The following is a 140365-nucleotide window of genomic DNA, read 5'->3' on the forward strand; positions in this document are numbered from 1 at the left end:
ACCTGGGTGCCAAACAGCACCCACTCCCCGCCCGCCCCTGAACTGATCCCCATCCAGCACCCACCCCTGGCCTTGTTCGTGCCTCAGTTTCCCTGGTGGAAGGCAACGGGTTGCGGGGAGAGGGAGGGAGAAGGAGATGGCTGGGGGTTACTGGGTGGCACTGGGAGCCACTGGGGGGGCTGGAGCGCACCCACCATGGCTCAGCACAGGCACTGCCTCCAGCGGAGCTTCTGATGCTGCTGACCCCCGAATTTGGGCTCGTCCCGGCAGAAGTGGCACCGGCCGGGCGCAGGCAGCCTCGCAGGCCCCACACTGCCGGCTGCCCCAGCCCCGCGCCCTCCACTGGGGGCAGAAAGCGGGGTCTCCCAAACACACACCGCCGATCCCACCGACTCCTCCCCGCCGCGCCCCGCTCCCTGCACAGTGGCGCTTTAGCACAGGAGTGGCCATTGGGAGCGTTCCGGGAGTGGTGGCAGCATTAGGGGCATTTCAGGAGCCGGGCACCAAGGGCCAATTTGTGGCGCGCGCAGCCATTGGCTTCACTTGTGGGAGAGAAGTGGGGAAATATTTATTAACATAAACCAGCGATTTAACAAAGTCAGCGGTGAATGTGGCAGCGCTTTACGAGACAGGCCGCGGAGGTGATCCGAGGGCGGGAGCCCCTCTGCTGTGGGGACAGGCTGAGAGAGCTGGGGGGGTTCAGCCTGGAGAAGAGAAGGCCCCGGGGAGACCTTAGAGCCCCTTCCAGTCCCTGAAGGGGCTCCAGGAGAGCTGGAGGAGCTGTTTGCGAGGGCACAGAGCCACAGCACGAGGGGCAATGGCTTTAAACTAGAGCAGGGCAGGTTTAGATCAGACATTAGGAAGAAGCTCTTTACACTGAGGGTGGTGAGACACCGGCCCAGGTTGCCCAGAGAGAGGGTGGAGGCCCCATCCCTGGAGACATCCAAGGCCAGGCTGGATGAGGCTCTGAGCAACCTGATCTAGTTGAAGACATCCCTGCTCACTGCCGGGGGTTGGACGAGATGGCCTTTAAGGGTCCCTTCCAATCCAACACATTCCATGACTCTGTGACGCGCTGGAAGGGCACACTTGGTTATTTACTGCACAGGGGCCAGGGTCAGACCAGCCGTCAGGGAGACCTTCCCGTTGGGTCCCGGGGCTCAGAAAGGACCCCCCGGGCTTTCTGAACCCCTCCTCAGGGAGGAGTCGAGTACCATTGACCAGACGCTCAGTCCCTGGGTGTAACAGTTCCCCTCTTTGAGACTTCCAAAGGTCACTCTTTGGGGGTCTCACCTAAATCAGATGGTTATAATATTTTCAACTTTCAGGATTACAGAGACGAGCTGAAGCAAAGAAATAAACTCAACAGCAGATGGTCCTGTAGAGCAGGTATTCTTTATTAGCAGCGCTGCGGTCGCACTGGGGATTTTCCACCATAAGTGCTCCCACAATGATCTTATTCTGAGCCGTTTATATTTACAAAATTGTTAGGTATTCATTCGTTTTCCCTAAATCATTAACATAAGCACGCCCCCTCCCAGAACCAATTGCACAATCATGAGGCAAGTTATTTCGCGAATCACAGTCGTTCTGGTGGTCATTTACTTCATCTGGTGGTCGTATCTTCCTCTCCGTCAGTTGCCCTCCAGATGAACTTTCCTCTTCAGCAATCCTCGATGCATGCCTGCTATTGATTTGTTTACGTAGGTGACTTATTACTACCTGTTTTGCAACGCTTCCCTAAACCATCACCTAAAGCCATCACCTTGACAGGCTGCAGGATCGAGCCTTGGTTACTGACTCCAGGGCACGCGTTTTTCCAATGTCCTCGCTCTTTGCAGATCGCGCACTGAGCTTCTGCTAAACGAGTTCCTTCCCAGCTCTTCTGTAGCCTCCTCTACTTCCCCGGGCCCCGTTCGTTCTTCCCGGAGCAACTCCCGTCAATGCGGCAATTAATCTCCCTTCTCTTTGATTCTCCCTCTCCTTTTCTCTGTTATTCTAGACGGTCCAAGCTACTTACACCAATGTTCCCAAGTCCCTCGAATCTTCTCCTTCTAACTTTTGGAGTTTCTTTTGTACATCCGGGGCAGATTGTCCCATAAAAATAGAGGCCAATTGCCCAGCCTCCTCCGACTTCTCGGGGTCCACGTTCGTGTATTTCCTAGCAGTATTCTTTACTCGTTCCATAAATGCAGGTGGCGATTCATTTGGTTCTTGTTTAACCTCATACGATTTTGACCAATTAATGGCTTTTGGCGTAGCATGTCTCATTCCGAATAACCGTCTCTGATATCTGGTTATCGCCCACAATCCTTCTGCCACTCTGGGTGGTTTCTTAAAGTGAAAAACAAATCTACATACGGTACTTCATCCCATTTGTTTTCCCTGCTACAAAATAACATAAGCTGTAAAATTGTATTCTATTTTAAAGTCCCATTTCTTGTCCATTTTTCTTGATCTTCTGAAGTACATAACGGCCACCAATTGTTACAATATTCAATCAGCTGCTTTCTCGTGAGCGGGTCCCCTCCTATTTGTTTCCAACGCTTCAGTATACAACCTAAAGGAGACGTTTTCAAAATTCCCCCTTCCGCCAAGGGCTTGCTACCCATTATAGGATAGTACTAGTAGAACGAACAACACAAAACACAAAGAAAATGACAACTGAACATAGCGCTTATAACACAAGACAAAATAACAAAACCTTAGGGCCTGAACCTTTTATACCAGACCTTTGCTCTTGGTGCGGCCCTTCCCCGCCTGGTGTTGAGGACAATACCTTTACGCTTATCAGCCGCGTTTCTCACAGGCTTTCATCCGGTGAGACCAACTCCTTCCCTTAGGTACCTTTACAGCCCAACCCTGCGAGACTTATGCCTCGCCTTATGGACAGGCAACCCTTAATATCCCTTAAAGAAAAGAATGCCTTCACCTTTCCAGGGGCCTTGCTCGGAGCTCTTTGGTCCGGGGATCGGAGGTTCTCCCTGAGAATCCCTCGGTGCCGGATGGAGGCCCTGCAATTCCAAGGATCTGTCGAGATTCAGAGGCAGAGTCCCATCTGGGTCGCCAGAAACTGTCACCGAAATCGGGAATGAACTTCTTAACACCGATGTAGTCTTAAGAAGCAGGCATTCTTTTATTCAGCACCAGGGACGTGGGGGATCTCTCCACCTGACATGTCCACTGAATGTGAGATTCACAGAGACTTACATCCATACAGAATATGCGTGGTCGTTACATGTCTCAGCACTCATTGCCACGTTCATTACATTTCCAGAACTCATCTCCATATTCACATCCCCTTGGCACATGCACGTTAACTCTGTTAGGGGCTTCATGGTAGGTCTTGGGTGGTTCCTAGTGGTGTACGGTGGCTGGTTTGAGCTGATAATAGAGGAATCTCTTTGTGTGGACTGGGGAAGATAAATGCAGCAGCTTTTGCAACTCCCCCATTTATTTTGCGAGCTTGTTATCGGTCCCTCCAGTCTCTTCGGGGATGTGGTATTCTTCGCTGTTTGTTCTTCACAAGGAGCTACGTTTACCTATTTACCAGACTCAGTCCCTGGTTGTAACCCCGCTGTGTGAGCCGATGCGGGCAGGACGCAGGAACAACCACAAAACCACGGATGAAAGGCAAAGAACAAGTTTCTTCTCGATACCTCACAGACCAGGGAATCTCCGAAGCAACACCCGGGCAGAGGCACGGAAGCAGGGACTGCGGGCACCGTGGAGTGAGAGAGAGTCCTTGTTAGCAAGAGCCCTTGGCAGCGAGAGAGTCCTTGTGAGCAAGAGCACGCATGGACTCCCTGTTCTGCCTGGCATTTAAAGGGTTCAAACAGGCATCGTTTTCCCACTGTGCTTTGATCTTCTTCAGCACCAGGCCAGGATTCTCAAGTGGCTGGATAAGGTGTCCCTGAGTCCATCACAGGTTTATGTTATCGAAGTGCAAGTGTTTTTCTTGCAAGCGTCCGAGACTGAATAACAATTAGTGTGATATGTGTGTTTTCCAGCACCCAGGTGTGAGTCACTTGAGCGTATTAACAATCCTCCTCGCCGATCTTCTGTTGCTTTCCCACGACTGCCCTCCCTGCAATGGACCTTATTGTGCACCCAACTTAGGAGACAAATCTACACCAATCTGAGTCGCAGCAACATTATTCTTTTTCTTCTTTTTTATGTTTGTCCTTTTTCTGTCGCTGGTTTCAGTTGAAGCTGTTTGGTTTTGCCATCTTCCCATGAACCTGCACTCGGTAAATGCATGTGTACTTTGGGTTTCCCCAGTTGCTCTTCACAAGGAGTTTGAGATAGGAGAAGGCTCTGGGATGCGGGGCGTTCTGCGAGGAAAAGAGGGAAGAGGAATCGGAGGTGTTAAGAGCCACAATGCAGTCAAGGTATCTCCCCCCACCAGCCCTGCTCCTGCTCAGGAACAAGCTCCTGACAGTGGGTGGGAGCGGCTGTGGAAACCTGAGGCTGGCTCTGGTAGCGGGGTGCTGGGGAGGCTGGGGACACGGGGAGGGGGAAGGCACCTGGCACCCTCTGCATGGGCCCGGCTGGGGCTCAGCCTCCCTCCCCTCTGCCCCTTCCCTCTGCGCCTCGCTCTGTGCCGGCAGAGAGGCCGGGGAGGTGCTCCTTTGCGTGGGGCAGCTGGTGTGACACCCCCCCGAGCTCCCGCTGTCTGCTCTGCCCGCTTTCCTGCGGGCAGGCGTGAGAGCAGCGGGAGAGAAGGGGCATGCTATGCTGGGAGGAGAGGACACCGTCCAGCCTGCCAGCAGGCCACGGGATGGAGCCAGGGTGCTGCCCGACGGCTTTCTCCAACGGGCATCCCTGTTTCTCCACGGCACAAAGACGTTGCTCGGGTGCAGTGGCTGCGTGTGCAGCGGGCTCTGCTGAAGGCAGCCAGGGATCTCTTGGGACTCATGCTCCCACGGGCCTGACCTTGCCCTCACTGTCCTTTTGCTAGCACCACCGCGTGCCACTCAGCCCTCCCAACCCCACCAGCTCTCTCCTGGCGGTGACCCAGGCCCCCTCTGCCCAGGGAGAAAGCATTCACGCTCCTCCTGCCATGGCCCTGCAGGCAAACCTGCTTTGCTCCCTGGCATCTTCCCCCAACACCGTGCGTGCATCGCACCTTCAGAGGGAAGGTCTGAATGGCCTCTTTTGCCACATCGTACATGAAGGTCACCAGGAGAGTTTCCTCTTCTCCGTCCACATCCACTCCCTGTGGGGCAAAGCACAAGGAGAGCAGCTCAGACTCGTCCCGACAAAGAGGGAACGTAGGTGCTGGGTCAGCCCTGTTACCTACCCACCCTCCCCTGGGGCTCTAGCCCTAGTCTAGCACTGGTTACGGTGGAGCTCAGGCTCCGCTTGAGTTTTAGTCAAGAACCCTGAGCTGCTTGGCCAGAACAAGTCTTAAGAGGGAGGAGACCTCTAGAGCCCTTAGGAGGAGACTCCTAGAGCCTCACCAGGGCCCTGCAGTGCTCAGGAGACCGGGACTCCAACCTCAGAGGAGGCACAAAAGCAAGGAAGACCCTGTCATGGCTTTCCCCCAGGACCAGATCCGCACCAGAAGCACCCAGCAGAGACTTACAAAGACAGCGATGTCCCTGGGGGCGCTGGTGACGGTCCCAGATGGAGAGACTTCTTTGGAGATGTGCTGCACAGTGATGGCAGTCAGGTGGACTCGCGCTGGCAACCTGATGACCACCTGGCCCTGACGCCCTGGGAAAGGCCAGCAGTTTCCCGGGGAAACATCCGGCTGCAACCAGAAAGCCAGAGCAATGAAGCGTGAGAGAGTGTTGGGGCCAAGACAACTGCCCACGTAGCTTGAAGCGTAGGCACCGGTGTGTCTGTGGGGTCTATTTCAGCTTGAAAATGAGGTGTGTGTGAGGAAGTGGACAGAAGCAGGAGGCCTCCTTCCCTGACCGACCTTTGCCAGGGCTGTCAGTATTATGGAGCAGAGGAGAACAGCGGTTACGAAACCATTCTAGTCAGGGCCTTGCAGAAACACATCCCTGCCCAGGGGCTCTGCAGGGCACCCCCCACCTCTCGCCTCCCACCCCCAAGACGGCGCAACACTGGACCGAAGGGAGAGCCCTGAGGTCAGTCTCCAACTTCACAGGAAGAAAGGAAAGAATTCCCTCTCGATTTCTGCTACAATACCTGCAAAATGCGATCGGGACTGCGGGGAGTGCAAAAGAACTCAATAAACCTCCAGAACCAGTCCTTTTTGCAGGTGTAGGTCTCCGAAGTTCTCTGCAGGTCAATGCTGGCACCTGCAGGGAGGGGAAAGCAGAGGACTGCAAGAGGCCACAGACGAGGAGGGCTTGGTGCTCAGACACTATTTCTGACACCGCCAGCCAGCTGCGCCTCTGTCAGTCCTGTCCTCGTCCCAGGCTGGTGGGCTGCCCAGCTGCCCAGCCGCGCAGGGGAATGAGGGCGGCCACGTGCCTGGTGACTGCTGCACTCCCAGCGCCAGCAGGAGAAGGTCTGAGGGTTCTGGGAGACACACGGTGCCCATGTGAATGGCAGCAGACCCAAGCTGAGGGCTTGCTGCGTGGGCAGCCAAGGACGGCCCGGCCATCTCCTTTTCCAATGCCGAGGAGAGGAAGAGAGCCCCTCCGTCCGCACAGGAACACGTGCGGGGGCAGCGCCAGAGGCAGCGTGAGGATGCCGAGGGCAGGGTTGGGAGGGAGTCTGAGAGAGCTGCTCTGCCACAGCCTTGCCCTGGGACCCCCCAAGCATTTCAGCTCCCCCACTTTGGAGAGCAGCGCCTGGAGCGCAGGCGCCTTTGGGGAGGGCTGCAGACAAGCGCAGGGCAAGGAGACGGGGCTGCTTGTGTCCATACCAGAGCTTTGCAGGGCCCAGTCAGACATCTCCACGTAGGCTTCCAAAGCCCTCTCAGATGCTGCCTGCTTCATTTCCTCGACTTCCTGGGAACGCCATAAACAAACAGAGAAAAGGAGCACATCAACGTTCAGCGTGGCTACTAGCGCCCGGAGCGGCAAAGGGCCACTGTCAGAAAGGCAAGGCAAACCCTCTCCACGGAGCTGCAGGACTGAGGAACAGTGTCTGTGTCCACAGCCATGGCCACGGCCCCGAGGTGGGTTGATGAGGGTCCCCACACCCTCGTCCCCATCCTCCACACTCTCCAGGGCAGGTGGAAGGTGGACTCAAGCCCTGCCAGCGATGGCTGGCCCCCCGTGAGCGTGCCTGGGTCCCACCCCTGCCTGAGGAGCCCAGCCAGAGCAGCCAGAGGTGCTGGCGTGCCAAGGGAGTCCTGCGCTGCCTGAAGCGGCCGGTGAAAGTGGGGCCGGAGAAGGGCCTGTGCAGCCCAGGAGGCCCCTGGGGCAAAGGCTGGCTGACTGCAGTCAGCAGTCCCACACACCCACAGCCCCAAGGGCTTCTGCCCAGCCAAGCCTCCTTCCCCACACGCCGCAGCACCTGCTTCACGCTGCTGATCTCTGCCCTCAGCCGAGCCACCTCCTCCAGCATTAGCTGCATCTTTTGAGTTTGCTGCGCCATTAAAACCGGGCAGTTCCTGCAGGAACCAGGAAAGCAGATGTTGTCAGAGAGCTGCCCACCCCACTGGGAGCCTCTGAGCTCAGCAAGGAGGAGAGACACACGTGCGTTCCCTGCTTTGCCAGCGCTTCCCTTCCGCACCAGCTGGCGCAAGAGGCAAAGGCAGGAAGGGCCGTGCGGGAGCCCCGGCTCTCAGGCAAATGGGTGCAGGGACACGAGGTCGTCTGACCCTTCTGCACAGACCCAATTCCAGCCCAGGAAACATCGCTTACCACAGGGGCTTCAGGCCTGGCAGCGAGGTCCCGCAGTAAACAGCAGCTGCAATTCACATCAGCAAGAGACAGTTATTTTACCGGGGTTGCTGGGATCCCTGCAGTGGCGTTGTCTGTCCCTGTTGCCTTGGGGCTGGGGCAGCAGGTGAGCTGAGGAGGTGGGGGACGTGGGGTGCAGGGAGAGGACACACCTCTGACCGGGGGCCATCAGCCTGGGCTTGAGCGGACTGCGCAGCCGTGATCTTCAGGTGTGCTCGGTGCCCCAGAGCTATTCCCCATTTCCCCTCACTGCCCCAGTGAGCACCGAGACCAGGCTGCTGGGCGAGGAGAGGTACCTCTCCATCGGTCCCCCTGCACGGCCCCTGCCCTCTGGGAATCCCCAGGTCAGGCTTGCAAGAGCTACCCCCGTCTCTCGCAGAGGTGCCGACTAAGTGAGCCCTGTGGTCCGGTAGGCAGGGCAGCAGTGTGACTGGGAGGCTACCAGTCTTACTGGGAGCCCAGAAGGCAGTCCCACTCAAGGACTTGCTTGGGAAGCACTTGGGCCACGGGAGTTTCCGCACATACTGGCCCAAAAGGAAAGGTGGCGTCCAGCCCAGCCAGGCTGTCGCTCTCAGATGGTTGCTCATGAAAACTCACCAAGAGCCAGGGGGAGCAACAAGAAGACTTGCAAGAACGCCTTCTTCTGCAGGGCCATCTTTTGCCTGAAAAAGAGGGAGTCCTGGTGCTGTCATGATCCAAGCCTTGGACAAACCCCTTCACAGGCGGATTTCCCTTTTCAGGCCAAACAGACACCGTTTTGGAAGCCTGCTGCTGACAGAGAACTGACAGAGCAGCGTCCAGCAGGAACACGATTTCTGTCCACATCGTTCAACGCTGCCGGCAGCTCTTCCCCAAAGGAAGGTCTCCAGGAAGATCATCCCAGGAAGCAAAGACGTCGAGCACACGAAGAGTGCTTTCCAGCAGTCTTTCTGGTGCGGACCTTGCTCTCCCTCTGGCTGAGGAAGCAGGCCTGTTCTCCCTTGCCATCACACACATCCCTCTTAGGGCAAGTGTTTTCCCGCAGAGCTGGGAAGCGCAGGAGCCTTGTCCGCCTTTCCTCCCAGAGGCCTCCACAGACCGGCGTGGTCTCTTGCCTGAGCTGGGGAAAACCCTTGCCCTGCGGAGGCTGGGCTCTGCACCCGAGCGTCTGGCTACGGGGCAGTTTGTCCTGCCGCAGCCAAAGCTTGGGGCTGCAGCAAATGGCTGCCGAGGGGCTTTGCTCTTGGCTCCCCTGAGAATGGCCACAGCACGAGCAGCGCCCAAGCTGAGGCGCCCCACTGGGAGCCCCGGGCTGCTGGCTGGGGAGCACCCTCTGCTCTGCCCTTTGCTGGTACCGGCCCTCAGACACCCCCGTTCTACCCCCCATCCGCAGCAGAAACATGTCGTACGTACGCGGCCAAGAGGCACATGCTCAGCAGATGTCTCCACAGAGAGACCAGGGCAACAGCCAGAAGGCAAGGAAGGCTGAAGACCGTCCCTGGGCAAAGAAACCAGAGAAAAGTTAAGCCTGCCCCTTGAGATCTCTTCTCTAGGATGCCCAGCCAGGCATATTTCAGCTCCCTGTGGGGAGGTGGGCACCGAGTCCCACGCACTCCCTCCCTGGGGCAAAGAGCAGGGCAGCCTACACTGGACAAGGGGATGGAATGCACCCTCACTAAGTTTGCAGATGACACCAAGTTGGGTGGGAGTGTCGACCTGCTTGAGGGTAGAAAGGCGTTGCAGAGGGATCTGGACAGGCTGGATCGATGGGCTGAAGGCCAATGGCATGAGGTTCAACAAGGCCAAGTGCCAGGTCCTGCACTTGGGTCGCAACAACCCCATGCAGCACTACAGGCCTGGGGAGGAGTGGCTCGAAAGCTGCCCGGCAAAAAAGGACCTGGGGGTGTTGGTCGACAGACGGCTGACTATGAGCCAGCAGTGTGCCCAGGTGGCCAAGAAGGACAACAGCATCCTGGCCTGTATCAGGAGCAGTGTGGTGAGTACGACTAGGGCAGTGAACACTCCCCTGTACTCAGCACTGGTGAGGCCCCACCTCAAGTGCTGTGGCCAGTTTTGGGCCCCTCCCCACAAAAAAGACATTGAGACACAGAGAAGGGCAACGGAGCCGGTGAGGGGTCTGGAGCACAAGTCTTGTGAGGGGCGGCTGAGGGAGCTGGGGGTGTTTAGCCTGGAGAAAAGGAGGCTGAGGGGAGACCTTGCTCTCTGCAACTCCCTGAAAGGAGGGTGTAGAGAGGTGGGGGTCGGTCTCTTCTCCCAAGTAACGGGCCATAGGACAAGAGGAAACGGCATCAAGTTGTGCCAAGGGAGGTTTAAACTGGACATTAGGAAAAATTTTTACACAGAAGGGGTTATTAAACATTGGAACAGGCTGCTCAGGGGAGTGGTTGAGGCACCATCCCTGGAGGTGTTTAAAAGACGCGTAGACATAGTGCTTAGTGATGAATTTTGTCATAGTTAGGTTGATGGTTGGACTAGATGGTCTGAAAGGTCCCTTCCAACCTAGGCAATTCTATGATTCTACGATTCTCCTGCCACGTGTGACAACTGGCCAGAGCTCTGGCACAGCGCGGCTCTCCACGTTCACCCCGGAGGACTTTGGAGCAAGCAGCAGTGCTGAGCTTACTTGCGATTTCTGTGGCCTTGTCGCGCCCCTCGGCAGGCCCTTGAGCGGCTGAGCCGGCAGGTGAAGGGCGCATCACCAGCTCCACGCCAGCGCTCGGGTCCCTGTGGGAGGACAAAGACAAATGCCGGCTGCCCACCGTCCCCAGGCCGCGGGAGCTGAGGCGGGGAGGAGTAGCCTGAGCGGAGGCCCCTGCCAGAGGAAGGGCTGTCCCAGCAGCAGCGAGAGCGGGCAGCAGGGCTGGGGTCCCCCTCCTTTCCCCACCCTTTGCGGGACAGGCCTGCCCCGGGAGAAGAGGAGGCGAGCTGGCAGCAGCAGTCCCCCGCCCCGGGAAGCCCGCCCGGCAGCGCAGCCCCGTTCTCACCCTGCCGGCCGTTGGTTTCCCTTGGTCCCCAAGGAGCCTTTGGAGGCCCCTGGGCGTCTTCTCCGAGGGGCCTTTCTCCTCGCCATCTCGGGCAAAGGCAGGCTCCCCGCTGAGCCCCAGCAGCGTGTCCTGTCCCCAAAACCAGCTCCAGCAGCAGCCTCTCGCCGCAGCCAGCAGGAGCCTGTCCAGGGCCGCAGCCACAGGGCAACTGTGGGCTCCTGCCCCACACGCCACAGCGCTGTGCAGGCAGCCAGCTGTGACCTCACAGTGGTGTCACCTCTGACGTCATGCTGGGGCTGCCCAGGGCTGAGCAGGGCGGGGAGACCCTGTGCTCCTTCCTTCTCCTTGCGGGATATTAATTGTTCAGCATAAATACATACGTTTTAAGTAGAATAAATGATTTAGGATTATCATTCGGTGTGATTTGTGCTGCTTGCTTAGCTCTACTTAGCATGAGGTGCTGGATTTGCTGAAACCTTTAGGCTGGAAAAGAATCCAATGAGATGTTAGAAGACACCAGACCAAAAATCATCACCATTGGCCCCCTCCTTGCTGTGCTTCTGGAAGTCTCCAGGGAATGTCCTGCAGTGATCTGCAGCTGTGAGCAGCCCTCAGCCACGCAGAACCCTCTCAGCAGCAGGACCTTGCCCCGCCGGGGGATGCTCCTTCCATGCAGAACTTCTCCCCACAGTGATGTGGTGGGCTTCCCAGGCAGGCTGAGAGCTGACCCTGGCAGGTGGCAGAGTCCCTGCCCCGGCACACAGACCCCTGGGGTGCAGGGAGCCTGCTCTGAAGGACAGCCCTGGGCACCCCTGGCTGCACACCCACCTTCACAGCTATTCAAAGTGCCTGACAAGAGCTCCCACATGTACAGATCCCGTAAGCTGTGGCTGTGCCAGCTTTAGGAGATGCCTCCAGCAACTCCGCCTGCAGTGCCCTGCACCCGCAGACTTACCCTGTCAAGGGCTGCAAAGATTTCTCCTCCAGTGAGCTCTCAGTCGTCCTCCCAATCCTGACACCTTCAAGCTCTCTCTCTGCCTTGCTCATCTCCCTGAGACACCCTGGCAGTGCCCTCAGCCCTGCTGCGCTTGGCAGAGGAGCTGCTCCTGGGCAGAGCTGTCTCTCTGCAGCGCTGCCCGCTTGCCGTGAGCTCCCTCCATCCCAGGAGCCCAGCCCAGCTCAGACGCAGAGGACCAGCCCAAGGAGTTTTAATGACCCCACTGGTGGGTTCGAGGCCGAGTCCGTGAACGTCAGACGCTGCGAGGAAGTTGAAGGAACCTCTCAAGGAGTCAAAGTCGGGTTCAAACTCCAAAGTTTCTTGTGGTGTTGATGGGTCCCACTGAGGAATTGCCCCCAGGGTCCGGTTACAGCAGAAAACTGGAGGCAGCGATGGCAGGTCGGGAAAAGCAAGTTGAAGGTGACTCTGATGCTGGGTAAACGTGGATGTGTTTCATTAATGCAAAGGGCCAAGCCCTGACTCCATCGCCCAAAGGGCCAAGGCCTGACCCCCAGCCCCCAGGAAGGGAGATCCTCTCCCTCACTCCTTCCTCAGGGCTCTTCCTGGGACAGTGGGATGTGGAGATGTGCAATGCCAAGGGCAGGACTATGGTACGACACCTCCCAGGCTCCTGAGTATGGACAAGGAGGCAACGAGACCCCAGTGCTGGAAGGACTGGTTGTCTCAGAGGCATCAGTGGCAGAGACAACAGCCGTAGCCCAAGACATGAAGAGGCTGGCTCTGTTAGGGGACTTCCAGCTTTGCCACATCCCTCTATCTTCTCCACCACAGGCTGTCCTACGGTGTCCCATCACCTCTGCCTCTTTCCCTGCAGGCTGCAGTCATCCACCCGGCTGCCCCATCTTGCTGTCACCTTCCTTTGCTGAGATCTCTCCATCCTCCCTGGCTCTTCCTTGAAACACAAAGCCTTGGGCTGATCCAGACTCCTTCTGGGTGGCGTGTTGCACCACAGCACTGCCCTTGGAGTGACGTTTCTGTCTCCTCGTGGCCAGGCTGCACCTCCCCACCTGCATGTTGGGGAGTTCTTTCTTTCTCAGGCTGTTTTCCACTAGGAAGAAAAGCTCCACCAGCTCTGAAAGCACCCTTCCAGCACGCTCAGGCTCCTCCTATACCGTCCCCAGTCTCCAAACCACTGAGCCCAGGGCTCTCAGCCTCTAGATACTGGTCAAGTGCTTGAGGCCTCCAAACCCTGTCTTGGGAGATCTCTGGGCTCTCTCCACAGTGTTTGCAGATGAAATCACAGTGGTCATAGGCCAAGAAAGATGGAGTGAGACTTTTTACCAGGGCCTGTAATAGCAGAACAAGGGGCAATGGCTTTACACTGGAAGAGGTTATATTTAGGTTGGACATAAGGAAGAAATGCTTTATGATGAGCGTGGTGAGACCTTGGAACAGGTTGCCCAGAGCAGTTGTGGATGCCCCATCCCTGGAAGTGTCCAAGGTCAGGAGCTTGGAGCAACCTGAACTAGTGAAAGACGTCCCTCCTCACGGCAGGGGCTTGGACTAGATGATCTTTTAGGTCCCTTCCAACCCGAACCATTCTATGATGCTTGGATTCTAATATGCCCAACTCCTCCTGCACAAGGCTGCAAACACCTACATACACCATATAGGGATTTTCACCTGACCTAGTCTCCAACCCTTCCATAAAAAAGAAAGGATTGCCATTTCTAGGACAGAAGTTGCCATGTTTTCAGAGGAACAATTCAAAACCCAAAAGGAAAAAAAATCCTTCCAAGAAAGTCCTGACATAGTTGCATCAATTCAGTTAGTTAAGTGAGCCAATGGGAGAGCCTTGCCCGGTGACCTTGCCAACGGAAGAGGTTTTTTTTTCTTTCGGGGCCTGAGGCTCATGTTGGGACGCCAGAAAGTGCATTTGGGGACTGTGCAAGACTTGCCATGGGATGTCTAGGAAAGGACCAAAGGTTTGTAGACGAACGACCATGGGAAAATAGAGAGAAAAGGGCTGAAAGGAGATGGTCATGTGTAACCAGATGGCTGGTCAGGACACTTCCCTGGCTGTGCCCTGCAACGGATCACCGCAGCCTGCCCTGTTTTCTTAATACCTCCCTTTCCAAGAGCTTTGTGGGGCAAGGGAGATCTCTGCTCTATGCACAGATGGAGGTTCAAGTGCCAGCAACCGGAGTGGGAACCACAAGTCCTAAGTTCTTTTGTACTTTGGGGGACCAGCAACTGGTGAGACTGGCGGGTGTGCACTTAAGATTGGTGTGTATGGTAGTGGTTTAATCACAAGCAAACACCAAACAAGAGAAACCAGAGAGTAAAACACACCTGCGAGCAAGTCATTTTTGAGGGCCTAAGTCTGGACTGGACGCTAGAGAGACCAGAACGTCTGCAAGTTGGGTACTGGAGGAAGAAGGTAGCCCAGACCGCCTCCTAGAGAAACTGGGGGGTCACAGAATCATAGAATTGCTTAGGTTAGAAGGGACCTTTCACATCATCCAGTCCAACCATCCACCTAACACTGACAAAAACCATCACTAAACCATGTCGCTAAGCACTACGTCTACCCGTCTAATTTTAAATACCTCCAGGGATGGTGATTCCACCACTTCTCTGGGCAGCCTGTTCCAATGCTTAATAACCCTTTCAGTGTAAAAAATTTTCCTGACGTCCAATCTAAACGTCCCCTGGTGCAACTTGATGCCGTTTCCTCTTGTCCTGCCTTCCTACCCTTGGGCAGGTCGACACTCACACCCAACTTGGTGTCATCTGTGAACTTACTGAGGGGGCACTCGATCCCATCGTCCAGATCATTGATAAAGATTTTAAAGAGACTCGGCCCCCGTACTGAGCCCTGGGGAACACCACTTGTGACCGGCCGCCCACTGGATTGAGCTCCATTCACCACCACTCATTGGGCCCGGCTGTCCCAGCAGTTTTTCACCCAGCGAAGCGTACGCCCATCCAAGCCATGGGCAGCCAATTTCTCCAGGAGAACGCTGTGGGAAACTGTGTCAAGAAGCTTTACTAAACTCCAGGTAAACAACATCCACAGCCTTTCCCTCATCCACTCAGCGGGTCACCTTGTTTTAGAAGGGGATCAGGATTGTCAAGCACGACCTGCCTTTCATGAACCCATGCTGACTGTGCCTGATCGCCTGGTTGTTCTTCATGTGCCACATAATGGCACTCAGGATGACCTGTTCCATAATCAGGATGATGTCTTCCAAGTTGCTCTTCCATGCGGATGATGTGGGAAGGGAGGTGCAATGACACGTGCAGAATGACAGCAGGACACCTCCCAGGCTCCCAGGTGGGGACGAGGAGGCCATCAGGCTCTTGTACTCCTTATAGGCATCAGTGGCAGAGGTGACAGTCACAGACACGGAGATTAAGACCTTGGATCTCTTGGGGGCTTTTCACATTTCAACAGCCCCACACTGTTGAAACCACCGCAGGCTGTCCTATTGTGTTCCACACCTGGGCATGTTCCCTGCAGGCTGCAGACGTCTCCCCTGCTTCTCCACCTTGCTCTCGCCTGAGCAACTCACTAAGCTTTCTGAAGTCTCGCCATCCTTCGGGGATATGTCTTTAGACACAAAGCCACGGGCTGATCCACATTCTTTCTGGATGGCCGCCTTTTCCACAGCGCTGCCCTTGGAGTGACGTTTCTTTCTCCCGTTTCCTGTTTAAACCTCCCAAGCTACAAGTTCTGGCATTCTTTCTTTCTCATGTGGTCTCCCACGAAGAAGAAAAGCCCCATCATCTCTGAAACCGTCCTTCGAGCAACCCCTGTCCTGCCCAGAGCCTCTCCACCATGGGGCCAAAGAAGCCCACATTCCTCAGCCTCCCCACGCAGCGCATGTGCACTATACGCTGAACCACACCTGGGCAGACCTCCTCTGGGCACTCTCCAGTTCCTCCCCACTCCTCCAAAATGGGGAGCTGCACACAGGGGGACACTTTTCTTTGGGGGGCCACTCCAGTTCCCAGCACCTTCTCCTCAGGACCACTGCTCAGCACGTTAGGTCCCAGCGGGCTCTGATGCACCTTCCTCCCCCTCAGTGCAGGACCGGACACTTCTCCTTGTAAACTTCTGGAGGTTTCTCTTGGCCATATCCCAGAGTTTCTCACGGTTCCCCTGAAGTGAAGCTCCATTGCCCTGGAATGAAGATCCATTTGCTCGGCTGTCAATGTTTCTATGCTGATGGCGCGCCCTGGTGGTGCTGTCTCTCACAAGATAACCTGAGGAGTTGCAGGCCACGATAGACAATTAAAGGAGGTACTAGGTCAATAGAATTTCCGACTCAAGTAGGAAGTACCGTGACAACCATCACCAAAATACCGGTGAGGGTATTGGTACGGTGCGCTGCCTGTATGGCAGACTACGTCAGTGGGAAATATAGACCTGTATAGACACACAGAGAAAATGGATCCCTCCAGGAGCTGGTTGTAGATGCTCTATCCAGAAGCCGGCCCCAGGATCTCCTCATCCCTCAGTTCCCCCCCACACAAACAAGCACACGCACACACAACTGCCTGTCTCCGGTATGGAAACACAAAACCCCTGAGGCTGGCAGGCAGCCACCTTCCACCTCCTCTGTGCTTCCTCTTCAGGCTTGGGTTTTGTCAGCAGCTTCTTTCTCATCCACGCCGTCCTTTCTGAATGTCAAGGCAGGCCATTGTGGAGCGTGAAGAGGAGATCCTCAAGCAGCCCTCCGCACCCTGCTTCTCCGCAGGGCCGTATCCCACAGGATTCTTCCAAGCCAGTCCCCCAGCAGGCCAAAGCCTGCTCTCCAGACGTCTCCTGCTCTCGGCCTTTTTCCTTTCTCTCAGGAGCCTCAACTCTACCTTCTTAGCCCTGGCTTTTACATCCCTGACTAGCTGTTGCTTGTTTGTTGGTATGAAGTCTGGAGCAGACATTCACCCGCCACAAAGCTGCCAGTTTCCCAGGTTGTTCTGTCCTCTCCTGTTGACGCCTCAGCTCCCAGCCGAGTCTGTCTGTCCCCAGGCAGAGCTCCCTGCATTCCTGCTGCTGCCTCACAGAACGGGCCAGAGGAATGCCACAGAAATGATCGGAGGGATGGAACCCCTCTGCTGTGAGGACGGGCTGAGAGAGTTGGGGCTGTTCCGTCTGGAGCAGAGAAGGCTCCGGGGAGACCTTCTTGCGGCCTTTCGGTATTTACTTCAAAGTCTTCCCCTCTGAGATCTCCATTCCCCCAGGAAGCTCCTACGCTGAGGGCATCCCCCTCCTGATCTTAGAATCACAGAATCTTCATGGTTGGAAAAGACCTTGGAGATCATCGAGTCCAACCAAACAACCTACAATCTCTGTCACTAGCGCATGCCCTGAAGTGCCACATCTAGATGTTTCTTAAACACCTCTAGGGATGGTGACTCAACCACCTCCCTGGGCAGGCTGTTCCAGTGCCTGACCACTCTTGCAGTAAAGTCATTCTTCCTAATATCTAACCTAAACCTCCCCTGCCGCAAGTTCAGGCCATTTCCTCTGGTCCTGTCGTTATTCACCTGGGAGAAGAGGCCAACCCCCACCTCTCTCCACCCTCCTTTCAGGGAGTTGTAGAGGGCAATGAGGTCTCCCCTCAGCCTCCTCTTCTCCAAGCTAAACATGCCCAGCTCCCTCAGCCTCTCCTCATATGCCCTGGTCTCCAGACCCCTCACCAGCCTGGTCGCTCTCCTCTGGACACGCTCCAGCACCTCAATGTCCCTCTTGTCCAGAGGGGCCCAGAACTGAACACAGCACTCGAGGTGGGGCCTCACCAGTGCTGAGTACAGAGGCACCATCACTTCCCTGCTCCTGCTGGCCACGCTATTCCTGATAGAAGCCAGAATGCTGTTGGCCCTCTTGGCCACCTGGGCACACTGCTGGCTCATGTTAAGCTGGCCGTCCACCAGCACCCCCAGGTCCTTTTCTGCCGGGCAGCTTTCCAGCCACTCTGCCCCAAGCCTGTAGCCTTGCTGTGGGTTGTTGTGACCGAAATGCAGGACCCAGCACTTGGCCTTATTAAACCTCATACAGTTGGCCTTGGCCCATCGATCCAGCCTGTCCAGGTCCCTCTGGAGAGCCTTCCTACCCGCAAGCAGATCAACACCCCCACCCAGTTTGGTGTCATCTGCAAACTTACTGAGGGTGCACTCAATCCCCTCATCCACATCATTGATAAAGACATTAAACAAAGCCGGCCCCAAAACTGAGCCCTGAGGGACACCACTGGTGACCGGCCGCCAAGAGGATTTCACCCCATTGTGATAAATGATTTAATCGCAAACAGGATTCCAATTAGAATTTATAATTTATTAAAGGAACAAAGGCAAGCAAACAGCGCTGGGTGTGCCACGAGTCTCTGCCCAACCAAGACACACCCCTTACAGACCCCATTTTTGGTTTATATCTCCTATACTAATACATATTCATAACTGCCTCTAAAATGGTTGGCCCTTGCCAAAAATGGGTGTATCCCCTCCCTTACAGGTCACTATGCAGATAACAACAGGACCGGTTTAGGGTGGTATTCTAGAATGTTCGCCAGGTGGCTCCTGCAAAACACAGACACGACAGACACTCCGTCTCGTCTGCGGCCACACAGACAAAACAGTCAAAGGTCACACTTCACCCTGTGGCCCTAACACTGTTCCACACTGACACGAATCAGTTAAGCACATCTCACAATCCCCCATTTTCTTTTTCTATGGCATTGATTCGTGTTTTTGTTTCCAACCGAGTTAATACTTGCCGAATGGGTATTAGTTTCGAATCTTCTTTTGTCTTTAGTATCATCAGGGAAAGAGTTTTCTCTTTCCCTGGTTCTGAATCAACAGGTTCTGTAGCCATCTGCGTTCCTTGTATAACTGAGTGTATTAGTCTAATAAAACAAGGTATAAAACATGGAATTATTAACAATCCTGCAAATGCTCCCAATATAACAATCCCAATTTTAGTAAGCCAATCACCTCCCGTAAAGTTTTCCCAGAATCCTTCTAGGTCGACTCCAGTCCAAGTCTGAACTGGGACATGTGCAATTTTCTTCATTTCTTTTACAAGTTCATTTACAGCTTCCCCTTCATCATCAATTTCTAAACAACAATTACTAAGGTTAAACTTCCCACAAACACCTCCCTCTTGTGCCAGCAAATAATCCAAGGCTAAACGATTTTGGTACAAAGCAGTTCTCATCTTGGTATTTTGTCTCGCATTGTTTTCCATATTTGAGGATTACTAATGTTGCTCTCCATAGCCTCCCATGGCCATCGTTCACCTTGGCTTGTTCCACCACAAACATAACAATTAGTTACATTTAATGACTTAGCAATGTTTTCAGCAAGATTTACAAAGAGATTTTTAGCAACTGTGGGAATTTCATATTCCACTCCTGTTTCTATTTCATGATAAAATGAGTTAAATAGTAGTCTGTGCTGTACCGAATCCCTTATTCTTTCTTTTATTTCGATATTATAAACCAAAGTCTGGGAACTTACCCGTCCCCTCCTAGTAGTTCCTACGCACTGGCTGCAGTTGTTTGCCATAACCAGAGTCAAGGAGCTTACCCCAAAGAGGACCAGAAGAGGTCCGGTCAGGGCCATAGTGATCGGCGGTCACAGCCCGAAGGGGTTGCAGCCCTTGGCAGACCTTTCAAGCCGCACCACTCGTTCCCCTCCGGTCTTGCCCTCTTCCTTAATCTTTTAAGGGGTAATCTTTAATCAAGAAGCACTCTTTGATTAAATTGACAACAATAAAGCCTAACCCATGGTAGGTTATATAGGGGAGTGGGGGCCCCACAGCGAATGCACAAAAATTCTAAACTGTTTCCTAGATCCTTGACTTCTTTTTTGGAAAATGATATATTTTAAAACATGTAGAACACTTTGCCCTTAAAAATAAACAACACCGTTTACACAATGGACTAAATCACCTTTCCTAATAGGTATTTATCCCTGTCCACTAATCCTACAGGAGTAGTTACAATGAAATTCCCACAGCAACTTGGCTTATGCTTCTTGATGAAGGTCTCTTTAAGTTCGTCAGATGGTTAGCTTGGCTTCTCCGGGCTCAGATGTGACTCTCTACTCCTTCACTGGACCTTTCACTCGCGACACACGTGTCAAATCCTAATGGTGGTGTTTGAGCCATCATCCCAATCTCTCCTAGTTCTTTTAACCTTTTTCCAATGGATATTATATATTTTTGGATACTATAATCTTCAACCACATTGTTCCCCAGGGGCATCCCTTGGGAGTAAGGCATTCCATATAACATTTCATATGGCGATAATCCAGTCTCACTGTGTGGCTTAGTTCTTATGTTTAATAGTGCCAATGGTAGGCATTTCGTCCAGGACATCTGTGTCTCAATCATTAATTTAGCCAATTGCTGTTTTATTGTTTGATTCATTCTTTCTACTTTCCCTGAGCTTTGTGGGTGCCACGGAGTGTGGTATTCCCATTGAATACCTAATGATTGACATAATAATTTTATTATTTTAGAAGTAAGATGTGTGCCCTGATCAGAATCAATATACTGGATTATCCCATATCTAGGTATTAAGTGTTCTAATAAGATTTTTACTACCATCTGTGCCGTAGCTCGTGCTACAGGGTAAGCTTCTACCCATTGTGTTAAATGATCTACTAGTACTAGTAAATATTTTATTCTCCCTACCTTAGGCAATTCAGTAAAATCGACTCGTATTCTTTCAAAAGGTCTATAAGCTGTTTTCCTTCCTCCCGTGGCTGCTTGTCGAAACACTTTCTTGTTTACTTTTTGACAAGTTAAACATCCTCGCGTGATTTGCTTTGCTATTTCAAAAATCCCAATACAGCCAAATTGTTTAAGGAAATGATCACTTATCGCCTTTGTACCCCAATGTGTTTGTGTGTGTAAGCGTTCTAATATTTGCCTGGCATAAGCTTTTGGCAACATCTCTCGCCCGTCGGGCAGCATCCATTTTCCCTGTTCTAACTTAGCTCCTATTTTCTCTAATTTTGCCTGTTCCTCAGGGGTAAATTTCTTTTCTTTCTCCTCTAGTTCTTTTTCACTAATGTCTCCTTGTACTTGTACTACATTAATTTTAGCGACCTGAGTCCTCAGGGCTGCTTCCTGGGCCTCTCTATCGGCTAGGTTATTCCCTCTGGTTCGATAATCTAATCCCTTTTGGTGTCCTCTCACATGTACCACTGCTATCTCCTTTGGTTTTCTTAACGCCTTTAAAATTTTCACTATTAGTTCTTGATGTATTAGATTCCTTCCTTGGGTATTAATTAAACCTCTTTCCTCCCAAATTTTTCCAAAAGTGTGGACTACTCCATACGCATATTTAGAATCCGTAAATATGGTCCCGCTTTTTCCTTGTAATAATTCCAGGGCTCTACAAAGGGCATACAGCTCACAAGCTTGAGCTGACCATGATGGACTCAGAGGTCCTGATTCTATAAGTTCTAAATTTTTATTAATTATGGCATATCCTGATTTTCTCCTCCCTTCCACCACACGGGAGGAGCCATCTACAAATAACACTTCTGCATTTTCTAACTCAGTATCTCTTAAGTCCGGCCTCACCTTAGTCTGGGTCTCAATTACCTCTAAACAATTATGTTGTACTTCCTTTGATGGCTCTCCAAACAAAAACTGTGCTGGACTCTGAGCAGAAGTCACCCTCAGTTCTAAATCGGGGGAGTCTATTAATATTGCTTCATATTTCAAGATCCGGCTGTCCGTTAACCATTTTTCTGCCTTTTGTTGTAAAACACTCCTGACATTGTGTGGGGTATACACTTTTAAAGGAGCACTAAAGGTAATTTTCCGAACTTCCTCTATTAATAATGCGGTAGCTACCAAAGCTTGGAGACAAGCAGGCCATCCTCTACTTACTGGATCAAGTAATTTAGAACAGTACCCCACAGGTTTTTTTATTCCTGCCCAGTCTTGAGTAAGAACTCCATATGCTGTCTGATTTGATGTATTCACAAAAAGATGGAAAGGTTTTTCTAAATCTGGGAGGCTCAATACAGGTGCTTGTATTAATGCCTTTTTTATTGCCTCGAATTTCTGGTCATCTTCTGTAAACCACTTAAGTTGGTTACTAGTTAATTTTTCATATAGAAATTTTACCTTGTCACTATAATTTTCAAGCCATGATCTACAATATCCTAATAATCCCAATATTTGCCGAACCTCCTTTTTAGTTTGTGGGGGTCTTAAAGATAGAATCCCAGATATCCTATCAGAATCTAGTTTCTTCTTTCCCTGACTTAGCCAATGTCCTAAGTATTTTACTTCCTGTTCTACAAACTGTAGTTTTGATCGGGACACTCTCAATCCCTTCTCCCCTAGAAAATTTAACAATTTAATAGTAGCTTCTCGGGTCCCCTCTTCAGTTTCTCCTGCTACTAATAAGTCATCTACATATTGCAATGATTTTATCTCCTGGGGTAATGTAAAATCCTGTAAGATTTTCTCTAAAGTTTGCCCAAATAAATGTGGTGACTCCGTAAACCCCTGTGGTAATACCGTCCATCTTAATTGCTGTTTCCGTCCCGTTTCGGGGTCCTCCCACTCGAAAGCAAAATAATCCCTAGATCCCTCGTCCAGAGGACAGGCCCAAAAAGCATCTTTCAAATCTATCACACTATACCAAGTATGTCTGGGAGAAATATGACTTAATAAAGTATAGGGATTTGCCACTACAGGGAATTTAGTAATCGTTCGCTGATTTACGGCTCTTAAATCCTGTACCATTCTGTATGACCCGTCCGGTTTCTTTACAGGGAGGATGGGTGTATTATGAGGTGACATACATGGTTCCAAGGTTCCTTTTTCCAAAAGTCTGTCAACTACAGGTTTTAATCCTTTTCGACCCTCCATGGGTACAGGGTATTGCTTGATTCTAATCGAACGATGTGGATCTATTATTTGAACGCTTATGGGGTCCATTTTTATTTTTCCAGTTTCCCCTTCTTTATACCACATCGAGGGGTTAATAGCTTCTTCATCCTCCTGTGTTAAAGTATATAATTTGATCTGCAGTTTGTTCCCCTGACTCTGAATGCTCAAGTTTAACTTCAAAATCAGATCCCTTCCTAGTAAATTGTATTCCGCTTCAGGGAGCAAAAGTAAATCATTAAGACAAATTGTCTTTTCTGTTTCTACTTCTACATCTTTCAAGATAGGGACTTTAAAAGGTTCTCCTTTTGCCCCGACTACTGACATGTAATTCTTCCCTATCTCTATTCCTTTTGGAAGTTTCTGAATGGTTGATTTTTCAGCTTCTGTATCCACTAAAAATAAAACCTCCTCCTTATGGGGACCTATTAATAATTTTACCAAGGGCTCTGTTGATGTTGGAAGTCCCCAAAAGATATAGCCCCTGACACCCCTATTCTTCTTTGAACATTTTCTCATCTTGTTCTCGCTTACGACAGTTGCTCTGAACATGTCCCCTCTTGTTACAGTAGTAACAGACAGGAATTGTGAATCTCTCCCTATGAGGCTGTCCTCTGGGTGTCTGCTCTATTCTTTTTTCCCTTTTCTCTCTAAACGGATTCTGATTTTTCTGACTTTCTTTTACTGCTGCTACAAAAAGTTTTGCCTTTACTTTCTGTTTTTCTTCGTCCCTTCTAACATATACCTTCTGGGCTTCTCTAAGTAACTCCTCTAATCCTCTTTCTTGCCAGTCCTCAAGTTTTTCTGATTTCTTTCTTATATCCATCCCCCCAGGATTTGGCTACAAATTGTGTTCTAAGGAGTGCAGTCCCAGCCACTGTATTCGGATCAATTCCAGAATACATTTGCAGGCTTTTCCTCAACCTCTCCAACCATTCCGTAGGAGATCCGTCTTTTCCTTGTTGTTCATTAAATGCTTTATTAATGTTTTGCCCTCGGGGAACCGCTTCCCTTATTCCCTGTATTATTAATGTTCTCAAATCCCTCATGTTCTGTCTCCCTTGGGGTTGTTGATGATCCCAGTGGGGATCCACGTTTGGCCATTTCTGATCTCCTGGGGGTCCTGCCTGATTCTGTCTTTCCCAAATTCTCATTCCAGCTTGTCTAATCATTCCCTTTTCCTCAGCAGTAAATAAGATCCCCAACATGGATTGTATTTCTTCCCAGGTATAAGTATTAGGTCCTAAAAATTGGTCTAGTTTTTCTGCTACTCCAAGGGGATCATCTAATAGGGTCCCCATTTCTTTCTTGAAATTCCTTACATCTGTGGTATTTAATGGAACTGCCACAAACCCGATGCCTCCCTGATTGCCTCCGAGGGGTACTTCTCGTAAGGGATATAGAGAAGCTCCCCCAGATGTGGCAGTTCTACTTCTCGTACATGCAGCCGGAGGTCGATCTAATTCCGGTGCTGTCGGTGGTGGAGGCAGGGGTAACGGTGGCACTGGTGGGGGTACTACGGCCCCTGGAGGGAGAGCCGCCGTCGGAGGAGGATTGTTAGGATATGGAGGTGGTAAGTTATCCAGTGGTTCCCCTTTATCATCTTTTTCCTTCCCTTTTTCGTCTTTGTTTCCTTCTTCTTTCTCAGACTTTTCATCCGTTTTTAATCTAAGTATTGAAGCCGGAAAAGGACGTGAAGTCCCGATCCATAATCCTGCATAATCACTTTCCTCCTGACTAAAAGGTTCCTTTGAATTAACATATAGATTTAAGGCCTGGCAAATCCAGTCTTCCAAGGATCCAAAACCAGGCCAAAAGACATGTGGTTTTAAAGGTTTCTTCGGCCATTCAATCATACAATAGTGAACTAATTTTAATTTACTTTTTCCTTTTCTGGGGCCCCTTTCATTCCAATTCCTAATCATTATTCCTAATGGACTTTCCAATGGTATATCTGGTAATTTGCTCCCTTTCCTCTGGTCCTGGGTCTTTGATTTTGTCTGACCCATCTAGGAATTTTACTGTGGCAATTCCTACAGCCCTTGGTTACCAGTAGGAGCGTCTTGCAGGGGGTTTAGGACCTATCACCCACCCACTATAGGAATCGCTTCGGTCCTTCAGCGGCCAAGTCCCTCGCGGGAGATTGGAACCGCGGTTAGAAGACCTCCACAGTCTCTTCGGAACCAGGTTCCGTCTCAATCACACTCTTACACACAGGCAACCGAATCCCACCCAACCGAACGGTATACACTTTAAATACTTACAACTCCGTCACCTTCGTTCGGATCTTCGCGCGCAGAATTACAGGTAAAATAAACTGCTGCAGCCAGCAAGGGAGCTCATAAAAATAAAAACCAAAATCTTTTCTTTGCTTGCCTTTACTCAGGTTCAGGATGGCATTAGTCCCGACCTGACCTGATCAGGAGCCACCTAATGGTGGGGCACCCCTCCTAGATCAAGTCAGAATTCAGGAACTAAGACCCTCCCGGACGAGCCCCCAAATTGTGATAAATGATTTAATCACAAACAGGATTCCAATTAGAATTTATAATTTATTAAAGGAACAAAGGCAAGCAAACAGCGCTGGGTGTGCCGGGAGTCTCTGCCCAACCAAGACACACCCCTTACAGACCCCATTTTTGGTTTATATCTCCTATACTAATACATATTCATAACTGCCTCTAAAATGGTTGGCCCTTGCCAAAAATGGGTGTATCCCCTCCCTTACAGGTCACTATGCAGATAACAACAGGACCGGTTTAAGGTGGTATTCTAGAATGTTCGCCAGCTGGCTCCTGCAAAACACAGACACGACAGACACTCCGTCTCGTCTGCGGCCACACAGACAAAACAGTCAAAGGTCACTCTTCACCCTGTGGCCCTAACACTGTTCCACACTGACACGAATCAGTTAAGCACATCTCACAGGACGACAGCTCTCCCCGGTGCAAGGCCCACACACCGGCCGCCCCGCGCCGCCCCTCCCCACACGGACAGCCCCTCCCCCGGGGGTCCTGCCCCCACGGCCAGGCCCTTCCTGAGGGCCGCCCCCAGCCCACAGGCCCTGCTCCCCCGCAGAGCGCTCAGAGCCTCCCACAGCCGGACGGACACTGACCTCAGCGGCGCTGCGACCCCTCACACAGCCCGCCCGGCCGCCGCCCCCGGCCCGGCCACACACAAACCCCGGCCCCGCCGCCGCTCTGAGGCGGCCTGGCCGCCGCCGGGCCTTTTCTACCCGCCCCGCGCACGCGCCCCCGTCACGTGGCCCGCCCGGCCCCTGCCCTCATCCCCGCGTGCGGCAGCATGGCGGCGGCGGCCCCCGGTGAGTGCGGGCCCACGACGGCCCCGGCCCCGCCCCGCCCCGCCCCGACGGCCCCCCGGTACGTGCCCGGGCCCCCTCCTAACCCCCCTCGGTACGTGCCAGGCCCCCCCCAACCCCCACAGTACATGCGCAGACCTCCCCATAACCCCCCGGGTACAGGTATGGCCCTTCCATAACCCCCCGGTAGGGGCCAGGGCCCTCCATAACCCGCCCACTACGTGTACGGCCCCCCCATAACCCCCTCCCGGTACATGCCAAGCCTCTGCACTGCCCCCCCAGTACATGCCCGGCCCCGCTGTCCCCCCAGCAGCCCCCTGTCACACCGCTCCCCCCATGGCTGGGGTGACAGGGGTGTGATGTTTCTGTAGGTTCCTCACCTCCAAGGAGCAGTTCCATGCCTACCTGCGGGCCCGGGGCGAGCCCAGCGGCGGGGGCGAGGAGGAGGAGGAGGAGGAAGAGAAGGTCAAGGAGGAGGAGGAGGTCGGCAGCTGCCAGAGCGAGCCCCCCGCCAAACGGGTGAAGTCAGAGGACCTCGGTCAGGACGGGGAAAGCCGAGAGGATGGTGGAGCAGCAGAGAAGGAGCCCGTGGAGCAGAAGCGGGCCCGGGGGCAGAAGAAGAGCAGGCTGTGTATGAAGCCCAAGCGCTACGAGCAGAGCAGGCTGTGCCCATGGGTAACGCAGGTAGGGTGTGGGGGCCCTGCTCTGCGCTGCTCTGGGGTGGGGGATTTGGGAGCCCGGTGATCCCTCCAGGGCTGCATTGATTTGGAAGTCTAGGGAAGCACACTGAAGAGAGAGACGCACCAGGGCAGGCTCCCAGCAGGGAGCGCGTAGCAGGGGGCTGCACCGGCAAAACCAGCTCCGTTGGCTGCCTGGGAGAGGGTGAAGCAGGATGAGCTGAGCGGGACAAGTAAAGCGTCAGCTTCCCTGAAGCGCTAGTGCTAAAATGTCCCCTCAAGTGGGTACGTCACCGCCCTTCTGCGGCACGTTACAGCAGTCGGCTTCCTGGGAGCGTTTCGTGGGGCACCCAACATCACCCGGGGAGCGACGGGTGCTTGGAGCAGTTCTGGCCCCTCTCCGCGTTCATCCTTTAGCCAGTCTTGCATCCCTCTGTATCTGTAACTGCTTTGAGTTTCCTCCAAGCCGAGCACTGAAAACAAACGGAGCGGTTCCAGTTTCAGGTTCTTTTCTCCAAGTGATACATTCTCTTGGAATAGTTGGGGCTCTCGAAGAAAAACCAGTGATTTCCTGGGTTTCCCACTGACATTTAGCCAAGGCAAGTGCTACAATTGCTACCTGGAATATCCTTCTGTTTAACCACTGCTGCTTCAGCTCTCCTAATGTGCTCCTCCATCCTTCTTGTTTTCCAGCTGGAAATCCAAGGCAAGCTCTACTTGGCTCCGCTGACCACGGTAGGTGGATAATTCTCTCCTTTTGTCCAAATTTGCCATTGCCACATCTGGAACAGAGCAAATCTCCTGACAAACCATCTCTCTGCTGTCTCTTTCAGGGCGGTAACCTCCCTTTCCGAAGGCGATGCGAGCGCTTTGGGGCAGACGTCACCCGTGGAGAGACGGCTGTGTGCACAAACCTGCTTCAGGGCCAGTCCTCCCAGTGGGCTCTCCTCAAACGGCATCATGCCGAAGGTAATTTTTGGGGTGCGGGTGGGTGCTGTCATCTTGAGAACCAAAGAAATGATAACTCGCTTCTGAGGAGAAAAGCTGCTGCTTGAATTCATGCAACCTGTCCCCCTCTGGTAGCCGGAGGGAGCGTTTCCAGACACGATGACCAAATGTGGCTCTGCACAGGCACGGCGAGAGGTGGGGAGGAGCTTTTCAGTGGCTCCTGCTGACTCTCGGCATGGCATTGCCAGGGGTGAGGCTGGTCTTCAGGTCACCAAACTTCAGAACCCGTTTTGGCACCGATTCTGGGTGACTGCCCAGCAATAGGGGCATTGTCCTTATCGGGAGGCTGCGTCCCTCCAGTGCTGGGGTTCAGGGTTAAAGCAACCAGGTCTGTTAGCAACCGGATCATTTTAAATCCTTGTTGGGATCCGGTGCCATGAAACCAATTAAACCTTGCAGTGGATATGGGAAGTTGTTACGTGAAACGGGGCCAAGCGGTTTTAGCAGAAGATAAACCCCCTTGCGTTCTAACACTCCTCACCGAGGTGGGAGGCCAGGTGCGGCTAGGTTTAAATTCTGAGTGATGCCCAATTCAGCACTATCAGTCCAATCGCGTTTAATATGTATTAAACTGTTACGATTTGGATACACTAATAGTGGGCTGCACCTTCAGTCTAGTCGTGCTCCTGAACCAGCACGGCCTCTCTCAAGTTTTGGTCGCGTTCAGTGAGACACCGAAACGACCAGCTACTGAAACAGTGCAGTTTATTTAAACAACAGATATACAGGTTCTTTAGGATTGCCGGTGATAAATACACTGTCTGCAAAGCACGTGCAAACAAAGATATTGTTAAGTATACAAAACGCGCGACAAAATTATAAATGATACAGCCTGGCTATAAATGTAGGGTAGAGATTCTCTAGAGAAATTTCTAAGTCCCCGAGAAAGCGCTCGGTGTAATTGAAGTCTTACCCAAAGGCGTCCCTATGGGGGGGAAGAAAGGCTCAGCCCATCGACTGATCCCGGAAATCAGCGGTGGAATTCTTCGCGATGGTGTCTTCCCTGGCATCCCCTCTCTCTTGGGCTATTTTTATACTATTTTTTTATCTTCAAAGTGGAGTTTGAGTGACTTTAGTCATACGTACTTTTATTATGATTAATGTATTCAAGGAGGAGTGTTCACCCCTCGGGGGCGGATAGCCTCCGGGATGGAGGTGTGTTTTGGTACATTGTGGTGAGCAAAGTTCGCACAAAGGACAGCATTTCATCACCATTTGACGAAATGTTGGCTTGGGTAGCGTGTAGGCTGCTTATCAGTTCCGTAGTACCATCTCGTCCCCCTATCTGCTATTCGTCACAAGGGAAGGCCACGGAACAAGCGTGTACTCGAAAGGCACCTTCTGGGGCACTGCAAGGTGTCTGTCCTTGTCCCCGAGGGCTTGGCTGTGGGGGACAGCAGAGGCGCTGCTGGGGACATCTTTCTCCCAGGAGATGTCACTCTCGCAGGGGTTGTCGCTGCTCCAGAAGGTGTCACTCTTTAGGGAGATGATGTTGCGGTCTGAGCTGTTGTCTTCTGAGGAGATGTCGCTTTTTGGGGAGAAATTGTGCTCTGGGGAGGTGTCGCTCTTGGAGGAGGTGTTGCGCTCTGCGGAGATGTCGCGCCCCAAGGAGGCGTCACTCTTTGGAGAGATGTCGTGCCCTGAGATGTCACTCTCAAAGGAGATGTTGCTCTTTGGGGAGGTGTTGAACGCAGAGAAGATGTTGCTCTTTGGCGAGATGTCGCTCTTTGGGGATAAACTGCGTTGTGGGGAGATGTCACTCTTGGAGGAGATGTCGCGCTCTGGGGAGATGTTGCGCCCCGAGGAGATGTCACTCTTTGGAGAGATGTTGCGCCCTGAGGAGATTTCACTCTCAAAGGAGATGTTGCTCTTAGGGGAGATGTCACGCTCTGGGGAGATGTAGAACGCTGAGAAGATGTTGCTTTTTGGGGAGATGTCATGCTCTGAGGAGGTGTCGCTTTCTGAGGAGATGTTGCTCTTTGGGTTGATGATGGTGTTTGAGGAGATGTTGCTGCCCAGGGGTGTCTGCGTGGGGGAGGCCCTGCTGGAGCTGTTGGTCTCTGAGGACCATTCCTTGGTGTTCTCGAAGGCAGGGATGGAGGTTGGCAGCTCGATGGGTGCTGGGGCCACCGCTCTCCCCTCATGGAATGTTGGGGCTCCCTGTGCTCCGTCCCCTCCCAACAGCCCCCCCAACAGCCCCCCCAGCTCCTGCTGGGGAGGGAAGGGGCTTGGGGGGGCTGAGGGCCTGCAGCCCCTACGGGCAGCTACCGGGGGCTGTGGGTGCAAGTGCCTTTGGCTGGAGCCTTGGTGTGTTCCCAGAGCTGGGGTGTCCTTGGGGTGAGTGGGGCTCGGTGGGACGGTCCCACGGCTGGGGGGCTGCACTGGAGGTGCCGGGCTGTGCGGGGTGGGTGGCAGGGCAGGGGTGGAGGGGTCGCACCGTGCCCAAGGGAGAGGTTTGATGGTCCAGCCACGATGGTGCAGTGGGGGTCTGCGACCCATTGCCCAGCCAGGATGCCGGCACTGAGGCCATGAGTCTCTGAATCTCTAGGGGATGAGGAGACACCTCTGTGTCAGGAGCCCTTCTCCTTCTGGCAGATTTCATCTTCCCAGACAGCATGTGGGAAGCCCCTGGTGCTGTGAGGAGCAGGGCTGGGCAGTTCCTGCAGTTTGTGGGAGATGGGTACTTCTTGTCAGCAGCGCTCGGGGGGCCATTGAGGAAAGATGCCCTGGGAGACATGGTGGTTGTGAGCGGAGAAGGACTCGTGGGAGACGGGAAGGTCTCGGCTGCAGACATCATGAAATGGTTGAGTTTCAAATTGTCAGAAAAAGGGTGGGCAGAGTTGCTCCCCTGGATTTTGGGAGGTGAATGCCCCGTTAGGAAGGTTGCTGTTGATCCCAAAGTGGGAGGTGCTGTTGAGTGTGTTGAGGGCCAGGAAGCCTTGCAGAAGGCTCTAGATGGCTTGGAGCGTTGGGCAATCCTGAGCGGCGTGAAATTGAAGCAGTCCAAGTGCCGCGTTCTGCAGGTGGGAGGGAGGGAGTAACGGCGGCAGCAGTGGGAATGGGGAGGGTGCGTCTGGGGAGCAGCCCTGCAGAAAGGGGTGTGGGGGTGGTGAGCAGCTCAGGAGGAGCCAGCAGTGTCCCCTGGCACCAAGAGGGCAAGCGCATCGTGGGGGGCATCAAAGACAGTAGAAGCAGGCGGCCAAGGGAGGGGATTGTCCCGCTGTGTTCAGCGCTGGCGCGGCTTCACCTGGAGCACTGTGTGCGGTGCTGGGCCCCACCATTGGAGAAGGGTGGGAAGGTCCTCGGATGGTGCAGAGGAGGGCAAGCAAGGTGGTGACAGGGCTGGAAGGCATGTCCTCTGAGGAGCGTCTGAGCGCTGGGGGTTGGTCTCGTCTGGAGAGCAGGAGGCTGAGGGGCGAGCTTGTGGCTCTGTGCAGCTTCCTGAGGAGGGGACGTGGAGAGGGAGGTGCTGAGCTCTTCTCCCGGGCATCCAGGGACAGGATGCGTGGAAGTGGCTCAAAGCCGCGCCAGGGGAGGTTCAGCCTGGGCATTAGGAAGCGTTTTTTCACCAAGAGGGCGGTCAAACCCTGGAACAGGCGTCCTCGAGAGGTGGTTGATGCCCCAAGTCTCTCTGTGCCCAAGAGGCACTTGGACAATGCCCTTAAGAGCACTCTTTAACTCGAGGTCAGCCCTGGAGTTTGGGTTCTGGTCTTTCTCTTCCCTTTTCCTCCTTCTCTGGCGCAGAGCAGCTCCCTGCGGCCCCTGAGAGCTGCGGGCGGTGGCGGTGCAGCTGCTGCAGGGGACGGGAGTTTTGGGTGCAGGAGGGTGCTCGGGGCGGGGGGTTGGGAGGCCGGACGCGGAGCAGCAGCGGTGCCGGGAGCTGCGCCGGGCCCTGCCGAGGCCAAGGGGACTGCGCCCGCCCGGGGCCCGCAGCGGCTCCCCCCGACACCGGGGGTGCCCCGGCGGGGACCAGGGATGTCCCCCCGCACCTTCTGCGCGCCGGACCCGCAGAGGGGCGGCCGCTGCCCGAAGGCGCCCTTGTCTGCTTTGGCCCCGGGCTGTGGAGCTGGGAGGGGGAACGGGCAATAAAGAGCTGGGGTTTCCAGGCACTTTTGGCCCCTGCCGTCATTTCTTTGTTTATTTCTTTCCTTATTTCCCCCCAGGCTGGTGTCGGGGCTGCCCAAGGCGCAGGCAGAGAAGGGGAGGAGGGTCCCTGCCTGGCCGGCAGCTCCCCCTGGCCGTTGTGGGGGTGATTTGGGGTGATTGGGCAGCGCAGGGAGGCAAAGCCGGGCTGCGGAGCCGCGGATGGGGGTGATTGTCCCGAGGCTTTGGGGGCTTTGCCCCAAGGCCTGTCCCCGCGGGAGGGGACGCTGGCCGGGGTCCAGCCGAAGGCCTGGCAGCCCTTGTGGTCGTGTGTGTCCGTCCCCTCCCGCTCCCCAAGGTCTGTCCTTGTCCCGGGGGCTCCGTGCTGCTTTCTGCGTGGGGCTGTGTCTGTGGGTCCTGCGGGGACCCGTCTGTCCTGGCTGCCCCTGGGGAAGGGGACAGGGGAGTCCCCCCCCGCCACTGTCACCCTGCTGGTGGTGACTCGGCCCTGGGGGGGGGCTCGGTGCCCTTCGGGGTCCCGTGTGGGGCTGTGGCACCTGGTGGGGGCCGATTCCCGCTGTCCCCCGCACTCCCTCCCCTCCCAGACAGGCACGGAGCGGGGCTGGAGAAACAACTTTTAATGGAAAAACACAAGAGAAAAGGTCCTATCGAAGCTACTCTAACTCCCCCTCCCTCAAATGCACCCCCGTCCCCTAAACTCAGCCCCCCATCTCTCAAAATACACTACCCCCCTTTAAATATACCTGCCTCCCCTAAACACACCCACCTCCCCAAACACACTGCCCGCTACAACTTTTAATGGAAAAACAGGAGAGAAAAGGCCCTATCGAAGCTACTCTAACCCCCCCCTCCCCTAAACATGTCCCTCTCCCCACCCCCCCCAAACACACCACTCCCCCTAGATACAGTCCCCTCCCTTAAATCTGCCCCCCCACCCCCCTCCCCTAAATAACCCCCCCCCCCCCATGCCCCTTCATCTGCGTCTCCTCGCTGGGGGGCGTCTCTTCCCCCCCGCCACCCCCGGCCTGTCCGCCAGAGCCCTGCGCTTCCTGGGTGGCAGCGATGGGGAGTTCGTCCCACGCTTTGTCCCCTGCTTCGTCCCCCGCTTCACCCCCCGCTTCGTCCCCCGCTTCTCCGCCATGGCAGGCTGGGCTGGCAGCAGCTCCATCCCCGTGTCCCCGCACGACTCCTGGGACTTCGTCCTGGAGAAGATATCTTCCAGGACGACGACGGCCTTCCGGGTCACCTCCACGCCAAAGTACTTGACAGGCACCTCCTGGGGCACTGCAAGGTGGCCAGCTGTGTCCCCGAGGGCTTGGCTGTGGGGGACAACAGAGGGGCTCCTGGGGACATCACTCTCAAGGTGGCCGGCCGCGTCCCCGAGGGCTTGGCTGTTGGGGACAGCAGAGGAGCTGCTGGGGACGTCGCTCTCTGTCCCGTAGAGGAATTCTTCCAGGATGCAGGCACCCTCCAGGAGCTCCTCCATGCTGTAATTGAGCATTAGCAGCTCCTCGGGCAGTGAGAGGGAGTCGACGTCGCAGAGGGGGGTGGCTTCGCCGGTGCCACCGAGGTCAGAGTCCAAGAGGCTCAGGGCCTCCTTGAGGGACACCTCGTGGGGCATGGCAAGGTGGCCGGCCGCGTCCCCGAGGGCTTGGCTGTGGGGGACGTCGCTCTCCCAGGAGTTGTCACTGCTCGAGGAGGTGTCACTCTTTAGGGAGATGGTGTCATACTCTGAGATGTCCTGCTCTGAGTAGGTGAGCTCTGGGGAGATGTCGCTCCAGGGAGAGATGTTGCTCTTTGGGGAGCTGATGGTGCTCGAGGAGATGTCGCTGCCCAGGGGTGTCTGCACGGGGGAGGCCCTGCTGGAGCTGTTGGTCTCTGAGGACCATTCCTTGGTGTTCTTGGAGGCAGGGATGGATGTTGGCAACTCAGTGGGTGCTGGGGCCACCGCTCTCCCCTCTCTGATGATGCCACCGGGGTCCCCAGGTGTGGTGATGGTGGTGTCGGGGTCCTGGGAGACCTCCACCATGTCCAATGAGGAACCAAAGAGCCAGAGGGGCTCTTGGAGGAGCATGTCCTCGGTGACTTCAAAGTTGGCATCCAGGTCACCAGGAGCTTCTTTGTGGTGGGCAGCAGCAGGGCTGGGGGGGAAGTAGGTGCCCGTGGGGACGCAGCTGGCAGGGGGTGCTCCCGCGTAGGTGGCCTTGAGGTGCTGGCGTCCAGGGATGGAGTTGAACAGCAGCGGGGGGACTGCGGGCACCGCTGTGCCCTGGTGGCCGTAGGCTGGGTGCTGCGTCAGTTGGGGCAGTGGGTGTTGTCCCTGGGGGGTGCCAGGGGCTGCCCAGGCCGGGAGGGTCCCGCAGCCCCCGGGGCCCCACAGGGCAGCGCCCGACGGAGCAGCAGCGTCGTGGCCGAGGGTGGCGTTGGCCGGCGCAGGCACGTTGGTGACAGTCCAGTCGAGGGACCCGAAGTGTGGGTCGAAGCAGCAGCAGCCGCATGGGGCCCTGTGCAGCCCTGTGTGGGTGGGAGGGAGCCGTGCTGGGCCAGGGGCACCCTCCAGGGTACCCTCCGAGCCACCCCCGATGGCCATCAGGGTGCTGATGGTGTCAGGGTGGCAGAGGGGACAGGGGTGCCATACCTGGTGGTGGGGCCTGTGGGGCCGCCCCCACTGGGGGTGCCCAGGCCATGGGGAAGAGCAGCTGCTGCCCGGGCGGTGGGAACAGGGTGGCTGCGCCTGGAAGAGAGACAGGAGCCATGGTCACCTCCTGCGCTCTTGGCCCCGAGAGCGTCCCCGGGCTGTGGGTCGGGGTCGTTCCCTGCCTTGGGGGTAGAAGGTTTGAGGGAGCACAAAAGCCTGAAGGCTCTGGGGCGCCGGGGGGGCACAGGGGCCGCACAGTGGGAGCCACCGAGGTGGCAGCGCCATGGTGGGTCCCCTCAGTCTCTCGGCTGCTAAGGACTCTTTGGCGTCTCCAGGATGGAATGTTGGGGCTCCCTGTGCTCCGCCCCCTCCCAACGGCCCCCCCAACAGCCCCCCCAGCTCCTGCTGGGGAGGGAAGGGGCTCGGGGGGGCTGGGTGTCCGCAGATCCCACTAGGGGCTCTGTGTGCAAGTGCTTTTTGCTTTCAACAGTATTTTTCAGGGGGCGAAAGGACCAAGTTGGTTCAGCCGAGCTTTGTGGGGACGAAGCTGCACCCGCAGCCTCCTTGTGCCACACGGCAAATGCCTCTGTGACTGTCGCCTGTGCTGCGCTGCCTGGAGTGACGCAGAGACAGGAACAAGGACCTGGAGGGTGCGAGGGAAGGTCACGCAGCATCCCTCGGTGGCACGCTCCCCTGCCCAGCCCTCCCTCAAATCCTGCTCTCGGGTCTTTTAGTCTCCTCATTGGGAAACAAGCAGCTCTGGGTCCCCCTCGGAGGGGGCTGTACCTTCCCTGGGTGCGTGACACCGGGAGGAGACGGTACCCACCGCTGCATGCTCCCAGAAAAGGCCGGGATTCTGCACAACATCCGATGACGAGATGCTGGGTCTCTCTGTGCTCTGCAGGACCCCAGGGACTGGGTTAGTTCATCCCCTCCTGGCACTGGGGAGGATTTGGCACTACCAAGGACACCCCGGTAGGAACAGAGGCCTCTCGCTCCCGCTACGTGAACAGCGTGTGGCGTGGGGGAGCCGGGACAACTGCCGTGAGCTGGAGGCCAGAGATCCCTCCTGGCCTGTATCCTGTTCATTAAACAGATTGCTCTCTGTTAGCGAGGCACCTCTGGCTGCAAGATCGTGTGAGACCATCTGCTGTGTAACTTGTGGCAGGGACCGATGCTGGGGGCGTGAAGGCAACTTCTAAAAAACATAAAACTTTCATTTCATTTCAGAGCGCAGCTGAACAACCCCGTTCCTCGACACGCATCGTCCTAATGCCTCCTCTTGACCCGGCGCCACGGGAAAGGGCCTGCTCAGCCCTATCTGTAGGAATTTGCCGTGTGTTTAGGCAGGAGGGTGAAGTTGGTAGCTACGGCTCCCAGCGGCAGCTCACTAGAAGAAAGAAAAGAACAAAAACGTCGTTTCAGTCGGGACGGACAAATGACAAGACTCTCCTTGAAGAGTTAAGTTAAGCTCACTCTTTATTACAAACTTGGCTTTCTTATATATCTAATCTTTTGTTCACGCTCCGTTCACGCGTTCTTTCTACGCATTCAATTGGTTAGGTGACATAGCACAGGCGCTCGTAGCTACAATACGATTGGTTATTGAAATCCTGTTCACATTGCTCAAAATCTGGCTTTCTCACAGCCTAACTCTCCTTGTTCTCTCAAGCAATCTTCTTTCTCCTTTTTGTTACGTTGTCCTTATACGACGCAACTCGCGGCCTTCTTATGGGTACACTGCAATCTCTGTCTCTTCTGTCAAGGGGTCTACGGACCCGCCGTATCCCCCAACAACTCCCCCTTTTTGTATTTGTGCTACAAATGCCGCCCCCATCACCTGCTGCAGGGCCCTTTGCAGTAGGGAGATGAGACATGGCACCATCATTAGCACAACTACAACTATCAACAATATTATTAATCCTGCTTTGACTATTGAAACCAGCCATCCTGAGAGTCCCCAGTTTTGCAAAAGGTGATCAAGAGAGAAGAACCCATCCTCTTCTTTTAACTTTTTCGTTTGTTCCATCAACTCTTGTACGCGTGCATGAATAGATCGAGAGTGGTCCGATAAATTCATGCAGTACATCCCATCAAAATCTTGGCAGCCATGACTTTGAGCCAGCAACAAAAACTCTATTGCAGCTCGATTCTGCAGTGTGGCATGTCTAACTGAGTCTACATCTAACAGTAAAGTACTCAAAACTAGAGAAGTAGCATTAGATTGCTCAGCCAGCCAACGTCCAAGCTTGTTAAGCGCAGCGAGCGCTTTAGCTGACGCCGCCCTGGGGGCTAAAAAGGATGCCGCGATTATTTCTCCAGGGTTCCAAAATTGTACATTGTCATCACAGCTGTTTCTGAATGCGTGAGCACTTCGTTTTGGGCGCCTATAGTGCTGCTCAATCATAGATATATTTGGTGTTAGTAGGGTTAATCTTCCTAAACTACAGGGGCCCCCTTTAATATGAGAGGGGGGGGACCAGGCCATGCTCTATCTCCGCAGATGAGAGATTCCTGCTGGCAAGCGAAGAGGGTGAGGAGTAGATGCAGAGACATTGGTTGATGTGGAGTTGCAGATCCTGTGTTACAGGTATCTGGTTACAGATCTGGTGACTGTGTTACAGGTCCTGTGCAGGTTACTGTGTTGCAGACAGGGTACCCAGCATCCCAGTTATCAACTACCTCACCCCCTTTTGTCAAGTGCTTCGGAAACTCCGGCGCAGGCCAGGCGTCTAAGGGCTGTCCCACCAGACAGGTTGAGAAGGGATTCTCCGGTGATGAGGCTGACAAACAAAGCGTGTCCTGGCCCGTTAAGTTAGCCAGGGTGACCCATACATTATTCCTTGGTTGAGGTGGAATCCAAACCCTTGAGGAGGGTGCAGTAAATATGTTAAGGCAGATGGTGAGCAAGATAGCCGGAGTCATCCTGCCGGTTCGCTTTGTTCCCCCGTCCTGGTTATCTTCAAATACAGGTGGACGTATCTTGCGGGCACCCACCATGGTCCATGATCTGTGGAAACACAAGCATAACCCCTTCCCCACGTGATTAAGTCATGCGGGCCCAACCACTGTCCTGTCCTGAGGTCCCGCATCAGCACTTTTGCTCCAGGACCCACCCGTTCCTGGGTCACCAGAGAACCAAAGTGCCGAAGGAGGGGTGGCATCGCAGCAGGAGTATCATCAGCAAGCTGCAAAAAATTCAAGACATATACAGCTTTAGCTAATCGTGCTTCAGGGGTTTCCCCTAGCATTCCCCCTTTTTGTTTGTGTAAAAGGCGTTTCAGGGTACCGTGCGCACGCTCAACAATACTCTGACCCGTGGGTGAGTGGTGGATGCCTGTGACATGTGTCACGCCCCAGAGTTGTAAAAAACAAGCTCCTTTTTGCGATACGTAAGCAGGACCATTATCAGTTTTGATCTGTGGTGGGACACCTAAAACAGAAAATGCACGCTGCCAACGGCGTAGGGCGTCCCGAGCTGATTCTCCAGCGTGAGCAGTGGCAACGAGGGCAGAAGAAAAGGTATCAATTGATACATGGATATCCCTCAAACGGCCGAATTCAGTAATATGTGTGACATCAGTTTGCCAAAGCTGTAAAGCACGTAATCCTCGTGGATTGGTGCCATAATATATAGGTACATGTTGATCTTGACAATCGGGGCAGGCTGCAATAATATTGCGAGCCTCAGCATTACTAAGATTAAACTGACGTTTTAAAGCACGATATCCCTGATGATAAAAACTAGGCGATGCTATCGCTGGCTGTTTAACATTGGGCACAGGTCCCAGGGCCACTGCAGACACTAAAGCATCAGCTTGTGCATTGCCTTCTACAATAAATCCTGGCAACTGGGTATGACTTTTAATATGCATCACGTAATATTCTTGCTGTCGCTTTTGTATTGTTATCCGTAACAGTTTCAATACGCCAAACAGCAATTCATTGGTTACATCTCCTAAAACAGCCTTATCTAAACGTTAGTACCAGTCCAGCCACATAAGCCGAATCTGTCACAACGTTGACAGGGCTGGGGAAGTTCTGAAACACCGTGGTCATCGCCCGTAATTCTACGACTTGGGGCGAACCTTCTTGATGTTCGATCTTATGTTGCCATTGTGTTCCTTGTCTCCAGACAATGGCAGCTTTTCCAGTTTTTCCTGATCCATCTGTGAACACCGTGGGCCCCTCCACTGGGTTTCTGCGAGTGAGATTTTTCTGTGCAAAGGCCATTTGGGTGCCCAGTTTGATCAGCGGGTGTGAAGGTAAATGGGAGCTCACCTGCCCTGTATAATTGGTCATGGCTGCTCGTAGGGCAGTGCTGTTAGCTAAGCACCGTTCAAAATAATCCCTCTGGACAGGGACTACAAGCTGTTCGGGGTCTCTTCCCATCAGTTCTGAACATCGAGTTCTAATTTTTATAATAACTTGTGCTATTAGCTCAAATAGACCAGGGGCTGTTTTCTTCGTCTTGTTGGGCAAAAAAATCTATTTTAAAACATGTAAGGGATCATCCCATTGTTCACACCATTGAGCAATCACAGCAAATGGCACTAATTGATCTACTAACACAAAGGCCTGCACCGAAACCGCTAAGTCAAGTCTCCATACGTGTTTACTACTAAGAGCTTGTTCTATTTCAGCTACCACTTTTTTTGCTTCCTCAGTTAACATTTGTGGGGCTAAAATATTAGTGTCACCTTTTAATAGCGCAAAGAGAGGTTGTAATTTGGAAGATGGAATACCAACATAGGGCTGAATGCAATTAATCATTCCTGCTCATTTTTGTACATCATTCAACGTTTTTACTTCTATTTGTAGTTGGATAGGTTGTGGCATGACTGTCTGAGCTCATACTGTCATTCCCAGGTATAACCACGGTCGTTGCCTTTGTACCTTTTCCGGGGCGATTATTAAGCCATATTCACACAATGATTCCCCTGTTTTCTGTTCCATTTTTTCTAACTCTTGCGGTGTTGCAGCCGCTAGCAGAATATCATCCATGTAATGGTGACAGTAATCAGATGGGAACAGGGCACGGATTGGACTCAACGCTTTTGCTACAAACCATTGACAAATTGTAGGCGAGTTTTTCATACCTTGTGGCAACACTTTCCACTGGTATCTTTTGGTAGGCTCCATGTTATTCACAGACGGAACAGTAAATGCAAATTTTTCTTTGTCTTGTTCTGCCAGAGGGATGGTAAAAAAGCAATCTTTTAAATCCATTACAACAATTTCCCACCCCATAGGTATCATAGTAGGCGAAGGTAATCTCGGTTGTAGTGCTCCCATTCTTGCCATGACATCATTAATCTTTCTCAAATCATGCAACAATCTCCATTTCCCCGATTTCTTTTTGATAACAAATACCGGAGTATTCCAAGGGCTGTGTGAGGCCTCTATGTGTCCTGCAACAAGTTGTTCCGTTACCAGAGACTGCAGGGCCGTTCATTTCCCTTGGCTAAGGGGCCGCTGATCAACCCACACTGGTTTTTCTGTTAGCCATTTTAGAGCTAAAGTGGGCCGAGAAACGCCCTGCAAGACAGTGGCCCCGACTAAAAATCCGTCGTTATGCGAACTCCCCGTTGGCCCAAGCAGTCCCTTCCCCAGAGGTTTAAAGGAGCTGAGGTCACATATGGCCGCACTGTAGCCCTTTGCCCTTCTGAGTTTACAGTCACCATCGGGTTAGTGGACATAGAACTATTGGCAACCCCTCCGAGTCCTGCCACTCCCAAGGCACTGGAGGTTAATGGCCAAGCAGCAGGCCACTCCCTTAAAGAAATGATCGTCACATCTGCTCCAGTGTCTCATAATCCAGCCACTCGGACCTTCTTAGGAGTGGCATCACTAAGTTCAAGAACACAATGCATTTGTGGGCGTTGATCAGATACCGTCTGCACCCAATAGACTTGTGGCTTTCCCGTAGCACCAAAACCGCCATTACCACGTGTAACGTTGTCCCTTTGTGGAACACAACTTTGAAATGGGACTAACTGAGCAAGTCGAGTTCCTTTCTCAATAGTCACAGGTGGTGTAGCTGTCGATACCATGGCACATATTTGTCCTGTGTAATCGGCATCAATCGCTCCAACATGTACCATGAGGCCTTGTAAGGTGGTACTAGATCTTCCTATTAGGAAGGCACTTAAACCTTGGCCAATTGGCCCCCAAGCGTCCAGGGGCACCTTGTGTACGATGGGGGTGGCTCCCCAGAGTCCACCACTTCAGTCCCTTCCTCACCCATTATAGGACTGCCCTCCTCATCGTCTGACTCAGGTGGCAGGGATGGAAAACCCAGACTCGAGATGGGGTTAGTACAAATAGGAGGAGAAGGCCATGCCTCTGTTTCCCCCAAGGCTGGAGCGGGGGGTGCGGAGGGACGCACCAGTCCTTCAGGGTGGATAACACCCATCCCTCTTTGAGTCTCTTTTACAGCTGCTCTTTGGTCACGAGGCAACACGTACTTATATTGTTTCTCTTTTGTGTTCATCGGGAGCAGTCCCTTATTTTCTTTAACAGCAATCCCCCGCCCCTTCATATCATCAACGGGAGGTTTTAAGGCCAAGGGCTCAGGGGCTGCGGACGGCTGTTCACTTCCTTCCAGTAAATCTTTCTGCTCCTTGAAGTTCTTTAACGTGTCTAACAAAAGTCGCCACGTAGTTAACAGTTCAGTGGCTGGTTTTGAGCCACGCGTAGCTTTCTCAAATAATGTCTGCCCTGGGTTCGTCCATTGCGTTACACTAAATGCCGTAACCGACGTTACTTCTACTCCCTGTTCCTTTCCCCACAGTAGCATTTTTCGCAAAGTCACTTCAGGGAGGATTACACCCTGCCGCTTCAACAGCAGCGTCCATGTGCAGAGTAGAGTCTGCTCTTCCTTAGTTAACTTCCCTCCCATGTCCCCAGTGGCTCACCTACTACAGGTGTCTTCTTAAATATGATCCGGATCTGTCAACAGCTCTGCCCGCTGTCTTCAGCTTCACTGGGCTCCGTCCCCACGACTACTTCCAGTGGTCTTCTTCCTCAGCATCACGTCGGGGTCACTAATTGTCGTTTCAGTCGGGACGGACAAACGACAAGACTCTCCTTGAAGAGTTAAGTTAAGCTCACTCTTTATTACAAACTTGGGTTTCTTATATATCTAATTTTTTGTTCACGCTCCATTCACGCGTTCTTTCTACGCATTCAATTGGTTAGGTGACATAGCACAGGCGCTCGTAGCTACAATACGATTGGTTATTGAAATCCTGTTCACATTGCTCAAAATCTGGCTTTCTCACAGCCTAACTCTCCTTGTTCTCTCAAGCAATCTTCTTCTTTCTCCTTTTTGTTACGTTGTCCTTATATGACGCAACTCGCGGCCTTCTTATGGGTACACTGCAAACTCTGTCTCTTCTGTCAAGGGGTCTACGGACCCGCCGTATCCCCCAACAAAAACAAAGCAAAAAAAAAACAAGGAGAGGTTTGTGTTCAGTACAATAGAGCCACCGGTACCCTGTTGCGTCGCCCTGTGGCTCTACAGCGAAGGTGATGGCAGTCAGATGTGTCAAACCAAGCCTGTACCCTCCTGAAAATTTAGGGCTGCTGCACAAAACCGCCTCCGGTGCTGAGCTTTGACCTGCTCCTGTCATGAAATAATGACAGCCTGCGGAGGCATAATTTAGCCCAGACCTGAAGACGTCTGTTTTAAGGTTAAAAAGTCCTCCCAGCTAAACTTTATCCAACAGCAGCAATGAAAAAATCAACTTGTCCGGTGTTCATTTGGGTTCCTCTCATTAATGAAGCCACGCAGGATCACAGCCCGGAGGGTCCATCTTTGCTTTATCCCAACTTCCCATATCCACTGCAAGGTTTAATTGGTTTCATGGCACCGGATCCCAACAAGGATTTAAAATGATCCGGTTGCTAACAGACCTGGTTGCTTTAACCCTGAACCCCAGCACTGGAGGGACGCAGCCTCCCGATAAGGACAATGCCCCTATTGCTGGGCAGTCACCCAGAATCGGTGCCAAAACGGGTTCTGAAGTTTGGTGACCTGAAGACCAGCCTCACCCCTGGCAATGCCATGCCGAGAGTCAGCAGGAGCCACTGAAAAGCTCCTCCCCACCTCTCGCCGTGCCTGTGCAGAGCCACATTTGGTCATCGTGTCTGGAAACGCTCCCTCCGGCTACCAGAGGGGGACAGGTTGCATGAATTCAAGCAGCAGCTTTTCTCCTCAGAAGCGAGTTATCATTTCTTTGGTTCTCAAGATGATAGCACCCACCCGCACCCCAAAAATTACCTTCGATGTGATGCCGTTTGAGGAGAGCCCACTGGGAGGACTGGCCCTGAAGCAGGTTTGTGCACACAGCCGTCTCTCCACGGGTGACGTCTGCCCCAAAGCGCTCGCATCGCCTTCGGAAAGGGAGGTTACCGCCCTGAAAGAGACAGCAGAGAGATGGTTTGTCAGGAGATTTGCCCTGTTCCAGATGTGGCAATGGCAAATTTGGACAAAAGGAGAGAATTATCCACCTACCGTGGTCAGCGGAGCCAAGTAGAGCTTGCCTTGGATTTCCAGCTGGAAAACAAGAAGGATGCAGGAGCACGTTAGGAGAGCTGAAGCAGCAGTGGTTAAACAGAAGGATATTCCAGGTAGCAATTGTAGCACTTGCCTTGGCTAAATGTCAGTGGGAAACCCAGGAAATCACTGGTTTTTCTTCGAGAGCCCCAACTATTCCAAGAGAATGTATCACTTGGAGAAAAGAACCTGAAACTGGAACCGCTCCGTTTGTTTTCAGTGCTCGGCTTGGAGGAAACTCAAAGCAGTTACAGATACAGAGGGATGCAAGACTGGCTAAAGGATGAACGCGGAGAGGGGCCAGAACTGCTCCAAGCACCCGTCGCTCCCCGGGTGATGTTGGGTGCCCCACGAAACGCTCCCAGGAAGCCGACTGCTGTAACGTGCCGCAGAAGGGCGGTGACGTACCCACTTGAGGGGACATTTTAGCACTAGCGCTTCAGGGAAGCTGACGCTTTACTTGTCCCGCTCAGCTCATCCTGCTTCACCCTCTCCCAGGCAGCCAACGGAGCTGGTTTTGCCGGTGCAGCCCCCTGCTATGCGCTCCCTGCTGGGAGCCCGCCCTGGTGCGGCTCTCTCTTCAGTGTGCTTCCCTAGACTTCCAAATCAATGCAGCCCTGGAGGGCTCACCGGGCTCCCAAATCCCCCACCCCAGAGCAGCGCAGAGCAGGGCCCCCACACCCTACCTGCGTTACCCATGGGCACAGCCTGCTCTGCTCGTAGCGCTTGGGCTTCATACACAGCCTGCTCTTCTTCTGCCCCCGGGCCCACTTCCGCTCCACGGGCTCCTTCTCTGCTGCTCCACCATCATCTCGGCTTTCCCCGTCCTGACCGAGGTCCTCTGACTTCACCCGTTTGGCGGGGGGCTCGCTCTGGCAGCTGCCGACCTCCTCCTCCTCCTCCTCCTCGCCCCCGCCGCTGGGCTCGCCCCGGGCCCGCAGGTAGGCATGGAACTGCTCCTTGGAGGTGAGGAACCTACAGAAACATCACACCCCTGTCACCCCAGCCATGGGGGGAGCGGTGTGACAGGGGGCTGCTGGGGGGACAGCGGGGCCGGGCATGTACTGGGGGGGCAGTGCAGAGGCTTGGCATGTACCGGGAGGGGGTTATGGGGGGGCCGTACACGTAGTGGGGGGGTTATGGAGGGCCCTGGCCCCTACCAGGGGGGTTATGGAAGGGCCATACCTGTACCCGGGGGGTTATGGGGAGGTCTGCGCATGTACTGTGGGGGTTGGGGGGGGGCCTGGCACGTACCGAGGGGGGTTAGGAGGGGGCCCGGGCACGTACCGGGGGGCCGGCGGGCCGGGGCCGGGGCCGGGGCCGTCGTGGGCCCGCACTCACCGGGGGCCGCCGCCGCCATGCTGCCGCACGCGGGGATGAGGGCAGGGGCCGGGCGGGCCACGTGACGGGGGCGCGTGCGCGGGGCGGGTAGAAAAGGCCCGGCGGCGGCCAGGCCGCCTCAGAGCGGCGGCGGGGCCGGGGTTTGTGTGTGGCCGGGCCGGGGGCGGCGGCCGGGCGGGCTGTGTGAGGGGTCGCAGCGCCGCTGAGGTCAGTGTCCGTCCGGCTGGGGGAGGCTCTGAGCGCTCTGCGGGGGAGCAGGGCCTGTGGGCTGGGGGCGGCCCTCAGGAAGGGCCTGGCCGTGGGGGCAGGACCCCCGGGGGAGGGGCTGTCCGTGTGGGGAGGGGCGGCGCGGGGCGGCCGGTGTGTGGGCCTTGCACCGGGGAGAGGTGTCGTCCTGTGAGATGTGCTTAACTGATTCGTGTCAGTGTGGAACAGTGTTAGGGCCACAGGGTGAAGTGTGACCTTTGACTGTTTTGTCTGTCTGGCCGCAGACGAGACGGAGTGTCTGTCGTGTCTGTGTTTTGCAGGAGCCACCTGGCGAACATTCTAGAATACCACCTTAAACCGGTCCTGTTGTTATCTGCATAGTGACCTGTAAGAGGGGGGCTACACCCATTTTTGGCAAGGGCCAACCATTTTAGAGGCAGTTATGAATATGTATTAGTATAGGAGATATAAACCAAAAATGGGGTCTGTAAGGGGTGTGTCTTGGTTGGGCAGAGACTCGTGGCACACCCAGCGCTGTTTGCTTGCCTTTGTTCCTTTAATAAATTATAAATTCTAATTGGAATCCTGTTTGTGATTAAATCATTTATCACAATTTGGGGGCTCGTCCGGGAGGGTCTTAGTTCCTGAATTCTGACTTGATCTAGGAGGGGCGCCCCACCATTAGGTGGCTCCTGATCAGGTCAGGTCGGGACTAATGCCATCCTGAACCTGAGTAAAGGCAAGCAAAGAAAAGATTTTGGTTTTTATTTTTATGAGCTCCCTTGCTGGCTGCAGCAGTTTATTTTACCCGTAATTCTGCGCGCGAAGATCCGAACGAAGGTGACGGAGTTGTAAGTATTTAAAGTGTATACCGTTCGGTTGGGTGGGATTCGGTTGCCTGTGTGTAAGAGTGTGATTGAGACGGAACCTGGTTCCGAAGAGACTGTGGAGGTCTTCTAACCGCGGTTCCAGTCTCCCGCGAGGGACTTGGCCGGTGAAGGACCGAAGCGATTCCTATAGTGGGTGGGTGATAGGTCCTAAACCCCCTGCAAGACGCTCCTACTGGTAACCAAGGGCTGTAGGAATTGCCACAGTAAAATTCCTAGATGGGTCAGACAAAATCGAAGACCCAGGACCAGAGGAAAGGGAGCAAATTACCAGATATACCATTGGAAAGTCCATTAGGAATAATGATTAGGAATTGGAATGAAAGGGGCCCCAGAAAAGGAAAAAGTAAATTAAAATTAGTTCACTATTGTATGATTGAATGGCCGAAGAAACCTTTAAAACCACATGTCTTTTGGCCTGGTTTTGGATCCTTGGAAGACTGGATTTGCCAGGCCTTAAATCTATATGTTAATTCAAAGGAACCTTTTAGTCAGGAGGAAAGTGATTATGCAGGATTATGGATCGGGACTTCACGTCCTTTTCCGGCTTCAATACTTAGATTAAAAACGGATGAAAAGTCTGAGAAAGAAGAAGGAAACAAAGACGAAAAAGGGAAGGAAAAAGATGATAAAGGGGAACCACTGGATAACTTACCACCTCCATATCCTAACAATCCTCCTCCGACGGCGGCTCTCCCTCCAGGGGCCGTAGTACCCCCACCAGTGCCACCGTTACCCCTGCCTCCACCACCGACAGCACCGGAATTAGATCGACCTCCGGCTGCATGTACGAGAAGTAGAACTGCCACATCTGGGGGAGCTTCTCTATATCCCTTACGAGAAGTACCCCTCGGAGGCAATCAGGGAGGCATCGGGTTTGTGGCAGTTCCATTAAATACCACAGATGTAAGGAATTTCAAGAAAGAAATGGGGACCCTATTAGATGATCCCCTTGGAGTAGCAGAAAAACTAGACCAATTTTTAGGACCTAATACTTATACCTGGGAAGAAATACAATCCATGTTGGGGATCTTATTTACTGCTGAGGAAAAGGGAATGATTAGACAAGCTGGAATGAGAATTTGGGAAAGACAGAATCAGGCAGGACCCCCAGGAGATCAGAAATGGCCAAACGTGGATCCCCACTGGGATCATCAACAACCCCAAGGGAGACAGAACATGAGGGATTTGAGAACATTAATAATACAGGGAATAAGGGAAGCGGTTCCCCGAGGGCAAAACATTAATAAAGCATTTAATGAACAACAAGGAAAAGACGAATCTCCTACAGAATGGTTGGAGAGGTTGAGGAAAAGCCTGCAAATGTATTCTGGAATTGATCCGAATACAGTGGCTGGGACTGCACTCCTTAGAACACAATTTGTAGCCAAATCCTGGGGGGATATAAGAAAGAAATTAGAAAAACTTGAGGACTGGCAAGAAAGAGGATTAGAGGAGTTACTTAGAGAAGCCCAGAAGGTATATGTTAGAAGGGACGAAGAAAAACAGAAAGTAAAGGCAAAACTTTTTGTAGCAGCAGTAAAAGAAAGTCAGAAAAATCAGAATCCGTTTAGAGAGAAAAGGGAAAAAAGAATAGAGCAGACACCCAGAGGACAGCCTCACAGGGAGAGATTCACAATTCCTGTCTGTTACTACTGTAACAAGAGGGGACATGTTCAGAGCAACTGTCGTAAGCGAGAACAAGATGAGAAAATGTTCAAAGAAGAATAGGGGTGTCAGGGGCTATATCTTTTGGGGACTTCCAACATCAACAGAGCCCTTGGTAAAATTATTAATAGGTCCCCATAAGGAGGAGGTTTTATTTTTAGTGGATACAGAAGCTGAAAAATCAACCATTCAGAAACTTCCAAAAGGAATAGAGATAGGGAAGAATTACATGTCAGTAGTCGGGGCAAAAGGAGAACCTTTTAAAGTCCCTATCTTGAAAGATGTAGAAGTAGAAACAGAAAAGACAATTTGTCTTAATGATTTACTTTTGCTCCCTGAAGCGGAATACAATTTACTAGGAAGGGATCTGATTTTGAAGTTAAACTTGAGCATTCAGAGTCAGGGGAACAAACTGCAGATCAAATTATATACTTTAACACAGGAGGATGAAGAAGCTATTAACCCCTCGGTGTGGTATAAAGAAGGGGAAACTGGAAAAATAAAAATGGACCCCATAAGCGTTCAAATAATAGATCCACATCGTTCGATTAGAATCAAGCAATACCCTGTACCCATGGAGGGTCGAAAAGGATTAAAACCTGTAGTTGACAGACTTTTGGAAAAAGGAACCTTGGAACCATGTATGTCACCTCATAATACACCCATCCTCCCTGTAAAGAAACCGGACGGGTCATACAGAATGGTACAGGATTTAAGAGCCGTAAATCAGCGAACGATTACTAAATTCCCTGTAGTGGCAAATCCCTATACTTTATTAAGTCATATTTCTCCCAGACATACTTGGTATAGTGTGATAGATTTGAAAGATGCTTTTTGGGCCTGTCCTCTGGACGAGGGATCTAGAGATTATTTTGCTTTCGAGTGGGAGGACCCCGAAACGGGACGGAAACAGCAATTAAGATGGACGGTATTACCACAGGGGTTTACGGAGTCACCACATTTATTTGGGCAAACTTTAGAGAAAATCTTACAGGATTTTACATTACCCCAGGAGATAAAATTATTGCAATATGTAGATGACTTATTAGTAGCAGGAGAAACTGAAGAGGGGACCCGAGAAGCTACTATTAAATTGTTAAATTTTCTAGGGGAGAAGGGATTGAGAGTGTCCCGATCAAAACTACAGTTTGTAGAACAGGAAGTAAAATACTTAGGACATTGGCTAAGTCAGGGAAAGAAGAAACTAGATTCTGATAGGATATCTGGGATTCTATCTTTAAGACCCCCACAAACTAAAAAGGAGGTTCGGCAAATATTGGGATTATTAGGATATTGTAGATCATGGCTTGAAAATTATAGTGACAAGGTAAAATTTCTATATGAAAAATTAACTAGTAACCAACTTAAGTGGTTTACAGAAGATGACCAGAAATTCGAGGCAATAAAAAAGGCATTAATACAAGCACCTGTATTGAGCCTCCCAGATTTAGAAAAACCTTTCCATCTTTTTGTGAATACATCAAATCAGACAGCATATGGAGTTCTTACTCAAGACTGGGCAGGAATAAAAAAACCTGTGGGGTACTGTTCTAAATTACTTGATCCAGTAAGTAGAGGATGGCCTGCTTGTCTCCAAGCTTTGGTAGCTACCGCATTATGAATAGAGGAAGTTCGGAAAATTACCTTTAGTGCTCCTTTAAAAGTGTATACCCCACACAATGTCAGGAGTGTTTTACAACAAAAGGCAGAAAAATGGTTAACGGACAGCCGGATCTTGAAATATGAAGCAATATTAATAGACTCCCCCGATTTAGAACTGAGGGTGACTTCTGCTCAGAGTCCAGCACAGTTTTTGTTTGGAGAGCCATCAAAGGAAGTACAACATAATTGTTTAGAGGTAATTGAGACCCAGACTAAGGTGAGGCCGGACTTAAGAGATACTGAGTTAGAAAATGCAGAAGTGTTATTTGTAGATGGCTCCTCCCGTGTGGTGGAAGGGAGGAGAAAATCAGGATATGCCATAATTAATAAAAATTTAGAACTTATAGAATCAGGACCTCTGAGTCCATCATGGTCAGCTCAAGCTTGTCAGCTGTATGCCCTTTGTAGAGCCCTGGAATTATTACAAGGAAAAAGCGGGACCATATTTACGGATTCTAAATATGCGTATGGAGTAGTCCACACTTTTGGAAAAACTTGGGAGGAAAGAGGTTTAATTAATACCCAAGGAAGGAATCTAATACATCAAGAACTAATAGTGAAAATTTTAAAGGCGTTAAGAAAACCAAAGGAGATAGCAGTGGTACATGTGAGAGGACACCAAAAGGGATTAGATTATCGAACCAGAGGGAATAACGTAGCCGATAGAGAGGCCCAGGAAGCAGCCCTGAGGACTCAGGTCGCTAAAATTAATGTAGTACAAGTACAAGGAGACATTAGTGAAAAAGAACTAGAGGAGAAAGAAAAGAAATTTACCCCTGAGGAACAGGCAAAATTAGAGAAAATAGGAGCTAAGTTAGAACAGGGAAAATGGATGCTGCCCGACGGGCGAGAGATGTTGCCAAAAGCTTATGCCAGGCAAATATTAGAACGCTTACACACACAAACACATTGGGGTACAAAGGCGATAAGTGATCATTTCCTTAAACAATTTGGCTGTATTGGGATTTTTGAAATAGCAAAGCAAATCACGCGAGGATGTTTAACTTGTCAAAAAGTAAACAAGAAAGCGTTTCGACAAGCAGCCACGGGAGGAAGGAAAACAGCTTATAGACCTTTTGAAAGAATACGAGTCGATTTTACTGAATTGCCTAAGGTAGGGAGAATAAAATATTTACTAGTACTAGTAGATCATTTAACACAATGGGTAGAAGCTTACCCTGTAGCACGAGCTACGGCACAGATGGTAGTAAAAATCTTATTAGAACACTTAATACCTAGATATGGGATAATCCAGTATATTGATTCTGATCAGGGCACACATTTTACTTCTAAAATAATAAAATTATTATGTCAATCATTAGGTATTCAATGGGAATACCACACTCCGTGGCACCCACAAAGCTCAGGGAAAGTAGAAAGAATGAATCAAACAATAAAACAGCAATTGGCTAAATTAATGATTGAGACACAGATGTCCTGGACGAAATGCCTACCATTGGCACTATTAAACATAAGAACTAAGCCACACAGTGAGACTGGATTATCGCCATATGAAATGTTATATGGAATGCCTTACTCCCAAGGGATGCCCCTGGGGAACAACGTGGTTGAAGATTATAGTATCCAAAAATATATAATATCCATTGGAAAAAGGTTAAAAGAACTAGGAGAGATTGGGATGATGGCTCAAACACCACCATTAGGATTTGACACATGTGTCGCGAGTGAAAGGTCCAGTGAAGGAGTGGAGAGTCACATCTGAGCCCGGAGAAGCCAAGCTAACCATCAGACGAACTTAAAGAGACCTTCATCAAGAAGCATAAGCCAAGTTGCTGTGGGAATTTCATTGTAACTACTCCTGTAGAATTAGTGGACAGGGATAAATACCTATTAGGAAAGGTGATTTAGTCCATTGTGTAAACGGTGTTGTTTATTTTTAAGGGCAAAGTGTTCTACATGTTTTAAAATATATCATTTTCCAAAAAAGAAGTCAAGGATCTAGGAAACAGTTTAGAATTTTTGTGCATTCGCTGTGGGGCCCCCACTCCCCTATATAACCTACCATGGGTTAGGCTTTATTGTTGTCAATTTAATCAAAGAGTGCTTCTTGATTAAAGGTTACCCCTTAAAAGATTAAGGAAGAGGGCAAGACCGGAGGGGAACGAGTGGTGCGGCTTGAAAGGTCTGCCAAGGGCTGCAACCCCTTCGGGCTGTGACCGCCGATCACTATGGCCCTGACCGGACCTCTTCTGGTCCTCTTTGGGGTAAGCTCCTTGACTCTGGTTATGGCAAACAACTGCAGCCAGTGCGTAGGAACTACTAGGAGGGGACGGGTAAGTTCCCAGACTTTGGTTTATAATATCGAAATAAAAGAAAGAATAAGGGATTCGGTACAGCACAGACTACTATTTAACTCATTTTATCATGAAATAGAAACAGGAGTGGAATAGGAAATTCCCACAGTTGCTAAAAATCTCTTTGTAAATCTTGCTGAAAACATTGCTAAGTCATTAAATGTAACTAATTGTTATGTTTGTGGTGGAACAAGCCAAGGTGAACGATGGCCATGGGAGGCTATGGAGAGCAACATTAGTAATCCTCAAATATGGAAAACAATGCGAGACAAAATACCAAGATGAGAACTGCTTTGTACCAAAATCGTTTAGCCTTGGATTATTTGCTAGCACAAGAGGGAGGTGTTTGTGGGAAGTTTAACCTTAGTAATTGTTGTTTAGAAATTGATGATGAAGGGGAAGCTGTAAATGAACTTGTAAAAGAAATGAAGAAAATTGCACATGTCCCGGTTCAGACTTGGACTGGAGTCGACCTAAAAGGATTCTGGGAAAACTTTACGGGAGGTGATCGGCTTACTAAAATTGGGATTGTTATATTGGGGGCATTTGCAGGATGTTAATAATTCCATGTTTTATACCTTGTTTTATTAGACTAATACACTCAGTTATACAAGGAACGCAGATGGCTACAGAACCTGTTGATTCAGAACCAGGGAAAGAGAAAACTCTTTCCCTGATGATACTAAAGACAAAAGAAGATTCCAAACTAATACCCATTCGGCAAGTATTAACTCGGTTGGAAACAAAAACACGAATCAATGCCATAGAAAAAGAAAATGGGGGATTGTGAGATGTGCTTAACTGATTCGTGTCAGTGTGGAACAGTGTTAGGGCCACAGGGTGAAGTGTGACCTTTGACTGTTTTGTCTGTGTGGCCGCAGACGAGACGGAGTGTCTGTCGTGTCTGTGTTTTGCAGGAGCCACCTGGCGAACATTCTAGAATACCACCCTAAACCGGTCCTGTTGTTATCTGCATAGTGACCTGTAAGGGAGGGGATACACCCATTTTTGGCAAGGGCCAACCATTTTAGAGGCAGTTATGAATATGTATTAGTATAGGAGATATAAACCAAAAATGGGGTCTGTAAGGGGTGTGTCTTGGTTGGGCAGAGACTCGTGGCACACCCAGCGCTGTTTGCTTGCCTTTGTTCCTTTAATAAATTATAAATTCTAATTGGAATCCTGTTTGCGATTAAATCATTTATCACAATGGGGTGAAATCCTCTTGGCGGCCGGTCACCAGTGGTGTCCCTCAGGGCTCAGTTTTGGGGCCGGCTTTGTTTAATGTCTTTGTCAATGATGTGGATGAGGGGATTGAGTGCACCCTCAGTAAGTTTGTAGATGACACCAAACTGGGTGGGGGTGTTGATCGGCTTGAGGGTAGGAAGGCTCTCCAGAGGGACCTGGGCAGGCTGGATCGATGGGCCAAGGCCAACTGTATGAGGTTTAATAAGGCCAAGTGCCAGGTCCTGCATTTCGGTCACAACAACCCACAGCAACGCTACAGGCTTGGGGCAGAGTGGCTGGAAAGCTGCCCGGCAGAAAAGGACCTGGGGGTGCTGGTGGACGGCCAGCTTAACATGAGCCAGCAGTGTGCCCAGGTGGCCAAGAGGGCCAACAGCATTCTGGCTTCTATCAGGAATAGCGTGGCCGGCAGGAGCAGGGAAGTGATGGTGCCTCTGTACTCGGCACTGGTGAGGCCCCACCTCGAGTGCTGTGTTCAGTTCTGGGCCCCTCTGGACAAGAGGGACATTGAGGTGCTGGAGCGTGTCCAGAGGAGAGCTACCAGGCTGGTGAGGGGTCTGGAGACCAGGGCATATGAGGAGAGGCTGAGGGAGCTGGGCATGTTTAGCTTGGAGAAGAGGAGGCTGAGGGGAGACCTCATTGCCCTCTACAACTCCCTGAAAGGAGGGTGGAGAGAGGTGGGGGTTGGCCTCTTCTCCCAGGGGAATAATGACAGGACCAGAGGAAATGGCCTGAACTTGCGGCAGGGGAGGTTTAGGTTAGATATTAGGAAGAATGACTTTACTGCAAGAGTGGTCAGGCACTGGAACAGCCTGCCCAGGGAGGTGGTTGAGTCACCATCCCTAGAGGTGTTTAAGAAACATCTAGATGTGGCACTTCAGGGCATGCGCTAGTGACAGAGATTGTAGGTTGTTTGGTTGGACTCGATGATCTCCAAGGTCTTTTCCAACCATGAAGATTCTGTGATTCTAAGATCAGGAGGGGGATGCCCTCAGCGTAGGAGCTTCCTGGGGGAATGGAGATCCTCTAGGGGTCGGGCAGCAGATTCGGTGAGCCCTTTTGGGTGAGGGGACACTGCAGGGTTCAAACAGACCCAGAAGTTTCTGTGGGTTCCTGGGGCCGGCTTCTGAGCACAGCTGCCAGATGTGCCAACAGAGGTGATGCTCACCTGGATCTCCTACATGCAATCAGGGAAAAAAGGATCAGGGCTGTGATAATGGAGTGGCAGCCTTGGCTGCAGTGTCCATGAAGTAGCGGGTTCTCAGCTCCCCAGGGGAGCAAGCAAGGAGAGACACAGAGTGCAGACAGCAGGTCTCAGAGGGGAAGACCTTGAAGTAACAACCGAAAGGCCGCAAGAAGGTCTCCCCGGAGCCTTCTCTGCTCCAGACGGGTTCCATCCCTCCGATCATTTCTGTGGCATTCCTCTGGCCCGTTCTGTGAGGCAGCAGCAGGAATGCAGGGAGCTCTGCCTGGGGACAGACAGACTCGGCTGGGAGCTGAGGCGTCAACAGGAGAGGACAGAACAACCTGGGAAACTGGCAGCTTTGTGGCGGGTGAATGTCTGCTCCAGACTTCATACCAACAAACAAGCAACAGCTAGTCAGGGATGTAAAAGCCAGGGCTAAGAAGGTAGAGTTGAGGCTCCTGAGAGAAAGGAAAAAGGCCGAGAGCAGGAGACGTCTGGAGAGCAGGCTTTGGCCTGCTGGGGGACTGGCTTGGAAGAATCCTGTGGGATACGGCCCTGCGGAGAAGCAGGGTGCGGAGGGCTGCTTGAGGATCTCCTCTTCACGCTCCACAATGGCCCGCCTTGACATTCAGAAAGGACGGCGTGGATGAGAAAGAAGCTGCTGACAAAACCCAAGCCTGAAGAGGAAGCACAGAGGAGGTGGAAGCTGGCTGCCTGCCAGCCTCAGGGGTTTTGTGTTTCCATACCGGAGACAGGCAGTTGTGTGTGCGTGTGCTTGTTTGTGTGGGGGGGAACTGAGGGATGAGGAGATCCTGGGGCCGGCTTCTGGATAGAGCATCTACAACCAGCTCCTGGAGGGATCCATTTTCTCTGTGTGTCTATACAGGTCTATATTTCCCACTGACGTAGTCTGCCATACAGGCAGCGCACCGTACCAATACCCTCACCGGTATTTTGGTGATGGTTGTCACGGTACTTCCTACTTGAGTCGGAAATTCTATTGACCTAGTACCTCCTTTAATTGTCTATCGTGGCCTGCAACTCCTCAGGTTATCTTGTGAGAGACAGCACCACCAGGGTGAGCCATCAGCATAGAAACATTGACAGCCGAGCAAATGGATCTTCATTCCAGGGCAATGGAGCTTCACTTCAGGGGAACCGTGAGAAACTCTGGGATATGGCCAAGAGAAACCTCCAGAAGTTTACAAGGAGAAGTGTCCGGTCCTGCACTGAGGGGGAGGAAGGTGCATCAGAGCCCGCTGGGACCTAACGTGCTGAGCAGTGGTCCTGAGGAGAAGGTGCTGGGAACTGGAGTGGCCCCCCAAAGAAAAGTGTCCCCCTGTGTGCAGCTCCCCATTTTGGAGGAGTGGGGAGGAACTGGAGAGTGCCCAGAGGAGGTCTGCCCAGGTGTGGTTCAGCGTATAGTGCACATGCGCTGCGTGGGGAGGCTGAGGAATGTGGGCTTCTTTGGCCCCATGGTGGAGAGGCTCTGGGCAGGACAGGGGTTGCTCGAAGGACGGTTTCAGAGATGATGGGGCTTTTCTTCTTCGTGGGAGACCACATGAGAAAGAAAGAAAGAATGCCAGAACTTGTAGCTTGGGAGGTTTAAACAGGAAACGGGAGAAAGAAACGTCACTCCAAGGGCAGTGCTGTGGAAAAGGCGGCCATCCAGAAAGAATGTGGATCAGCCCGTGGCTTTGTGTCTAAAGACATATCCCCGAAGGATGGCGAGACTTCAGAAAGCTTAGTGAGTTGCTCAGGCGAGAGCAAGGTGGAGAAGCAGGGGAGACGTCTGCAGCCTGCAGGGAACATGCCCAGGTGTGGAACACAATAGGACAGCCTGCGGTGGTTTCAACAGTGTGGGGCTGTTGAAATGTGAAAAGCCCCCAAGAGATCCAAGGTCTTAATCTCCGTGTCTGTGACTGTCACCTCTGCCACTGATGCCTATAAGGAGTACAAGAGCCTGATGGCCTCCTCGTCCCCACCTGGGAGCCTGGGAGGTGTCCTGCTGTCATTCTGCACGTGTCATTGCACCTCCCTTCCCACATCATCCGCATGGAAGAGCAACTTGGAAGACATCATCCTGATTATGGAACAGGTCATCCTGAGTGCCATTATGTGGCACATGAAGAACAACCAGGCGATCAGGCACAGTCAGCATGGGTTCATGAAAGGCAGGTCGTGCTTGACAATCCTGATCCCCTTCTAAAACAAGGTGACCCGCTGAGTGGATGAGGGAAAGGCTGTGGATGTTGTTTACCTGTCTTGACACAGTTTCCCACAGTGTTCTCCTGGAGAAATTGGCTGCCCATGGCTTGGATGGGCGTACGCTTCGCTGGGTGAAAAACTGCTGGGACAGCCGGGCCCAATGAGTGGTGGTGAATGGAGCTCAATCCAGTGGGCGGCCGGTCACAAGTGGTGTTCCCCAGGGCTCAGTACGGGGGCCGAGTCTCTTTAAAATCTTTATCAATGATCTGGACGATGGGATCGAGTGCCCCCTCAGTAAGTTCACAGATGACACCAAGTTGGGTGCGTGTGTCGACCTACTCGAGGGTAGGAGGACGTTGCAGAGGGACCTGGACAGGCTGGATCGATGGGCCGAGGCCAAGGGCATGAGGTTCAACAAGGCCAAGTGCCAGGTCCTGCACTTGGGTCACAACAACCCCATGCATCGCTACAGGCTTGGGGAGGAGTGGCTGGAGAGCTGCCTGGCAGGAAAGGACCTGGGGGTTTTTTGGTTGACAGGCATCTGAATAGGAGCCAGCAGTGTGCCCAGGTGGCCAAGGCGGCCAACAGCATCCTGGCCTGTATCAGGAACAGTGTGGTGAATTGGACCATGGAAGTGATCGTCCCTAGTCACTAGTTCAGGTTGCTCCAAGCTCCTGACCTTGGACACGTCCAGGGATGGGGCATCCACAACTGCAAGCCATTGCCCCTTGTTCTGCTATTACAGGCCCTGGTAAAAAGTCTCACTCCATCTTTCTTGGCCTATGACCACTGTGATTTCATCTGCAAACACTGTGGAGAGAGCCCAGAGATCTCCCAAGACAGGGTTTGGAGGCCTCAAGCACTTGACCAGTATCTAGAGGCTGAGAGCCCTGGGCTCAGTGGTTTGGAGACTGGGGACGGTATAGGAGGAGCCTGAGCGTGCTGGAAGGGTGCTTTCAGAGCTGGTGGAGCTTTTCTTCCTAGTGGAAAACAGCCTGAGAAAGAAAGAACTCCCCAACATGCAGGTGGGGAGGTGCAGCCTGGCCACGAGGAGACAGAAAAGTCACTCCAAGGGCAGTGCTGTGGTGCAACACGCCACCCAGAAGGAGTCTGGATCAGCCCAAGGCTTTGTGTTTCAAGGAAGAGCCAGGGAGGATGGAGAGATCTCAGCAAAGGAAGGTGACAGCAAGATGGGGCAGCCGGGTGGATGACTGCAGCCTGCAGGGAAAGAGGCAGAGGTGATGGGACACCGTAGGACAGCCTGTGGTGGAGAAGATAGAGGGATGTGGCAAAGCTGGAAGTCCCCTAACAGAGCCAGCCTCTTCATGTCTTGGGCTACGGCTGTTGTCTCTGCCACTGATGCCTCTGAGACAACCAGTCCTTCCAGCACTGGGGTCTCGTTGCCTCCTTGTCCATACTCAGGAGCCTGGGAGGTGTCGTACCATAGTCCTGCCCTTGGCATTGCACATCTCCACATCCCACTGTCCCAGGAAGAGCCCTGAGGAAGGAGTGAGGGAGAGGATCTCCCTTCCTGGGGGCTGGGGGTCAGGCCTTGGCCCTTTGGGCGATGGAGTCAGGGCTTGGCCCTTTGCATTAATGAAACACATCCACGTTTACCCAGCATCAGAGTCACCTTCAACTTGCTTTTCCCGACCTGCCATCGCTGCCTCCAGTTTTCTGCTGTAACCGGACCCTGGGGGCAATTCCTCAGTGGGACCCATCAACACCACAAGAAACTTTGGAGTTTGAACCCGACTTTGACTCCTTGAGAGGTTCCTTCAACTTCCTCGCAGCGTCTGACGTTCACGGACTCGGCCTCGAACCCACCGGAGGGGGTCTCTCTAGTTGCTGCCCCCCCAGAGAATCACAGAAGATGCCGAGTTGGAAGGGACCCACAAGGCTCAAGTCCAACTCCCTGCTCCTCACAGAAGCACCTAAAACTGAACCATATGACAGAGACCGATGTCGGATGCTCCTTGACCTCTGGCAGGCTGGGTGCTGGGACCACTCCCCTGGGGAGCCAGCAACCGACCACCCTCTCAGTGAAGAGCCTTTGTCTCACGTCCAGGCGGAATTTCCCCCGATGCAGCTTCGTTCCGTTTCTTCGTGTCCTGCTGCTGGTCACCAGAGAGAGCAGATCAGCACCTCCCCCTCCGCTCGTGTCCACACGCGTGTCCATTCACCTCCCCGCCTGTCTACGCGTGTCCACACACCCCCGCAGGCTTCCACGCATCTCTGCACACGTGTCCATACGCCTCCACACGCATCCCCTCCCAACCACACGCCTCCACACGTGTCCACTTGCATGTCCACACACCCCCACAGGCTTCCACGTGTGTCCGCACATGTGTCCACACGCCTCCACATGTGTCCACTCGTGTCCACAGGCCTCCACATGTCCACACGCCACCACTCCTGTCTCCACACATGTCCACACACCCACATGGGCTTCCACACGTGTCTGCATGTGTCCACATGTGTCCACACACCTCCACACGTGTCCACTCTTGACCACAGGCCTCCACACGTGTCCACACGCGTGTCCACACACCCCCACAGGCTTCCGCTCCTGTCTCCACACGTGCCCACACACCTCCAGACGCCTCCACACCCCACCGTGCGTGGCCACACACATGTTCACATGCCTCCACACGCCTCAGACCGACCCCCCCCCCACCATCTTGGTGCCCCCTCACGTCCCCTCCTGTCCCCCGTGGGGTGGCCCCCTCCCCGACCCACGCGTGTCCCCACTGTGGGGGATCTCCGTGTGTCCCCCCCTCTGCCTCCTGGCCCCCCCCACTAGGGTGTATCCCTGCCCCCCCCCCGAGTATCTCGGTGCCCCCCGTGTCCCCAGTGGGGGTCCCTGTGTTTGTCCCCCCCTCCGCGTGTCCCCCCCGAAAGGGTCTCCTCCTGCCCCCCCCCCCCCGCCGTGTATCTCGGTGCCTGCCGTGTTCCCCGCGGGGGGGGGGGAGTCCTCGTGCCCCCCCCGACCCCCCCTGTGTCCCCGCAGGCTGAAGGGGGCTTTGGGGGGGGGCCCTGGGGCTGTTGGGGGTCGAGTTCGTCAGGTTCTTCTCGGGGGTCTCCATGTTCCAGCCCGGGCAGAGCCTCTTCTGTATCCTGGGGGGGCCTGGAACCGGGGGGGGGAGAGGGACCCCAAAACCCGGGGGGGACACCCTAAAAATGGGGGGCTCTAAAACTGGAGGGGGGGCCTGAAATAGGAAACCCCAAACCCAAACCGCGGGGGGACCCCCTGAAATGGGGGGGACCCCAAAACCGGGGGAGGCCCTGAAACGGGGGGGGACCCCGAGATGGGGGGAGGGGGGAGGACAAAACATGGGGGGTGACCCTGAAACATGGTGGGGCCCGAAACATGGGGGAGGTGAAACACAGAAGGGGGACAGGGCCCGAAATGGTGGTGGGGCGGGGGGAGGGGGGTGTGATTTTACCTGACGTGGGGCAGCGCCGGGGCCTGGCCCTGGCCCTGCTGGAGGACTGGGACGGCGGCTCCTTCTGGCTCCTTCTGGCTCCTCTTCGGCCTCTGCAGGTGGGTCGGGGGGGGGGGGGGGGGGGGCCTTTTTTGGGTGGCCAGGGCTGAGGGGGCGTGGTCAGCGCCGGAGGGGGCGTGGCCAGAAGCGCGCCCCGGGGGCGCGGCTGCGCGCGGGGCGCGTGGGCGGCGCGTCAGCGGTTGCCGCGGCAACGTGAGGCCCGGCGCGCGCGGCGCGGGATGGGGGGGATCCGGGGGAGGGTCCGGGGCGGTCCCGGGGGCGGGGAGGGGGGGTCCGTGGTGGCGATTGGGGTAGACGGGACCGCGGGGGGGGGGCCCGGGCTCCATGTTGGGGGGAGGGGTTTGGGGTGGGGGAGGGGTTTTGGGGGTGGGGGACGGGCTGGGGGTGGTGTTTGGGGGTGGGGGAGGGGCTGGTGTTTGGGGGATGGGGGTGGGGTTTTGGGGGGTGGGGGAGGGGCGGGGGAGGGGTTTTGGGGATGGTGGAGGGGCTGGGGTGTTGTTTGGGGGTGGGGGAGGGGTTTAGGGGATCCTGTGCCGGGGGGGGGTGTGTGTTTGGGGGGGGTCGAGCGCAGGGTGGGGGTTGGGGGGAGGGGTTTGGAGGGTGGGGGATGGGAGGTCGAACCCCCGAACCCCCCTTAATTCCCCCCCCGACCCCCTCCCCAGCCCCGATGCCGCCCCGGGGGCTGCTGGTCCCCGCCCGGTTCCTGGCCCTGACGGCGCATCTGGTGCTGCTGGTGCTGCTGGGCGGGGACACGGTGAGGGGCGGGGCCAGCGGGGGAGGGGGCGTGGCCAGAGCGGGGGGCGTGGCCGGGGCAAAGGGCGGGAGCGGGGAGAAGGGGCCGGGGGCGTGGCCAAAGCGAGGGGCGTGGCCACGGCGAGGGGGCGGGGATGGGGAGAAGGGGCGTGGCCTCGGCGAGGGGCGGGGGGACACGGGAACACGTGGCGGGGGGTGGCGGGGGGGGGGGTGGGGGTGGTGGGGAGGCGGAGGCGGGGACGCGTGTGGCCGCATGCCCGCGCACGCGTCATCACGCCTGTGCTCATGACGTCACATGGCTCCACGCGTGTCCAGCCACGTGTCCACACGACTCCCCACCCCCCGAGGACAGGCCACCCACACTGGGGTGTGCCCGGGGGGGGGGGGGGGGTGTCCGTGTCCGTGTCCCCCCCCCCGCACACCCATGTGTCCCCCCCCGTGGCCCCCCCCCCCCCCGAGGACTCCCCCGTCCGGGCCTCGCTGCCCCCCGACTTTTCGGCGGAGGAATACGCCCGTGCCCAGCGGTGGTGAGGCCCCCCCACATGTGCCCCCCCACATGATCCCCCCCCCCGGCTTCTCGGTGGCCCGCACACCCCCCCCGTGTCCCTCCGCCTCCTGTCCCCCCCCAAGGGTGACTCTGTGCCCCCCCAGTGTGCCCCCCCACGTCCCCTCCTGTCCCCCGTGGGGCGCCGCCCCCCCCGACCCACTCGTGTCCCCACTGGGAGGGTCCCCGTGTCCATCCCCCCCCCTCCGACCCCCCCGTGTCCCCGCAGGCTGTGGGGGGCCCTGGGGGGGGCCCTGGGGCTGCTGGGGGTCGAGTTCGTCGGGTTCTTCTCGGGGGTCTCCATGTTCCGACCCGGGCAGAGCCTCTTCTGTATCCTGGGGGGGGCCCAAAACCCGGGGGGGGACACCCTAAAAATGGGGGGGCCCTAAAACTGGGGGGGGGCCCTAAAACTGGAGGGGGGGAGGGGCCTGAAATGGGGGACCCCAAACCCAAACCGTGGGGGGAGGCCCTGAAACGGGGGGGGGACCCCGAAATGGGGGGGACACACAGGAAACACGGGGGGTGACCCTGAAACATGGGGGGGCCCGAAATATGGGTGTGGGGGGGCAAAACATAAGGGGGGACAGGGGCCGACATGGGAGGGGGGCCAAAAACCGGGGGGAACCCCAAAAGGTGTGGGGGGGTCCGAAATGAGGGGGGGATCCCTGAAATGGGGGGCGAGACACCCCAAAACCGGGCGGGCTGCCATCAGGGAGGTTCCTCCCCCCTCCAAAGGTCGCGGGGGGGGCCCTGCCAGGCCCGGGGGGGGGCGGGTTTCGCCCAATTCCGCCCTGTGGGGGGGTGCCCGGGGGAGGAGGGGCCGCCCCCCCCCATTTTTGGGGTGATTTTCCCTGACGTGGGGCAGCGCTGGGGGCCCACGTGGCGGCTGCCCTGGGCCTGGCCCTGGCCCTGCTGGAGGATTGGGACGGCGGCTCCTTCTGGCTCCTCTTCGGCCTCTGCAGGTGGGTCGGGGGGGGGGCGGGGCGGCTTTTTTGGGGTGTTCCCCCCCTTACACCCGACTGACACCCCCCATTTCCCCCCCCCGCAGCGTCCCCCCCGCTGTCACCGAGGCGCTGCTGCTGGTCTCCATTCTGGGGTGCAGGAGAAGAGCCCTCTGAGCCCCGGGGTGGGGGGGCGTCGGTGTCCGTCCCCCCCCGCAACCCCCCCGGGGGTCCCCAATATGCGCTGACCCCCTCCCCCCCCCCCGCGTGCCCCCTCACCCCCCCGCAACTTCCACCTCCGTGTTGAGAAATTAAAGGGTTTAGCGCGGGAAAGCGCCAGCGCGCCACGGCTTTGGCGCGGAAAAAGGGGGCGGTGGCCCCGCCCTCATGCAAATGAGAGCCGCGGGGCAGGCTGGGAGCGCGCGGGAGCCGGGAAGGAGGGGATTTTTGGGGATCGGGAGGGGGATGAGGGAAGGGAATGGCGGGAGACGGCGGGGGGCGTCAGGGGAGTGCGGGGGCGGGCGGAGGGAGGGGGTTGGTGGGGGTCGCTGTTGGGTAGGGGGTGGTGGCGGGTTCCCGCCCCGGCGGGGTGGGGAGGTTGGTTATCGTCAGTGCGGTACATCCTGGCCTGCCCCGCTTTGCGGGCACCATGTGATGAGTGTGGCGTGATGACGTATGATTGCGTGCCGTTTCGAGGGGCGGTGGTGGGAGATGGGCAACAGCCCGGCGTCCCTTCGGAGTCTCTGAGTGCGCCTGCGCGGGGCCGGTAGGACGGTGGGTGGTGGCGGGGAGCCGCGGAACGGCCGCGTGTGCGGGGGCCCTGCGGGTGCGAGTGACACCCCTTGCGCCCCGTACGTGCCCCACCCCATGGACATCTGCTCTGCCGCATAGGCCTTCCCCCCGCCCCACAGAGACCCCTTCAGCCCCATACATCACCGACCCCGTGGACATCTGCTCTGCCCCATAGGTCCCCCCCTGCCCCACACGCCCCCCCTTGTGCCCTCCACTCTCCGCACTGGGACCCCACTCCCCCGCTCTCCGGTTTCTCCCGTTTCTCCCAGTTTCCCAGTTGGCAGCTCCCAGCCCCGTCACGCCGGTGCCCATCGGCACCACTCGCGTGTCCCCCCCAGGGACCCTCCGGTGCAATTCTGTGGTTCTCTGGGGCGGAAGAAGCTGTTTCTGCAGCGGCCCCCGGCCAGGCAGGAGCGTGTCTCCCCTCCCCGCCGTTGGCGGGGGCTGGGTGATGGTCTCCGAAGGAGACGGAGGAGAGGGAAGGGTGTGGGTGAGGGCATGGGAAAGGGTCCACGGGAAGGAGGGGGACGTGGGGTTTTGGCGACGTGGGCTCTAGGGACATCGATTTTTATGGATACGGGGTATTGGGGGACATGGGGTTTTGGGGGACGTGGGTCTCTGGGAACTCCTCCAATGGTTGGGGCTCTCTCCGGAATCCAGACGCCATTTGTCCTTCCTCTCGTGGCGTGTCGACACCAAGAGGCTTTTCCCTGGGGAACGCTGGCTCCAAGGTGCCATCCCCGAGCCAGAGGTGGCGGATGGGCAGCGCCGGGGACAGGCGCGGGGCCACCACAGCCCAGGGAGAAGAGCTGCCTCGGGGACTAGCGGGAGAGACCCACCAAGTGCCGGCCCTTCCTGCCCCCCCCCCCAAAAGGAGGGAATTTCCCACAAATTGGGAATGGGGGGAATTCCCGGGAGAGGAATGGGATGGGGAATTCCCGGGAGAGGTTGTGAGCTCAGGCGCCAGCACCGCGCGGAGCCGAGGGGCGAGTTCCAGCCCGGCTCCCACGGAGCTCTCTCCCAAGGGGGGCCCGTGACGAGCCCGCGCCGGCGTTTCCGTCCTGTGCCCCCCATCTCTCCCCGGCCCCCTCCTCTCCCGAGACGCTCTGGCCCAGTTGGCCACTTCCAGCCCCCCCGGGGGCTCCTCGGAGCGGCCTTTTTGGGGCGGTTCCGACCGCAGCCGGCGCCAAACCCCGCTCCCGGACATCGCAGGAGCCCCCCGGCGGGGACGGAGCTGGGTCACGAATCCCTGGGGGATTCTCCGGGTTCCCGAGGCTCCTCCCCGACCCGCGATGCCCCAGAGAAGGGGGTGGGCTGGGGGGGGGCGGTTGGGGAAGGCAGGTGGCCCGGCGTGGGGCTCCGAAATGGCCGGGGAACCCCCCGGAGGGCTGAGTCCGTGGGGCAGGCGCCCAGAGGTCCAGGCCGTCCCTCCACGCTCCTCTCCTGCCCCACACCACGGGGAGAGGGGCCACGGAGGGGGGGCCACGCGCAGGCAGACGCGGAGCGAAGCTTTGCTGAAGGAGTTTATTGATGGCGAGAGGGCAACGGTCCGGGGCTCCCGGGGGTCGGGGGGGGCCATCCAGGGATGACCATCTCCTCGTGCCGCTGGGGGGGGACGGGACGAGGGCGTCACCGCCGGTTCCAGTCCTGGAAGACAGAGCCCGGCGTGAGACCCCCCCGGCGTGCGCCGGGCCAGGAGAGCGGCCGCGTCCCCCCCGTCTCCCTGCAGAGCCCTGGGGACGGAGAAGGGACCCGGAGCCCCCCACGCACCCAGGGCAGGACCTGGCTCTCCTGAGCCCCACGAGGCACCCCCAGCCCCTCGCCCGGCGTGGCCTTACCCGGGGACGCCCCGAAACCTCCCCGAGCCCCGCCCGGCCCCCGTGGGCATCCTGGGGGGCACCAGAGCCCCCCGCCCGGCCGCGGCGGGGCCCCGGGCAGTCCGTGCAACGCCCCTCGGGCGCGGGGACCGGCAGGGCAGCGGCTGCGTCCCGCTGGCCTGGGGACACGCGTCGCCGCCGTCCCCTCTGCGTCCCGCTCCCGCGGCCCCGGCGGTCCCGGCCCCGAGGGCTCGGGGACCCCCTGGGGCCCAGGACCCTCCGTGGGGCTGGAGCGGCCGGGACGTCGCTCACCTAGGCCTCGGCCGCCTCAGCCATGCGTCTCTGGCGCGCCAGCTCCAGCAGCTTCTCAGCCCCGGGGGCCTGGGGAGACGGGGGGGTCAGGGAGGCGCTGGGAAAGCCCTGGGGGGGCTGGGGGCGAGTGGGCTCCCAGTGCGGGCACTGGGGGGAGTGGGGTCCCAGTGGAGATACTGGTGGGAGGGGGGTGGGGTCCCAGTGCAGGCACGGGGGAGGGAGCGGGATCCCAGTGGAGATAACTGGGAGGGATTGGGGTCCCGGTGCAGGTACCGGGGGGCAAGTGAGATCCCAGTGCAGATACTGGTGGGAGGGGGTGGGGTCCCAGTGCAGACACTGGAGTGTCGAGTGGGGTCCCAGTGCAAGTACTGGGGAGGGAGCGGGATCCCAGTGGAGATACTGGTGGGAGGGGGTGGGGTCCCAGTGGAGATACTGGGGGGGGAGTGGGGTCCCAGTGGAGATACTGGAGTGTCGAGTGGGCTCCCAGTGCAGGTACTGGGGCGCACTGGGATTCTCTGGAGCGCGGTGGCCATGGGAGGGAGGGTCTGGGGGCAGCAGAGCTGGCTGTACCTACCGCAGCCCTCTTCACTCGCCCAAAGCCGATTCCCCCCTGCGGAGAGACCGTGGGGTCGCCCGGGTCACTGGGATGTCCCCAGCCCCGGCGAGCAACGGGGGGACCGAGCGGCCCCCCCCAGTTCCGCAGACCGGGCGCCCTCCCAGCCCACCCGCCGCTTACCCCGATGCAGTAACCTCCGCTCGCTTCGAAGGCCTGGGGAGAAAGAGCGCAGCGGGCGCTGGAGGGGACCGTGGCGGGGCCAGGGGGGACGACACAGGCTCCCCCCGGCCCCAAGGCTTCCCAGGAAAAGGCCTTCTGCTGCCCCCCAGCACCGTCCCCCCCCAGGTTTCACCTCACGCGAGGACCAGGGGTGAGGACGGAGACGAAGGAACCGCGGGGAGTTCAGGAGCCCCAGAGAGGACGGGGCGGGGGGTGGTGGGGACGCAGCGATGGGGTGCGGGGGCGGTCGGCGGGACCCCCGAGGGCCGGGGACTCTGGAGGGCCGGGGGGGCGTGGGACGGACGGGAGAAGGAAGGAGCCCAAGCGGAGGGGCCATGGGGGCTCCGAGGCGGTGGCTGGGGGGGGCAGAGGGGGAGGAGAGCAGAGGAGCTCGACGAGGGGACGGCGCGGGGGGACGGCGGGGTCGGGCAGGGGCTGCGGGGACACCGCTGCCGGGGAGAGGGGGGAAGGCGAAGGGCTGAGGGGGACGAGGGGAAGAAAGACCTCGGCAGCGACGGAGAGGTGGGACACGGAGCGCGTCCCCGGGGGGAGACGGCAGCGGGGCCCAAAAGGACGGGACTCGGGGGTGCCGGGGGGGGATGGGACGGATGTGGGGGCGCCGAGACGAGAGGCCGAGCCAAGGGCTTTCGTGTCCCCCGCTGCGGCGGAGCCGGCGTCCCCCAGCCCGGCCCCGGCCCGCGGCCCTGGGGACCCACCTGGGCATCCTCCGGGGTGCAGAGCAGGACGGCGAAGAGCAGGGCCAGGCTGAGCACCGCCACCTTCATCTTCCTCTGCCGTGCGGAGAGTCCCGGCTGTAGCTGGGGAAGGCGAAGGGGCAGATTTATCCCCCCCGGGACTCCTGCTCGTCCCTCCCCGCCCCGAGAGCCCCCGGGGCAAAGCCGGCCTTGGCAGAGACACCGGCCCTGGCCACCAGCCCAGCCCCGGCACGGAGTCACCTCCGTCCCGGCACCGGTCCAGCGTGGTCCACCGGTCCCACTGCTCCATCATGAGACCGGCCTCCAACAGCCCCCAAAGCCAGAACCCCCCCAGCTCCCCGTACCCCTCACCCCCAGACCCCCATCTCCCCACGTCCCTCACCCCCAGACCCCCATCTCCCCGTACCCCTCACCCCCAGACCAGCCTTTCCCTCCAGGGCCCCCCAGGGGTGACAGCACCCTCCAACCAGGGCTCTCAGGGCAGAAATACCTCTGCCTCCTCCCCAGCCCCTTGGGTAAAGGGGGGGCTGGGACCGACCCCTCTTCTTCGGCGCCGGGGACCCCGGGAGGAGGGAACGTGGGAGGGGGGAGGACGGCCGGGGGCAGGGGCCACGGGGCCGGCAGGAGACCGGGGCCTTCGGGCACTGGGGGACACTGGTGGGTGCTGGGCGTGGGGAGGGGAGGGCTCGGCGTGGGGGACGTGCCGGGGGGCGGCCGTGCCCGGCTCCAGCCCGCCCCGTTCCCCAGGCTCCGCGGGACCCAAACCGGTGCCGTTCCCAGCCAGGGCCCCCCCCGGGCAGAGGGGACTGGCCCCTGCCCTGGCCCTCGCCCCGCCACCGCCTGGGGACACCCCGTCCCCCCTCATCCCCGGGGTCCCCCGGGCAGAGCCGGCCCCGAGAGCGGGTCCCAGCGCCCCGGCCCCGGTGCGGCGCTGGCTCCGCTCCCCGCTGGGGCTCGGCCACCGCTCGCCAAAGGCCCTCGTCCCCTGTGGTGTCCTCGGCCTCTGCTGGCCCCGGACGCGGCCGTTCAGAGGGACGCGACGAAGCCTCGGCTCATCCCCGGGCAGCCCCTCGGCGCTGATGGCGGGCACGGAGCCCCCCCGGCGAGAGGAGGGACGTCTGTCCCGCGGCACCTCTGACACCTGCCTGCGCCCCGCGGCACACAGGGCCCTCCAGCCCCCCCGGGGCTTCCCCAGAGCCCGCTCGGGGGCAGAACGGCGGGGGCGACGGCAGCCGGGGCGCCCTCCAGCCCCGCCAGCGGGCAGAGCCCCCGCAGGAGGGCGGTGCTGGGGGGAGCGGGGAGCAGCGGGTGCTGGGGCGCCCCAGCGCCGCGGTCCCTCCTTCCCCGGGGACAGGCCGGCGCCCAGAGGCGGGGGATCTCCCTTTCCCCCTTCCTTCCCCCCGGCTCCTGCCCCAGCCACGACCGTCAGCGGGAGGTGTCCTGAGGCGCACCCCGGCCTTGGGGGGGGGCTGCCCGCAGCCGAGCGCTGTCTGGGGCGGGGACCGAGGGGTTTTGTCCCCTTGCGAATATGGCCGTGGGTCACTTCTCCTACCCCGTGAAGAGCGCACAGCCCAGGAGCCCTCGGGGCTCTCCTGCGCGGCGGCGCCTGCGCCCCAGGATCTCCCCTGGAGCGGGGACGCTCGCTTGAGGTTCTGCTCCTCCGGGCCAGCAGGTTCCTCGCCGCAAGAGGCTCTCGGCGCCGTGCTGACCCCTGAAGTCTTGGCTAAGTGACGTAAGGGTTGATGGCGCGGCTATAATCCCTTAGACATGAACCCTTGGCCAAGCCTGGGGCTCGGATTGGATCCAGCTGCACCTCGACTCCTCTCGGAGAAGGAGTTCGGAAAGCCGGGGGGTCCTTCCCAGCCCCGGGACCCAACGGGAGGGTCTCCCTCGCGGCTCGCCTGGCCCTGGCCCCCGCGCGGTAAATAACCGGGTGCCCCTTGCCATCGAATCCCGTAAAACACTGTCGCCTTCACTGCCGGCTTTGGTAAATGGTGTTTGCTGTTCATCACTATTTCACTGCTGCTCTCCTACGAGTGAAGCTCATCCCTCCGCCGGGGACGGGGCGGTGCCGGGGGAGCAGCCGGACAGCCGGGGGGGCTGCTCTCCTTGGGGGAGCCCGGGGGTCCGAGCAGCCGGGGTGATGGAGCTGCCTCCCCAGGGGCGCCGCGTCCTCTTCCCTCTCCCCTGCCTGCCCCGCGCTGGCCCTGGCTCTCCAGCCTGGTTTCCTTCACCCCCAGCCCGACCACCGCCACCCCGGGGGCCCTGGGCAGCCCCCTCGGGGCGCTGTGGGGCAGGGACGGCGTGGGGCTCCGCTCGCAGCAGGGAGAGCCGCCGGGGGAAGCCGCACAAGCCGAGCCAGACCTTTTCCAGCAAGCCGGCGCCAACGGAGCTGCTCTCTGCCGTCGTGACGCTCCCGCAATTGGCCCCGGCTGCTCTCTTCAAGGGCGCAAGTGCCCCGAAGGGCAGAGGGAACGGCCGGGACCTCTCCCAGCGGGGACGGCTTCAGGGCGGACGTGGGCATTTTTGGCTCGAGGAGCTCAGGCACCCCGGGTTTTCCCCCCTGCAGACGCACACAGCTCTCAGGGGAGACAAAGAGCGGCACAGAGAGCGACTGATTGGCTTCTGCATAACGTGAGCCACCGCTGGGAGGACATGGGACCGGCAAGGTCTCCATCGGGAGGCGCAGCACGGATCGACGGGTCTCTCTGGGTGGCAGAAGGAACCGCCCGTAACGACCAGCAACTCCACCGGCCGCGCCGAGCAACGGCGGCACCGAACGCCTTGGACTCGCCGCCTGCGCTGAGTTCCCGGGACGTCGGCGTTATCCCGGCAAACCCGCGGGTGCTCCGTAAGGCCGGCGCGTTCCTCTGTAAGCTCGTCCTCTGTTCCCTGCCACAGGAATTCCAGCCACCGCGCTGCGCTGCCCAAGGGCCGTTCGCCCCCTAACCCACCCAGCGGCCCACGGCTGAAAGTAAAACAGCGCTCGAATGGAGTCCGTGGCCCCTGGGGTCGGGGGGGTGGTTTGTGTTTGTAGGAGACGCGGGGTGGGAGTCAAAGGCCGGTGGGAAAAATCTGGACGGGGCTTTGGAAGTCGGCTGGGAGGTTTGCCCGAGTTTCAGCGAAACTGAGGTGTCGCTGGTCGCGTCCCCATGACGGGACAGGCTCCTGTCCCGGCTCGGAAGAAACCCTGTCTGGGGTCATCTGCCCGAGAAGAGGGAAACGAGGGTGCGCTGAGAAGTCAGACACGAGAACCGTCAACGGCTCAGGGCCCTCGTTGACATTAGATGGCATTTCCGAGGGTTAGGGATAAGGTCGTCTCTTCACGAGACACTAACTCTAAATAAGGGATCTCTTGTGGCTCGGTCGTGAAAAGATTGAAGGCGCCTGACTGGAATATTTGCTTTGGAAATGCCCAAAGAGCAGGCAGCCACCTGGCAGATTCTCATTTTGACGGCTTCTGCTTTCTGCGTTATCTGTTGGACAGACAAGTCACCCGGCGCGGAATCATGCACCGCATTTAAACACGCTGGGGTGTTTTTTGCATTCCGGGCCTGTTTTGAAAAGAATCGACGAATCGTAGGCGCTGCCACCATTGAGGAATATGGGATTAGGAGCGGCCGATGAGAGAAACGCAAACCAGCGGGCGGCACTGGATGCCCCTTGACATTCACGGTGGTGTTCGGGGAAGTCCCCTCTGCTGGCTCAGTGGTGGCGACGACGACGCGCTCGGGTGGTTGCGATCGTGAGCCGCGCATTGAAAAAGGTAAATGTCAGCAGTTGGCCGGTTTGACCAAGGGCTGGACAAGAGCCTCCTCAAGGTCGCTCTGAAGGGTGACTGATCCTACCTGTGCTGTCCCCCCGCCGCCTCCTCAGGGGGAGTGCAAGGCCTGTGGCTTCGACAGTTCGTGTCCCAGACAAAACCCCACCGACGCTTCCGAGCGCCCCAAAGTGCCAACACAAACCGGCTTTTAACAAACCCAACAAAAAGGGGCGCAGGGCACAGATCTGGAGGTGACTCCCGTTGAGCGCGAAGGAGAAGTGTCCCGTCAAGGAAAGGTCTTGCCAATCCCCAAACGAGTGGACCACCGTTGAGGGCAGCACCCAGAGGGAACCTCCCATGGGGCCAAGAGCACGTCTGTACCTTTCTCTCTTTTTCCTACAGTCCCTTCTGGGAGGCAGGGGGAGTTTTACCACATTTATTTTCCAAATAAATTTTTATCAGGGTTGCTCTCCTCAGGCTCTGACCCGCAGTGAGGCGTCCCGCCGTTTTACAGAGGGAAAGGGGAGGGAAAGTGCATGTACCGCTTCTTCTTTGGTGGGAACACTTGGTTCGGTGCTCATCGTGCACACTCGGATGGCGCTGGAGCCTGAGCCACAACCCCAGCTCTCCCCTCCGCTGGTTGGAGATGGATCTTCCCCGGGGATGGAGGCGGGAGCGAGTCTGTCTGGGGTCAACACCTGGCACATCGACCCCATGGGAGTGTGAAGCTCTGGTGGACTCCGGTGCAATGTTTGCCTTTCTCCAGTCACTGGGGACTTCACCCGACTGCCATGGCTTTTCAAATATCACGGAGAGTGGCTTGGCAACTCCACCAGCCAGTTCCCTCAGGACTCTGGTGTAGGAATGTGTCTGAGAGAAAATGGTCACGTGAGTCAGCCTCCCTACTATGAGAGATTAGATTAAGAGCAAAACAGGTGGTAGAAGATGGAATTAGTACATGGGAAAAACGGGAACTGAGAAGGTAGAAAACATGTTGTGCTAATGACTAAGCAATTTACTATGTGAATTCTTGTAACCAACCTGATCTGTGAATGAACTGCATGGACAGCGCGTGAACAGAGACTGTAAGCCAATCATATAGCTGCCGCTAGCGCGTGCTCTTATTGCCTGCCTATATCTACGCTGTGTAAACTGGAATAAAGGGAGAACGATCATACTCATATTGAGACTCCATCGTTACTCCGGGTCCGTCTCCCACTCCGACATCTTCCGACATCTGGTAGCAGAGGATGGTTCAGCACAACTGAGTTCTCCGAGACTGCGGTAAGCAGCTAGAGGAGGGGAGTGGGAAACTTCGGCTGGGAGACGTGCTGCTTGGGCGCATCAGCGGGAGCAGACAACGGCGTGAGGTCGCTCCTCACCTCCCAGGCGCAGCTATGGAAACAGAAGCTGCGGCCACGCTACTCGCTGGGATCCTCTCTAAGAGAGGGATTGAAACACCAGCGAAACTGTTGCTCAAACTGATTAAGCCGGGGCAGGAGATGGGGCAACAAGTAACAAAAGAAGAAGGGACAATATTAAGACTTCTCCTGCATATCCTCTCTAAGAGAGGGGTGAAATACGATGAGCGTATGCTCCGAAGGTTGTTAACCTGGTGCAGAGGGAACGGATTCGCACCAGAGCCCCAGACAGGTTTTAAACCAGAAATATGGGAGGCTGTTGGGAAAAAACTGTGGGAAGTGATAAGTAAAGGAGACAAAGAGGCATCACCGTTAGCGACGACATGGTGGTTGGTGTTATCGACCTTACAAGATATGAAGGCAGAGCGAGCCACGGCAGCCGGGGCTTTTGCAGCATTACAACCCACAGGAGGGGGATTGAACAGGCCAAGTCCGAAGGTCTGGGACGATCCCCTGCTGATCCCCTCTGCTCCATCTGAGGCCGATGGAGGAGGCAGAATGTCAGCAGAGAAGGACAGAGCCGGAGCTGTTTGCTCCTGCCATTGCCCGCCTCGCCCCCGCCCCTCCCCAGTCATCTCCCTGAGATAGAAGTGCTGTTTTTGTATGTCTGCTGTGTAAGTGTGTGTGGGCGCCAGCTTATACCTGCTGATCAGCATCTGTGCTACTGTTTGCTTTTTGTTGTGTGCAGTGTCGTTAGGTGACTCCCCTTGAGCAGGTGTTCTGCCCGGTGTGGTACTGTTCTCGTATGCATCTAGGGCTGACACTCCGTCAAGTGAAGAAGTTTGTATATACACAGTGTTTAGACGTAAGGCGAGCGCGCCCCAGGCAGATACACCAGGACGGGCTGTAGAACCGATGGAAGTCCTGAAATATTGGGGGAGTTTTCATGAGCCGACACGTTTACACTCTCGGGAACGGCTCGCCCGTGCAGGGCGTATCGCTGGTTGTTTGTTGTTTGTCTATAAGGTCATGGTTGATTGGGAAAAGGAGTTGAGCCAAAATCTATAGGATGCTCTGTATGAAAATGAGAAACTTAAGGAAAAATGAGAAACTGAGCTCTTGTTGCAAAGGCAGACTTTTATGTCAGTTGTAAGTGATGGGGAAAAAAAAAAAAAGAAAAAAAAAAGAAAAAAAAAAGAAAAAAAAATGAAAAAAAAGAAAAAAAAAAGAAAAAAAAAAGAAAAAAAAAAGAAACCAAACAGGAACAATTAGATGGGAAATGTGCCACGTTAGCACAAAAGTATGCCATAAGCATTACGAGAAAGCATCAGAAAAAGAGAAATAGGACACCTGATTCAAAGCAGTACCATAGAGATATGTTTTTTGTTTTTTTTTTCCTATATGTGTCTATGTTATTGCATGCCTTAGTAGATTGCTCTGTGTTATACCCTGCGAGACTAAAATGAACCCAGCAGAAACGGTCTCTTGAACAAGGGGATGGAATATGGGAAAGCAACGGAAAATCGGCGAGGAGGGTTGTAAATACACTCAAGGGACTCGCACCTGGGTGCTGGAAAACACATATATCACACCAATTGTTATTCAGTCTCAGGTGTTTGCAAGAAGAACATTTGGATGACATAAGCCTGTAATGGACTCACAGACACCTTATCCAGCTGCTTGGGAATCTTGGCCTGTTGTGGAAGAAGATCAAAGCACAGTACCAGCAAGAACAGGGAGTCCGCATGCGCTCTTGCTAACAAGGACTCTTTTGCTGCCAAGGATTCGTGATAACAAGGACTCTCTTGCTGCCAAGGCTAAGTTTAACAATGCTACTAGTACCGCTATTTCTGAGTTATTGCTAGATGTAGATAGTATTCGATATGCGATGTTGCAAAACAGAACTGCTACTGATTTTTTGCTTTCAGCTCACAGACATGGTTGTCAAGATTTTAAAGGACTGTATTGTATGAATCTAAGTGACCACTCCACATCCATCCATGCCCAGCTGCAGAAACTGCACCGACCGAACCAGCAACTTGTGGAGACCACTGGGTGAAATCTCTTTGCTGGATGGACTTGGGGGTGGGGTTGGTTGAAGCAAATTATACTCATTGCCTGTGTGGAAGGAATTTGTCTGTTATGTTTAGTATGCTGTTTGCCATGTTTAATAAGCATTATATGATCAGCTGTAAATGCCGCTTTGCATCGTACCCTTGTACGAGTTGTAGAATATGTTGCTCTAAAAACTATGTGTGTATCCATGAGAACCTGACCTTCACAGAAAAAGATAACAAGAAGGGATTACAACAATGTAGTCACGTATCAGACAGCCGCTGTTAGCAGAGCTGGATCATGAGTTTGGTGAGACTCGCTGCATACACTGGCCACATGTGCAGCGACTCTGGCCTGTACTTTTCTACTCGATCCAGTGCAGGATATAAGGAGGCTGTCTCAGGTCAGAGAGGGGGAGAGAGACATGAGCGCACTTTGAAGGTACAGGGGATGCCCTGAAGCACTGTGTCTGCCCCCGCCCCCCCCCCCCCATAAGTTCTATGTTCATTAACCCCAACAGCTCTGAAGGCATTACAGTATGTTGCAAGATAAGATATAGTCTACTACTGCTGCAAGACGCATTGAACACCTTCCTACAAGAATTTCAACTTTATGCCCTGATAGGACAGTGGGATGATGCACTCGCAAAGAGCCTGACTGCATTAGAGTGGGTATTTTTGCCACATACCTTTTCAAAACCAGTAACTATGATGATCGAAATGTTACCACGATTGTTTTTCCAGGGTCGCTTGTGCTGTCAGCAACCGCAATGTATTTGAAATATTACAAAAGGATTTCTCGTGGGTAAATCCAAAGAAATTGGCTTTCTGGGCTAAATTTAGGAATCTGGGTATTTATTGCCTTAGCAGGGTTCTTTTTGATTCTGTTTTTAATTGTGTTTAGTATATAACCCGCTAAGAGCGTCACAACGAGTAGAAGCACAAGTCATGGCAACCTTGTTAATAAATGGTCTGGTGTTAAACAAAAAAGGGGGAGATGGGGCAGATCTACGAGCAGAGGCCTGCGTACGGCCAAAGATACAGTGAGCAGAGCACACAGTAACCACAGAGCCAGTTCATACCTTCACTCCATCCTGTGATGACCATATAACATTTTCGAATCTCGGACAAAGAATAGGGCTAAGTATTCTTCCTTCGCTAGGAACAGCAACGGCATTAAATATGTTGAATAAGATAGGGTGTTGGGCAAGTAAACAGATAAACCTTACAACTGAAATCATATCTAGCTTGCTTACTGATGTTGATAGCATTCGGCGTGCTATGTTGCAAAATCGAGCGGGTATTGACTTTTTGCTGTTAGCTCAGGGTCATGGATGTGAAGATTTTGAAGGTATGTGTTGTATGAACCTTTCCGACCACTCATCATCCATTCATAAGCAGTTACGGGAGCTGAAGGATAACATGTCCAAATTAAAAGTGGTAAAAAACGGTTTCGATGATTGGTTAAGCTCATGGGGTATAACGGGATGGTTATCAGACTTCCTAAAACAAGGGCTCATGCTACTGTTGGTTATATTATTATTGATTATGGTAGCCTCATGTGTTCTCCGCAAAGTGACTGACATGATAGAAAATGCCATGCATAAGGTCTGGCTGGCTCAAGAAGAAAAAGGGGGTATTGTAGGAATGTGTCTGAGAGAAAATGGTCACGTGAGTCAGCCTCCCTACTATGAGAGATTAGATTAAGAGCAAAACAGGTGGTAGAAGATGGAATTAGTACATGGGAAAAACGGGAACTGAGAAGGTAGAAAACATGTTGTGCTAATGACTAAGCAATTTACTATGTGAATTCTTGTAACCAACCTGATCTGTGAATGAACTGCATGGACAGCGCGTGGACAGAGACTGTAAGCCAATCATATAGCTGCCGCTAGCGCGTGCTCTTATTGCCTGCCTATATATACTCTGAAAACTTGAATAAAGGGTGAACGATCATACTCATATTGAGATTCCATCGTTACTCCGGGTCCGTCTCCCACTCCAACATCTTCCGACACTCTGGGAGGCATCTTGTCAGCCCCCATAGACTTCTGCATGCTCAGGTTCCTCAGGTGGTCACAAACCTCATCTTTTGCCACAGTTGGGGGGACTTTTTTCCTCCAGTCCCTGCCTTGAAGTTAATCCACTCAAAAGGTGTGGGAAGCGAGGTTGCCAGGGAAGATTGAGGCAAAACTGTTGTTGAGTACCTCAGCCTTCTCCTCGTCCATTCTTACCAGTTTGCCAGTCTTGCTCATCAGGAGGGGTACACTTTCTTTGAGCTTCTTTTTCTGGCTGACGTATCTATAGAAGCCCTTCTTATTATTTTTTGCCTCCCTTGCCAAGTTCATCTTGAGCTGCACCTTGGCCTTCCTGACCCCATCCCTACACACCTGGGCAACATCCCCATGCTCTTCCCAGGATACCTCTCCCTGCTTCCACTGCCTGTGCATTTCCTTCTTGCCCTTTAGTTTGACCAGCAGGTCTCTACTCAGCCATCACATTGCTCAAGGCTTTATCCACGGGGATTATCTCCACCCCAGCCATCCCCAATGCACTGAATCTCCCCTTCCATGTCATTCCTGGTCGCATCTCTGTCTCATTCCCTGTCCATTGCAGACCAACCATCTGCAATATAAATGTGGGCACCAGATGAACTCCTCCTGGGGCCTTTGACAAGCACTTAGACCTCAAAGAGCAGAGAGGTGCCTCTAGGAGGTCCTCCTCTTCCCGAGATAAGCTTCCTCAACTGGTGTCTTTAGGACGCCTGAGTGGTAAGTGGAGAAACATGGTCATCCCCTGAGAGCTTCTTAACGTTTCAGTTAGTGGTTAGGCAGTGATTGGTGGTGGGTAGGGATGCCAGAGAGGGCAGAGGAAACTCCGAGACAAACAAGTCTTATGAGGAGTGTCTGAGGGATCTGGGATTGTTTAGTCCGGAGAAAAGGAGGCTGAGGGAGACCTTATCGCTCTCTACAGCCACCTGAAAGGAGGTTGTAGAGAGGTGGGGGTGGGTCTCTTCTCCCAAGTAACAGGCAATAAGAGAAGGGGAAGCAGCCTCAGGTTGCACCAGGGGAGGTTTAGACTGGATATTAGGAAAAAAGTTTACTCTGAAAGGGTTAGTAAGCATTGGACGAGGCTGCCCAGGGAAGTGCAACCATCCCTGGAGGTATGCAAAAGACGGGTAGACGCAGTGCTTAGAGATATGCTTTAGTGATGGTTTTTGTCAGAGTTAGGTTGGTGGTTGGACTCGATGATCTGAAAGGTCTCTTCCAACTTAGGCAATGCTATGATTCTATGCACCCCAGAATGCAGGTTGCCCTCTTGGCTGCCAGGGCACTCTCCTGACTCACATTAACCCAGCTGCCAACCAGCGCCCCCAGATCCCTTTCTGTGGGGCTGCTTTCCAGCCACTCCTCTTCCAGCCTATACTTGTGGCCACCATTATTTCATCCCAGGTGTAGAATGCAGCGGTTGTTCTTGTTAAACATGCTGAGAGTTGCCTTCTCTGGGTCACGGACACAGGTGCTAAACTGAACAGGGCCCAGGAGCCAGCATCCCTGTGCTGCCCCACAATGCCCCAGTATGTCCCAGTACGTACCCTCAGTAAGTCCATGCTGACTGCATTTGAAGACAATTTTTTCTTTTTGGTGCCCAGAAATATCACCCAAGAGGACTCTAACTGGTGGCACGCTCCTCACCAATGTGAGCTTGTACAGCCAGTGAGTTGTTCCCTGAGTTGCATTTTTGGCCTCGTTCAAAGCTGGGTGCAACACTTGCTTGTCCTCTCTCACAAGAGACCTCTGCCAACCCAATGACTTTTCAAAAGGGATATTCCAAAGAAATGTCAATCTTGTTCTGTAACTTCATTACCACTATTTTGCCTGTAATCCTACGTACATAATTTCTCTAATCTTTCATACATTTTCACCTGTCCAAATACAATGACCACTTCTAAAGTCATCTTTCCAGGTGCAGACTGTCTAGACAGGGGCCTTTTCTATTATACTCCCGTTTTCTCCTTCCCTTACTCTTTCTTCATTCAGGTTCCTGTCACCCATCCAGCTGCTGCTTTGAGCTTCACATGGTTAAAAGTTTCCCCGTCTTTCAGTAGTCTAATTATCTCCTGTAGCCAACTCTTTAACTGTGTTTATATCAACCTTTCTGTACCTACCTATCTAAAGCATGTCTCATAAGATTACCCCTTGCAGAAAAGCAACCTCATTAGAGGCAGCATGGACTTAGCATCTGGCCGCAGAGGGTGTTTTATTGTTTATCAAACATGATCCGACATGATCAGGCTTTACTTTTCTTTGCTTGCAAAGAGGAGAAACCCTTCTGTGCCTGGGCGCAGCCAGGTCTCTGAGGAGCTCAGGTGGGAGCTGGTGCAATGGAGCTGTAACATCCAGCTGCAGAGACCAGTGGAGAAGTTTGATGGAAGGACACCGATGTAAATCCCAACTGGGCAATGACAGAGATGGTGGGGTTGGGGTGGGGGCGGTGAGGAGTAGCGTTGTCCATACAGTGTCAGACCTCAAGGGACTGCTTTTCCTAGCCATCCAGACCTCCTGAGGAGACCCTCTGGATCAATATCAGTTGCAGAAGATTTCTATCACCTCTTCTCTAGACTGAAAAGTAAAGTAAAACAAAACTGCCATAGCCAAGGGGACAAAGACCTTGGTGCTGTTGGGCTTTGTAGCCTTGCCAGAGCCGTGGGCCACCTCCACTGCAGGCTGTCCATCACTGCCCCATGCCTGCGCCTCTTTCCTTGCAGGCTGCAGACACCCATCGTGCTTTCCCACATCGCTCTCACCCCGGCATTTCTATACCTGTGCTGATGTCTCTCCACTCTCACCGGCTGTTCCTTGAAACACAAAGCCATGGGCTAATACAGACTCCCTCTGGGTGACCTCTTGCACCACAGTGCAACCATTTGACTGAGATTTCTTTTTCCTCACATGCAGTCCGACCCTTCCAAGCTGCGCTTTGTTGAGGTTTCCTTCTCTTCCCACTACCAAGAAAAGCTCCATGATCTCTGAAGCCACCCTTCAAGCAGGTGCAGGCTACTGCTAGAGAGCCCTGGGCCTCCACTTCAAAAGGTACAGAAGCCCAGCTCCCTCAGCTTCTCCACACAGGCCCCAAGCCCCATCCTGGCCAGTGTCCTTTGGAGCTTCTCCAGTTCCTCCTCCTTCCTTCAGAACAGAGAGCCCCACACACAGACACACTAGGCCAGATGTGGCCACACCAGTGCTGCGTCAAGGGGGATGATAATCACAGAATCTTCATGGTTGGAAGGGACCTTTAAGATCATCGAGTCCAACCATACACACATGAAAAAAAGCCCTACAATCTCCACACTAGCGCATGCCCTGAAGTGCCACATCTAGATGTTTCTTAAACACCTCTAGGGATGGTGACTCAACCACCTCCCTGGGCAGGCTGTTCCAGTGCCTGACCACTCTTGCAGTAAAGTCATTCTTCCTAATATCTAACCTAAACCTCCCCTGCCGCAAGTTCAGGCCATTTCCTCTGGTCCTGTCATTATTCACCTGGGAGAAGAGGCCAACCCCCACCTCTCTCCACCCTCCTTTCAGGGAGTTGTAGAGGGCAATGAGGTCTCCCCTCAGCCTCCCCTTCTCCAAGCTAAACATGCCCAGCTCCCGCAGCCTCTCCTCATATGCCCTGGTCTCCAGACCCCTCACCAGCCTGGTCGCTCTCCTCTGGACACGCTCCAGCACCTCAATGTCCCTCTTGTACAGAGGGGCCCAGAACTGAACACAGCACTCGAGGTGGGGCCTCACCAGTGCCCAGTACAGAGGCACCATCACTTCCCTGCTCCTGCTGGCCACGCTATTCCTGATAGAAGCCAGAATGCTGTTGGCCCTCTTGGCCACCTGGGCACACTGCTGGCTCATGTTAAGCTGGCCGTCCACCAGCACCCCCAGGTCCTTTTCTGCCGGGCAGCTTTCCAGCCACTCTGCCCCAAGCCTGTAGCGTTGCTGTGGGTTGTTGTGACCAAAATGCAGGACCCAGCACTTGGCCTTATTAAACCTCATACAGTTGGCCTTGGCCCATCGATCCAGCCTGTCCAGGTCCCTCTGGAGAGCCTTCCTACCCTCAAGCAGATCAACACCCCCACCCAGTCTGGTGTCATCTGCAAACTTACTGAGGGTGCACTCAATCCCCTCATCCACATCATTGATAAAGACATTAAACAAAGCCGGCCCCAAAACTGAGCCCTGAGGGACACCACTGGTGACCGGCCGCCAAGAGGATTTCACCCCATTAATCCCAACTCTCTGGGCACGGCCAGCCAGCCCGTTTTTAACCCAGCAAAGAGTACACTCGTCTACGCCATGGATCGCCAGCTTCTCCAGGAGAATGCTGGGGGGGACGGTGTCAAAGGCCTTGCCAAAGTCCAGATAGACAACGTCCACAGCCTTCCCCGCATGACAGAAGGCGGGTCACACGGTCATAGAAAGAGATCAGGTTGGTTATACAGCACCTCCCTTCCCTAAAGCCATGCTGGCTGGCCCTGATCCCTTGGCTGCCCTGCGCTTGCCGTGAGAGCTCACTCAAGATGATCCTCTCCATGATCTTTCCTGGGACCGAGGTCAGGCTGACAGGCCTGTAGTTCCCCGGATCCTCCTTCCGACCCTTCTTGTAGATGGGCGTCACAGTAGCCACCCTCCAGTCATCTGGTACCTGCCCTGTTGACCAGGATTGTTGATAAATGATGGAGAGAGGCTTGGTGAGCTCTCCCGCCAGCTCCCTGAGTACTCTTGGGTGAATCCCATCCGGCCCCATAGACTTATGTGCGTCTGGGTGCAGAAGCAGATCATTGGCTACTTCCTCCTGGGTTATGGGTGGGTTGTTCTGCTCTCCACCCTTATCTCCCAGCTCAGGAGGCTGAACACCCTGGGGATAGCTGGTGGACATGGCCAATTCCATACCCGGACGCAGCAGCCGGGCTTGTCTGGGGCACGGGCAGGGCCCTGCTGCCCTCCAGGCAACCCCAGGGCTTCTCCAGCCCTCTCAGGAGCATGAGCTGGGCCAAGCGGTCCCCACCAAGAGCCCCAGGGCCTCTCCCGGGCCTCGCAGGGCCCCACGGAAGGCCCAGTGGGGCCTTCTGCTGCTGAGCAGAGCGGCAGTTCCTCCCCCAGGCACGCTCGGGGCACTGGGAGGGGTGGAGAGTGGCCCCACCAGTGGTGGCAGCCCCACAAGAAGGCCAGAGGCACTGGAAGCAGAGCAACTGGCAGCACAGGCAAACCCAGAGGTAAACCCCTCTGGGCTGCTCAAGTATGGCAAGATATTGCTGACCCGCTGGGGAAACTAGTGGTGAAAGTACATCACGTAGGTGCCCACACACCCATGAGTCGAGCCACCGAAGAACATCGAAATAATCAGCAAACCCACCTAGAACTGGAAAAAGAGACCTTGAAAGCTCAGCGTGAGGACGTGTTTTCTTGCCTGTAATCTCACAGGGGCAGCGAATGTGTCACACGCACAGCGGGCAGCGTCTTCACTAGAGCAAGAAGCGACCACTGACACCCACCTCCAGTGACACTGCCAGAGCTCTGCCACGCAAAACACACAACAGAAACGTGCCCCGTGCATTCGACAGCAACAGTTAACGTGTGCTTAGGGAAGCACGAGAGCGGTCAGACAGGGCGCGCGCATCGCGTTGTGCCCACGGATCAGGCCTACCTGTCCCAATCCTTTCATGTGATTCGTAGCACTTGAGAATTTCCTCATAATCGCCTAAAGCCATTCTGAGAGCAACGGGGACCTGGCAACTCTTCTCAGCCCCTGCGAGGAGAAACTGCAGCCGGCCTTTGGGCTTCTCCACGCTGAGCAGACTCTGGAACGGAAAACGCATTTACTGCAGCCCAGCGCGGGCCGGGGCGGGGGGCGACCTGCGCTGATGACCAAGCGCTACACCCCCAGCGGGAAATTCACCAGACGGGGCAGCCCGAGCGCCCGCAGGCCCCGGGCACAGGCGGCTACCGTCTAACGGGGGCTCCTGGCTAACGCTTGCCAGCGAGAGCGGGCGACTGCGCTGCCGAAGAGGCAAGCACGCCCGACCCGGCGGTATCCTCCGCGGGGCAACGAACGAGACCCAAGGAGACGCCGCCGCGGCCGCCTCCTTTCGCGGGCCCGCCCGCGCGGCCCGGCGAAAGGCGCCCAGCCCCCCCAGAGTCCTGCCGCCAGCAGACCCGCCGGGAGCCGCTAACGGGCTGCGGGGCAGCGGGGCCCGGAGGCTACACTCACCGGCTCGGCAGCCGCCTCCCGGGGCGGCCGCTGCCGTTCAAATCTCTTGCCGCGGCGCCCGCTTCCGGGTAGGACGCCCGAGAGGCCAATCACCGCGCGGCGCTGGGCCGGAACAGGCGGAGACGCGCGGTGCATGACGGGAGGAAGGTCGAGGAGGAGCTGGGCGTGCGGGCGTCGCCATGGCGGGAGGGTCTCCGCTGCCCAGGCACCCGGTCCCGACAGGTGACGGGGAACAGCGCCCGCTCCCCCCGGGAATGCTGCCGCTCCCTACAGCCGGTGGGGGCTGGCGTGGGAGCCGCGCCGCCGGGCCTGCCGCCGCGCACAAGATGGCGCCCGGCCTACCGCCCCGGGGAGACTACGGCTCCCAGAACGCTCCGCGGGCCCGCCGTTCCCTGAGGGGAGGCCCTTCCCGCCGCCAGGCCCGGCCCCGCCCGCTCCGCTCACGGCACCGCCCGGCGCCGGCCCCGAGCAGAAAGACGGGGGTTGCGCTGTTAGGTCCGGGCGGGGGCTGACGGTCTGCCTTGGCTGCGGGCGGCCATTCCCCTGCCAGGCCTTTGACCTCCCTGCGTACAGGCGTGTCGGCCTAAAGCCACGAGCAGAACAGGAAGAAGCAAAGAATGAAAAGACGACGGGTGGAACATCTTACTTCTGTAAAATGTTTGTCCTTTGGAATCCTCCCGGACACATTGCATCTTTCCTGAAGAAAGACCTACATTTCTAAGAGAAAGTTTCAGTTCTCTCCTGAATAACAAAGGCGAAGAAGGCTGTTTCGGGGACAGAGAGAATGGGGCCGTTCTTTTAGGGCGAGGCAAATGGTATCTCTTCTCGATGGGGCAGAGCCAGCGCTACCCATGCCAGAGCACTCAGTGCGACACCTTTTCCCTCCCTCTCTCCCTCAGCTACTTGGCCGTGGGGCTGGCGGGAGGCTTGGGATGAACCAGCCCATCAGCCGCGGCGGGGGATGGCACGGCCTCCCGCCCATCAGGCTGCGGGGAGCCACCAGCTCTCTGCAGGGAGTAGTCCAAGGCTTTAGCCCAGCGTCAGCACAGCAGCTCTGGCCATTCTGGCCACCGGCGAGCTCTGGTTGCCGGCAGAGCTCACGGTCCCTGCAGTCAGGGCGCTCAGTGTGACGCTTTTTCCCTCCCTCAGCTACTTGGGAGCCCCTTCTTCCCGTCTGAGATGAACGACTTTGTCCTTGCCATCTTGAAAAACATGGCAGACCCAAGGGTCTCTGACGCCCTGCTGGTTGGCAGGGTGCTGGCGCTGGTCTTGAGAGGCTCGTGCTCGGAGCTATACGGGGTAGGCAGTGTGCAGCCGGGTTGCCCTGTGCGCGTGCCCTGCGGGAGCCGTTCCCCCCGCCCCGAGGCCAGGGCTTGCAGCACCTGACGGGCGTCCCTTGAGGCCAGCAAAGGGCAGCAGGAGGGCAGCAGCTCTTGGTGTCAGCAGGGGCCATAGCTGTGCTCCAGCCCGCTGTCTCCAGTAGGTCAACGACCTCGTGGAGGTCATCGATAGGCACCTGGTCTGCGTCAGCAGGATGCTGCTCCAGGACATCCTGACGTTCACCCTTCCCTGGCTGGCCGACATCGACAGTTATGAGGTGGTCACTGGCCTGCTGAGGGTTTCCCGGCCCTGTGACAAGTACGTGGCCCGTCAGCCTCAGGGGCAGCTCAGGACCTCCGGGGCCTGCCCAGGCAGAAGGGGTGGTGGCCGAGGTGGCCCTGCTGACAGTGTGCTCTGGCTCTGCAGCACTGCCAGGGCCATGTGGAACACGCTGTCCTGTGAGCCCAGCCTCCTGGCCGACCTGCTGAGGATGCTGCTGAGGCTGCTGCTGGACGGTCTCCAGCCCCTCTGGCCCTCTCCATCCACCCCCAAACCCGTCCTTCCTGGGGCGCCTGGCCCAGGGCCCTCGGGCCGCAGCCAGGCAGGGCAGCGCGTGCCGCTCGGCCCCGCAGCGCGCAGGCATGCCGCCTGCCCCGGCCCTGCTGCCCTCGGCAGCCCCACTCCCTGGCCGCCGCCCCCGGCCGGCTCAGCAGCGGGGAAGCTGATAAAACTGAGAAGATGATTGAGAAAAAGGAGACACTGTTTGAGAAACTGTCTAGGATGGAAGAAACATCCCGCTTTTCCCCTGCATGGACCCATGTCGCAGCCATTAGGAGAAGATGCCCTCCTACGAGACCGACTTGGAAGGAAAAGAAGACAGTACGAGACACCTTGTGGTTTTACCTCGGTGCCTATGGAGAGGACCTGAGTAAGTGGGATGAAGGACCTACCTTGGCCCTACAGGCACTAGTTGCAGGGTAAAACAGATAGAAGAAAGAATTCTTCCAGGAGGGTGGCTGCTCCAGTGCCCAGGGAGCAGTTCTCTGGTCCGGGTCGGAACTCATCTGCTAACTGTAGATGTTGTCCTCAACATTAGAGGTGCCCTGCCTCCAGCCAGGAGGGGGAGAGGGATAACCGAGTTTATTGGGCTGTGTGGATTCGATGTCCTCGTGTATTAGAGCCACAAAAGCATAACGACATGGTGGACAGCGGTGCACAGTGTACCCTATTGCCATTGACTCATAAAGGGACAAAATCTGTTGCTGATTCTGGTGTGACAGGTCTCAAGAACTGACTGTACTTCGGCCAAAGTGAGCCGAACTGGGAATAAATGGCGGAAGCGCTCCATTGTGAGTGGCCCAGACGCTCCGCGCATCCTTGGCGTAGACTTGCTCAAGAGAGGGTATTTCAAAGACCCGAAAGCGTATCGGTGGGCTGTTGGTATAGCAGCTGGAGGGACTGAGGACATTACACAGCTGTCTGCCTTACCCGGTCTTTCAGCTGACCCTTCTGTGGTGGGACTGCTGAAGGTTACAGAACAGCAGGTGCCAATGGCTGCTGCCAGGGTGATACCGTCGCTGGTGATACAGTAGCCTTGAACAGCACAAAAGGCTGGGGTGGAAAGCCCCTCAGGCCTTACTGATACCCAGTTGAAAAGAACATCTGGTTCCTCCTTACTGGAATAATGTAGCTAAGTTTGAAACGCTTTGTAAGCGGATGGGTTAGACATCTGCTGGGCTTAGTTGGATACAAGGAAGTCTTGAGATGTTGTATCCTTGAGGAGAGTAGATGGGGAGAGATGCCAGAACAAGCTAGTTTGGTGAGAGCAGGAGTTGCAAACCAAGCCAAAAGACAAACGGAGTGTGCGCGAAGACCAAGTTCAACCAGCGGGCACGGTGAGGAAGACTATTGACGACCACGAAGACCACCACCAATGGACACGTATGCGCACGCGTCAAGGACATTTACATATTAATGAGTTCTAGGTGATAATATGAGTATGTTAGTCATGAGGAGGAGGGGACCCAGGCGTCCAGGGAGTGACTCCTCCCCCCCTCCAGGGGAAACTGAGGCACACACAAGCCGTGGGGGTGGGGTGAGGGGGTGTGTCCTGGAGGGGCCCAGGCGCGCCCTTATCCTCCCTCAATCCACACTCCCCTCCCCGGCTGGGGGGGCGCCCGGATGCCTGGGTCCCCTGAAGGGGTGAGGGAGGGGTGGGGGGCGGCGCAGAGCAGCAGAGCGAGCACAGCAAGAGGGGGGGGGTCCCCACATTTGGAGGGGGGCATAGATGGGGGGTCCTACTGGGGGAGTCCCATAGATTTGGGGGTTGCTATGGGGGGTGAGGGACAAGTTTGTGGGTCCTGAAATTTGGGGGGTGCAAAATTGGGGGCACCCATAGATTGGGGGGGTGTCCCATAGATTGAGGGGGTCCCATAGATTGGGGTGGCCCTACTTGGGGGGCACCCCAGAGTTTTGGGCGGGTTAAGGGTCCTGTAGGAGTTGGTGGGATGTTTTGGGGGCGTCCCATTACCTTGCGGGGGGGAGGGGACGACTGCTCCAGAGGTCCCCCCGGACCCCTCCCCCCACTGGCAGCAGCTGCCTCTGCAGCGTGTATGGGGGGGTGACACCCCGATTTTGGGGTGGGGTGGGGGTGTGGATTGAGGGAGGAGGGGGAGAAAGAGGTGGGAAGAAACACACACACCTCCCCCAGGGATCCCAGGAGTCTGGGGAACCCCACTGCCTCCCCAAAAAGGGACCCGCGTGTCGGGGCGAGCACCCCCCAAAGCCAAGCAATACAGAGAGAACCCAGGCGTCTGGGTGTCCCCAAAAAGGGGCCCCGGCGCCTGAGTACCACCTGGGTGCCAAACAGCACCCACTCCCCGCCCGCCCCTGAACTGATCCCCATCCAGCACCCACCCCTGGCCTTGTTCGTGCCTCAGTTTCCCTGGTGGAAGGCAACGGGTTGCGGGGAGAGGGAGGGAGAAGGAGATGGCTGGGGGTTACTGGGTGGCACTGGGAGCCACTGGGGGGGCTGGAGCGCACCCACCATGGCTCAGCACAGGCACTGCCTCCAGCGGAGCTTCTGATGCTGCTGACCCCCGAATTTGGGCTCGTCCCGGCAGAAGTGGCACCGGCCGGGCGCAGGCAGCCTCGCAGGCCCCACACTGCCGGCTGCCCCAGCCCCGCGCCCTCCACTGGGGGCAGAAAGCGGGGTCTCCCAAACACACACCGCCGATCCCACCGACTCCTCCCCGCCGCGCCCCTCTCCCTGCACGGTGGCGCTTTAGCACAGGAGTGGCCATTGGGAGCGTTCCGGGAGTGGTGGCAGCATTAGGGGCATTTCAGGAGCCGGGCACCAAGGGCCAATTTGTGGCGCGCGCAGCCATTGGCTTCACTTGTGGGAGAGAAGTGGGGAAATATTTATTAACATAAACCAGCGATTTAACAAAGTCAGCGGTGAATGTGGCAGCGCTTTACGAGACAGGCCGCGGAGGTGATCCGAGGGCGGGAGCCCCTCTGCTGTGGGGACAGGCTGAGAGAGCTGGGGGGGTTCAGCCTGGAGAAGAGAAGGCCCCGGGGAGACCTTAGAGCCCCTTCCAGTCCCTGAAGGGGCTCCAGGAGAGCTGGAGGAGCTGTTTGCGAGGGCACAGAGCCACAGCACGAGGGGCAATGGCTTTAAACTAGAGCAGGGCAGGTTTAGATCAGACATTAGGAAGAAGCTCTTTACACTGAGGGTGGTGAGACACCGGCCCAGGTTGCCCAGAGAGAGGGTGGAGGCCCCATCCCTGGAGACATCCAAGGCCAGGCTGGATGAGGCTCTGAGCAACCTGATCTAGTTGAAGACGTCCCTGCTCACTGCCGGGGGTTGGACGAGATGGCCTTTAAGGGTCCCTTCCAATCCAACACATTCCATGACTCTGTGACGCGCTGGAAGGGCACACTTGGTTATTTACTGCACAGGGGCCAGGGTCAGACCAGCCGTCAGGGAGACCTTCCCGTTGGGTCCCGGGGCTCAGAAAGGACCCCCCGGGCTTTCTGAACCCCTCCTCAGGGAGGAGTCGAGTACCATTGACCAGACGCTCAGTCCCTGGGTGTAACAGTTCCCCTCTTTGAGACTTCCAAAGGTCACTCTTTGGGGGTCTCACCTAAATCAGATGGTTATAATATTTTCAACTTTCAGGATTACAGAGACGAGCTGAAGCAAAGAAATAAACTCAACAGCAGATGGTCCTGTAGAGCAGGTATTCTTTATTAGCAGCGCTGCGGTCGCACTGGGGATTTTCCACCATAAGTGCTCCCACAATGATCTTATTCTGAGCCGTTTATATTTACAAAATTGTTAGGTATTCATTCGTTTTCCCTAAATCATTAACATAAGCACGCCCCCTCCCAGAACCAATTGCACAATCATGAGGCAAGTTATTTCGCGAATCACAGTCGTTCTGGTGGTCATTTACTTCATCTGGTGGTCGTATCTTCCTCTCCGTCAGTTGCCCTCCAGATGAACTTTCCTCTTCAGCAATCCTCGATGCATGCCTGCTATTGATTTGTTTACGTAGGTGACTTATTACTACCTGTTTTGCAACGCTTCCCTAAACCATCACCTAAAGCCATCACCTTGACAGGCTGCAGGATCGAGCCTTGGTTACTGACTCCAGGGCACGCGTTTTTCCAATGTCCTCGCTCTTTGCAGATCGCGCACTGAGCTTCTGCTAAACGAGTTCCTTCCCAGCTCTTCTGTAGCCTCCTCTACTTCCCTGGGCCCCGTTCGTTCTTCCCGGAGCAACTCCCGTCAATGCGGCAATTAATCTCCCTTCTCTTTGATTCTCCCTCTCCTTTTCTCTGTTATTCTAGACGGTCCAAGCTACTTACACCAATGTTCCCAAGTCCCTCGAATCTTCTCCTTCTAACTTTTGGAGTTTCTTTTGTACATCCGGGGCAGATTGTCCCATAAAAATAGAGGCCAATTGCCCAGCCTCCTCCGACTTCTCGGGGTCCACGTTCGTGTATTTCCTAGCAGTATTCTTTACTCGTTCCATAAATGCAGGTGGCGATTCATTTGGTTCTTGTTTAACCTCATACGATTTTGACCAATTAATGGCTTTTGGCGTAGCATGTCTCATTCCGAATAACCGTCTCTGATATCTGGTTATCGCCCACAATCCTTCTGCCACTCTGGGTGGTTTCTTAAAGTGAAAAACAAATCTACATACAGTACTTCATCCCATTTGTTTTCCCTGCTACAAAATAACATAAGCTGTAAAATTGTATTCTATTTTAAAGTCCCATTTCTTGTCCATTTTTCTTGATCTTCTGAAGTACATAACGGCCACCAATTGTTACAATATTCAATCAGCTGCTTTCTCGTGAGCGGGTCCCCTCCTATTTGTTTCCAACGCTTCAGTATACAACCTAAAGGAGACGTTTTCAAAATTCCCCCTTCCGCCAAGGGCTTGCTACCCATTATGGGATAGTACTAGTAGAACGAACAACACAAAACACAAAGAAAATGACAACTGAACATAGCGCTTATAACACAAGACAAAATAACAAAACCTTAGGGCCTGAACCTTTTATACCAGACCTTTGCTCTTGGTGCGGCCCTTCCCCGCCTGGTGTTGAGGACAATACCTTTACGCTTATCAGCCGCGTTTCTCACAGGCTTTCATCCGGTGAGACCAACTCCTTCCCTTAGGTACCTTTACAGCCCAACCCTGCGAGACTTATGCCTCGCCTTATGGACAGGCAACCCTTAATATCCCTTAAAGAAAAGAATGCCTTCACCTTTCCAGGGGCCTTGCTCGGAGCTCTTTGGTCCGGGGATCGGAGGTTCTCCCTGAGAATCCCTCGGTGCCGGATGGAGGCCCTGCAATTCCAAGGATCTGTCGAGATTCAGAGGCAGAGTCCCATCTGGGTCGCCAGAAACTGTCACCGAAATCGGGAATGAACTTCTTAACACCGATGTAGTCTTAAGAAGCAGGCATTCTTTTATTCAGCACCAGGGACGTGGGGGATCTCTCCACCTGACATGTCCACTGAATGTGAGATTCACAGAGACTTACATCCATACAGAATATGCGTGGTCGTTACATGTCTCAGCACTCATTGCCACGTTCATTACATTTCCAGAACTCATCTCCATATTCACATCCCCTTGGCACATGCACGTTAACTCTGTTAGGGGCTTCATGGTAGGTCTTGGGTGGTTCCTAGTGGTGTACGGTGGCTGGTTTGAGCTGATAATAGAGGAATCTCTTTGTGTGGACTGGGGAAGATAAATGCAGCAGCTTTTGCAACTCCCCCATTTATTTTGCGAGCTTGTTATCGGTCCCTCCAGTCTCTTCGGGGATGTGGTATTCTTCGCTGTTTGTTCTTCACAAGGAGCTACGTTTACCTATTTACCAGACTCAGTCCCTGGTTGTAACCCCGCTGTGTGAGCCGATGCGGGCAGGACGCAGGAACAACCACAAAACCACGGATGAAAGGCAAAGAACAAGTTTCTTCTCGATACCTCACAGACCAGGGAATCTCCGAAGCAACACCCGGGCAGAGGCACGGAAGCAGGGACTGCGGGCACCGTGGAGTGAGAGAGAGTCCTTGTTAGCAAGAGCCCTTGGCAGCGAGAGAGTCCTTGTGAGCAAGAGCACGCACGGACTCCCTGTTCTGCCTGGCATTTAAAGGGTTCAAACAGGCATCGTTTTCCCACTGTGCTTTGATCTTCTTCAGCACCAGGCCAGGATTCTCAAGTGGCTGGATAAGGTGTCCCTGAGTCCATCACAGGTTTATGTTATCGAAGTGCAAGTGTTTTTCTTGCAAGCGTCCGAGACTGAATAACAATTAGTGTGATATGTGTGTTTTCCAGCACCCAGGTGTGAGTCACTTGAGCGTATTAACAATCCTCCTCGCCGATCTTCTGTTGCTTTCCCACGACTGCCCTCCCTGCAATGGACCTTATTGTGCACCCAACTTAGGAGACAAATCTACACCAATCTGAGTCGCAGCAACATTATTCTTTTTCTTCTTTTTTATGTTTGTCCTTTTTCTGTCTCTGGTTTCAGTTGAAGCTGTTTGGTTTTGCCATCTTCCCATGAACCTGCACTCGGTAAATGCATGTGTACTTTGGGTTTCCCCAGTTGCTCTTCACAAGGAGTTTGAGATAGGAGAAGGCTCTGGGATGCGGGGCGTTCTGCGAGGAAAAGAGGGAAGAGGAATCGGAGGTGTTAAGAGCCACAATGCAGTCAAGGTATCTCCCCCCACCAGCCCTGCTCCTGCTCAGGAACAAGCTCCTGACAGTGGGTGGGAGCGGCTGTGGAAACCTGAGGCTGGCTCTGGTAGCGGGGTGCTGGGGAGGCTGGGGACACGGGGAGGGGGAAGGCACCTGGCACCCTCTGCATGGGCCCGGCTGGGGCTCAGCCTCCCTCCCCTCTGCCCCTTCCCTCTGCGCCTCGCTCTGTGCCGGCAGAGAGGCCGGGGAGGTGCTCCTTTGCGTGGGGCAGCTGGTGTGACACCCCCCCGAGCTCCCGCTGTCTGCTCTGCCCGCTTTCCTGCGGGCAGGCGTGAGAGCAGCGGGAGAGAAGGGGCATGCTATGCTGGGAGGAGAGGACACCGTCCAGCCTGCCAGCAGGCCACGGGATGGAGCCAGGGTGCTGCCCGACGGCTTTCTCCAACGGGCGTCCCTGTTTCTCCACGGCACAAAGACGTTGCTCGGGTGCAGTGGCTGCGTGTGCAGCGGGCTCTGCTGAAGGCAGCCAGGGATCTCTTGGGACTCATGCTCCCACGGGCCTGACCTTGCCCTCACTGTCCTTTTGCTAGCACCACCGCGTGCCACTCAGCCCTCCCAACCCCACCAGCTCTCTCCTGGCGGTGACCCAGGCCCCCTCTGCCCAGGGAGAAAGCATTCACGCTCCTCCTGCCATGGCCCTGCAGGCAAACCTGCTTTGCTCCCTGGCATCTTCCCCCAACACCGTGCGTGCATCGCACCTTCAGAGGGAAGGTCTGAATGGCCTCTTTTGCCACATCGTACATGAAGGTCACCAGGAGAGTTTCCTCTTCTCCGTCCACATCCACTCCCTGTGGGGCAAAGCACAAGGAGAGCAGCTCAGACTCGTCCCGACAAAGAGGGAACGTAGGTGCTGGGTCAGCCCTGTTACCTACCCACCCTCCCCTGGGGCTCTAGCCCTAGTCTAGCACTGGTTACGGTGGAGCTCAGGCTCCGCTTGAGTTTTAGTCAAGAACCCTGAGCTGCTTGGCCAGAACAAGTCTTAAGAGGGAGGAGACCTCTAGAGCCCTTAGGAGGAGACTCCTAGAGCCTCACCAGGGCCCTGCAGTGCTCAGGAGACCGGGACTCCAACCTCAGAGGAGGCACAAAAGCAAGGAAGACCCTGTCATGGCTTTCCCCCAGGACCAGATCCGCACCAGAAGCACCCAGCAGAGACTTACAAAGACAGCGATGTCCCTGGGGGCGCTGGTGACGGTCCCAGATGGAGAGACTTCTTTGGAGATGTGCTGCACAGTGATGGCAGTCAGGTGGACTCGCGCTGGCAACCTGATGACCACCTGGCCCTGACGCCCTGGGAAAGGCCAGCAGTTTCCCGGGGAAACATCCGGCTGCAACCAGAAAGCCAGAGCAATGAAGCGTGAGAGAGTGTTGGGGCCAAGACAACTGCCCACGTAGCTTGAAGCGTAGGCACCGGTGTGTCTGTGGGGTCTATTTCAGCTTGAAAATGAGGTGTGTGTGAGGAAGTGGACAGAAGCAGGAGGCCTCCTTCCCTGACCGACCTTTGCCAGGGCTGTCAGTATTATGGAGCAGAGGAGAACAGCGGTTACGAAACCATTCTAGTCAGGGCCTTGCAGAAACACATCCCTGCCCAGGGGCTCTGCAGGGCACCCCCCACCTCTCGCCTCCCACCCCCAAGACGGCGCAACACTGGACCGAAGGGAGAGCCCTGAGGTCAGTCTCCAACTTCACAGGAAGAAAGGAAAGAATTTCCTCTCGATTTCTGCTACAATACCTGCAAAATGCGATCGGGACTGCGGGGAGTGCAAAAGAACTCAATAAACCTCCAGAACCAGTCCTTTTTGCAGGTGTAGGTCTCCGAAGTTCTCTGCAGGTCAATGCTGGCACCTGCAGGGAGGGGAAAGCAGAGGACTGCAAGAGGCCACAGACGAGGAGGGCTTGGTGCTCAGACACTATTTCTGACACCGCCAGCCAGCTGCGCCTCTGTCAGTCCTGTCCTCGTCCCAGGCTGGTGGGCTGCCCAGCTGCCCAGCCGCGCAGGGGAATGAGGGCGGCCACGTGCCTGGTGACTGCTGCACTCCCAGCGCCAGCAGGAGAAGGTCTGAGGGTTCTGGGAGACACACGGTGCCCACGTGAATGGCAGCAGACCCAAGCTGAGGGCTTGCTGCGTGGGCAGCCAAGGACGGCCCGGCCATCTCCTTTTCCAATGCCGAGGAGAGGAAGAGAGCCCCTCCGTCCGCACAGGAACACGTGCGGGGGCAGCGCCAGAGGCAGCATGAGGATGCCGAGGGCAGGGTTGGGAGGGAGTCTGAGAGAGCTGCTCTGCCACAGCCTTGCCCTGGGACCCCCCAAGCATTTCAGCTCCCCCACTTTGGAGAGCAGCGCCTGGAGCGCAGGCGCCTTTGGGGAGGGCTGCAGACAAGCGCAGGGCAAGGAGACGGGGCTGCTTGTGTCCATACCAGAGCTTTGCAGGGCCCAGTCAGACATCTCCACGTAGGCTTCCAAAGCCCTCTCAGATGCTGCCTGCTTCATTTCCTCGACTTCCTGGGAACGCCATAAACAAACAGAGAAAAGGAGCACATCAACGTTCAGCGTGGCTACTAGCGCCCGGAGCGGCAAAGGGCCACTGTCAGAAAGGCAAGGCAAACCCTCTCCACGGAGCTGCAGGACTGAGGAACAGTGTCTGTGTCCACAGCCATGGCCACGGCCCCGAGGTGGGTTGATGAGGGTCCCCACACCCTCGTCCCCATCCTCCACACTCTCCAGGGCAGGTGGAAGGTGGACTCAAGCCCTGCCAGCGATGGCTGGCCCCCCGTGAGCGTGCCTGGGTCCCACCCCTGCCTGAGGAGCCCAGCCAGAGCAGCCAGAGGTGCTGGCGTGCCAAGGGAGTCCTGCGCTGCCTGAAGCGGCCGGTGAAAGTGGGGCCGGAGAAGGGCCTGTGCAGCCCAGGAGGCCCCTGGGGCAAAGGCTGGCTGACTGCAGTCAGCAGTCCCACACACCCACAGCCCCAAGGGCTTCTGCCCAGCCAAGCCTCCTTCCCCACACGCCGCAGCACCTGCTTCACGCTGCTGATCTCTGCCCTCAGCCGAGCCACCTCCTCCAGCATTAGCTGCATCTTTTGAGTTTGCTGCGCCATTAAAACCGGGCAGTTCCTGCAGGAACCAGGAAAGCAGATGTTGTCAGAGAGCTGCCCACCCCACTGGGAGCCTCTGAGCTCAGCAAGGAGGAGAGACACACGTGCGTTCCCTGCTTTGCCAGCGCTTCCCTTCCGCACCAGCTGGCGCAAGAGGCAAAGGCAGGAAGGGCCGTGCGGGAGCCCCGGCTCTCAGGCAAATGGGTGCAGGGACACGAGGTCGTCTGACCCTTCTGCACAGACCCAATTCCAGCCCAGGAAACATCGCTTACCACAGGGGCTTCAGGCCTGGCAGCGAGGTCCCGCAGTAAACAGCAGCTGCAATTCACATCAGCAAGAGACAGTTATTTTACCGGGGGTGCTGGCGATGCCTGCAGTGGCGTTGTCTGTCCCTGTTGCCTTGGGGCTGGGGCAGCAGGTGAGCTGAGGAGGTGGGGGACGTGGGGTGCAGGGAGAGGACACACCTCTGACCGGGGGCCATCAGCCTGGGCTTGAGCGGACTGCGCAGCCGTGATCTTCAGGTGTGCTCGGTGCCCCAGAGCTATTCCCCATTTCCCCTCACTGCCCCAGTGAGCACCGAGACCAGGCTGCTGGGCGAGGAGAGGTACCTCTCCATCGGTCCCCCTGCACGGCCCCTGCCCTCTGGGAATCCCCAGGTCAGGCTTGCAAGAGCTACCCCCGTCTCTCGCAGAGGTGCCGACTAAGTGAGCCCTGTGGTCCGGTAGGCAGGGCAGCAGTGTGACTGGGAGGCTACCAGTCTTACTGGGAGCCCAGAAGGCAGTCCCACTCAAGGACTTGCTTGGGAAGCACTTGGGCCACGGGAGTTTCCGCACATACTGGCCCAAAAGGAAAGGTGGCGTCCAGCCCAGCCAGGCTGTCGCTCTCAGATGGTTGCTCATGAAAACTCACCAAGAGCCAGGGGGAGCAACAAGACGACTTGCAAGAACGCCTTCTTCTGCAGGGCCATCTTTTGCCTGAAAAAGAGGGAGTCCTGGTGCTGTCATGATCCAAGCCTTGGACAAACCCCTTCACAGGCGGATTTCCCTTTTCAGGCCAAACAGACACCGTTTTGGAAGCCTGCTGCTGACAGAGAACTGACAGAGCAGCGTCCAGCAGGAACACGATTTCTGTCCACATCGTTCAACGCTGCCGGCAGCTCTTCCCCAAAGGAAGGTCTCCAGGAAGATCATCCCAGGAAGCAAAGACGTCGAGCACACGAAGAGTGCTTTCCAGCAGTCTTTCTGGTGCGGACCTTGCTCTCCCTCTGGCTGAGGAAGCAGGCCTGTTCTCCCTTGCCATCACACACATCCCTCTTAGGGCAAGTGTTTTCCCGCAGAGCTGGGAAGCGCAGGAGCCTTGTCCGCCTTTCCTCCCAGAGGCCTCCACAGACCGGCGTGGTCTCTTGCCTGAGCTGGGGAAAACCCTTGCCCTGCGGAGGCTTGGCTCTGCACCCGAGCGTCTGGCTACGGGGCAGTTTGTCCTGCCGCAGCCAAAGCTTGGGGCTGCAGCAAATGGCTGCCGAGGGGCTTTGCTCTTGGCTCCCCTGAGAATGGCCACAGCACGAGCAGCGCCCAAGCTGAGGCGCCCCACTGGGAGCCCCGGGCTGCTGGCTGGGGAGCACCCTCTGCTCTGCCCTTTGCTGGTACCGGCCCTCAGACACCCCTGTTCTACCCCCCATCCGCAGCAGAAACATGTCGTACGTACGCGGCCAAGAGGCACATGCTCAGCAGATGTCTCCACAGAGAGACCAGGGCAACAGCCAGAAGGCAAGGAAGGCTGAAGACCGTCCCTGGGCAAAGAAACCAGAGAAAAGTTAAGCCTGCCCCTTGAGATCTCTTCTCTAGGATGCCCAGCCAGGCATATTTCAGCTCCCTGTGGGGAGGTGGGCACCGAGTCCCAGGCACTCCCTCCCTGGGGCAAAGAGCAGGGCAGCCTACACTGGACAAGGGGATGGAATGCACCCTCACTAAGTTTGCAGATGACACCAAGTTGGGTGGGAGTGTCGACCTGCTTGAGGGTAGAAAGGCGTTGCAGAGGGATCTGGACAGGCTGGATCGATGGGCTGAAGGCCAATGGCATGAGGTTCAACAAGGCCAAGTGCCAGGTCCTGCACTTGGGTCGCAACAACCCCATGCAGCACTACAGGCCTGGGGAGGAGTGGCTCGAAAGCTGCCCGGCAAAAAAGGACCTGGGGGTGTTGGTCGACAGACGGCTGACTATGAGCCAGCAGTGTGCCCAGGTGGCCAAGAAGGACAACAGCATCCTGGCCTGTGTCAGGAGCAGTGTGGTGAGTACGACTAGGGCAGTGAACACTCCCCTGTACTCAGCACTGGTGAGGCCCCACCTCAAGTGCTGTGGCCAGTTTTGGGCCCCTCCCCACAAAAAAGACATTGAGACACAGAGAAGGGCAACGGAGCCGGTGAGGGGTCTGGAGCACAAGTCTTGTGAGGGGCGGCTGAGGGAGCTGGGGCTGTTTAGCCTGGAGAAAAGGAGGCTGAGGGGAGACCTCACTCTCTGCAACTCCCTGAAAGGAGGGTGTAGAGAGGTGGGGGTCGGTCTCTTCTCCCAAGTAACGGGCCATAGGACAAGAGGAAACGGCATCAAGTTGTGCCAAGGGAGGTTTAAACTGGACATTAGGAAAAATTTTTACACAGAAGGGGTTATTAAACATTGGAACAGGCTGCTCAGGGGAGTGGTTGAGGCACCATCCCTGGGGGTGTTTAAAAGACGCGTAGACATAGTGCTTAGTGATGAATTTTGTCATAGTTAGGTTGATGGTTGGACTAGATGGTCTGAAAGGTCCCTTCCAACCTAGGCAATTCTATGATTCTACGATTCTCCTGCCACGTGTGACAACTGGCCAGAGCTCTGGCACAGCGCGGCTCTCCACGTTCACCCCGGAGGACTTTGGAGCAAGCAGCAGTGCTGAGCTTACTTGCGATTTCTGTGGCCTTGTCGCGCCCCTCGGCAGGCCCTTGAGCGGCTGAGCCGGCAGGTGAAGGGCGCATCACCAGCTCCACGCCAGCGCTCGGGTCCCTGTGGGAGGACAAAGACAAATGCCGGCTGCCCACCGTCCCCAGGCCGCGGGAGCTGAGGCGGGGAGGAGTAGCCTGAGCGGAGGCCCCTGCCAGAGGAAGGGCTGTCCCAGCAGCAGCGAGAGCGGGCAGCAGGGCTGGGGTCCCCCTCCTTTCCCCACCCTTTGCGGGACAGGCCTGCCCCGGGAGAAGAGGAGGCGAGCTGGCAGCAGCAGTCCCCCGCCCCGGGAAGCCCGCCCGGCAGCGCAGCCCCGTTCTCACCCTGCCGGCCGTTGGTTTCCCTTGGTCCCCAAGGAGCCTTTGGAGGCCCCTGGGCGTCTTCTCCGAGGGGCCTTTCTCCTCGCCATCTCGGGCAAAGGCAGGCTCCCCGCTGAGCCCCAGCAGCGTGTCCTGTCCCCAAAACCAGCTCCAGCAGCAGCCTCTCGCCGCAGCCAGCAGGAGCCTGTCCAGGGCCGCAGCCACAGGGCAACTGTGGGCTCCTGCCCCACACGCCTCAGCGCTGTGCAGGCAGCCAGCTGTGACCTCACAGTGGTGTCACCTCTGACGTCATGCTGGGGCTGCCCAGGGCTGAGCAGGGCGGGGAGACCCTGTGCTCCTTCCTTCTCCTTGCGGGATATTAATTGTTCAGCATAAATACATACGTTTTAAGTAGAATAAATGATTTAGGATTATCATTCGGTGTGATTTGTGCTGCTTGCTTAGCTCTACTTAGCATGAGGTGCTGGATTTGCTGAAACCTTTAGGCTGGAAAAGAATCCAATGAGATGTTAGAAGACACCAGACCAAAAATCATCACCATTGGCCCCCTCCTTGCTGTGCTTCTGGAAGTCTCCAGGGAATGTCCTGCAGTGATCTGCAGCTGTGAGCAGCCCTCAGCCACGCAGAACCCTCTCAGCAGCAGGACCTTGCCCCGCCGGGGGATGCTCCTTCCATGCAGAACTTCTCCCCACAGTGATGTGGTGGGCTTCCCAGGCAGGCTGAGAGCTGACCCTGGCAGGTGGCAGAGTCCCTGCCCCGGCACACAGACCCCTGGGGTGCAGGGAGCCTGCTCTGAAGGACAGCCCTGGGCACCCCTGGCTGCACACCCACCTTCACAGCTATTCAAAGTGCCTGACAAGAGCTCCCACATGTACAGATCCCGTAAGCTGTGGCTGTGCCAGCTTTAGGAGATGCCTCCAGCAACTCCGCCTGCAGTGCCCTGCACCCGCAGACTTACCCTGTCAAGGGCTGCAAAGATTTCTCCTCCAGTGAGCTCTCAGTCGTCCTCCCAATCCTGACACCTTCAAGCTCTCTCTCTGCCTTGCTCATCTCCCTGAGACACCCTGGCAGTGCCCCCAGCCCTGCTGCGCTTGGCAGAGGAGCTGCTCCTGGGCAGAGCTGTCTCTCTGCAGCGCTGCCCGCTTGCCGTGAGCTCCCTCCATCCCAGGAGCCCAGCCCAGCTCAGACGCAGAGGACCAGCCCAAGGAGTTTTAATGACCCCTCTGGTGGGTTCGAGGCCGAGTCCGTGAACGTCAGACGCTGCGAGGAAGTTGAAGGAACCTCTCAAGGAGTCAAAGTCGGGTTCAAACTCCAAAGTTTCTTGTGGTGTTGATGGGTCCCACTGAGGAATTGCCCCCAGGGTCCGGTTACAGCAGAAAACTGGAGGCAGCGATGGCAGGTCGGGAAAAGCAAGTTGAAGGTGACTCTGATGCTGGGTAAACGTGGATGTGTTTCATTAATGCAAAGGGCCAAGCCCTGACTCCATCGCCCAAAGGGCCAAGGCCTGACCCCCAGCCCCCAGGAAGGGAGATCCTCTCCCTCACTCCTTCCTCAGGGCTCTTCCTGGGACAGTGGGATGTGGAGATGTGCAATGCCAAGGGCAGGACTATGGTACGACACCTCCCAGGCTCCTGAGTATGGACAAGGAGGCAACGAGACCCCAGTGCTGGAAGGACTGGTTGTCTCAGAGGCATCAGTGGCAGAGACAACAGCCGTAGCCCAAGACATGAAGAGGCTGGCTCTGTTAGGGGACTTCCAGCTTTGCCACATCCCTCTATCTTCTCCACCACAGGCTGTCCTACGGTGTCCCATCACCTCTGCCTCTTTCCCTGCAGGCTGCAGTCATCCACCCGGCTGCCCCATCTTGCTGTCACCTTCCTTTGCTGAGATCTCTCCATCCTCCCTGGCTCTTCCTTGAAACACAAAGCCTTGGGCTGATCCAGACTCCTTCTGGGTGGCGTGTTGCACCACAGCACTGCCCTTGGAGTGACGTTTCTGTCTCCTCGTGGCCAGGCTGCACCTCCCCACCTGCATGTTGGGGAGTTCTTTCTTTCTCAGGCTGTTTTCCACTAGGAAGAAAAGCTCCACCAGCTCTGAAAGCACCCTTCCAGCACGCTCAGGCTCCTCCTATACCGTCCCCAGTCTCCAAACCACTGAGCCCAGGGCTCTCAGCCTCTAGATACTGGTCAAGTGCTTGAGGCCTCCAAACCCTGTCTTGGGAGATCTCTGGGCTCTCTCCACAGTGTTTGCAGATGAAATCACAGTGGTCATAGGCCAAGAAAGATGGAGTGAGACTTTTTACCAGGGCCTGTAATAGCAGAACAAGGGGCAATGGCTTTACACTGGAAGAGGTTATATTTAGGTTGGACATAAGGAAGAAATGCTTTATGATGAGCGTGGTGAGACCTTGGAACAGGTTGCCCAGAGCAGTTGTGGATGCCCCATCCCTGGAAGTGTCCAAGGTCAGGAGCTTGGAGCAACCTGAACTAGTGAAAGACGTCCCTCCTCACGGCAGGGGCTTGGACTAGATGATCTTTTAGGTCCCTTCCAACCCGAACCATTCTATGATGCTTGGATTCTAATATGCCCAACTCCTCCTGCACAAGGCTGCAAACACCTACATACACCATATAGGGATTTTCACCTGACCTAGTCTCCAACCCTTCCATAAAAAAGAAAGGATTGCCATTTCTAGGACAGAAGTTGCCATGTTTTCAGAGGAACAATTCAAAACCCAAAAGGAAAAAAAATCCTTCCAAGAAAGTCCTGACATAGTTGCATCAATTCAGTTAGTTAAGTGAGCCAATGGGAGAGCCTTGCCCGGTGACCTTGCCAACGGAAGAGGTTTTTTTTTCTTTCGGGGCCTGAGGCTCATGTTGGGACGCCAGAAAGTGCATTTGGGGACTGTGCAAGACTTGCCATGGGATGTCTAGGAAAGGACCAAAGGTTTGTAGACGAATGACCATGGGAAAATAGAGAGAAAAGGGCTGAAAGGAGATGGTCATGTGTAACCAGATGGCTGGTCAGGACACTTCCCTGGCTGTGCCCTGCAACGGATCACCGCAGCCTGCCCTGTTTTCTTAATACCTCCCTTTCCAAGAGCTTTGTGGGGCAAGGGAGATCTCTGCTCTATGCACAGATGGAGGTTCAAGTGCCAGCAACCGGAGTGGGAACCACAAGTCCTAAGTTCTTTTGTACTTTGGGGGACCAGCAACTGGTGAGACTGGCGGGTGTGCACTTAAGATTGGTGTGTATGGTAGTGGTTTAATCACAAGCAAACACCAAACAAGAGAAACCAGAGAGTAAAACACACCTGCGAGCAAGTCATTTTTGAGGGCCTAAGTCTGGACTGGACGCTAGAGAGACCAGAACGTCTGCAAGTTGGGTACTGGAGGAAGAAGGTAGCCCAGACCGCCTCCTAGAGAAACTGGGGGGTCACAGAATCATAGAATTGCTTAGGTTAGAAGGGACCTTTCACATCATCCAGTCCAACCATCCACCTAACACTGACAAAAACCATCACTAAACCATGTCGCTAAGCACTACGTCTACCCGTCTAATTTTAAATACCTCCAGGGATGGTGATTCCACCACTTCTCTGGGCAGCCTGTTCCAATGCTTAATAACCCTTTCAGTGTAAAAAATTTTCCTGACGTCCAATCTAAACGTCCCCTGGTGCAACTTGATGCCGTTTCCTCTTGTCCTGCCTTCCTACCCTTGGGCAGGTCGACACTCACACCCAACTTGGTGTCATCTGTGAACTTACTGAGGGGGCACTCGATCCCATCGTCCAGATCATTGATAAAGATTTTAAAGAGACTCGGCCCCCGTACTGAGCCCTGGGGAACACCACTTGTGACCGGCCGCCCACTGGATTGAGCTCCATTCACCACCACTCATTGGGCCCGGCTGTCCCAGCAGTTTTTCACCCAGCGAAGCGTACGCCCATCCAAGCCATGGGCAGCCAATTTCTCCAGGAGAACACTGTGGGAAACTGTGTCAAGAAGCTTTACTAAACTCCAGGTAAACAACATCCACAGCCTCTCCCTCATCCACTCAGCGGGTCACCTTGTTTTAGAAGGGGATCAGGATTGTCAAGCACGACCTGCCTTTCATGAACCCATGCTGACTGTGCCTGATCGCCTGGTTGTTCTTCATGTGCCACATAATGGCACTCAGGATGACCTGTTCCATAATCAGGATGATGTCTTCCAAGTTGCTCTTCCATGCGGATGATGTGGGAAGGGAGGTGCAATGACACGTGCAGAATGACAGCAGGACACCTCCCAGGCTCCCAGGTGGGGACGAGGAGGCCATCAGGCTCTTGTACTCCTTATAGGCATCAGTGGCAGAGGTGACAGTCACAGACACGGAGATTAAGACCTTGGATCTCTTGGGGGCTTTTCACATTTCAACAGCCCCACACTGTTGAAACCACCGCAGGCTGTCCTATTGTGTTCCACACCTGGGCATGTTCCCTGCAGGCTGCAGACGTCTCCCCTGCTTCTCCACCTTGCTCTCGCCTGAGCAACTCACTAAGCTTTCTGAAGTCTCGCCATCCTTCGGGGATATGTCTTTAGACACAAAGCCACGGGCTGATCCACATTCTTTCTGGATGGCCGCCTTTTCCACAGCACTGCCCTTGGAGTGACGTTTCTTTCTCCCGTTTCCTGTTTAAACCTCCCAAGCTACAAGTTCTGGCATTCTTTCTTTCTTTCTCATGTGGTCTCCCACGAAGAAGAAAAGCCCCATCATCTCTGAAACCGTCCTTCGAGCAACCCCTGTCCTGCCCAGAGCCTCTCCACCATGGGGCCAAAGAAGCCCACATTCCTCAGCCTCCCCACGCAGCGCATGTGCACTATACGCTGAACTACACCTGGGCAGACCTCCTCTGGGCACTCTCCAGTTCCTCCCCACTCCTCCAAAATGGGGAGCTGCACACAGGGGGACACTTTTCTTTGGGGGGCCACTCCAGTTCCCAGCACCTTCTCCTCAGGACCACTGCTCAGCACGTTAGGTCCCAGCGGGCTCTGATGCACCTTCCTCCCCCTCAGTGCAGGACCGGACACTTCTCCTTGTAAACTTCTGGAGGTTTCTCTTGGCCATATCCCAGAGTTTCTCACGGTTCCCCTGAAGTGAAGCTCCATTGCCCTGGAATGAAGATCCATTTGCTCGGCTGTCAATGTTTCTATGCTGATGGCTCACCCTGGTGGTGCTGTCTCTCACAAGATAACCTGAGGAGTTGCAGGCCACGATAGACAATTAAAGGAGGTACTAGGTCAATAGAATTTCCGACTCAAGTAGGAAGTACCGTGACAACCATCACCAAAATACCGGTGAGGGTATTGGTACGGTGCGCTGCCTGTATGGCAGACTACGTCAGTGGGAAATATAGACCTGTATAGACACACAGAGAAAATGGATCCCTCCAGGAGCTGGTTGTAGATGCTCTATCCAGAAGCCGGCCCCAGGATCTCCTCATCCCTCAGTTCCCCCCCACACAAACAAGCACACGCACACACAACTGCCTGTCTCCGGTATGGAAACACAAAACCCCTGAGGCTGGCAGGCAGCCAGCTTCCACCTCCTCTGTGCTTCCTCTTCAGGCTTGGGTTTTGTCAGCAGCTTCTTTCTCATCCACGCCGTCCTTTCTGAATGTCAAGGCGGGCCATTGTGGAGCGTGAAGAGGAGATCCTCAAGCAGCCCTCCGCACCCTGCTTCTCCGCAGGGCCGTATCCCACAGGATTCTTCCAAGCCAGTCCCCCAGCAGGCCAAAGCCTGCTCTCCAGACGTCTCCTGCTCTCGGCCTTTTTCCTTTCTCTCAGGAGCCTCAACTCTACCTTCTTAGCCCTGGCTTTTACATCCCTGACTAGCTGTTGCTTGTTTGTTGGTATGAAGTCTGGAGCAGACATTCACCCGCCACAAAGCTGCCAGTTTCCCAGGTTGTTCTGTCCTCTCCTGTTGACGCCTCAGCTCGCAGCCGAGTCTGTCTGTCCCCAGGCAGAGCTCCTTGCATTCCTGCTGCTGCCTCACAGAACGGGCCAGAGGAATGCCACAGAAATGATCGGAGGGATGGAACCCGTCTGGAGCAGAGAAGGCTCCGGGGAGACCTTCTTGCGGCCTTTCGGTTGTTACTTCAAAGTCGTCCCCTCTGAGACCTGCTGTCTGCACTCTGTGTCTCTCCTTGCTTGCTCCCCTGGGGAGCTGAGAACCCGCTACTTCATGGACACTGCAGCCAAGGCTGCCACTCCATTATCACAGCCCTGATCCTTTTTTCCCTGATTGCATGTAGGAGATCCAGGTGAGCATCACCTCTGTTGGCACATCTGGCAGCTGTGCTCAGAAGCCGGCCCCAGGAACCCACAGAAACTTCTGGGTCTGTTTGAACCCTGCAGTGTCCCCTCACCCAAAAGGGCTCACCGAATCTGCTGCCCGACCCCTAGAGGATCTCCATTCCCCCAGGAAGCTCCTACGCTGAGGGCATCCCCCTCCTGATCTTAGAATCACAGAATCTTCATGGTTGGAAAAGACCTTGGAGATCATCGAGTCCAACCAAACAACCTACAATCTCTGTCACTAGCGCATGCCCTGAAGTGCCACATCTAGATGTTTCTTAAACACCTCTAGGGATGGTGACTCAACCACCTCCCTGGGCAGGCTGTTCCAGTGCCTGACCACTCTTGCAGTAAAGTCATTCTTCCTAATATCTAACCTAAACCTCCCCTGCCGCAAGTTCAGGCCATTTCCTCTGGTCCTGTCATTATTCCCCTGGGAGAAGAGGCCAACCCCCACCTCTCTCCACCCTCCTTTCAGGGAGTTGTAGAGGGCAATGAGGTCTCCCCTCAGCCTCCTCTTCTCCAAGCTAAACATGCCCAGCTCCCTCAGCCTCTCCTCATATGCCCTGGTCTCCAGACCCCTCACCAGCCTGGTAGCTCTCCTCTGGACACGCTCCAGCACCTCAATGTCCCTCTTGTCCAGAGGGGCCCAGAACTGAACACAGCACTCGAGGTGGGGCCTCACCAGTGCCGAGTACAGAGGCACCATCACTTCCCTGCTCCTGCTGGCCACGCTATTCCTGATAGAAGCCAGAATGCTGTTGGCCCTCTTGGCCACCTGGGCACACTGCTGGCTCATGTTAAGCTGGCCGTCCACCAGCACCCCCAGGTCCTTTTCTGCCGGGCAGCTTTCCAGCCACTCTGCCCCAAGCCTGTAGCCTTGCTGTGGGTTGTTGTGACCGAAATGCAGGACCTGGCACTTGGCCTTATTAAACCTCATACAGTTGGCCTTGGCCCATCGATCCAGCCTGCCCAGGTCCCTCTGGAGAGCCTTCCTACCCTCAAGCAGATCAACACCCCCACCCAGTCTGGTGTCATCTGCAAACTTACTGAGGGTGCACTCAATCCCCTCATCCACATCATTGACAAAGACATTAAACAAAGCCGGCCCCAAAACTGAGCCCTGAGGGACACCACTGGTGACCGGCCGCCAAGAGGATTTCACCCCATTGTGATAAATGATTTAATCGCAAACAGGATTCCAATTAGAATTTATAATTTATTAAAGGAACAAAGGCAAGCAAACAGCGCTGGGTGTGCCGGGGGTCTCTGCCCAACCAAGACACACCCCTTACAGACCCCATTTTTGGTTTATATCTCCTATACTAATACATATTCATAACTGCCTCTAAAATGGTTGGCCCTTGCCAAAAATGGGTGTATCCCCTCCCTTACAGGTCACTATGCAGATAACAACAGGACCGGTTTAAGGTGGTATTCTAGAATGTTCGCCAGGTGGCTCCTGCAAAACACAGACACGACAGACACTCCGTCTCGTCTGCGGCCAGACAGACAAAACAGTCAAAGGTCACACTTCACCCTGTGGCCCTAACACTGTTCCACACTGACACGAATCAGTTAAGCACATCTCACAATCCCCCATTTTCTTTTTCTATGGCATTGATTCGTGTTTTTGTTTCCAACCGAGTTAATACTTGCCGAATGGGTATTAGTTTCGAATCTTCTTTTGTCTTTAGTATCATCAGGGAAAGTTTTCTCTTTCCCTGGTTCTGAATCAACAGGTTCTGTAGCCATCTGCGTTCCTTGTATAACTGAGTGTATTAGTCTAATAAAACAAGGTATAAAACATGGAATTATTAACAATCCTGCAAATGCCCCCAATATAACAATCCCAATTTTAGTAAGCCAATCACCTCCCGTAAAGTTTTCCCAGAATCCTTCTAGGTCGACTCCAGTCCAAGTCTGAACCGGGACATGTGCAATTTTCTTCATTTCTTTTACAAGTTCATTTACAGCTTCCCCTTCATCATCAATTTCTAAACAACAATTACTAAGGTTAAACTTCCCACAAACACCTCCCTCTTGTGCCAGCAAATAATCCAAGGCTAAGCGATTTTGGTACAAAGCAGTTCTCATCTTGGTATTTTGTCTCGCATTGTTTTCCATATTTGAGGATTACTAATGTTGCTCTCCATAGCCTCCCATGGCCATCGTTCACCTTGGCTTGTTCCACCACAAACATAACAATTAGTTACATTTAATGACTTAGCAATGTTTTCAGCAAGATTTACAAAGAGATTTTTAGCAACTGTGGGAATTTCATATTCCACTCCTGTTTCTATTTCATGATAAAATGAGTTAAATAGTAGTCTGTGCTGTACCGAATCCCTTATTCTTTCTTTTATTTCGATATTATAAACCAAAGTCTGGGAACTTACCCGTCCCCTCCTAGTAGTTCCTACGCACTGGCTGCAGTTGTTTGCCATAACCAGAGTCAAGGAGCTTACCCCAAAGAGGACCAGAAGAGGTCCGGTCAGGGCCATAGTGATCGGCGGTCACAGCCCGAAGGGGTTGCAGCCCTTGGCAGACCTTTCAAGCCGCACCACTCGTTCCCCTCCGGTCTTGCCCTCTTCCTTAATCTTTTAAGGGGTAACCTTTAATCAAGAAGCACTCTTTGATTAAATTGACAACAATAAAGCCTAACCCATGGTAGGTTATATAGGGGAGTGGGGGCCCCACAGCGAATGCACAAAAATTCTAAACTGTTTCCTAGATCCTTGACTTCTTTTTTGGAAAATGATATATTTTAAAACATGTAGAACACTTTGCCCTTAAAAATAAACAACACCGTTTACACAATGGACTAAATCACCTTTCCTAATAGGTATTTATCCCTGTCCACTAATTCTACAGGAGTAGTTACAATGAAATTCCCACAGCAACTTGGCTTATGCTTCTTGATGAAGGTCTCTTTAAGTTCGTCTGATGGTTAGCTTGGCTTCTCCGGGCTCAGATGTGACTCTCCACTCCTTCACTGGACCTTTCACTCGCGACACATGTGTCAAATCCTAATGGTGGTGTTTGAGCCATCATCCCAATCTCTCCTAGTTCTTTTAACCTTTTTCCAATGGATATTATATATTTTTGGATACTATAATCTTCAACCACATTGTTCCCCAGGGGCATCCCTTGGGAGTAAGGCATTCCATATAACATTTCATATGGCGATAATCCAGTCTCACTGTGTGGCTTAGTTCTTATGTTTAATAGTGCCAATGGTAGGCATTTCGTCCAGGACATCTGTGTCTCAATCATTAATTTAGCCAATTGCTGTTTTATTGTTTGATTCATTCTTTCTACTTTCCCTGAGCTTTGTGGGTGCCACGGAGTGTGGTATTCCCATTGAATACCTAATGATTGACATAATAATTTTATTATTTTAGAAGTAAGATGTGTGCCCTGATCAGAATCAATATACTGGATTATCCCATATCTAGGTATTAAGTGTTCTAATAAGATTTTTACTACCATCTGTGCCGTAGCTCATGCTACAGGGTAAGCTTCTACCCATTGTGTTAAATGATCTACTAGTACTAGTAAATATTTTATTCTCCCTACCTTAGGCAATTCAGTAAAATCGACTCGTATTCTTTCAAAAGGTCTATAAGCTGTTTTCCTTCCTCCCGTGGCTGCTTGTCGAAACACTTTCTTGTTTACTTTTTGACAAGTTAAACATCCTCGCGTGATTTGCTTTGCTATTTCAAAAATCCCAATACAGCCAAATTGTTTAAGGAAATGATCACTTATCGCCTTTGTACCCCAATGTGTTTGTGTGTGTAAGCGTTCTAATATTTGCCTGGCATAAGCTTTTGGCAACATCTCTCGCCCGTCGGGCAGCATCCATTTTCCCTGTTCTAACTTAGCTCCTATTTTCTCTAATTTTGCCTGTTCCTCAGGGGTAAATTTCTTTTCTTTCTCCTCTAGTTCTTTTTCACTAATGTCTCCTTGTACTTGTACTACATTAATTTTAGCGACCTGAGTCCTCAGGGCTGCTTCCTGGGCCTCTCTATCAGCTACGTTATTCCCTCTGGTTCGATAATCTAATCCCTTTTGGTGTCCTCTCACATGTACCACTGCTATCTCCTTTGGTTTTCTTAACGCCTTTAAAATTTTCACTATTAGTTCTTGATGTATTAGATTCCTTCCTTGGGTATTAATTAAACCTCTTTCCTCCCAAGTTTTTCCAAAAGTGTGGACTACTCCATACGCATATTTAGAATCCGTAAATATGGTCCCGCTTTTTCCTTGTAATAATTCCAGGGCTCTACAAAGGGCATACAGCTGACAAGCTTGAGCTGACCATGATGGACTCAGAGGTCCTGATTCTATAAGTTCTAAATTTTTATTAATTATGGCATATCCTGATTTTCTCCTCCCTTCCACCACACGGGAGGAGCCATCTACAAATAACACTTCTGCATTTTCTAACTCAGTATCTCTTAAGTCCGGCCTCACCTTAGTCTGGGTCTCAATTACCTCTAAACAATTATGTTGTACTTCCTTTGATGGCTCTCCAAACAAAAACTGTGCTGGACTCTGAGCAGAAGTCACCCTCAGTTCTAAATCGGGGGAGTCTATTAATATTGCTTCATATTTCAAGATCCGGCTGTCCGTTAACCATTTTTCTGCCTTTTGTTGTAAAACACTCCTGACATTGTGTGGGGTATACACTTTTAAAGGAGCACTAAAGGTAATTTTCCGAACTTCCTCTATTAATAATGCGGTAGCTACCAAAGCTTGGAGACAAGCGGGCCATCCTCTACTTACTGGATCAAGTAATTTAGAACAGTACCCCACAGGTTTTTTTATTCCTGCCCAGTCTTGAGTAAGAACTCCATATGCTGTCTGATTTGATGTATTCACAAAAAGATGGAAAGGTTTTTCTAAATCTGGGAGGCTCAATACAGGTGCTTGTATTAATGCCTTTTTTTATTGCCTCGAATTTCTGGTCATCTTCTGTAAACCACTTAAGTTGGTTACTAGTTAATTTTTCATATAGAAATTTTACCTTGTCACTATAATTTTCAAGCCATGATCTACAATATCCTAATAATCCCAATATTTGCCGAACCTCCTTTTTAGTTTGTGGGGGTCTTAAAGATAGAATCCCAGATATCCTATCAGAATCTAGTTTCTTCTTTCCCTGACTTAGCCAATGTCCTAAGTATTTTACTTCCTGTTCTACAAACTGTAGTTTTGATCGGGACACTCTCAATCCCTTCTCCCCTAGAAAATTTAACAATTTAATAGTAGCTTCTCGGGTCCCCTCTTCAGTTTCTCCTGCTACTAATAAGTCATCTACATATTGCAATAATTTTATCTCCTGGGGTAATGTAAAATCCTGTAAGATTTTCTCTAAAGTTTGCCCAAATAAATGTGGTGACTCCGTAAACCCCTGTGGTAATACCGTCCATCTTAATTGCTGTTTCCGTCCCGTTTCGGGGTCCTCCCACTCGAAAGCAAAATAATCTCTAGATCCCTCGTCCAGAGGACAGGCCCAAAAAGCATCTTTCAAATCTATCACACTATACCAAGTATGTCTGGGAGAAATATGACTTAATAAAGTATAGGGATTTGCCACTACAGGGAATTTAGTAATCGTTCGCTGATTTACGGCTCTTAAATCCTGTACCATTCTGTATGACCCGTCCGGTTTCTTTACAGGGAGGATGGGTGTATTATGAGGTGACATACATGGTTCCAAGGTTCCTTTTTCCAAAAGTCTGTCAACTACAGGTTTTAATCCTTTTCGACCCTCCATGGGTACAGGGTATTGCTTGATTCTAATCGAACGATGTGGATCTATTATTTGAACGCTTATGGGGTCCATTTTTATTTTTCCAGTTTCCCCTTCTTTATACCACACCGAGGGGTTAATAGCTTCTTCATCCTCCTGTGTTAAAGTATATAATTTGATCTGCAGTTTGTTCCCCTGACTCTGAATGCTCAAGTTTAACTTCAAAATCAGATCCCTTCCTAGTAAATTGTATTCCGCTTCAGGGAGCAAAAGTAAATCATTAAGACAAATTGTCTTTTCTGTTTCTACTTCTACATCTTTCAAGATAGGGACTTTAAAAGGTTCTCCTTTTGCCCCGACTACTGACATGTAATTCTTCCCTATCTCTATTCCTTTTGGAAGTTTCTGAATGGTTGATTTTTCAGCTTCTGTATCCACTAAAAATAAAACCTCCTCCTTATGGGGACCTATTAATAATTTTACCAAGGGCTCTGTTGATGTTGGAAGTCCCCAAAAGATATAGCCCCTGACACCCCTATTCTTCTTTGAACATTTTCTCATCTTGTTCTCGCTTACGACAGTTGCTCTGAACATGTCCCCTCTTGTTACAGTAGTAACAGACAGGAATTGTGAATCTCTCCCTATGAGGCTGTCCTCTGGGTGTCTGCTCTATTCTTTTTTCCCTTTTCTCTCTAAACGGATTCTGATTTTTCTGACTTTCTTTTACTGCTGCTACAAAAAGTTTTGCCTTTACTTTCTGTTTTTCTTCGTCCCTTCTAACATATACCTTCTGGGCTTCTCTAAGTAACTCCTCTAATCCTCTTTCTTGCCAGTCCTCAAGTTTTTCTAATTTCTTTCTTATATCCCCCCAGGATTTGGCTACAAATTGTGTTCTAAGGAGTGCAGTCCCAGCCACTGTATTCGGATCAATTCCAGAATACATTTGCAGGCTTTTCCTCAACCTCTCCAACCATTCCGTAGGAGATCCGTCTTTTCCTTGTTGTTCATTAAATGCTTTATTAATGTTTTGCCCTCGGGGAACCGCTTCCCTTATTCCCTGTATTATTAATGTTCTCAAATCCCTCATGTTCTGTCTCCCTTGGGGTTGTTGATGATCCCAGTGGGGATCCACGTTTGGCCATTTCTGATCTCCTGGGGGTCCTGCCTGATTCTGTCTTTCCCAAATTCTCATTCCAGCTTGTCTAATCATTCCCTTTTCCTCAGCAGTAAATAAATCCCCAACATGGATTGTATTTCTTCCCAGGTATAAGTATTAGGTCCTAAAAATTGGTCTAGTTTTTCTGCTACTCCAAGGGGATCATCTAATAGGGTCCCCATTTCTTTCTTGAAATTCCTTACATCTGTGGTATTTAATGGAACTGCCACAAACCCGATGCCTCCCTGATTGCCTCCGAGGGGTACTTCTCGTAAGGGATATAGAGAAGCTCCCCCAGATGTGGCAGTTCTACTTCTCGTACATGCAGCCGGAGGTCGATCTAATTCCGGTGCTGTCGGTGGTGGAGGCAGGGGTAACGGTGGCACTGGTGGGGGTACTACGGCCCCTGGAGGGAGAGCCGCCGTCGGAGGAGGATTGTTAGGATATGGAGGTGGTAAGTTATCCAGTGGTTCCCCTTTATCATCTTTTTCCTTCCCTTTTTCGTCTTTGTTTCCTTCTTCTTTCTCAGACTTTTCATCCGTTTTTAATCTAAGTATTGAAGCCGGAAAAGGACGTGAAGTCCCGATCCATAATCCTGCATAATCACTTTCCTCCTGACTAAAAGGTTCCTTTGAATTAACATATAGATTTAAGGCCTGGCAAATCCAGTCTTCCAAGGATCCAAAACCAGGCCAAAAGACATGTGGTTTTAAAGGTTTCTTCGGCCATTCAATCATACAATAGTGAACTAATTTTAATTTACTTTTTCCTTTTCTGGGGCCCCTTTCATTCCAATTCCTAATCATTATTCCTAATGGACTTTCCAATGGTATATCTGGTAATTTGCTCCCTTTCCTCTGGTCCTGGGTCTTTGATTTTGTCTGACCCATCTAGGAATTTTACTGTGGCAATTCCTACAGCCCTTGGTTACCAGTAGGAGCGTCTTGCAGGGGGTTTAGGACCTATCACCCACCCACTATAGGAATCGCTTCGGTCCTTCACCGGCCAAGTCCCTCGCGGGAGATTGGAACCGCGGTTAGAAGACCTCCACAGTCTCTTCGGAACCAGGTTCCGTCTCAATCACACTCTTACACACAGGCAACCGAATCCCACCCAACCGAACGGTATACACTTTAAATACTTACAACTCCGTCACCTTCGTTCGGATCTTCGCGCGCAGAATTACGGGTAAAATAAACTGCTGCAGCCAGCAAGGGAGCTCATAAAAATAAAAACCAAAATCTTTTCTTTGCTTGCCTTTACTCAGGTTCAGGATGGCATTAGTCCCGACCTGACCTGATCAGGAGCCACCTAATGGTGGGGCGCCCCTCCTAGATCAAGTCAGAATTCAGGAACTAAGACCCTCCCGGACGAGCCCCCAAATTGTGATAAATGATTTAATTGCAAACAGGATTCCAATTAGAATTTATAATTTATTAAAGGAACAAAGGCAAGCAAACAGCGCTGGGTGTGCCGGGGGTCTCTGCCCAACCAAGACACACCCCTTACAGACCCCATTTTTGGTTTATATCTCCTATACTAATACATATTCATAACTGCCTCTAAAATGGTTGGCCCTTGCCAAAAATGGGTGTAGCCCCCCTCTTACAGGTCACTATGCAGATAACAACAGGACCGGTTTAAGGTGGTATTCTAGAATGTTCGCCAGGTGGCTCCTGCAAAACACAGACACGACAGACACTCCGTCTCGTCTGCGGCCAGACAGACAAAACAGTCAAAGGTCACTCTTCACCCTGTGGCCCTAACACTGTTCCACACTGACACGAATCAGTTAAGCACATCTCACAGGACGACACCTCTCCCCGGTGCAAGGCCCACACACCGGCCGCCCCGCGCCGCCCCTCCCCACACGGACAGCCCCTCCCCCGGGGGTCCTGCCCCCACGGCCAGGCCCTTCCTGAGGGCCGCCCCCAGCCCACAGGCCCTGCTCCCCCGCAGAGCGCTCAGAGCCTCCCCCAGCCGGACGGACACTGACCTCAGCGGCGCTGCGACCCCTCACACAGCCCGCCCGGCCGCCGCCCCCGGCCCGGCCGCCGCCCCCGGCCCGGCCACACACAAACCCCGGCCCCGCCGCCGCTCTGAGGCGGCCTGGCCGCCGCCGGGCCTTTTCTACCCGCCCCGCGCACGCGCCCCCGTCACGTGGCCCGCCCGGCCCCTGCCCTCATCCCCGCGTGCGGCAGCATGGCGGCGGCGGCCCCCGGTGAGTGCGGGCCCACGACGGCCCCGGCCCCGGCCCCGGCCCTGCCCCGCCCCGCCCCGCCGGCCCCCCGGTACGTGCCCGGGCCCCCTCCTAACCCCCCTCGGTACGTGCCAGGCCCCCCCCAACCCCCACAGTACATGCGCAGACCTCCCCATAACCCCCCGGGTACAGGTATGGCCCTTCCATAACCCCCCGGTAGGGGCCAGGGCCCTCCATAACCCCCCCCCTACGTGTACGGCCCCCCCATAACCCCCTCCCGGTACATGCCAAGCCTCTGCACTGCCCCCCCAGTACATGCCCGGCCCCGCTGTCCCCCCAGCAGCCCCCTGTCACACCGCTCCCCCCATGGCTGGGGTGACAGGGGTGTGATGTTTCTGTAGGTTCCTCACCTCCAAGGAGCAGTTCCATGCCTACCTGCGGGCCCGGGGCGAGCCCAGCGGCGGGGGCGAGGAGGAGGAGGAGAAGGTCGAGGAGGAGGAGGAGGTCGGCAGCTGCCAGAGCGAGCCCCCCGCCAAACGGGTGAAGTCAGAGGACCTCGGTCAGGACGGGGAAAGCCGAGAGGATGGTGGAGCAGCAGAGAAGGAGCCCGTGGAGCAGAAGCGGGCCCGGGGGCAGAAGAAGAGCAGGCTGTGTAGGAAGCCCAAGCGCTACGAGCAGAGCAGGCTGTGCCCATGGGTAACGCAGGTAGGGTGTGGGGGCCCTGCTCTGCGCTGCTCTGGGGTGGGGGATTTGGGACCCCGGTGAGCCCTCCAGGGCTGCATTGATTTGGAAGTCTAGGGAAGCACACTGAAGAGAGAGCCGCACCAGGGCGGGCTCCCAGCAGGGAGCGCATAGCAGGGGGCTGCACCGGCAAAACCAGCTCCGTTGGCTGCCTGGGAGAGGGTGAAGCAGGATGAGCTGAGTGGGACAAGTAAAGCGTCAGCTTCCCTGAAGCGCTAGTGCTAAAATGTCCCCTCAAGTGGGTACGTCACCGCCCTTCTGCGGCACGTTACAGCAGTCGGCTTCCTGGGAGCGTTTCGTGGGGCACCCAACATCACCCGGGGAGCGACGGGTGCTTGGAGCAGTTCTGGCCCCTCTCCGCGTTCATCCTTTAGCCAGTCTTGCATCCCTCTGTATCTGTAACTGCTTTGAGTTTCCTCCAAGCCGAGCACTGAAAACAAACGGAGCGGTTCCAGTTTCAGGTTCTTTTCTCCAAGTGATACATTCTCTTGGAATAGTTGGGGCTCTCGAAGAAAAACCAGTGATTTCCTGGGTTTCCCACTGACATTTAGCCAAGGCAAGTGCTACAATTGCTACCTGGAATATCCTTCTGTTTAACCACTGCTGCTTCAGCTCTCCTAATGTGCTCCTCCATCCTTCTTGTTTTCCAGCTGGAAATCCAAGGCAAGCTCTACTTGGCTCCGCTGACCACGGTAGGTGGATAATTCTCTCTTTTTGTCCAAATTTGCCATTGCCACATCTGGAACAGAGCAAATCTCCTGACAAACCATCTCTCTGCTGTCTCTTTCAGGGCGGTAACCTCCCTTTCCGAAGGCGATGCGAGCGCTTTGGGGCAGACGTCACCCGTGGAGAGACGGCTGTGTGCACAAACCTGCTTCAGGGCCAGTCCTCCCAGTGGGCTCTCCTCAAACGGCATCATGCCGAAGGTAATTTTTGGGGTGCGGGTGGGTGCTGTCATCTTGAGAACCAAAGAAATGATAACTCGCTTCTGAGGAGAAAAGCTGCTGCTTGAATTCATGCAACCTGTCCCCCTCTGGCAGCCGGACGGAGCGTTTCCAGACACGATGACCAAATGTGGCTCTGCACAGGCATGGCGAGAGGTGGGGAGGAGCTTTTCAGTGGCTCCTGCTGACTCTCGGCATGGCATTGCCAGGGATGAGGCTGGTCTTCAGGTCACCAAACTTCAGAACCCGTTTTGGCACCGATTCTGGGTGACTGCCCAGCAATAGGGGCATTGTCCTTATCGGGAGGCTGCGTCCCTCCAGTGCTGGGGTTCAGGGTTAAAGCAACCAGGTCTGTTAGCAACCGGATCATTTTAAATCCTTGTTGGGATCCGGTGCCATGAAACCAATTAAACCTTGCAGTGGATATGGGAAGTTGTTACGTGAAACGGGGCCAAGCGGTTTTGGCAGAAGATAAACCCCCTTGCGTTCTAACACTCCTCACTGAGGTGGGAGGCCAGGTGCGGCTAGGTTTAAATTCTGAGTGATGCCCAATTCAGCACTATCAGTCCAATCGCGTTTAATATGTATTAAACTGTTACGATTTGGATACACTAATAGTGGGCTGCACCTTCAGTCTAGTCGTGCTCCTGAACTAGCACGGCCTCTCTCAAGTTTTGGTCGCGTTCAGTGAGACACCGAAACGACCAGCTACTGAAACAGTGCAGTTTATTTAAACAACAGATATACAGGTTCTTTAGGATTGCCGGTGATAAATACACTGTCTGCAAAGCACGTGCAAACAAAGATATTGTTAAGTATACAAAACGCGCGACAAAATTATAAATGATACAGCCTGGCTATAAATGTAGGGTAGAGATTCTCTAGAGAAATTTCTAAGTCCCCGAGAAAGCGCTCGGTGTAATTGAAGTCTTACCCAAAGGCGTCCCTATGGGGGGGAAGAAAGGCTCAGCCCATCGACTGATCCCGGAAATCAGCGGTGGAATTCTTCGCGATGGTGTCTTCCCTGGCATCCCCTCTCTCTTGGGCTATTTTTATACTATTTTTTTATCTTCAAAGTGGAGTTTGAGTGACTTTAGTCATACGTACTTTTATTATGATTAATGTATTCAAGGAGGAGTGTTCACCCCTCGGGGGCGGATAGCCTCCGGGATGGAGGTGTGTTTTGGTACATTGTGGTGAGCAAAGTTCGCACAAAGGACAGCATTTCATCACCATTTGACGAAATGTTGGCTTGGGTAGCGTGTAGGCTGCTTATCAGTTCCGTAGTACCATCTCGTCCCCCTATCTGCTATTCGTCACAAGGGAAGGCCACGGAACAAGCGTGTACTCGAAAGGCACCTTCTGGGGCACTGCAAGGTGTCTGTCCTTGTCCCCGAGGGCTTGGCTGTGGGGGACAGCAGAGGCGCTGCTGGGGACATCTTTCTCCCAGGAGATGTCACTCTCGCAGGGGTTGTCGCTGCTCCAGAAGGTGTCACTCTTTAGGGAGATGATGTTGCGGTCTGAGCTGTTGTCTTCTGAGGAGATGTCGCTTTTTGGGGAGAAATTGTGCTCTGGGGAGGTGTCGCTCTTGGAGGAGGTGTTGCGCTCTGCGGAGATGTCGCGCCCCAAGGAGGCGTCACTCTTTGGAGAGATGTCGTGCCCTGAGATGTCACTCTCAAAGGAGATGTTGCTCTTTGGGGAGGTGTTGAACGCAGAGAAGATGTTGCTCTTTGGGGAGATGTCGCTCTTTGGGGATAAACTGCGTTGTGGGGAGATGTCACTCTTGGAGGAGATGTCGCGCTCTGGGGAGATGTTGCGCCCCGAGGAGATGTCACTCTTTGGAGAGATGTTGCGCCCTGAGGAGATTTCACTCTCAAAGGAGATGTTGCTCTTAGGGGAGATGTCACGCTCTGGGGAGATGTAGAACGCTGAGAAGATGTTGCTTTTTGGGGAGATGTCATGCTCTGAGGAGGTGTCGCTTTCTGAGGAGATGTTGCTCTTTGGGTTGATGATGGTGTTTGAGGAGATGTTGCTGCCCAGGGGTGTCTGCGTGGGGGAGGCCCTGCTGGAGCTGTTGGTCTCTGAGGACCATTCCTTGGTGTTCTCGAAGGCAGGGATGGAGGTTGGCAGCTCGATGGGTGCTGGGGCCACCGCTCTCCCCTCATGGAATGTTGGGGCTCCCTGTGCTCCGTCCCCTCCCAACAGCCCCCCCAACAGCCCCCCCAGCTCCTGCTGGGGAGGGAAGGGGCTTGGGGGGGCTGAGGGCCTGCAGCCCCTACGGGCAGCTACCGGGGGCTGTGGGTGCAAGTGCCTTTGGCTGGAGCCTTGGTGTGTTCCCAGAGCTGGGGTGTCCTTGGGGTGAGTGGGGCTCGGTGGGACGGTCCCACGGCTGGGGGGCTGCACTGGAGGTGCCGGGCTGTGCGGGGTGGGTGGCAGGGCAGGGGTGGAGGGGTCGCACCGTGCCCAAGGGAGAGGTTTGATGGTCCAGCCACGATGGTGCAGTGGGGGTCTGCGACCCATTGCCCAGCCAGGATGCCGGCACTGAGGCCATGAGTCTCTGAATCTCTAGGGGATGAGGAGACACCTCTGTGTCAGGAGCCCTTCTCCTTCTGGCAGATTTCATCTTCCCAGACAGCATGTGGGAAGCCCCTGGTGCTGTGAGGAGCAGGGCTGGGCAGTTCCTGCAGTTTGTGGGAGATGGGTACTTCTTGTCAGCAGCGCTCGGGGGGCCATTGAGGAAAGATGCCCTGGGAGACATGGTGGTTGTGAGCGGAGAAGGACTCGTGGGAGACGGGAAGGTCTCGGCTGCAGACATCATGAAATGGTTGAGTTTCAAATTGTCAGAAAAAGGGTGGGCAGAGTTGCTCCCCTGGATTTTGGGAGCGGAATGCCCCGTTAGGAAGGTTGCTGGTGATCCCAAAGTGGGAGGTGCTGTTGAGTGTGTTGAGGGCCAGGAGGCCTTGCAGAAGGCTCTAGATGGCTTGGAGCGTTGGGCAATCCTGAGCGGCGTGAAATTGAAGCAGTCCAAGTGCCGCGTTCTGCAGGTGGGAGGGAGGGAGTAACGGCGGCAGCAGTGGGAATGGGGAGGGTGCGTCTGGGGAGCAGCCCTGCAGAAAGGGGTGTGGGGGTGGTGAGCAGCTCAGGAGGAGCCAGCAGTGTCCCCTGGCACCAAGAGGGCAAGCGCATCGTGGGGGGCATCAAAGACAGTAGAAGCAGGCGGCCAAGGGAGGGGATTGTCCCGCTGTGTTCAGCGCTGGCGCGGCTTCACCTGGAGCACTGTGTGCGGTGCTGGGCCCCACCATTGGAGAAGGGTGGGAAGGTCCTCGGATGGTGCAGAGGAGGGCAAGCAAGGTGGTGACAGGGCTGGAAGGCATGTCCTCTGAGGAGCGTCTGAGCGCTGGGGGTTGGTCTCGTCTGGAGAGCAGGAGGCTGAGGGGCGAGCTCGTGGCTCTGTGCAGCTTCCTGAGGAGGGGACGTGGAGAGGGAGGTGCTGAGCTCTTCTCCCGGGCATCCAGGGACAGGATGCGTGGAAGTGGCTCAAAGCCGCGCCAGGGGAGGTTCAGCCTGGGCATTAGGAAGCGTTTTTTCACCAAGAGGGCGGTCAAACCCTGGAACAGGCGTCCTCGAGAGGTGGTTGATGCCCCAAGTCTCTCTGTGCCCAAGAGGCACTTGGACAATGCCCTTAAGAGCACTCTTTAACTCGAGGTCAGCCCTGCAGTTTGGGTTCTGGTCTTTCTCTTCCCTTTTCCTCCTTCTCTGGCGCAGAGCAGCTCCCTGCGGCCCCTGAGAGCTGCGGGCGGTGGCGGTGCAGCTGCTGCAGGGGACGGGAGTTTTGGGTGCAGGAGGGTGCTCGGGGCGGGGGGTTGGGAGGCCGGACGCGGAGCAGCAGCGGTGCCGGGAGCTGCGCCGGGCCCTGCCGAGGCCAAGGGGACTGCGCCCGCCCGGGGCCCGCAGCGGCTCCCCCCGACACCGGGGGTGCCCCGGCGGGGACCGGGGATGTCCCCCCGCACCTTCTGTGCGCCGGACCCGCAGAGGGGCGGCCGCTGCCCGAAGGCGCCCTTGGCTGCGTTGGCCCCGGGCTGTGGAGCTGGGAGGGGGAACGGGCAATAAAGAGCTGGGGTTTCCAGGCACTTTTGGCCCCTGCCGTCATTTCTTTGTTTATTTCTTTCCTTATTTCCCCCCGGGCTGGTGTCGGGGCTGCCCAAGGCGCAGGCAGAGAAGGGGAGGAGGGTCCCTGCCTGGCCGGCAGCTCCCCCTGGCCGTTGTGGGGGTGATTTGGGGTGATTGGGCAGCGCAGGGAGGCAAAGCCGGGCTGCGGAGCCGCGGATGGGGGTGATTGTCCCGAGGCTTTGGGGGCTTTGCCCCAAGGCCTGTCCCCGCGGGAGGGGACGCTGGCCGGGGTCCAGCCGAAGGCCTGGCAGCCCTTGTGGTCGTGTGTGTCCGTCCCCTCCCGCTCCCCAAGGTCTGTCCTTGTCCCGGGGGCTCCGTGCTGCTTTCTGCGTGGGGCTGTGTCTGTGGGTCCTGCGGGGACCCGTCTGTCCTGGCTGCCCCTGGGGAAGGGGACAGGGGAGTCCCCCCCCGCCACTGTCACCCTGCTGGTGGTGACTCGGCCCTGGGGGGGGGCTCGGTGCCCTTCGGGGTCCCGTGTGGGGCTGTGGCACCTGGTGGGGGCCGATTCCCGCTGTCCCCCGCACTCCCTCCCCTCCCAGACAGGCACGGAGCGGGGCTGGAGAAACAACTTTTAATGGAAAAACACAAGAGAAAAGGTCCTATCGAAGCTACTCTAACTCCCCCTCCCTCAAATGCACCCCCGTCCCCTAAACTCACCCCCCCATCTCTCAAAATACACTACCCCCCTTTAAATATACCTGCCTCCCCTAAACACACCCACCTCCCCAAACACACTGCCCGCTACAACTTTTAATGGAAAAACAGGAGAGAAAAGGCCCTATCGAAGCTACTCTAACCCCCCCCTCCCCTAAACATGTCCCTCTCCCCACCCCCCCCAAACACACCACTCCCCCTAGATACAGTCCCCTCCCTTAAATCTGCTCCCCCACCCCCCTCCCCTAAATAACCCCCCCCCCCCCATGCCCCTTCATCTGCGTCTCCTCGCTGGTGGGCGTCTCTTCCCCCCCGCCACCCCCGGCCTGTCCGCCAGAGCCCTGCGCTTCCTGGGTGGCAGCGATGGGGAGTTCGTCCCACGCTTTGTCCCCTGCTTCGTCCCCCGCTTCACCCCCCGCTTCGTCCCCCGCTTCTCCGCCATGGCAGGCTGGGCTGGCAGCAGCTCCATCCCCGTGTCCCCGCACGACTCCTGGGACTTCGTCCTGGAGAAGATATCTTCCAGGACGATGACGGCCTTCCGGGTCACCTCCACGCCAAAGTACTTGACAGGCACCTCCTGGGGCACTGCAAGGTGGCCAGCTGTGTCCCCGAGGGCTTGGCTGTGGGGGACAACAGAGGGGCTCCTGGGGACATCACTCTCAAGGTGGCCGGCCGCGTCCCCGAGGGCTTGGCTGTTGGGGACAGCAGAGGAGCTGCTGGGGACGTCGCTCTTCTGTCCCGTAGAGGAATTCTTCCAGGATGCAGGCACCCTCCAGGAGCTCCTCCATGCTGTAATTGAGCATTAGCAGCTCCTCGGGCAGCGAGAGGGAGTCGACGTCGCAGAGGGGGGTGGCTTCGCCGGTGCCACCGAGGTCAGAGTCCAAGAGGCTCAGGGCCTCCTTGAGGGACACCTCGTGGGGCATGGCAAGGTGGCCGGCCGCGTCCCCGAGGGCTTGGCTGTGGGGGACGTCGCTCTCCCAGGAGTTGTCACTGCTCGAGGAGGTGTCACTCTTTAGGGAGATGGTGTCATACTCTGAGATGTCCTGCTCTGAGTAGGTGAGCTCTGGGGAGATGTCGCTCCAGGGAGAGATGTTGCTCTTTGGGGAGCTGATGGTGCTCGAGGAGATGTCGCTGCCCAGGGGTGTCTGCACGGGGGAGGCCCTGCTGGAGCTGTTGGTCTCTGAGGACCATTCCTTGGTGTTCTTGGAGGCAGGGATGGATGTTGGCAACTCAGTGGGTGCTGGGGCCACCGCTCTCCCCTCTCTGATGATGCCACCGGGGTCCCCAGGTGTGGTGATGGTGGTGTCGGGGTCCTGGGAGACCTCCACCATGTCCAATGAGGAACCAAAGAGCCAGAGGGGCTCTTGGAGGAGCATGTCCTCGGTGACTTCAAAGTTGGCATCCAGGTCACCAGGAGCTTCTTTGTGGTGGGCAGCAGCAGGGCTGGGGGGGAAGTAGGTGCCTGTGGGGACGCAGCTGGCAGGGGGTGCTCCCGCGTAGGTGGCCTTGAGGTGCTGGCGTCCAGGGATGGAGTTGAACAGCAGCGGGGGGACTGCGGGCACCGCTGTGCCCTGGTGGCCGTAGGCTGGGTGCTGCGTCAGTTGGGGCAGTGGGTGTTGTCCCTGGGGGGTGCCAGGGGCTGCCCAGGCCGGGAGGGTCCCGCAGCCCCCGGGGCCCCACAGGGCAGCGCCCGACGGAGCAGCAGCGTCGTGGCCGAGGGTGGCGTTGGCCGGCGCAGGCACGTTGGTGACAGTCCAGTCGAGGGACCCGAAGTGTGGGTCGAAGCAGCAGCAGCCGCATGGGGCCCTGTGCAGCCCTGTGTGGGTGGGAGGGAGCCGTGCTGGGCCAGGGGCACCCTCCAGGGTACCCTCCGAGCCACCCCCCATGGCCATCAGGGTGCTGATGGTGTCAGGGTGGCAGAGGGGACAGGGGTGCCATACCTGGTGGTGGGGCCTGTGGGGCCGCCCCCACTGGGGGTGCCCAGGCCATGGGGAAGAGCAGCTGCTGCCCGGGCGGTGGGAACAGGGTGGCTGCGCCTGGAAGAGAGACAGGAGCCATGGTCACCTCCTGCGCTCTTGGCCCCGAGAGCGTCCCCGGGCTGTGGGTCGGGGTCGTTCCCTGCCTTGGGGGTAGAAGGTTTGAGGGAGCACAAAAGCCTGAAGGCTCTGGGGCGCCGGGGGGGCACAGGGGCCGCACAGTGGGAGCCACCGAGGTGGCAGCGCCATGGTGGGTCCCCTCAGTCTCTCGGCTGCTAAGGACTCTTTGGCGTCTCCAGGATGGAATGTTGGGGCTCCCTGTGCTCCGCCCCCTCCCAACGGCCCCCCCAACAGCCCCCCCAGCTCCTGCTGGGGAGGGAAGGGGCTCGGGGGGGCTGGGTGTCCGCAGATCCCACTAGGGGCTCTGTGTGCAAGTGCTTTTTGCTTTCAACAGTATTTTTCAGGGGGCGAAAGGACCAAGTTGGTTCAGCCGAGCTTTGTGGGGACGAAGCTGCACCCGCAGCCTCCTTGTGCCACACGGCAAATGCCTCTGTGACTGTCGCCTGTGCTGCGCTGCCTGGAGTGACGCAGAGACAGGAACAAGGACCTGGAGGGTGCGAGGGAAGGTCACGCAGCATCCCTCGGTGGCACGCTCCCCTGCCCAGCCCTCCCTCAAATCCTGCTCTCGGGTCTTTTAGTCTCCTCATTGGGAAACAAGCAGCTCTGGGTCCCCCTCGGAGGGGGCTGTACCTTCCCTGGGTGCGTGACACCGGGAGGAGACGGTACCCACCGCTGCATGCTCCCAGAAAAGGCCGGGATTCTGCACAACATCCGATGACGAGATGCTGGGTCTCTTTGTGCTCTGCAGGACCCCAGGGACTGGGTTAGTTCATCCCCTCCTGGCACTGGGGAGGATTTGGCACTACCAAGGACACCCCGGTAGGAACAGAGGCCTCTCGCTCCCGCTACGTGAACAGCGTGTGGCGTGGGGGAGCCGGGACAACTGCCGTGAGCTGGAGGCCAGAGATCCCTCCTGGCCTGTATCCTGTTCATTAAACAGATTGCTCTCTGTTAGCGAGGCACCTCTGGCTGCAAGATCGTGTGAGACCATCTGCTGTGTAACTTGTGGCAGGGACCGATGCTGGGGGCGTGAAGGCAACTTCTAAAAAACATAAAACTTTCATTTCATTTCAGAGCGCAGCTGAACAACCCCGTTCCTCGACACGCATCGTCCTAATGCCTCCTCTTGACCCGGCGCCACGGGAAAGGGCCTCCTCAGCCCTATCTGTAGGAATTTGCCGTGTGTTTAGGCAGGAGGGTGAAGTTGGTAGCTACGGCTCCCAGCGGCAGCTCACTAGAAGAAAGAAAAGAACAAAAACGTCGTTTCAGTCGGGACGGACAAATGACAAGACTCTCCTTGAAGAGTTAAGTTAAGCTCACTCTTTATTACAAACTTGGCTTTCTTATATATCTAATCTTTTGTTCACGCTCCGTTCACGCGTTCTTTCTACGCATTCAATTGGTTAGGTGACATAGCACAGGCGCTCGTAGCTACAATACGATTGGTTATTGAAATCCTGTTCACATTGCTCAAAATCTGGCTTTCTCACAGCCTAACTCTCCTTGTTCTCTCAAGCAATCTTCTTTCTCCTTTTTGTTACGTTGTCCTTATACGACGCAACTCGCGGCCTTCTTATGGGTACACTGCAATCTCTGTCTCTTCTGTCAAGGGGTCTACGGACCCGCCGTATCCCCCAACAACTCCCCCTTTTTGTATTTGTGCTACAAATGCCGCCCCCATCACCTGCTGCAGGGCCCTTTGCAGTAGGGAGATGAGACATGGCACCATCATTAGCACAACTACAACTATCAACAATATTATTAATCCTGCTTTGACTATTGAAACCAGCCATCCTGAGAGTCCCCAGTTTTGCAAAAGGTGATCAAGAGAGAAGAACCCATCCTCTTCTTTTAACTTTTTCGTTTGTTCCATCAACTCTTGTACGCGTGCATGAATAGATCGAGAGTGGTCCGATAAATTCATGCAGTACATCCCATCAAAATCTTGGCAGCCATGACTTTGAGCCAGCAACAAAAACTCTATTGCAGCTCGATTCTGCAGTGTGGCATGTCTAACTGAGTCTACATCTAACAGTAAAGTACTCAAAACTAGAGAAGTAGCATTAGATTGCTCAGCCAGCCAACGTCCAAGCTTGTTAAGCGCAGCGAGCGCTTTAGCTGACGCCGCCCTGGGGGCTAAAAAGGATGCCGCGATTATTTCTCCAGGGTTCCAAAATTGTACATTGTCATCGCAGCTGTTTCTGAATGCGTGAGCACTTCGTTTTGGGCGCCTATAGTGCTGCTCAATCATAGATATATTTGGTGTTAGTAGGGTTAATCTTCCTAAACTACAGGGGCCCCCTTTAATATGAGAGGGGGGGGACCAGGCCATGCTCTATCTCCGCAGATGAGAGATTCCTGCTGGCAAGCGAAGAGGGTGAGGAGTAGATGCAGAGACATTGGTTGATGTGGAGTTGCAGATCCTGTGTTACAGGTATCTAGTTACAGATCTGGTGACTGTGTTACAGGTCCTGTGCAGGTTACTGTGTTGCAGACAGGGTACCCAGCATCCCAGTTATCAACTACCTCACCCCCTTTTGTCAAGTGCTTCGGAAACTCCGGCGCAGGCCAGGCGTCTAAGGGCTGTCCCACCAGACAGGTTGAGAAGGGATTCTCCGGTGATGAGGCTGACAAACAAAGCGTGTCCTGGCCCGTTAAGTTAGCCAGGGTGACCCATACATTATTCTTTGGTTGAGGTGGAATCCAAACCCTTGAGGAGGGTGCAGTAAATATGTTAAGGCAGATGGTGAGCAAGATAGCTGGAGTCATCCTGCCGGTTCGCTTTGTTCCCCCGTCCTGGTTATCTTCAAATACAGGTGGACGTATCTTGCGGGCACCCACCATGGTCCATGATCTGTGGAAACACAAGCATAACCCCTTCCCCACGTGATTAAGTCATGCGGGCCCAACCACTGTCCTGTCCTGAGGTCCCGCATCAGCACTTTTGCTCCAGGACCCACCCGTTCCTGGGTCACCAGAGAACCAAAGTGCCGAAGGAGGGGTGGCATCGCAGCAGGAGTATCATCAGCAAGCTGCAAAAAATTCAAGACACATACAGCTTTAGGTAATCGTGCTTCAGGGGTTTCCCCTAGCATTCCCCCTTTTTGTTTGTGTAAAAGGCGTTTCAGGGTACCGTGCGCACGCTCAACAATACTCTGACCCGTGGGTGAGTGGTGGATGCCTGTGACATGTGTCACGCCCCAGAGTTGTAAAAAACAAGCTCCTTTTTGCGATACGTAAGCAGGACCATTATCAGTTTTGATCTGTGGTGGGACACCTAAAACAGAAAATGCACGCTGCCAACGGCGTAGGGCGTCCCGAGCTGATTCTCCAGCGTGAGCAGTGGCAACGAGGGCAGAAGAAAAGGTATCAATTGATACATGGATATCCCTCAAACGGCCGAATTCAGTAATATGTGTGACATCAGTTTGCCAAAGCTGTAAAGCACGTAATCCTCGTGGATTGGTGCCATAATATATAGGTACATGTTGATCTTGACAATCGGGGCAGGCTGCAATAATATTGCGAGCCTCAGCATTACTAAGATTAAACTGACGTTTTAAAGCACGATATCCCTGATGATAAAAACTAGGCGATGCTATCGCTGGCTGTTTAACATTGGGCACAGGTCCCAGGGCCACTGCAGACACTAAAGCATCAGCTTGTGCATTGCCTTCTACAATAAATCCTGGCAACTGGGTATGACTTTTAATATGCATCACGTAATATTCTTGCTGTCGCTTTTGTATTGTTATCCGTAGCAGTTTCAATACGCCAAACAGCAATTCATTGGTTACATCTCCTAAAACAGCCTTATCTAAACGTTAGTACCAGTCCAGCCACATAAGCCGAATCTGTCACAACGTTGACAGGGCTGGGGAAGTTCTGAAACACCGTGGTCATCGCCCGTAATTCTACGACTTGGGGCGAACCTTCTTGATGTTCGATCTTATGTTGCCATTGTGTTCCTTGTCTCCAGACAATGGCAGCTTTTCCAGTTTTTCCTGATCCATCTGTGAACACCGTGGGCCCCTCCACTGGGTTTCTGCGAGTGAGATTTTTCTGTGCAAAGGCCATTTGGGTGCCCAGTTTGATCAGCGGGTGTGAAGGTAAATGGGAGCTCACCTGCCCTGTATAATTGGTCATGGCTGCTCGTAGGGCAGTGCTGTTAGCTAAGCACCGTTCAAAATAATCCCTCTGGACAGGGACTACAAGCTGTTCGGGGTCTCTTCCCATCAGTTCTGAACATCGAGTTCTAATTTTTATAATAACTTGTGCTATTAGCTCAAATAGACCAGGGGCTGTTTTCTTCGTCTTGTTGGGCAAAAAAATCTATTTTAAAACATGTAAGGGATCATCCCATTGTTCACACCATTGAGCAATCACAGCAAATGGCACTAATTGATCTACTAACGCAAAGGCCTGCACCGAAACCGCTAAGTCAAGTCTCCATACGTGTTTACTACTAAGAGCTTGTTCTATTTCAGCTACCACTTTTTTTGCTTCCTCAGTTAACATTTGTGGGGCTAAAATATTAGTGTCACCTTTTAATAGCGCAAAGAGAGGTTGTAATTTGGAAGATGGAATACCAACATAGGGCCGAATGCAATTAATCATTCCTGCTCATTTTTGTACATCATTCAACGTTTTTACTTCTATTTGTAGTTGGATAGGTTGTGGCATGACTGTCTGAGCTCATACTGTCATTCCCAGGTATAACCACGGTCGTTGCCTTTGTACCTTTTCTGGGGCGATTATTAAGCCATATTCACACAATGACTCCCGTGTTTTCTGTTCCATTTTTTCTAACTCTTGCGGTGTTGCAGCCGCTAGCAGAATATCATCCATGTAATGGTGACAGTAATCAGATGGGAACAGGGCATGGATTGGACTCAACGCTTTTGCTACAAACCATTGACAAATTGTAGGTGAGTTTTTCATACCTTGTGGCAACACTTTCCACTGGTATCTTTTGGTAGGCTCCATGTTATTCACAGACGGAACAGTAAATGCAAATTTTTCTTTGTCTTGTTCTGCCAGAGGGATGGTAAAAAAGCAATCTTTTAAATCCATTACAACAATTTCCCACCCCATAGGTATCATAGTAGGCGAAGGTAATCTCGGTTGTAGTGCTCCCATTCTTGCCATGACATCATTAATCTTTCTCAAATCATGCAACAATCTCCATTTCCCCGATTTCTTTTTGATAACAAATACCGGGGTATTCCAAGGGCTATGTGAGGCCTCTATGTGTCCTGCAACAAGTTGTTCCGTTACCAGAGACTGCAGGGCCGTTCATTTCCCTTGGCTAAGGGGCCGCTGATCAACCCACACTGGTTTTTCTGTTAGCCATTTTAGAGCTAAAGTGGGCCGAGAAACGCCCTGCAAGACAGTGGCCCCGCCTAAAAATCCGTCATTATGCGAACTCCCCGTTGGCCCAAGCAGTCCCTTCCCCAGAGGTTTAAAGGAGCTGAGGTCACATATGGCCGCACTGTAGCCCTTTGCCCTTCTGAGTTTACAGTCACCATCGGGTTAGTGGACATAGAACTATTGGCAACCCCTCCGAGTCCTGCCACTCCCAAGGCACTGGAGGTTAATGGCCAAGCAGCAGGCCACTCCCTTAAAGAAATGATCGTCACATCTGCTCCAGTGTCTCATAATCCAGCCACTCGGACCTTCTTGGGAGTGGCATCACTAAGTTCAAGAACACAATGCATTTGTGGGCGTTGATCAGATACCGTCTGCACCCAATAGACTTGTGGTTTTCCCGTAGCACCAAAACCGCCATTACCACGTGTAACGTTGTCCCTTTGTGGAACACAACTTTGAAATGGGACTAACTGAGCAAGTCGAGTTCCTTTCTCAATAGTCACAGGTGGTGTAGCTGTCGATACCATGGCACATATTTGTCCTGTGTAATCAGCATCAATCGCTCCAACATGTACCATGAGGCCTTGTAAGGTGGTACTAGATCTTCCTATTAGGAAGGCACTTAAACCTTGGCCAATTGGCCCCCAAGCGTCCAGGGGCACCTTGTGTACGATGGGGGTGGCTCCCCAGAGTCCACCACTTCAGTCCCTTCCTCACCCGTTATAGGACTGCCCTCCTCATCGTCTGACTCAGGTGGCAGGGATGGAAAACCCAGACTCGAGATGGGGTTAGTACAAATAGGAGGAGAAGGCCATGCCTCTGTTTCCCCCAAGGCTGGAGCGGGGGGTGCGGAGGGACGCACCAGTCCTTCAGGGTGGGTAACACCCATCCCTCTTTGAGTCTCTTTTACAGCTGCTCTTTGGTCACGAGGCAACACGTACTTATATTGTTTCTCTTTTGTGTTCATCGGGAGCAGTCCCTTATTTTCTTTAACAGCAATCTCCTGCCCCTTCATATCATCAACGGGAGGTTTTAAGGCCAAGGGCTCAGGGGCTGCGGACAGCTGTTCACTTCCTTCCACTAAATCTTTCTGCTCCTTAAAGTTCTTTAATGTGTCTAACAAAAGTCGCCACGTAGTTAACAGTTCAATGGCTGGTTTTGAGCCACGCGTAGCTTTCTCAAATAATGTCTGCCCTGGGTTCGTCCATTGCGTTACACTAAATGCCGTAACCGACGTTACTTCTACTCCCTGTTCCTTTCCCCACAATAGCATTTTTCGCAAAGTCACTTCAGGGAGGATTACACCCTGCCGCTTCAACAGCAGCGTCCATGTGCAGAGTAGAGTCTGCTCTTCCTTAGTTAACTTCCCTCCCATGTCCCCAGTGGCTCACCTACTACAGGTGTCTTCTTAAATATGATCCGGATCCGTCAACAGCTCTGCCCGCTGTCTTCAGCTTCACTGGGCTCCGTCCCCACGACTATTTCCAGTCGTCTTCTTCCTCAGCATCACGTCGGGGTCACTAATTGTCGTTTCAGTCGGGACGGACAAACGACAAGACTCTCCTTGAAGAGTTAAGTTAAGCTCACTCTTTATTACAAACTTGGCTTTCTTATATATCTAATTTTTTGTTCACGCTCCGTTCACGCGTTCTTTCTACGCATTCAATTGGTTAGGTGACATAGCACAGGCGCTCGTAGCTACAATACGATTGGTTATTGAAATCCTGTTCACATTGCTCAAAATCTGGCTTTCTAACAGCCTAACTCTCCTTGTTCTCTCAAGCAATCTTCTTCTTTCTCCTTTTTGTTACATTGTCCTTATATGACGCAACTTGCGGCCTTCTTATGGGTACACTGCAAACTCTGTCTCTTCTGTCAAGGGGTCTACGGACCCGCCGTATCCCCCAACAAAAACAAAGCAAAAAAAAAACAAGGAGAGGTTTGTGTTCAGTACAATAGAGCCACTGGTACCCTGTTGCGTCGCCCTGTGGCTCTACAGCGAAGGTGATGGCAGTCAGATGTGTCAAACCAAGCCTCTACCCTCCTGAAAATTTAGGGCTGCTGCACAAAACCGCCTCCGGTGCTGAGCTTTGACCTGCTCCTGTCATGAAATAATGATAGCCTGCGGAGGCATAATTTAGCCCAGACCTGAAGACGCCTGTTTTAAGGTTAAAAAGTCCTCCCAGCTAAACTTTATCCAACAGCAGCAATGAAAAAATCAACTTGTCCGGTGTTCATTTGGGTTCCTCTCATTAATGAAGCCACGCAGGATCACAGCCCGGAGGGTCCATCTTTGCTTTATCCCAACTTCCCATATCCACTGCAAGGTTTAATCGGTTTCATGGCACCGGATCCCAACAAGGATTTAAAATGATCCGGTTGCTAACAGACCTGGTTGCTTTAACCCTGAACCCCAGCACTGGAGGGACGCAGCCTCCCGATAAGGACAATGCCCCTATTGCTGGGCAGTCACCCAGAATCGGTGCCAAAACGGGTTCTGAAGTTTGGTGACCTGAAGACCAGCCTCACCCCTGGCAATGCCATGCCGAGAGTCAGCAGGAGCCACTGAAAAGCTCCTCCCCACCTCTCGCCATGCCTGTGCAGAGCCACATTTGGTCATCGTGTCTGGAAACGCTCCCTCCGGCTACCAGGGGGGGACAGGTTGCATGAATTCAAGCAGCAGCTTTTCTCCTCAGAAGCGAGTTATCATTTCTTTGGTTCTCAAGATGACAGCACCCACCCGCACCCCAAAAATTACCTTCGGCATGATGCCGTTTGAGGAGAGCCCACTGGGAGGACTGGCCCTGAAGCAGGTTTGTGCACGCAGCCGTCTCTCCACGGGTGACGTCTGCCCCAAAGCGCTCGCATCGCCTTCGGAAAGGGAGGTTACCGCCCTGAAAGAGACAGCAGAGAGATGGTTTGTCAGGAGATTTGCTCTGTTCCAGATGTGGCAATGGCAAATTTGGACAAAAGGAGAGAATTATCCACCTACCGTGGTCAGCGGAGCCAAGTAGAGCTTGCCTTGGATTTCCAGCTGGAAAACAAGAAGGATGGAGGAGCACGTTAGGAGAGCTGAAGCAGCAGCGGTTAAACAGAAGGATATTCCAGGTAGCAATTGTAGCACTTGCCTTGGCTAAATGTCAGTGGGAAACCCAGGAAATCACTGGTTTTTCTTCGAGTGCCCCAACTATTCCAAGAGAATGTATCACTTGGAGAAAAGAACCTGAAACTGGAACCGCTCCGTTTGTTTTCAGTGCTCGGCTTGGAGGAAGCTCAAAGCAGTTACAGATACAGAGGGATGCAAGACTGGCTAAAGGATGAACGCGGAGAGGGGCCAGAACTGCTCCAAGCACCCGTCGCTCCCCGGGTGATGTTGGGTGCCCCACGAAACGCTCCCAGGAAGCCGACTGCTGTAACGTGCCGCAGAAGGGCGGTGACGTACCCACTTGAGGGGACATTTTAGCACTAGCGCTTCAGGGAAGCTGACGCTTTACTTGTCCCACTCAGCTCATCCTGCTTCACCCTCTCCCAGGCAGCCAACGGAGCTGGTTTTGCCGGCGCAGCCCCCTGCTACGCGCTCCCTGCTGGGAGCCTGCCCTGGTGCGGCTCTCTCTTCAGTGTGCTTCCCTAGACTTCCAAATCAATGCAGCCCTGGAGGGCTCACCGGGGTCCCAAATCCCCCACCCCAGAGCAGCGCAGAGCAGGGGCCCCCGGGCCCGCTTCCGCTCCATGGGCTCCTTCTCTGCTGCTCCACCATCCTCTCGGCTTTCCCCGTCCTGACCGAGGTCCTCTGACTTCACCCATTTGGCGGGGGGCTCGCTCTGGCAGCTGCCAACCTTCTCCTCCTCCTCGACCTTCTCCTCCTCCTCCTCCTTGCCCCCGCCGCTGGGCTCGCCCCGGGCCCGCAGGTAGGCATGGAACTGCTCCTTGGAGGTGAGGAACCTACAGAAACATCACACCCCTGTCACCCCAGCCATGGGGGGAGCGGTGTGACAGGGCCATGGGGGACAGGGGGCTGCTGGGGGGACAGCGGGGCCGGGCATGTACTGGGGGGGCAGTGCAGAGGCTTGGCATGTACCGGGAGGGGGTTATGGGGGGGCCGTACACGTAGTGGGGGGGTTATGGAGGGCCCTGGCCCCTACCGGGGGGTTATGGAAGGGCCATACCTGTACCCGGGGGGTTATGGGGAGGTCTGCGCATGTACTGTGGGGGTTGGGGGGGGGGCCTGGCACGTACCGAGGGGGGTTAGGAGGGGGCCCGGGCACGTACCGGGGGGCCGGCGGGCCGGGGCCGGGGCCGTCGTGGGCCCGCACTCACCGGGGGCCGCCGCCGCCATGTGCCGCACGCGGGGATGAGGGCAGGGGCCGGGCGGGCCACGTGACGGGGGCGCGTGCGCGGGGCGGGTAGAAAAGGCCCGGCGGCGGCCAGGCCGCCTCAGAGCGGCGGCGGGGCCGGGGTTTGTGTGTGGCCGGGCCGGGGGCGGCGGCCGGGCGGGCTGTGTGAGGGGTCGCAGCGCCGCTGAGGTCAGTGTCCGTCCGGCTGTGGGAGGCTCTGAGCGCTCTGCGGGGGAGCAGGGCCTGTGGGCTGGGGGCGGCCCTCAGGAAGGGCCTGGCCGTGGGGGCAGGACCCCCGGGGGAGGGGCTGTCCGTGTGGGGAGGGGCGGCGCGGGGCGGCCGGTGTGTGGGCCTTGCACCGGGGAGAGGTGTCGTCCTGTGAGATGTGCTTAACTGATTCGTGTCAGTGTGGAACAGTGTTAGGGCCACAGGGTGAAGTGTGACCTTTGACTGTTTTGTCTGTCTGGCCGCAGACGAGACGGAGTGTCTGTCGTGTCTGTGTTTTGCAGGAGCCACCTGGCGAATATTCTAGAATACCACCTTAAACCGGTCCTGTTGTTATCTGCATAGTGACCTGTAAGGGAGGGGATACACCCATTTTTGGCAAGGGCCAACCATTTTAGAGGCAGTTATGAATATGTATTAGTATAGGAGATATAAACCAAAAATGGGGTCTGTAAGGGGTGTGTCTTGGTTGGGCAGAGACTCGTGGCACACCCAGCGCTGTTTGCTTGCCTTTGTTCCTTTAATAAATTATAAATTCTAATTGGAATCCTGTTTGCGATTAAATCATTTATCACAATTTGGGGGCTCGTCTGGGAGGGTCTTAGTTCCTGAATTCTGACTTGATCTAGGAGGGGCGCCCCACCATTAGGTGGCTCCTGATCAGGTCAGGTCGGGACTAACGCCATCCTGAACCTGAGTAAAGGCAAGCAAAGAAAAGATTTTGGTTTTTATTTTTATGAGCTCCCTTGCTGGCTGCAGCAGTTTATTTTACCCGTAATTCTGCGCGCGAAGATCCGAACGAAGGTGACGGAGTTGTAAGTATTTAAAGTGTATACCGTTCGGTTGGGTGGGATTCGGTTGCCTGTGTGTAAGAGTGTGATTGAGACGGAACCTGGTTCCGAAGAGACTGTGGAGGTCTTCTAACCGCGGTTCCAATCTCCCGCGAGGGACTTGGCCGGTGAAGGACCGAAGCGATTCCTATAGTGGGTGGGTGATAGGTCCTAAACCCCCTGCAAGACGCTCCTACTGGTAACCAAGGGCTGTAGGAATTGCCACAGTAAAATTCCTAGATGGGTCAGACAAAATCAAAGACCCAGGACCAGAGGAAAGGGAGCAAATTACCAGATATACCATTGGAAAGTCCATTAGGAATAATGATTAGGAATTGGAATGAAAGGGGCCCCAGAAAAGGAAAAAGTAAATTAAAATTAGTTCACTATTGTATGATTGAATGGCCGAAGAAACCTTTAAAACCACATGTCTTTTGGCCTGGTTTTGGATCCTTGGAAGACTGGATTTGCCAGGCCTTAAATCTATATGTTAATTCAAAGGAACCTTTTAGTCAGGAGGAAAGTGATTATGCAGGATTATGGATCGGGACTTCACGTCCTTTTCCGGCTTCAATACTTACATTAAAAACGGATGAAAAGTCTGAGAAAGAAGAAGGAAACAAAGACGAAAAAGGGAAGGAAAAAGATGATAAAGGGGAACCACTGGATAACTTACCACCTCCATATCCTAACAATCCTCCTCCGACGGCGGCTCTCCCTCCAGGGGCCGTAGTACCCCCACCAGTGCCACCGTTACCCCTGCCTCCACCACCGACAGCACCGGAATTAGATCGACCTCCGGCTGCATGTACGAGAAGTAGAACTGCCACATCTGGGGGAGCTTCTCTATATCCCTTACGAGAAGTACCCCTCGGAGGCAATCAGGGAGGCATCGGGTTTGTGGCAGTTCCATTAAATACCACAGATGTAAGGAATTTCAAGAAAGAAATGGGGACCCTATTAGATGATCCCCTTGGAGTAGCAGAAAAACTAGACCAATTTTTAGGACCTAATACTTATACCTGGGAAGAAATACAATCCATGTTGGGGATTTATTTACTGCTGAGGAAAAGGGAATGATTAGACAAGCTGGAATGAGAATTTGGGAAAGACAGAATCAGGCAGGACCCCCAGGAGATCAGAAATGGCCAAACGTGGATCCCCACTGGGATCATCAACAACCCCAAGGGAGACAGAACATGAGGGATTTGAGAACATTAATAATACAGGGAATAAGGGAAGAGGTTCCCCGAGGGCAAAACATTAATAAAGCATTTAATGAACAACAAGGAAAAGACGGATCTCCTACGGAATGGTTGGAGAGGTTGAGGAAAAGCCTGCAAATGTATTCTGGAATTGATCCGAATACAGTGGCTGGGACTGCACTCCTTAGAACACAATTTGTAGCCAAATCCTGGGGGGATATAAGAAAGAAATTAGAAAAACTTGAGGACTGGCAAGAAAGAGGATTAGAGGAGTTACTTAGAGAAGCCCAGAAGGTATATGTTAGAAGGGACGAAGAAAAACAGAAAGTAAAGGCAAAACTTTTTGTAGCAGCAGTAAAAGAAAGTCAGAAAAATCAGAATCCGTTTAGAGAGAAAAGGGAAAAAAGAATAGAGCAGACACCCAGAGGACAGCCTCATAGGGAGAGATTCACAATTCCTGTCTGTTACTACTGTAACAAGAGGGGACATGTTCAGAGCAACTGTCGTAAGCGAGAACAAGATGAGAAAATGTTCAAAGAAGAATAGGGGTGTCAGGGGCTATATCTTTTGGGGACTTCCAACATCAACAGAGCCCTTGGTAAAATTATTAATAGGTCCCCATAAGGAGGAGGTTTTATTTTTAGTGGATACAGAAGCTGAAAAATCAACCATTCAGAAACTTCCAAAAGGAATAGAGATAGGGAAGAATTATATGTCAGTAGTCGGGGCAAAAGGAGAACGTTTTAAAGTCCCTATCTTGAAAGATGTAGAAGTAGAAACAGAAAAGACAATTTGTCTTAATGATTTACTTTTGCTCCCTGAAGCGGAATACAATTTACTGGGAAGGGATCTGATTTTGAAGTTAAACTTGAGCATTCAGAGTCAGGGGAACAAACTGCAGATCAAATTATATACTTTAACACAGGAGGATGAAGAAGCTATTAACCCCTCGGTGTGGTATAAAGAAGGGGAAACTGGAAAAATAAAAATGGACCCCATAAGCGTTCAAATAATAGATCCACATCGTTCGATTAGAATCAAGCAATACCCTGTACCCATGGAGGGTCGAAAAGGATTAAAACCTGTAGTTGACAGACTTTTGGAAAAAGGAACCTTGGAACCATGTATGTCACCTCATAATACACCCATCCTCCCTGTAAAGAAACCGGACGGGTCATACAGAATGGTACAGGATTTAAGAGCCGTAAATCAGCGAACGATTACTAAATTCCCTGTAGTGGCAAATCCCTATACTTTATTAAGTCATATTTCTCCCAGACATACTTGGTATAGTGTGATAGATTTGAAAGATGCTTTTTGGGCCTGTCCTCTGGACGAGGGATCTAGAGATTATTTTGCTTTCGAGTGGGAGGACCCCGAAACGGGACGGAAACAGCAATTAAGATGGACGGTATTACCACAGGGGTTTACGGAGTCACCACATTTATTTGGGCAAACTTTAGAGAAAATCTTACAGGATTTTACATTACCCCAGGAGATAAAATTATTGCAATATGTAGATGACTTATTAGTAGCAGGAGAAACTGAAGAGGGGACCCGAGAAGCTACTATTAAATTGTTAAATTTTCTAGGGGAGAAGGGATTGAGAGTGTCCCGATCAAAACTACAGTTTGTAGAACAGGAAGTAAAATACTTAGGACATTGGCTAAGTCAGGGAAAGAAGAAACTAGATTCTGATAGGATATCTGGGATTCTATCTTTAAGACCCCCACAAACTAAAAAGGAGGTTCGGCAAATATTGGGATTATTAGGATATTGTAGATCATGGCTTGAAAATTATAGTGACAAGGTAAAATTTCTATATGAAAAATTAACTAGTAACCAACTTAAGTGGTTTACAGAAGATGACCAGAAATTCGAGGCAATAAAAAAAGGCATTAATACAAGCACCTGTATTGAGCCTCCCAGATTTAGAAAAACCTTTCCATCTTTTTGTGAATACATCAAATCAGACAGCATATGGAGTTCTTACTCAAGACTGGGCAGGAATAAAAAAACCTGTGGGGTACTGTTCTAAATTACTTGATCCAGTAAGTAGAGGATGGCCTGCTTGTCTCCAAGCTTTGGTAGCTACCGCATTATTAATAGAGGAAGTTCGGAAAATTACCTTTAGTGCTCCTTTAAAAGTGTATACCCCACACAATGTCAGGAGTGTTTTACAACAAAAGGCAGAAAAATGGTTAACGGACAGCCGGATCTTGAAATATGAAGCAATATTAATAGACTCCCCCGATTTAGAACTGAGGGTGACTTCTGCTCAGAGTCCAGCACAGTTTTTGTTTGGAGAGCCATCAAAGGAAGTACAACATAATTGTTTAGAGGTAATTGAGACCCAGACTAAAGTGAGGCCGGACTTAAGAGATACTGAGTTAGAAAATGCAGAAGTGTTATTTGTAGATGGCTCCTCCCGTGTGGTGGAAGGGAGGAGAAAATCAGGATATGCCATAATTAATAAAAATTTAGAACTTATAGAATCAGGACCTCTGAGTCCATCATGGTCAGCTCAAGCTTGTCAGCTGTATGCCCTTTGTAGAGCCCTGGAATTATTACAAGGAAAAAGCGGGACCATATTTACGGGTTCTAAATATGCGTATGGAGTAGTCCACACTTTTGGAAAAACTTGGGAGGAAAGAGGTTTAATTAATACCCAAGGAAGGAATCTAATACATCAAGAACTAATAGTGAAAATTTTAAAGGCGTTAAGAAAACCAAAGGAGATAGCAGTGGTACATGTGAGAGGACACCAAAAGGGATTAGATTATCGAACCAGAGGGAATAACGTAGCCGATAGAGAGGCCCAGGAAGCAGCCCTGAGGACTCAGGTCGCTAAAATTAATGTAGTACAAGTACAAGGAGACATTAGTGAAAAAGAACTAGAGGAGAAAGAAAAGAAATTTACCCCTGAGGAACAGGCAAAATTAGAGAAAATAGGAGCTAAGTTAGAACAGGGAAAATGGATGCAGCCCGACGGGCGAGAGATGTTGCCAAAAGCTTATGCCAGGCAAATATTAGAACGCTTACACACACAAACACATTGGGGTACAAAGGCGATAAGTGATCATTTCCTTAAACAATTTGGCTGTATTGGGATTTTTGAAATAGCAAAGCAAATCACGCGAGGATGTTTAACTTGTCAAAAAGTAAACAAGAAAGTGTTTCGACAAGCAGCCACGGGAGGAAGGAAAACAGCTTATAGACCTTTTGAAAGAATACGAGTCGATTTTACTGAATTGCCTAAGGTAGGGAGAATAAAATATTTACTAGTACTAGTAGATCATTTAACACAATGGGTAGAAGCTTACCCTGTAGCACAAGCTACGGCACAGATGGTAGTAAAAATCTTATTAGAACACTTAATACCTAGATATGGGATAATCCAGTATATTGATTCTGATCAGGGCACACATTTTACTTCTAAAATAATAAAATTATTATGTCAATCATTAGGTATTCAATGGGAATACCACACTCCGTGGCACCCACAAAGCTCAGGGAAAGTAGAAAGAATGAATCAAACAATAAAACAGCAATTGGCTAAATTAATGATTGAGAGACAGATGTCCTGGACGAAATGCCTACCATTGGCACTATTAAACATAAGAACTAAGCCACACAGTGAGACTGGATTATCGCCATATGAAATGTTATATGGAATGCCTTACTCCCAAGGGATGCCCCTGGGGAACAATGTGGTTGAAGATTATAGTATCCAAAAATATATAATATCCATTGGAAAAAGGTTAAAAGAACTAGGAGAGATTGGGATGATGGCTCAAACACCACCATTAGGATTTGACACATGTGTCGCGAGTGAAAGGTCCAGTGAAGGAGTGGAGAGTCACATCTGAGCCTGGAGAAGCCAAGCTAACCATCAGACGAACTTAAAGAGACCTTCATCAAGAAGCATAAGCCAAGTTGCTGTGGGAATTTCATTGTAACTACTCCTGTAGAATTAGTGGACAGGGATAAATACCTATTAGGAAAGGTGATTTAGTCCATTGTGTAAACGGTGTTGTTTATTTTTAAGGGCAAAGTGTTCTACATGTTTTAAAATATATCATTTTCCAAAAAAGAAGTCAAGGATCTAGGAAACAGTTTAGAATTTTTGTGCATTCGCTGTGGGGCCCCCACTCCCCTATATAACCTACCATGGGTTAGGCTTTATTGTTGTCAATTTAATCAAAGAGTGCTTCTTGATTAAAGGTTACCCCTTAAAAGATTAAGGAAGAGGGCAAGACCGGAGGGGAACGAGTGGTGCGGCTTGAAAGGTCTGCCAAGGGCTGCAACCCCTTCGGGCTGTGACCGCCGATCACTATGGCCCTGACTGGACCTCTTCTGGTCCTCTTTGGGGTAAGCTCCTTGACTCTGGTTATGGCAAACAACTGCAGCCAGTGCGTAGGAACTACTAGGAGGGGACGGGTAAGTTCCCAGACTTTGGTTTATAATATCGAAATAAAAGAAAGAATAAGGGATTCGGTACAGCACAGACTACTATTTAACTCATTTTATCATGAAATAGAAACAGGAGTGGAATAGGAAATTCCCACAGTTGCTAAAAATCTCTTTGTAAATCTTGCTGAAAACATTGCTAAGTCATTAAATGTAACTAATTGTTATGTTTGTGGTGGAACAAGCCAAGGTGAACGATGGCCATGGGAGGCTATGGAGAGCAACATTAGTAATCCTCAAATATGGAAAACAATGCGAGACAAAATACCAAGATGAGAACTGCTTTGTACCAAAATCGCTTAGCCTTGGATTATTTGCTGGCACAAGAGGGAGGTGTTTGTGGGAAGTTTAACCTTAGTAATTGTTGTTTAGAAATTGATGATGAAGGGGAAGCTGTAAATGAACTTGTAAAAGAAATGAAGAAAATTGCACATGTCCCGGTTCAGACTTGGACTGGAGTCGACCTAAAAGGATTCTGGGAAAACTTTACGGGAGGTGATCGGCTTACTAAAATTGGGATTGTTATATTGGGGGCATTTGCAGGATTGTTAATAATTCCATGTTTTATACCTTGTTTTATTAGACTAATACACTCAGTTATACAAGGAACGCAGATGGCTACAGAACCTGTTGATTCAGAACCAGGGAAAGAGAAAACTCTTTCCCTGATGATACTAAAGACAAAAGAAGATTCCAAACTAATACCCATTCGGCAAGTATTAACTCGGTTGGAAACAAAAACACGAATCAATGCCATAGAAAAAGAAAATGGGGGATTGTGAGATGTGCTTAACTGATTCGTGTCAGTGTGGAACAGTGTTAGGGCCACAGGGTGAAGTGTGACCTTTGACTGTTTTGTCTGTCTGGCCGCAGACGAGACGGAGTGTCTGTCGTGTCTGTGTTTTGCAGGAGCCACCTGGCGAACATTCTAGAATACCACCCTAAACCGGTCCTGTTGTTATCTGCATAGTGACCTGTAAGGGAGGGGATACACCCATTTTTGGCAAGGGCCAACCATTTTAGAGGCAGTTATGAATATGTATTAGTATAGGAGATATAAACCAAAAATGGGGTCTGTAAGGGGTGTGTCTTGGTTGGGCAGAGACCCCCGGCACACCCAGCGCTGTTTGCTTGCCTTTGTTCCTTTAATAAATTATAAATTCTAATTGGAATCCTGTTTGCGATTAAATCATTTATCACAATGGGGTGAAATCCTCTTGGCGGCCGGTCACCAGTGGTGTCCCTCAGGGCTCAGTTTTGGGGCCGGCTTTGTTTAATGTCTTTGTCAATGATGTGGATGAGGGGATTGAGTGCACCCTCAGTAAGTTTGCAGATGACACCAGACTGGGTGGGGGTGTTGATCTGCTTGAGGGTAGGAAGGCTCTCCAGAGGGACCTGGACAGGCTGGATCGATGGGCCAAGGCCAACTGTATGAGGTTTAATAAGGCCAAGTGCCGGATCCTGCATTTCGGTCACAACAACCCACAGCAAGGCTACAGGCTTGGGGCAGAGTGGCTGGAAAGCTGCCCGGCAGAAAAGGACCTGGGGGTGCTGGTGGACGGCCAGCTTAACATGAGCCAGCAGTGTGCCCAGGTGGCCAAGAGGGCCAACAGCATTCTGGCTTCTATCAGGAATAGCGTGGCCGGCAGGAGCAGGGAAGTGATGGTGCCTCTGTACTCGGCACTGGTGAGGCCCCACCTCGAGTGCTGTGTTCAGTTCTGGGCCCCTCTGGACAAGAGGGACATTGAGGTGCTGGAGCGTGTCCAGAGGAGAGCTACCAGGCTGGTGAGGGGTCTGGAGACCAGGGCATATGAGGAGAGGCTGAGGGAGCTGGGCATGTTTAGCTTGGAGAAGAGGAGGCTGAGGGGAGACCTCGTTGCCCTCTACAACTCCCTGAAAGGAGGGTGGAGAGAGGTGGGGGTTGGCCTCTTCTCCCAGGGGAATAATGACAGGACCAGAGGAAATGGCCTGAACTTGCGGCAGGGGAGGTTTAGGTTAGATATTAGGAAGAATGACTTTACTGCAAGAGTGGTCAGGCACTGGAACAGCCTGCCCAGGGAGGTGGTTGAGTCACCATCCCTAGAGGTGTTTAAGAAACATCTAGATGTGGCACTTCAGGGCATGCGCTAGTGACAGAGATTGTAGGTTGTTTGGTTGGACTCGATGATCTCCAAGGTCTTTTCCAACCATGAAGATTCTGTGATTCTAAGATCAGGAGGGGGATGCCCTCAGCGTAGGAGCTTCCTGGGGGAATGGAGATCCTCTAGGGGTCGGGCAGCAGATTCGGTGAGCCCTTTTGGGTGAGGGGACACTGCAGGGTTCAAACAGACCCAGAAGTTTCTGTGGGTTCCTGGGGCCGGCTTCTGAGCACAGCTGCCAGATGTGCCAACAGAGGTGATGCTCACCTGGATCTCCTACATGCAATCAGGGAAAAAAGGATCAGGGCTGTGATAATGGAGTGGCAGCCTTGGCTGCAGTGTCCATGAAGTAGCGGGTTCTCAGCTCCCCAGGGGAGCAAGCAAGGAGAGACACAGAGTGCAGACAGCAGGTCTCAGAGGGGACGACTTTGAAGTAACAACCGAAAGGCCGCAAGAAGGTCTCCCCGGAGCCTTCTCTGCTCCAGACGGAACAGCCCCAACTCTCTCAGCCCGTCCTCACAGCAGAGGGGTTCCATCCCTCCGATCATTTCTGTGGCATTCCTCTGGCCCGTTCTGTGAGGCAGCAGCAGGAATGCAGGGAGCTCTGCCTGGGGACAGACAGACTCGGCTGGGAGCTGAGGCGTCAACAGGAGAGGACAGAACAACCTGGGAAACTGGCAGCTTTGTGGCGGGTGAATGTCTGCTCCAGACTTCATACCAACAAACAAGCAACAGCTAGTCAGGGATGTAAAAGCCAGGGCTAAGAAGGTAGAGTTGAGGCTCCTGAGAGAAAGGAAAAAGGCCGAGAGCAGGAGACGTCTGGAGAGCAGGCTTTGGCCTGCTGGGGGACTGGCTTGGAAGAATCCTGTGGGATACGGCCCTGCGGAGAAGCAGGGTGCGGAGGGCTGCTTGAGGATCTCCTCTTCACGCTCCACAATGGCCCGCCTTGACATTCAGAAAGGACGGCGTGGATGAGAAAGAAGCTGCTGACAAAACCCAAGCCTGAAGAGGAAGCACAGAGGAGGTGGAAGCTGGCTGCCTGCCAGCCTCAGGGGTTTTGTGTTTCCATACCGGAGACAGGCAGTTGTGTGTGCGTGTGCTTGTTTGTGTGGGGGGGAACTGAGGGATGAGGAGATCCTGGGGCCGGCTTCTGGATAGAGCATCTACAACCAGCTCCTGGAGGGATCCATTTTCTCTGTGTGTCTATACAGGTCTATATTTCCCACTGACGTAGTCTGCCATACAGGCAGCGCACCGTACCAATACCCTCACCGGTATTTTGGTGATGGTTGTCACGGTACTTCCTACTTGAGTCGGAAATTCTATTGACCTAGTACCTCCTTTAATTGTCTATCGTGGCCTGCAACTCCTCAGGTTATCTTGTGAGAGACAGCACCACCAGGGTGAGCCATCAGCATAGAAACATTGACAGCCGAGCAA

At 54.2% G+C, this 140365-nt stretch overlaps 2 protein-coding genes and 1 long non-coding RNA gene across 10 annotated transcripts; 1 reads left to right on the forward strand and 2 right to left on the reverse strand.

Moving 5' to 3' along the window:
* Window positions 1-3805: 3805 nt before the first annotated feature.
* On the reverse strand, window positions 3806-81583 carry LOC128901082 (sperm-associated antigen 4 protein-like). Of its 8 annotated transcripts, XM_054182867.1 has the most exons (12): window positions 11769-11820; window positions 10814-11296; window positions 10453-10553; window positions 9222-9306; window positions 8427-8491; window positions 7791-7836; window positions 7441-7537; window positions 6845-6929; window positions 6160-6272; window positions 5588-5755; window positions 5129-5218; window positions 3806-4334 (listed from the first exon to the last, which is right to left on the reverse strand). In XM_054182867.1, exons 2-12 carry the CDS (start codon window positions 10897-10899, stop codon window positions 4203-4205), a joined length of 1068 nt encoding a protein of 355 aa, XP_054038842.1. In that variant the 5' UTR covers window positions 10900-11296; window positions 11769-11820; the 3' UTR covers window positions 3806-4202. The 8 variants fall into 8 exon arrangements, with proteins under 8 accessions (XP_054038842.1, XP_054038839.1, XP_054038843.1 ...); XM_054182864.1 differs by lacking the exons at window positions 10453-10553; window positions 10814-11296; window positions 11769-11820 and adding exons at window positions 80753-80906; window positions 81317-81583; XM_054182868.1 differs by lacking the exons at window positions 7791-7836; window positions 10814-11296; window positions 11769-11820 and adding exons at window positions 80753-80906; window positions 81317-81413.
* Window positions 59324-61712, forward strand: LOC128901088 (uncharacterized). The gene is made up of 4 exons (XR_008463415.1): window positions 59324-59415; window positions 59886-59977; window positions 61386-61482; window positions 61569-61712. It is a non-coding gene; the product is annotated as an uncharacterized LOC128901088 (long non-coding RNA).
* Window positions 81584-86880: 5297 nt separating the features above from the next.
* Window positions 86881-94143, reverse strand: LOC128900970 (sperm-associated antigen 4 protein-like). The gene is made up of 10 exons (XM_054182673.1): window positions 94106-94143; window positions 93916-93980; window positions 93279-93324; window positions 92929-93025; window positions 92333-92417; window positions 91648-91760; window positions 91076-91243; window positions 90617-90706; window positions 88421-89822; window positions 86881-88048 (listed from the first exon to the last, which is right to left on the reverse strand). Exons 1-9 carry the CDS (start codon window positions 94141-94143, stop codon window positions 89691-89693), a joined length of 834 nt encoding a protein of 277 aa, XP_054038648.1. The 3' UTR covers window positions 86881-88048; window positions 88421-89690.
* Between the last annotated feature and the right edge of the window lie 46222 nt (window positions 94144-140365).

The sequence above is a fragment of the Rissa tridactyla genome, chromosome 23, assembly GCF_028500815.1.
Source record: "Rissa tridactyla isolate bRisTri1 chromosome 23, bRisTri1.patW.cur.20221130, whole genome shotgun sequence".
NCBI classification, from domain to species: Eukaryota; Metazoa; Chordata; class Aves; order Charadriiformes; family Laridae; genus Rissa; species Rissa tridactyla.

Excerpts from the sequence above, each read along its gene's own strand:
- LOC128901082 (XM_054182864.1), bottom strand. The coding sequence starts at position 81,451 with ATGCACCGCGCGTCTCCGCCTGTTCCGGCCCAGCGCCGCGCGGTGATT. Across the intron at positions 9,307-80,752 it reads ACATGAAAGGATTGGGACAG|GGACGGTCTTCAGCCTTCCT; the intron begins GTAGGCCTGATC and ends TTCTTTGCCCAG. Across the intron at positions 7,538-7,790 it reads CCAGGCCTGAAGCCCCTGTG|GAACTGCCCGGTTTTAATGG; the intron begins GTAAGCGATGTT and ends TGGTTCCTGCAG.
- LOC128900970 (XM_054182673.1), bottom strand. The coding sequence starts at position 94,143 with ATGTGGACAGAAATCGTGTTCCTGCTGGACGCTGCTCT. Across the intron at positions 93,325-93,915 it reads GTTGCTCCCCCTGGCTCTTG|CTGCTGTTTACTGCGGGACC; the intron begins GTGAGTTTTCAT and ends TGTGAATTGCAG. Across the intron at positions 90,707-91,075 it reads CCAGGGACATCGCTGTCTTT|GGAGTGGATGTGGACGGAGA; the intron begins GTAAGTCTCTGC and ends TTTGCCCCACAG.